Consider the following 121,896-nt stretch of genomic DNA (forward strand, 5'->3'; position numbering starts at 1 on the left):
TACAAGGAGTAGGTATATTTGGGGAACAGGCAAAAGGATAAATTCTGAGGACTTTCTGTTCTTTCTAAAGCCAGAATCAAAGTTATTGTAGATATTGCAGTTAAAAGGCTAAATTGACAGCTTACAAAATTTACTCTTAAATGCTAATTTTGTATTTTTGCAACTCTGCTCTATCATGGATATGACGATAATTGTTTTCATGATGTCTCTTTCTTTGTTTCTCTCTTTTCAAACCAAAGCTTTTCAATGGCTTTTGGCCAAAAGACATTAAGGTTCTGATTTGAAGATCACAAGAATGAAATATGAGGACCATGCTGACCAAATTAGCTTGGCTTTATTCCTTAACAAAAGACTGTCCCTAGTACAAGAAATACAAGAAGAGTGTATGTACAAATTACAATAAATCTAGCTCCAACATTAGGTAATTTATCTTGGGTGGTGAGTTAGAAATGTCATACCCTTCTCTGAATAATCACACATGACACTTACCTATAATACATAGTCACGTATTCAAGTTTTTGGTGCACCTATTACTAAACATGAATATGCCATGAAAATAATTTTTATCAACAATAATTAATACTATGTTCCATTAAGTTTAACACCAAAACCTAAAGTTAGAAAATGACATTCTAAATATTGAATTTTAACTTCTTTATGAATTTTCTCGCCATCTCTTAAGGGGAAATGAAAAAAGTGTGAAAAGAGTGAAAGCTGCAATTTAAGTATAGATTCTCATAAATAGAGCCAGCATTTGAAGGAACAAACTTTGTACTGCCAAAGTAAATTATGTGATTAAATACTTTAGAAAACCATTTCAAACTTAGTAAGGACAATTTTGTGGGTATCTACCTAGGAAAGTTGAGTCTCAACCTTCCATTCAAGTCATGAATTGTTCTCTACTGCCTCTCAGAATTTCACATTTGTCAATACTAAAGGGAAAAAATTTCATAATGAGGACTTCCCTGGTAGTCCAGTGGCTAAGACTCTGCACTCCCAATGCAGGGGGCCCAGGTTTAAAACCTGATGGGGGGAACTAGATCCCACACACCACAACTAAGAGTTGGCACGCTGTAACTAGAGATGCTGTGTGTCACAACTAAAAAGGTCCACGTGACACATCCAAGACCTGGTGCAAGCAAATAAAGAAGGAAATATTTTCTTTTCAATTCAGAATAAAGGTTTCCATGTTGAATCATAATTTAGTTAAGAGATTATACAGCCTTGACCAGAGTATAAGGCATAACAATGTAATGTGAGTAGCTAAGCTCCTTGATGCTGTTGCTAAGTCGAATCAGTCGTGTCCAACCCTGTGCGACCCCATAGACAGCAGCCCACCAGGCTCCCCCGTCCCTGGGATTCTCTAGGCAAGAACACTGGAGTGGGTTGCCATTTCCTTCTCCAATGCATGAAAGTGAAAAGTGAAAGTAAAGTCGCTCAGTCGTGTTGGACTCTTCGGGACCCCATGGACTGCAGCCTACCAGGCTCCTCCACCCATGGGATTTTCCAGGCAAGAGTACTGGAGTGGGGTGCTATTTTCTTCTCCAAGCTAAGCTCCTAGGACAACTATAAAGAGCAGAGACCAACCATAGTTTCTTATCCAGCCAGTGATTTACCAGGCTGTCAGGTATTAGTGTTCCCAGACTTTATCCCTTAAGCATCTTTCTTAAAAGCTGGCATTCCACATTTTACTGTTATATTGACCAAAAATTAGTGATCACAAAGTAAAACAATGTAGGGCTAGTTTCCACCAATCACACTTGCAAAGGTAAAGAAGAAAGTAGTAATACTGTCATGTGGGAAGGTCAGGAAGTAGGCCCTCTTGAATACCTTCATGAGATATAAACTGGTGTGTGCTAAGTCACTTCGGTCATGTCCAGTTGTTTGCAACCCTATGGACTGTAGCCCACCAGGCTCCTTTGTCCATGGTATTCTCCAGGCAAGAATACTGGAGTGGGGTGCCTTGCCCTCTTTGAAGGAATCCTCCTAACCCATGGGTCAAACCTGCGTTTCCTGCAGCTCTGGTGTTGCAGGCAGGTTCTTTACCACTGAGCCACTGGGGAAGCCCATAAACTGGTATAATGGATCATCTGAAGGAAGATGTGGCTCTACTCAAAAGAGAAAAGGGACATAAAAATCCCTATATCCTTTGTGCATGTTTAACTTTGGGCAACATTATAAGGCTCCATAGGTCCTGGAGATGAACAGTTATGAGCCCTCAGTCTTTAAGGCAATGAAAAAGAGCCTAGAAGAGCCACAGCTGCACAGTGCCACCTGCGTTTGGAAGCAGCCTGGTCCTTTGACCCCTGTGCCATGTTATAAAAAAAAGTTCAGAAACATAGTGACTGACGCCTCTATAATGAACATGTATTATTTCTGTAATAAACACAGTAATAAATACGGTTATTGTTCTTCAGTCGCTAAGTTGTGTCCAATTCTGACACCATGGACTGCAGCATGCCGGTCTTCCCTGTTCTTCACTATCTCCCAGAATCTGCTCAAAGTTATGGCCATTGAGTCAATGATACCATTCAACCATCTCATCCTCTGTCTCCCCCTTCTCCTGCCTTCAATCCTTCCCAACATCAGGGTCTTTTCCAATGAGTCTTGTGGCAGAGTATTGGAGCTTCAGCATCAGTAAATACACATGAAACAAACATAGCAATAAAAAGAACTATGAACCAAGCATGGAGCTTTATGATTTAATGCTTAGAACAACTCTACAGTACTACTAATTACGCCTATTTTCCAGATAAGAGAGCTAAGATACAAGTCAATGAACCCTAGGGATAGAAATTCAGATAGCCTGTATTCTGCAGATTTCTCATACTTCATATTTTCCTGACACCTTACAATTCTAACAAATAGGGCATAAATAACCCACCCAGGTGCCAGGCACACCAGTGTGATAAGGCTGGTCTCTGCCACAACAAGTTCCCCTCTTGTCAACCTTAACTGTGACCCAGTGACTTTCAAACACACCCGTGAAATCCCCGCATGCCTCTGGCTTGCATAATCCATCCTGACCTCTTAAAACTCCTTCCATTCATCCCTCTGCATGTCCCACCATGCCCCACTCTCCTAGGACTCGTAAATATGATACATTTCTTTCACTTTCATACACCTCTCTGTGCTGTCCTTCCACACCTGTGAGCAATTGATCATCCAAAAGAAAAAACCATTTTCAAGTAGCATCATTATTCCTTACAACACAATCTGACACGTAAAACCCTAGATCTTTATTACTGTTTTACAGATAATATTTGCAGTGAATAGTCTAAAAAAAGTTACAAAGCAGTTGAGAGACCAACATCAAATGAGTGAGATTTTTTGTTTTGGAACAAAGGGAGTTGGAGTTTGTTGGTATTTACTTGACTATGTTTATGATTTTTTCAGGAATGAACAATATTTGCTTTTATAATAAAAAAGTTGTTTTAAAAAACTTAATCAAAAGCAATAATAAAAATTGGAGGAGTCTATGAGGCAAGGACATTGTTTACCTAGAAATAAAAAGGATGAGGCTAAAGTCACCTCAATTTGGGGCATAAAACAGAGAGGAAAATAAGCATTCTTAACTCCACCCTCGAAAAACATGTATATGCTATCAAAATCCAAGCAAAAATTATATATAACTCCAGCTCAGTGTTAAGTATAATGTCTTATACAGTAGGTCTGTGCACAGGAACAAAAAACAAACCTTAATTAGACCTGAGAACATTTCCACAAGTACAGATACCAAGATATTTCAGAGAGTGGAATTCTGTGACTATGTGAATAAGAAACATTTGTAAGTACAATAAATGTTTGTATAAAAATGTATGTAAGCTGTCCAAGGGAATAAAACTTCCTGCTTTTCCTTTAACTTAAAATCTTCCCTCCTTAATTTTATGTATTGAATTTTTTCTTACAAAATACATGTTCATTTTATCAAGCAAAAAGAAAATCAAATGATTCCCCTCTCCCCTCATAACTCCATCCCAGAGGTAACCAAATCCATCAACAACCTATGCTCCAACAAATAGGACTATTCTTTTTCTTTCTGTTTACAAAATTGGATTGCACTATACTCTTAAAGAAAAAATGTACATCCTTCCAGTTCACTATGTGTAGCTCTAACTCATTATTAAATTATCATAGTTTTATTCCACATAACAGAAATCCATAATACATTCAACCAGTCCTGTTACAGTAAATTTCCAGTGTTTCTGCTTTACAAACATTGTTATAATACATACCCCTGTAAATATGTCCTTATATACTAAGGTTTTAATTTCTATAGCAAAGATTCCCAAAACTGGGTTGCTGGAACAAAGAGTAAGTAAGTAAGCAAAAAGTAAAGTATGTTTTTGTTCTATTTTAATATTGTGCTTAAGCTGCTCCCCACCCCCAAAAAGTTGTATAGTTGACACTCAAATCAACAACATTTAGAGGAGACCATATCCTCAACACTTGAAAAAGGATTTTTTTTTCTTTTGCCAATCTAATAGATAAAATGCTATCAAATAGAAATTAGTCATTTAATCTCCTTCAGGAGATAAACACAACATCTTTCACATGTTCACTGGCCAGCTGTGTTTCATCTTCTGTTCACATGGTTGACCATTTTTCCTTTTGGTCTTTTGTCCTTTTCTTCACAATGTCTAAGAGCTCTTTGCAGACCAGGGATATAATATCTTGTCATAATACTGTAAATATTTTCTCCTAATCTTTCTTCTGACTTCAATTATGATTTCATTTGTTATATTAGTTATAAATTTTACAAACCAATCCAAAGAGTATAGCATTGGATTAGGGGTTATAAGAAGCAGACAATGGTATTTTTTGCTTTATACATGAGATCTCTAAAGCCTTCACAGACTGCTACCTATCATAAGCAAGAAGGACAGAGGTTAGCTTTATTTTATCATCAACAGATTATGTCAATAATCCATGTTTTCAAAAATCACTTTAAAGAAAAAATTTGGACAAATTCCCACCATTTTATGGTAAAAGGAAGACAGAAGAGGAGGAAGCTTATGCAAAAGAATGTTATGTTCTTTCACAAATGAAAATTTATGAGAACAGTCCCTTCCTTACTAGGATAATGAACTGTAGAAATGCATATTATTAACATATATTATCACAGATATTACACACACACACAATAAACTCAATATTATTGTTAGGTGCCAGGCATTATGTTATGTGCTTTCCATGGAGGATCTATGTATCTCCATTAAAAGATGAGGCTCTCTGAGAAGTTAATTTCACTCGCCCAAAGCACATAGTTACTATAAAATCTAAATACTACACTATGCTATTTAGCAGGAAATGGGTGTGAGGTCAAACCTTCCAAAGGACAAAAATATTATTAGATATTATCATATATACATACTCTTGCCAGACTGCTGACGTATTTCTAAAATCTTATCATATACCTATATCTGACTTACATATGATTATCTTTTGAAGGTTTTTGAATGTCAAAGTAACCTCAACACTATCTTAGAGGAAATCACATTAGCAAATATGGTCCAACTGACAAATTTCCCTTTGTTCAATAGGAATAAACAGAGCATCAGATATGCTAGATCCTAGACAGGGGAAGGCAGACACAAAAATGGAGGGGGAAACGGTAAATAAGCCCTCTAGGTGCCCACTGTTCAGCTAGTTAGAGAAGACAGAATAAACAGTTCCAATAAAACGTGATAAATGCCATGACTGCTAAACATACACGAAATGCTATAACACTGCAGAAGACAGTGTCACTATCTGCAGAAGGCTAGGAAGTGTGCCTGAAAAGGCAACATTTGAGCAAGGTATTGAAGGATTTGTAGGGTTTTTCCAGGAAGTAAAAAATGAGAATGGCACAAACTAGCAGAAAGAAAACTTGCACAAAGATATGGACAAATGCAAAGGCAGAGTTCATTTGGGGAAAGGTTGGAGAAAAAAGAATAAGAATGGTCACAAAGTCAGATGTTTCAGGGAAAAAAAGATGAAGGATAAAAACGGTAAGTTGCACTGGGACATGATGATAAAAGACCTTTTCTGCAACCCTAAGATTGTGGACTTTATTTATGATGGATATGATAAAGGGTTTTTAAACAGGAGAAAGACATCATATTTGTGTTTTGCAAAAATAAGTAAGGAAGCCAGCTGTCCATTAAAAGACAGTGTAGAAGAAAGCAGACAATTTAGGCAACTGTGGCTTGGTTGAAATGGCTTAGGTCAAAGATGATGAGAGCCAGAACCAAAGCAGTGGCACAGAGCTGAAGAGAGAATTAGATTTAAGAGTCACGTAGGAGGCAGAATTGCAAGCACTTCTACCTCACTAAATGAGAGGAGAAGAAAAGTCTCATTAGTGACTCAGATTTCTAATTTAAAGCAATGATTACAAATAGATAAAAGGCTTCTTCAGGATTCCATGTAAATGTGTATTAGGTATTTACTCATCCCTTCAGAGTCTTCATCAATTTCTGAGCTTAGACTTAGCTCACTGGAAGGTTCTGGAAAATACCTCACCTCAGTTTGGGAGCATAGACAATTTTTAAGCAGGTAGAAATCTTACAGGTTAGGGGGATACTCTGAGTAAAAGTGTAATGATTTGACCAAACTCATGTATATTCTGAATAACAGACTGAATTGAAATTTTCCAACTCAGGGAGCAATTCATTACACTGATTTTTCAAACACCTGGAGAATTCCAGATTGATCAGTTCCACATATTGAGAGATTCAATGGAGACTTAAGTAGACATCCACACAGTCTAAGCCATGCCATTTCAAACCTGGTAACAGCTTTGGAGAAGGAAATGGCAACCCACTCTAGTATTCTTGCCTAGAGAATCTTGTGGACAGAGGAGCCTGGGGGCTGCTGTCCATAGGGCTGCACAGAGTCGGACACAACTGAAGTGACTTAGCATGCATGCATGCATTGGAAAAGGAAATGGCAACCCACTCCAGTATTCTTACCTGGAGAATCCCAGGGACAGAGGAGCCTGATGGGCTTCTGTCTATGGGGTCGCACAGAGTTGGACATGACTGAAGCAACTTAGCAGCAGCAGCAGCAACAGCTTTGAAATCCAACCAGACTTTGCAAAATGCAACATGGACCACAAGATTTTAATTACTGTTTATACACCTGTTCTCCTAGACCCAGAAAACTAAAGTAGCACAGTTTCCTGGCACTCCTAATGCTTTAATAAGATTAAAAGTTATCAAAACCTTAAAGAGATGCTAAAACCCTCAAATCTCAAGAAATCAACTTCGAAATATTGGATCACCACTGAGATATCATTTGCTACTACCTGTATTTAGCAAGATGCTAAATTAGTTCCATGGAAAAGCTACCACACTAAAAAAGAAGAGTACCTTTAAAATACAATATGTAAGGACTTCCCTGGTGGTTCAGTGGTTAAAAATCCATCCTGCAATCTGGGGCACATGGGTTCTCCCAGGTCAGGGAACTAAGATCCCACATGCCTCGGAGCAACTAAGTCTATGGGCCACAACTAGAGAGTCCCTACACCCCAACAGAAGATCATGCCTGCTACAACTAAGAACCACCTCAGCCAAATACATTAACTGGAAAAGAGTAACCCCTGTGTGCTGTAACCAGACAAAGCCCCTATGCAGCAATGAAGATCCAATACAGTAAAAACTGTAAATAAATAAATAAAAATGATAAAAAACAACATATAAATATATGTATTTATACAGCACTAAACAAGTTGAATAAATTACCTTATCACACAATTTGATCCTTACAACTCCGAGATGCATAAAGCAGGCATTATCATTACCCTCATTTTGTAGATGAGGAAACTGAACTGCAGATAAATTCAGAATCACACTTATATTCTCACGTATCTTCTGACTCTAAGTTTACATCCCTTCCACTAAGTAGAAATGATTCCCTTTTCTTTATATTTCGAGTTGTTGAGATAAAACACAACATTAAAATCATTTGTTGGACTTTCCTGGTGATCTAGTGGCTAAGACCCTGAGCTCCCAATGTAGGGAGCCCTGGTTCCATCGCTGGGAACTAGATCACATGCCACAACTAAGAGCCAGTGTGGTTAAATAAATAAATGATTTATATTGAAGCTGACTTATAGTCTGTTAAGAAAAAATAAAATAAAACCATTTATTTATTGTCAACATTTTGCTGCATGGTACTGCAGATCAAACTCTTTCAAAGGAGTTAGGCTTCATCTGCACACCACAGGTAAACCTGAAATTCTCCTCTGAACATCTCTTACAAACAGGTAGACACTGGGATACTGATGGTGTAATGAATTTCTCTCCAGCTTCTACACCTATTATTAAAATCACTGGGTAACTTTCTCATCCCCAGCAGTCTGCTTGAATATGACACCTCCACAACAGTAATGTATAAACACTTTCAAAGGTTGATCATTTTGAGTTGAATATTTAACTATTATGACTTTGTTCAACAGGAAGGATAGTTGTTGTTATGAAAATGTACAATACATACAAGACAAAAGACAAAAGAAGGACCTAGGTCCCTCACACTGCAGGCAGATTCTTTACCAGCTGAGCCACCAAAGAAGCCCAGGAATACTGGAGTGGGTAGCCTATCTGTTCTCCAGCAAATCTTCCCGACCCAGGAATTGAACTGGGGTCTCCTGCTTTACCAGCTGAGCTACCAAGAAAGTCCCAGACCTCCAGAGTGGCACGATAATAAATATGCATGGTTTTAAGCCGGAAAAGTGATCTATACTTCAAATTAAATTTGGAAAACAAATATTACCATTTTTTTTTTAAAAGTGAAAGTGTTAATCGCTCAGTCATGTCTGACTCTTTGGGACCCCATGGATCATAGCCCATCAGGCTCCTCTGTCCATGGGATTGTCCAGGCAAGAATACTGGAGTGGGTAACCATTCCATTCTCCAGGGGATTTTTCTGACCCAGGGATTAAACCTGGGTCTCCTGCACTGCAGGCAGATTCCAGGATATATCTGCAAAATAAAACAAAACTACACATTTAGATTCTTTGAGGATAATAATACACATACAGACAACTATTTCTAGATATAATAGGATACTGCACACCTTCTGAACCCATGAAGAATGATAAGGACAGCTTGAGTATCATTTTATAATTAAACATTTAGTACTAAAATTACATGTGAATTTTGTAAAAAACTGACAGTACCATATGATACATTAGTCTCAATTATCCAAAACATAAAATAAACAAGGAAGTTAATTTTTAAATTACATCAACTCAACCATATGGTATTATAAATGTTTAAAAAGAAAAAGATGCTGTTCTCTGTGCAAAAGTACATCTGAAACTTTAGAAAACAATTCAAAGTTTATTTTACATGGAATATTTGCCCTATATATAATGATAATGAGGTCTCTTTAGTTAAGCCTAGTAGTAACAGAGTTCATCATATAAAAGGTATTCAAACTATATTCGTTCAGTTTAGTAGCTCAATCTTGTCCAACTCTTTGTGACCACATGGACTGCAGCATGCCAGGCATCCCTGTCCATGACCAATTCCTGGAGTTTACTCAAACTCAAGTCCATTCAGTCAGTGATGCCATCCAACAATCTCATCCTCTGTCATTCCCTTCTCCTCCCTCCTTCAATCTTTCCCAGCATCAGGGGCTTTCCAAATGAGTCAGTTCTTCACATCAAGTGGCCAAAGTATTAGAGTTTCAGTTTCAACACCAGTCCTTTGAATGAATTATTCAGGACTGATTTCCTTTAGGATTGACTGGTTGGATCTCCTTTCTGTCCAAGGGACTCTCAAGAGTCTTCTCCAACACCACAGTTCAAAAGCATCAATTCTTCGGCACTCAGCTTTCTTTACAGTCCAATTCTCACATCCATACATGACCACTGGAAAAACCATAGCATTGACTAGACTGACCTTGGTTGGCAAATTAATGTCTCTGCATTTAATATGCTGTCTTGGTCATAACATTTCTTCCAAGGAGTAAGCGTCTTTTAATTTCATGGCTGCAGTGATTTTGGAGCCCAAAAAAATGAAGTCTCTCACTGTTTCTATTGTTTTCTGGTCTGTTTGCCATGAAGTGATGGGACCAGATGCCATGATCTTAGTTTTCTGAATGTTCAGTTTTAAGCCAACTTTTTCACTCTCCTCTTTCATTTTCATTAAGAGGCTCTTTAGTTCTTCTTCATTTTCTGCCATAAGGGTGGTGTCATCTGCACACCTGAGGTGACTGATATTTCTCCCGGCAATCTTGATTCCAATGTGTGCTTCATCCAGCCCAGTGTTTCTCATGATGTACTCTGCATAGAAGTTAAATAAGCAGGGTGACAATATACAGCCTTAACAAACTCCTTTTCCTATTTGGAACCAGTTTATTGTTCCATGTCCAGTTCTAACTGTTGCTTCCTGACCTGCTGACAGATTTCTCAAGAGGCAGGTCAGGTGGTCTGGTATTCCCATCTCTTTCAGAATTTCCCACAGTTTGTAGTATTCCACACAGTCAAAGGCTTTGGCAAAGTCAATAAAGCACATGTTTTTCTGGAACTCTCTTGCTTTTTCAATGATCCAATGGATGTTAGCAATTTGATCTCTCGTTCTTCTGCCTTTTCTAAAACCCGCTTGAATATCTAGAAGTTCACAGTTCACGTATTGCTAAAGCCTGGCTTGGAGAATTTTGAGCATTACTTTACTAGTGTGTGAGATGAGTGCAATTGTGTGGTAGTTTGAGCATTCGTTGGCATTGCCTTTCTTTGGGATTGGAATGAAAACTTACCTTTTTCAGTCCTGTGGCCACTGCTGAGTTTTTCATATTTGCTGGCATATTGAATGCAGCACTTTCACAGCATCATCTTTCAGGATTTGAAATAGCTCAACTGGAATTCCATCACCTCCACTAGCTTTGTTTGTAGTGATGCTTCCTAAGGCCCTCTTGACTTCATATTCCAAGATATCTGGCTCTAGGTGAGTGATCATACCATCGTGATTATCTGGGTCACGAAGATCTTTTTTATATAGTTCTTCTGTATATTCTGCCATCTCTTTTTAATATCTTCTGCTTCTTTTAGGTCCATACCATTTCTGTCCTTTATTGAGCCCATCTTTGCATGAAACGTTCCCTTGGTATCTCTAATTTTCTTGAAGAGATCTCTAGTCTTTCCCATTCTATTGTTTTCCTCTATTTCTTTGCATTGATCACTAAGGAATACTTTCTTATCTCTCTTTGCTATTCTGTGGAACTCTGCATTCAAATGGGTATCTTTTCTTTTCTCCTTTGCCTTTTGCTTCTCTTCTTTTCACAGCTATTTGTAAGGCCTCCTCAGACAACCACTTTGCCTTTCTGCATTTCTTTTTCTTGGGCATGGTCTTGATCACTGCCTCCTGTACAATGTCAAGAACCTCCATCTATAGTTCATCAGGCACTCTGTCTATCAGATCTAATCCCTTGAATCTATTTCTCAGTCCCACTGCATAATCGTAAGGGATTTGATTAAGGTCATACCTGAATGGTCTACTGGTTTTCCCTACTTTCTTCAATTTAAGTCTGAATTTGGGAATAAGGAGTTCATGATCTGAGCCACAGTCAGCTTGCAGTCTTGTTTTTGCTGACTCTAAAGAGCTTCTCCAACTTTGCCTGCAAAGAATATAATCAATCTGACATTAAGTAAAGTATTATTTTTAACTTCACCATTCAGAGGGCTGAATTAGCCATACTCACTGAGCACACTATCGTTATTTTCTTTCCTTATTTGTTTCTCTTTATCTCCTTAGCCCAGTCGCATGCACGGGGCCCCACAGGCAACCATTCCAACATGCTTAGTGAGTCCTTTAGGTAAGTGTTCGTACAAGAAGTGTACCGTGCTGTGCTTGTGTGTTTTCACCTTGTATGTGAGGCGCTCAGTCATGTCTGACTCTCTGCAACCCCATATACTGTAGCACACCAGGCTCCTCTGTCCATGGAATTCTCCAGGCAAGAATACTGGAGTGAATAGCCATTCCCTTCTCCAGGGGATCTTCCCGACCTAGAGATTAAACCTGGGTCTCCCGTATTGCAGGCAGATTCTTTACTATCTGAGTCATCAGGGAAGCCCATTATAAATTTTTAATTCATATGAATGATAAATATACCTCCCCCTCTTACATTTTAGCAAGCACGATAGTCTAGTCTTCATATCCATTCATGGTGCTGCTGTTTACCTAAGCAGTTGCTGCTAATGGTTGCAGACAACTCCATGATGCGCACCCATCAGTCCATCCCTCCCAGCCAAGTTCCCCCAGTTACCTCCCCACCACCAGCAGTCTTACCAATAATACAGCAGTGAGTAACCTTGCTCACATTCTCTGGGAGACCTGGAGGACACATTCCAATGTCTGACTGTAGAAAGGAATTTCTGGGTCACAGAGCAACTACCTAGTTAATTTGCTTAAATAATGCCCGAGTGCTTTCCAGAACAGCTGCCCCAGACTGTGCTCCCACCATCCATACACAGGGTTTCCTGTTCACTGCCCAATTCCCTCCCTCAACTTTGCCACTTATTAGCTTCATAAAGACCATGAACAAGTCTACCTCTGAACCTTGCTTTTCTTTTCACCAAATTTAGACTATTTACTCCAATTGCCTGATGTGGTTGTTCTGAGGAACAAATGTTTGAAATAACATGCAAGTTCTTTAAGGAATATAAATAGTTGTCTACAAATGTAAGCAATTACATTGCTGCAATCTTTGTTCTTATGATAATTTCTGAATATCTTGCACCCCCATACACTTAAACACACCTCTGCCAAAAGAGAAGAGATAACTGAATAAACTTGAAGCTTGGAAAATAAAACTTTATCCTGGATACCTAAACATTGAGGGAGACTGAAACAGACTGTGGAAAACACACTTTCTTCTTTATTTACTCATCTATGCATTTACTTGGAGAAGGCAATGGCACCCCACTCCAGTACCCTTGCCTGGAAAATCCCATAGATGGAGGAGCCTGGTGGGCTACAGTCCATGGGGTCACTAAGAGTCGGACATGACTAAGTGACTTCACTTTCACTTTTCACTTTCATGCATTGGAGAAGGAAATGGCAACCCACTCCAGTGTTCTTGCCTGGAGAATCCCAGGGATGGGGGAGCCTGGTGGGCTGCCATCTATGGGGTCGCACAGAGTCGGACACAACTGAAGCGACTTAGCAGCAGACTTAGCAGCATGCATTTACTTGGGGCTTCCCTGATGGTTAAGCAGTAAAGAACCCACTTGCAATGCAGGAGATGCAGGTTCTATCCCTGGGGTTGGGAAGATTCCCTGGAGAAGGAAATGGCAACCCACTCCAATATTCTTGCCTGGAGAATTCCATGGACAGAGGAGACTGGGGGCTACAGTCCATGGGGTGCAGAACAGTCAGACAGGACTTAGTGACTAAACAACAACAATGCACTTACCTAATCAAAGATTTTAAGGACTGACACTCTGCTAGTAGTAAAATAAAAAAAAAAAAAATTGTAGAGCAAATATGTACATAGTAGGTAAACAAACTTTCCATCTATGTCTTATTTTTGTACATAAATTTTATCCCAAAATGTAATTACCTCAAAGTTGGTACCTTCTGATTTCCCAGCCTAACAGCTCCTATTTACTGACCACCCACTGTATCAATGTCTCATGTATATTTCCTGAAACACTTAGAACAATCCTGCAAGGTGGATGTTACTAGTTCCTCAAGAAAAGAGAAAAGAGACACAGTTAGGTGATTTACCTAATAGAGTAATTGAATGGTAATTAATTGGCAACAGACTCAGAAAACCAGTAGGTTATTCTAAAGTCCCAAGCTTACTCTTTCCATACCACTTCATTTCCTCTTGAAAGATATGTTCAAAGATATGCCTTCAGCAGAGGGCAGACTATCACAGGAGCTATAAAGATATGAGAAAAATGCACAGAAATTATAAAGATACAGGATTCCCTTGTGGCTCAATGGTAAATGTTAATTCAGGAGACGTAGGTTAGATCCCTGGTCCAAGACGATCCTCCAAGCCTGTAATTTTCAGTTCAGTTCAGTTCAGTCGCTCTGTCATGTCCGACTCTTTGCGACCCCATGGACTGCAGCACACCAGGCCTCCCTGTCCATAACCAACTCCCGGACTTTACTCAAACTCAAGTCCATTCAGTTGGTGATGCCATCCAGCCATCTTATCCTCTGTCGTCCCCTTTTCCTCCCTCCTTCAATCTTTCCGGGCACCAGGGGCTTTCCAAATGAGTCAGTTCCTCACATCAGGTGGCCGAAGTATTGGAGTTTCAGTTTCAACATCAGTCCTTCCAATGAATATTCATTTCCTTTAGGATGGACCAGTTGGATCTCCTTGCCGTCCAAAGGACTCTCAAGAGTCTTCTCCAACACCGCAGTTCAAAAGCATCAATTCTTCGGTGCTCAGCTTTCTTTATAGTTCAACTCTCACATCCATGCATGACTACTAGAAAAACCATAGCTTTGACTAGACAGACCTTTGTTGACAAATTAATGTCTCTCCTTTTTAATATGCTGTCTAGGTTGGTCATAACTTTTCTTCCAAGGAGCAACCGTCTTTTAATTTCATGGCTGCAGTCACCATCTATAGTGATTTTGGAGCCCCAAAAAATAAAGTCTCTCACTGTTTCCACTGTTTCCCCATCTATTTGCAATGAAGTGATGGGACCAGATGCTATGATCTTAGTTTTCTGAATGTTGAGTTTTAAGCCAACTTCTTTACTCTCCTCTTTCACTTTCATTAAGACGCTCTTTAGTTCTTCTTCACTTTCTGCCATAAGGGTGGTGTCATCTGCATACCTGAGGTGATTGATATTTCTCCTGGAACTCTTGATTCCAGCTTGTGCTTCATCCAGTCCACCATTTCTCATGATGTACTCTGCATATAAGTTAAATAAGCAGGGTGACAATATACAATCCTGAGCTACTCCTTTCCCGATTTGGAGCCAGTCTGTTGTTCCATGTCCAGTTCTAACTGTTGCTTCCTGACCTGCAGACAGATTACTCAAGAGACAGGTCAGGTGGTCTGGTATTCCCATGTCTTGAAGAATTTCCCACAGTTTGTAGTATTCCACACAGTCAAAGGCTTTGGCATAGTCAATAAAGCAGAAGTAGATGTTTTTATGGAACTCTCTTGCTTTTTTGATGATCCAACGGATGTTGGCAATTTGATCTCTGGTTCCTCTGACTTTTCTAAAACCAGCTTGAACATCTGGAAGTTCACGGTTCACGTACTATAGAAGCCTGGCTTCGAGAATTTTGAACATTACTTTACTAGCATGTGAGATGAGTGTAATTATGTGGTAGTTTGAGCATTCTTTGGCATTACCTTTCTTTGGGATTGGAATGAAATATCCTCCCCCCCATTTTGATCTGAGATAATTCATTCTCTAGAGATGCCTTTTACTGGTACAGTTAAGCATATACTATCTTTTGATTCTCCAACGCTACTCCTGATATTTAAACTCCTATACACACAACATAGGTGTGGTTGGGGGAATATCTGTGTCAACCAAACGACCTATCCTAAAACTTCTATATTCATAATAGCCAGTTTACTCATAATAGCCAAAGCTGAAAACAATTCAAGTGTCTGGCAAATAGATGAACAATCTATGGTATATTTGTACAATGAAATATTGTGCTATGTGCTAAATCACTTAGGTTCTCTCCAACTCCTTGAGACACCATAGACCATAGGCAACCAGGCTCCTCTGTCCAGGTGATTCTCTAGGCAAGCATACTGGCGTGGGTCGCCATGCCCTCCTCCAGGGGATCGCCCCAACCCAGGGATCGAACCTGCATCTCTGTGTCTCCTGCATTGGCAGGGTAGTTCTTTGCCGCTAGTGCCACCTGAGAAGCCCAGGTGGCTCAGACAGTAAAGAGTCTGCCCACAATGGGGGAGACCCAGGTTTGATCCCAAGGTCAGGAAGACCCCCTGCAGAAGAACATGACAACCCACCTCAGTATTCTTGCCTCGAGAATCCCTTGGACAAAGCAGACTGGCAGGGAAAGAGTCAGACACCACTGAGTGACTAACACTATGAAATATTACTCAGCAACAAAAAGGAATAATCTACTAATACCTACAGGTGCCTGGATAAATATTGAAAACATTATGCTAAGGGAAAGAATCCAGAAAAACATGCAGGTAAAGCAAATCTATGGTAAAAGAAATCAAACCAGTGCTTGCCTGGAAGGTTGGAGGGAGTTTAACCGGGAAAGAACAGAAGTGAACTTCTTAGGATAATAAATAGTCTGTCATGATGAGGTAAAATGTTTGTAAGAGTGGGAGAACTGTACACTTAAATTTGGTGAATTTTATCATATATATATAAATTATACCTCAATAAAGATGACTAATAAACTTCCACACACCAATACATACACAAGAGAAAAAAAAACCTATTATGCTTCGCTTGACCTCCAAAGCAACAGAATCTTAAAAATCTCAGTTACACCCTTCTAACATCTAATAATCCAGTTACAGGCCTCAGTTCTCTCATTTCTTTTTTTTAATTAATTTTTATTAGGGTATACTTGATTTACAACATTCTGTTAGTTTCTGCTGTATAGCAAAGTGAATCAGTTATATGTATACATATATCCCCTCTTTTTAGGTTCTTTTCCCATTTAAGACATTACAGAGTATTGACTGGAGTTCCCTGTGCTACATATACTACAGTAGGTTCTTTTTTTTTTTTTCATACAACAGTTCAATACAAATTCTATTCAAGTTCCCATACATTACAAACTAGGAAACAGAGGAACAAATCCAGGGACATAAATCAAGGTGTAAAAATTTCATGACTAAAGGTACTGAATCATACAGTCTGTTCTCTTATCACTGCAGAATTATGTTAGACATCAGGATCAAAAGATATTTGAAAATAACCCATATATTTTCAAGTGCAATGTGACACTTACCAAGAGAGACCTTTGACTTAGCCATTGAACGCCTAAATAATGTTAGAAGAATGAAAAAAACAGGGTGATTGTAAAGAAGAAAGTATTTAAATGGGAAATTAATACCACAGATACTTTTTTAAAAACCCATATATTTGGAAATTACATACAAAGATACTTTGAAAAACCCCATGTATTTGGAAATACAATTAAATATCCACTTTTAAATGACGGGTGTATCTACAGTAGATTCCCATTAGCTATCTACTTTAATAAATAATAGTGTGTGTATATTTAATGGAGAAGGCAATGGCACCCCACTCTAGTACTCTTGCCTGCAAAATCCCATGGACGGAGGAGCCTGGTGGGCTGCAGTCCATGGGGTTGCTAAGAGTAGGACACGACTGAGCGACTTCACTTTCACTTTTCACTTTCATGCATTGGAGAAGGAAATGGCAACCCACTCCAGTGTTCTTGCCTGGAGAATCCCAGGGACAGGGCATCCTGGTGGGCTGCCGTCTATGGGGTCGCACAGAGTCGGACACAACTGAAGTGACTCAGCAGCAGCAGCAGCAGTATATATAATAGATAATAGTGTGTGTATATGTCAATATCAATCTTTCAATTTATCCTCCCCCACCCTATCCTTTCCCCCTTGGTTACCATGAGTTGTTTTCTACATCTGTGACTCCATTTGTTTTGTAAATAAGTTCATTTGCACCATTTTTTTAGATTCCACATATAAGCAATAGCATTTGATATCTGTCTTTCTCTGTCTGACTTACTTCACTCAGTATAACAATCTCAAGTCCATCCGGTTCTCTCACTTCTAATCCAGATATTTCAGGATCTACTTGGTATTTATTTTGTCCCCAGTGGAAAAAGAGACCTGATCTACCATTCTCAGTACAAGAGTCCTTTCTCTACTGAAAGTTCATTTAAATAGCCTACTAAACTATGAGATTCTGGAAAGCAAAAACTAGTTCTTATTTACCCATGCTGTGTGCCTAATATCTGTTAAGTGCCAAATATGTTTTGGATAGATTTTATTGGTCCAACGAAAAAAATTCAGTATGTAAGTGGTGTGCTGGAACTAGCTAATATCAGCTTTCAAGGAAGCCAACTCTGTACATTTCTTCCCAACTCCACGCTCACCTTGCACCAGCAGCTTGAAATAAGCCACAGTGAAAGTATTTTATGATACTATGACTTATACTAAGAAATATAGGGACTTCTCTGGTGGTCCAGTGGTTAAGACACCTCATCTGCAGTTCAGGGGGTATGGGCTCAATCCCTGTTTGGGGAACTATGATCCCACCTGCCTCTGAAAATAAATAAAATGGGGGCTTATGTTAAAAGAAAAGAAATATATATTTGGTCTTCAACCTGTTCCTGGCACGTGCGTGGGTGCTCTGTCACTCAGTCATATCCAACTCTTCGTGACCCCATGGACTGCAGTCTGCCAGACTCCTCTGTCCATGGAATTTTCCAGGCAGGATTACTGGAGTGGATTGCCATTTCCTCCTCCAGGGGAGCTTTCCAACCCAGGATAGAAGCTGCGTCTACTGCAGCTCCTGAGTCTCCTGCTTTGCCAGGTGGATTCTTTACCACTCTGCCACCTGGGAAGCCCCTGTTCCCGGCACAGAGCTCCTAAAACCCCTGAGAGTGGTAAAGGTGTCTTGTTATGTTATTAAGGTGGCTTCTGAAAAGCTCCTAAGGAAGGGAGGTCAGCAGCCAGTGGAACCAACCACCTGCTTAGAAGGTTGGGACTGAAAGTCCCCATCCACCCCACTCCCTCGACCTCAGGGGAGGAAACAGGGACTGGAAGTTGAATCCATCGCCAATGGCTAAGGATTTAATCAGTCATGCCTCTGTAATGTGTGTGTGTTAGTAGCTCAGTCGTATCTGACTCTTTGTGATCCCATGGACTGTAGCCCACCAGGCTCCTCAGTCTGTGGAATAATGAGGCCTCTATAAAAACCCAAAAGGAGGGGACTTAGCAGAGCTTCCAGGATGGAGATGCAGCTTTCCTGGGGAGACACAGGCAGAGCTGCATCCTCTGAGAAAATGTGGAAGCTCTGAGCCTCTTCCGCAGACTTTGCCCTATGTATCTCTTCCATCTGGCTGTTGTTGGGTTATATTCTTTTACAATAAACTGGTAATCTAGTAAGTAAAATGCTTCTCTGATTTCTATGAGCTCCTCTAGCAAATTACTCAAACCCAGGAAGGGGTCACTAAAACCTCTAATCTATAGCCAGCAGGTCAAAAGCACATGTGATAAATTGGGTTCATGATCTGCATCTGAAAATGGGCAGGGCAGTGGGGGGCAGACTCGTGGAACTAAGCCCTTAACCTGTGGAATCTCAGGCTATCTCAGGGTAGATAGCTTCGGAATTGAGTTGAATAGCAGGACACCCTGCTGACGTCAGAGCGCTGCTTGCTTAATGTGGGAAACCCTAGACCCTCCAAACACACACTGGAACTCATCACCAAAAGTTGCATTTTCACTGCAGAATCGGGTGAATGCTATAAATCAGGGCTTTTTGGTTTTGTTCTTTGTTTTCTGAGACACAGTCTACAGCATATTACTGATCACTCAAATTTAAGAAAGAAGAAGGAGGTAGGAGGGATGGAGGGGAGAAGGAGGGCGAAGAGGAAAGAGGATAGGGGAAAGGAAGGAGGAAATGGAGTGGGGGGCAGGAGGAGGAGAATCAAGAGAAAACCTAAAGGACCCACAGAGCTTAAACAGTTACCCCACTGCTCTCCACCCAATTGAAGTGTCCCACGTCACTCCCAATCAAATCCCCTGCCTTTGGTGAGTGTTGAGTTACCAGCCCAGATCCACTGAGTTGTCTGGTTATTTCCCCTTGGAACTAATAAATTCCTGATGCTCTAAATCATCATGAATTGCAAAAAGCACAATTTCCTTAAAGTCAGGTTTTCAGGAGAAAATAAATCACTTAAACAATACAAAATAAACTTGAAAGTTCCCAACATTTGGAAAATTATCCTAACATCAGGAATGTCAAAACAGGAGTGGGAAAATGCTTCTGTATCACTTTATTTCTAATCATCTCCATCTCTCTTTTAGGGTAAAAAGAAAAAACTCTTTTCATTTTTTTTTAATCACAGACTATTTCAGCTAGAATAAACCCTCAGAATAGTTTTCTCCAACCCTCTCCTTTTCCAGGTGGAGAAATGGAAGCCCATGAGATAATAAGATTCTGAGGTTCCAGTGCTAAAGTTACTTGGGAAATGGGGACTCCATTCCTGGCCTCCTGATTTCACCATCATGGCTATGTCCACTGCTCAAGCCAACAGGGGTTCTAATCCAGTTTCAGCCCTTACCAAACATAACTTGCACGGCCTTCCTGAAGCTCAGTTTCCTAGTGTATAAAACAAGAAGAGTTAATAATTTCTACTCCACAATTTGTTTTAAAGTATACAATATCTACCAAGAGAGGTACAAGAAATCACAGTTGCTATTATTAAAGATGCATTTGTCTTCTCTATTCAATTAAATCATGAACTTTTTTTAACATATGAGGATATTTACTCACAGCACTGTCTGTAGGTGCCAAAAAACTAGAAATAAGGCAAATGTTTGCTAACAAGGAAATTATGAAATAAATTAGAGTCTATCCACACTGTGAATATTAGGTCACCATAAACAAGAATAAATTAGATCACTTTTTCAGACATTTCTCTGTCCTTTTTGGTACAGGTTTCCATTCTGTGGCACTTTGCAGTAAAGAAACTGGTAAGTGTATTTCCTGATGCACCTCTCCTTAAATTCTTAGGTATCTTCATCTACATTTTCCTTCTTAATTATACACTAAGGCCCACTCTAGATATGAGGCACCTGATTAAATGATACCAAAGATCGATGCCTGGAAAATTTTCTAATGCTGGCACTCTGTGAGTGCTGTCTGATGTAAATGCAAAGTCACTTGGATTATGAGAGTAAAAACCAAGACTGGATTTCCCTGCCGGTCCACTGGTTAAGAATCCTCCTGCCAATGCAGGGGACATGGGTTCGATCCCTGGTCCAGGAAGATTCCACATGCCTTGGGGCAACTAAAGCCCATGCACCACAACTACCCAGCCTGCACTCTAGAGCCGGAGCTGCAAACACTGAGCCCACGTGCTACAACTAATGAGGCCCTTGCTCTAGAGCCTGTGCTCCGCAAGGGAAGCCACCACAACTAGAGAGTAGCCATTGATGGCTGCCACTAGAGAAAGCCTTCACGCAGCAACGAAGACCCAGAGAACGCAGCCAAAAATAAAAAAATTTTTTAAAGACTCTTATGTACCTGGGAGTGCCTTTCACATGATAGGAGTGCAAAGTACTGTTCATATGGCTAATGCCATTTCTAAATCTGAATGCTAGAGCCTTCTCAACATTTATTTGATCATCAAACATTAATTGAAGGCCTATGGTGTGTCAAGCCCTGTGTTTGATGTTAAAGAGCAAAGCTGCAGTCACAGAACTGCCTTTTGTCAGATTCCATATACAATGTCATGACATGGGAAAAAAAGAGAGACAGGAGAAGCCCCACACCTGTAAGCAGACCCTTGGCATTGAGTCATGGCATCATCCAGAGGGGCTGCAGAGCAGCAATGAAGTTCCATGCTGGAGGGACTCCATAGTCACTAGTGAATCACCATAGGTATCTTTAAAACTCTATGGGAAACAGCCTTTCCAAGTCAGTCACACACAGTTCTTTAGCCTACATTGTTATTTAAATTAACTTCTATTCTGCTCCTTTCAGCTACCAGACCAGGTCCAAATATTCATGCCCTGCCCAGAAAACAAAATGTATGTTATGGCCAATTTTTCAATATTTCCCTTTTCTTAATGTTATCTGGAAAAAAAAAAAAAAGGCAGTTACTAAACATCATCTGATGAAAGAAATCCCAAAATAATTTATTTTACATTTTGAAGCTCTAACTCCAAACACTAGTTCACTTAATGTTTATTTATTACTAGCTTCTTCTACAAAAAATATTAATACCACTTATGTTCAGTTCTGAAAACATGTAACTTCTTGTGATTGCTTTCTTCTTGAGACATTGGACTGTCCCAAGAGAGGAAATTCAGGAGCAATTTCCAGAAAACATCAAAGAATTGGTTCTATTAATACTTTGGTGCCATTGATCTCACCCCCATGGTCAAGCAGGAACCTAACTGGTTCCTGGAAAAACCTACATCCTTCTGAACAAACAAATCCATTGGAAGATACTGTTCGCTCACAACATCGAACACAAAGGGGCACGTGTCTAAGTATTTCAACCATGACTACAGATTTTAAAGATTTTCTACATCCTTTATAGTCCAATCAGGAAAAATTTACTCAAACACACACTGTACCTAACTTAGATAGAACACAGAACTTTGAATCTATAACTAACCACAGGTGCCACTGCTGCTGCTGCTAAGCTGGTGCAGTCGTACTCTGTGCAACCCCATAGACGGCAGCCCACCAGGCTCCTCTGTCCCTGGGATTCTCCAGGGAAGAACACTGGAGTGGGTCGCCATTTCCTTCTCCAATGCATGCATGCGTGCACGCTAAGTTGCTTCAGTCGTGTCCGACTCTGTGTGACCCCATGGACAGCAGCCCACCAGGCTCCTCCGTCCACAGGATTCTCCAAGCAAGGATACAGGAGTGGGTTGCCATTTCCCTCTCCAAACCACAGCTATGCCTCTAGAACTTAAAAACATGGTGAATAGAAAGCACACAATATCAAAATAACTTTTTTAAATGATATCATGAATTAATTTTCAAAATTTTAAGCTGTTTTCACATATTGACATGGGATGAAAATGAAAAATCACAATTAAATGTCCCTACTGTTCCATTAGCATTAACCCAACATCTTGCTGGCATTTACATTTGCAAGATCCAAGGCTAGGGTTATATGAACAACAGCCCAGTCAATACAGTCAAGGAAAGGTTACTTCAGATCTGATTAGATCATTAGTAACCTTGATCTTTTCAGAAGAGTAGACTTTAAGAAGTTTGGAGACATTTATACCAAGGTTAAACATTCCACTTAAAATTAATTAACTCAGAACCATTCTTATGTAAAAGTGTCAGGTAGCCTGTCTCATCAATTTCAGGTATTTATTCAAAAAAGTAAAAATGATGTTTATCTAAGCTAGAATTTTACATGATCACCAATTTGGATTATAATGACTCCCTGTAACTGCAGAAGTACATTCTACAAAAATATACAAACACACATTTTGTGCATAAAAAATGGATAACTTTAAAATATAAATGTTACTAATTGGAAATCAACCTAAGAACAATCACTGAGAGTCCAGAACAATTACAGTATTTTCAATTACCAAAATCCTATTCTAGAATTCGGCAGACTCAATGCATTAATGCTGTAAAAAGGGGAAAAACTGAAGTAACTGAATAAAGGAAAAACCACAGCCCTAATGGAAACTACTGCCACACAAATGCAAACAAATTCAGAATCCACAGTGTCTCCTTGGATTCCAAAACACACCACTGGTCTTTATACTGTCTGCAGGATACTAAGCCACATTCCCTGTTATGAAGCCTCACACATGGCTGTGCAGATTATGAAACTGATGTTTATTTATGCTCTAACAAAAAGAACAGTGAGAACTGGCATAAATGGTTCATCATAAATAACCATCTCACTACAGTCCAGATTCACAACTCACTTTCCATCCTTCACGGATTTGAGAACTAAGAGAAATCAGCTCTCTAGGTATCAGTAGCTGGTTGAAGACCAGCTTGATTGGTGGATGGCTTGATTTCAGCCAGTTTTTGTTTCAGAGCTGTGGTTTTAACTTTACATTCACTTTCAGTATTGAAATTTTGCTTCCTTGAAGATGCATCCATTTGAGCCCAGGTCAGCAGATTATAAAGATGCCTGAACTTCTCTGCCAGCAATTCCTATCCACTCTGAAGCTGTCTCCCTCCTAGAGCCTACTGGCCGTGGCCTACCCTCCTGGAATAAGTCCTGGTAGAACCCTACCGTGTCTCCTGCCTCTGCTTTTACCAGAAAGCTGCCTCTTCCAAAATTAGACAAGCCACACAGGCTCTCAAAACAGCAAAAGGAAAACTCAGAATCAAGGTAACAATAAAACCCACCAATGGACTCGGTCAAGACTTAAGAGTCTTTGAAAGACTTCCTTGATTCCCACAGGATTTTGAGAGGTAACAACGGAAGGAAAGATATGATCGGGGCTAGGAGGTGTTTCAAGAGCAATTCCAAATAATTTGAAACTAGATAAACTACTGCTGTCAAAGCTATACAGAGGTGCCTCGGTTTCTGGAATGGTAGTATTTCTTTTTCTATCACAGATAACGTATGCACATGATTAAAAAAAAAAAAAAGTCCCCAAAGGTATGTGAAACTAAGTCTGCCTCCCACCCGTCCTCCAGCTCCCTTTCCAAGGACAACTTCTGTTTAAGTCCCCTTCCGTAGACTTCCAAGCACATGCAAACATACGCCCGAGTGTTTTAAACCAATTATCCTCTATTACACACACACACACAAAATTGCTCCTAAACGCCTCTGGGCTTCAGGGTGGCAATCTGTGCAGGGGTGTGGGGTGGGAGAAAAGAGAAGCTATCCTGAAGCCGCGGATTTGCACAGCATGCACCCGGTTCTTACTTTGTGGGTGTTTGACTTGCACGCCAATGGAAGTCTCTCAAAACCAGGGCAGGAGGTAAACCCACCGCTAGCCAGACCTTGGCACTGCACTACCTATCCGCATTGGCCAGCACTTTCTGCATGTCTCAATCTTTAAAGTAGATTTTGTATTCTCACTGGGTTACATGTAGTGTCTCGACTCACCTTCAGAAAAGAAAAGGAGGCGGGAAAAAAAAAGGCTAATACTCTGAAGGTAACTTTCAGAACCAGGTGATTTCCTCCCTTCCCCGCCAACGTGCGCGTGTCCTCGAGAAGGGTTCAGCCTGGCACGGAATCACTGGAGCGGCGAGTCCAGAACACAGAAGCTCGGAGACGGTGGACCGCGGTGAGGGCGTCGGGAGCCCTGGGCCGCGCTTTTCTTAGCGCGGAGACAAATGTCTCCGAGCAGAGAGCCCTTCATCTCGGGGCCCCACCTCCTCCCCCGGGATGCTCGCACGCCGGGGCGGACGGAGAGCTCCGGACTCTGCCCGGAACAGCAACTTGAGTCCCGCGCCCTCAGGCGCCGCCGGATCCCCGACCGCCCGCAGGGTCCCCTCCTCTCGCCTCGCCGTCGCCGTCCGGCAACCCCCAGGAGGACAAGGCTGCAAGCGGCGACCCTCCCCCCGACCCCCCGGTCTCCCGCGCGCCGCGATCCCCGCGCGCCCGGGCGGGAAGGAAGCCACAGGTAGGGGGCGGCGCGGCGCTCACCTGCGCAGGAGGGGTGCCCTCGGCGCCGGCCGCAGACGAGGAGGCGGAGGAGGCCATGTTGTGCAGCGGCGGCGCCGAGCGGCTCCTTCCAGGAACTCCGCTCTCCCCTCCCCGCCCTGCCGCTCCGGCCCCCAAACGTGGGACTTCTCGGAGAAAAGTTCGGCGGCGGCTCCGGAACGCCCGCCCCGTGCGGCGGCTCCTCCCCTCCGCCGCGTCCCCAGCGACCGCCAGGTGCCCGCCGGAGCCGGTGCGCGGGGGGCGGGCCCCGCTCAGGTAAAGGCGCCGGGCGGCCGAGCCCGCTCCCCGCTGGCCCCGAGGAGCATGCCCAGTCGGGCGGCGGCGGGGAGGAGGAGCGGGCGTCCAGGGCTTGGGATGGAGGTGGGGGCTCACCTGAGAAGAGGGGGGCGGAGGTGGCCCCGGGAAGGGACCGGGGGCGGGGGCGCAGGTCCTGTTTCCTGCGGGTTGCTGAATTATAACAACAAAATAATAATAGTTTATAGTAATTATAGTACCCCATTAAAACAAACTAATAAAACCGCTAGTAACAGTAATCTCTATTGGCTCAAGGGCTGCTTTTTCAAGCGCTAAATGAATAAAATCTGTAGTTAATTTTACTTTGGCGTTTTTATTATTTTTAATCCACAGCCTGCAACCCATGGAGAAATAGCGTTTGCGGCGCAGTTTCCAAATAATGTCCCTAGCCTCCTTCCACCCATCCGGGGTCCCAGCGGCACTTAGGTGGCCTCAGCTACCTGTCTAGTGAAGATACGAAACTCTGGAGTCGTCGGGGTGTGAGCGTGTGAGCCAGACACTGAGCCTGATCCATCAAGGAAATAGCGGGCAGGACCTCTGAGTGTCCTTGTTTCTAGGAGCTCAAATGGCAAGGCTTCACGAAGCTCCTGTCCTGGGGGACAGTTGGATTCAGGACGCCGCTCCCACAGAGCTTATTCAGGGTGGGGTGCAGAGGGAGGCAACTGGCCCTCGCAGAAGGCCTCCCAAACGGGAGCCCCTCGCTAGAGTCAGGTACAGGGAGCGGCCCAGGCATTAAGGGACAGCCAATCATATTGCAGAGAAAGTTATTTTTCAATTCTCCCTCAGCTCTTCTGATTGCTAGAGGAAAGTATTCTTTCTCAAACACTGGCTAAACTTCCTATTCATCAGGGCCCAGATTCAAAACCCTAGGTAAGCACTGGTAGCTAACTAAAGGTTCATTGTTTTGTTTCATTGTTTACTGTTATTTTCCGTTTATGGCAAATGACAGAGGTGTTTTTTATTGATGGTTGTGATCCAGAGTTTTCTTTTTAAGCAAGTATGTGTAAGTTTAACAACATTATATAATGATACTAATATATGTCTTACTACTATTTATCCATATAAATAAAGATTATAATCGTTTGGATGGAACTAAGATAAAGCAAGAATTCTAGAAACACTAGGGAACGACTGAATTATGGGAAACTGACATTAGTTGGCAGTTTCACCAACTAGTGACACGGAAATCCTGGAATAACTCCTGCATCAGAGAGCCGTGAGTTAGCTGTGCCTGGGGCTGAACACCTAGCTCACTTCCTCTATAACACACTGAAAGCTGAAATAACATTTATTGGCATCAGCTCTGGTGGGCTCTGTGCTAAGTCCCGTATTCATAACATCTCATTTAGTCCTCACAAAATCCTCGAAAGACAGGCAGCACAAACTGGAAACAGAGGCTCAGAAATGTTATTTTAGCCGAGGTCATGAAATAATCGAGCACCATCAGCTTTATAGTTTGGGCATGCTTAACTTGAATTTGTGCCGGAGAAGGCAATGGCACCCCACTCCAGTATTCTTGCCTGGAAAATCCCATGGACGGAGGAGCCTGGTAGGCTGCAGTCCATGGGGTCACTAACAGTAGGATACGACTGAGTGACTTCACTTTCACTTTTCACTTTCGTGCATTGGAGAAGGAAATGGCAACCCATTCGAGTGTTCTTGCCTGAAGAATCCCAGGGGCGGGGGAGCCTGGTGGGCTGCCATCTATGGGGTCGCACAGAGTCAAACATGACTGAAGCCACTTAGCAGCAACTTGAATTTGAAAAACCACTTTGGAATTTAGCAAGTCCAGAAACTCTCTGAAAGTTTATGTTAATTTCTTTGTGCTGTTTCATGGAAACAAGGTATATAGTGTTCATCAACTTTTCAGAAGGATCTACATTTTAAGAGCCATTGTCACCTTATTTAGAAGACAGTGCCTGATTTGGATTATAAGATCCACAGAGACAAGGCCCTGTTTTCTTCAATCTCCACTGTGCCTAGATTGGTGTTTTATCCCCTCCGACTCTTTGCGACCCTGTGGACTGTATGTCACTGGGTTTCTCTGTCCATGGAATTCTCCAGACAAGAATACTGCAGTGGGTTGCCATTCCCTTCTCCAGGGGCTCTTGCTGACCCAGGGATCAAACCCTGGTCTCCCACACTGCAGGCAGATTCTTTAATGAGACACCAGGGAAGCCCTTCATCTCCTTAGCCACTCTTTGGAACTGATAGAACTAAATCAAATGTGGGATGCAGAAAGTATAAGCTAAAAAACAATTAGTGGTGACATGGGAAGAGCATCACCTTGGTAAATCATGTGCACACACAGCTAATTTACAAGCCAGCTCTCTGGCACCCACACAGTCCTAAGAGCCATCTTAAACAAGTGGCAGGCAGCCAACCAGGTAGACAATAGAGGGAGGAAGGTGCAAAAACTTTACAGGAAGTTACCATAAGCAGCAGCACCTGGGACGTGAGCCCAGAAAGACAGTGCATTCCTGCAAATCCATTCCAGTCCAGTCTCTTTCTGTGGCCGTCTCTTTCCGAGAAATACTTGTGTTCAGGTTAAAGACTCTCCTCCAAAAGCCAGCTGCAGCAGTACCAAAAAAAGCTGACTACTGGGAGTGGAGCAGCATCTCTCCTCCCCAAAACCTTTGCATACAGACCATGACTGTTTCTAATTTTGTCCTCTGTGTGCCTGCCCCCATTCACAGCCATGTCTTAAAAGGACAGCAGCCAGCCCTATGTCCCTGCTTCCTCACCTGCACACTCCTTTATTTCAGAGCCACCAGCCTCTGTCCCTCCTCAGCTACGGAAACGGCTCTTCTCAGATCACCGTTGACCTCCTATTTGCCATGTCCATCAAGGATTTTTCCATCTCTTGTCTCAGTTCATCTTTCGAGGGCACTTAACACGGTTGACAGTTCCTTTCCCTTCCCCTTACGTCTTTTCTAGGTTTTTGACCTCAGTCTTCCTAACTTCTCAAGAGAGACGTGCATGGTCTCTCTTTAATCCAACCCACATGAAGGCTACAGCTTTCACGTGGTGGTGACGCTTTAGTTGCTAAGTCGTGTCTGACTCTTGCAACCCTATGGACTGTGACCCCCCAGGCTCCTCTTTCTGTCCATGGGATTCTCCAGGCAAGAATACTGGAGTGGGTTGCCATTTCCTTCTCCAGGGGATCTTCTCAACCTAGGGGTCTTCTGCACTGTAGGCAGATTCTTCACCTCTGAGCCACCAGAGAAGTCTCGCAGCTTTCACATAACCTCTCCCAAATCCAACTTAATTTCCCTGAACCCCAAATCCATATTTCATCATTTCCAAAATAGAACACCTTGGGACTTTCTTGGTGGTGGTCCAGTGGTTAAGACTTCCACTGCAGAGGGCACCAGTTGGATCCCCTGGTTGAGGAACTAAGATCCCACATGCCTTGAGGCAAAAAAAAAAAAAAATTGGAACACCAAGCAACACAGACCCTGAAGCCAGAAAGGAGACTTGGAGGTTTTGGAAGGGAGGAGACTCCCCACCCTAACCCCTGCTCCCTGTAAGTCCAATCAGATAATGAGTCCCAGATAATTCTTCCCACTATCTCTAAATTGTCCTCTCTTAGCCATCCCCACTACAGCCCAGTCTTTGCCCTTCAAAGTGCCATGATTTATTGAGCAATTACTATGTGCCAAACCATGCTGATTGGCAGTTTCTCATCATCTCTCACCTAGACCAACAATTGCCTCCGTTTTGGGTAGTGCATCAGTTCTGTCATCCGATATTAGGATTGTTCTGTAATTTCAAATCTGTTCACATGACTACAAACATGATTTGAAAACTTCTTAAATCTCTCTTTATCCTTCAGGATAAGACCAGATTTAGCAGGGGTCCCCAGCCTGCTGCTCCCACCTGATCTCAGTATTTCTTCCTCAGCATTTCCATCTCCATGCTCTTTCTCATCTTGGTCTCAGCACACCACACACACAGCCATTCTGAATTATTTGCAGTTCCTCCCAAACACCAAGTTCATTGTCTTTCTACAGGCTGTCCCTACCACCTAGAAAACCCTTCTCCCCATCCTCCAACACTCTGCCTCCTCCATTCCTCCATCATCTCTGTCGGGCTTGCATGCGTGAGCAATCATGTCCAATTCTTTTGACCCAATGGACTGTAGCCTGCCAGGCTTCTCTGTCCATTGGATTTCCCAGGCAAGAATACTGAAGTGGGTTGCTGTTTCCTCCTCCAGGAGATCTTCCTGACCCAGGGATCGAACCTTTGTCTCCGACATTGAACCTTTGTCTCCGACATTGGCAGGCAGATTCTTTACCACTGAGTCACTTGGAAAGCTCCCCCCACCCCCACACATCTCTGTCAGGTTAACTTCTATTCATCCAGCAAGACCCTGGCAAAAAATTACAGCTTTTAGGAAGTCTTCCCTGACCCCTTTTATATTGATATTAAAATGTGGTTCATCGCCCTTTCTTTGTTCTTGCAAAGCAACATATCTCTAGTTATTTTGAAGAGTGTGACCCTATGGACTGTAGTAACATTTAAGCTTTGTAAATTTCAAAAAGCGAGGCCCTATTGTGAAGAATAGGTCTACATTTTTTGCAATTCAGAAACCTTAAACATTACAAAAGCCAACAACCTCCACTGAATTGATGTGAGGCTATTTATCACCTTTATTCCATTTAAGATGATTGAATGTGTTTTCATTATGGGGTACCTGCCCCAGAATCTTTTATGAGTGTTTTGTACTGCAGAGTTTGTGCACCTTATCAACATTCTAAAAATTCAGAATTAGGAAACACAGCTACATCCAAAGATTTCAGTTATGAGATACAGACATATATAATCATTGCTTTCCTTGTCTTTCTCCCATTCTAATCAAAAACTTCTTGAAGCTTCAACTGTATCTTTTTTCATGTCCAAATCCCCAGTATCTAATGTAATTTCTGGTTCTAGAGAGGTTTGCTGAATCAATTAAGGATATACTGATATTTATGAACTTAGACTGTATTTCATAGAACTGATTCCCAAGGCTGAAACCTGATATCTTCCCTTGCTTCCCACATCTTATACCTTCTCTGGATACCCTGCACACACACCAGATTTCTCACTGTATAATAACTGTTTGCATATCTGTGTCATCAGTGAGACTGAGCTTCCAACAAAGCAAAGATAACTACATATTAACCTTTGGATTTCTGGGTTCACTGTGCCCAGCACAATCTCAGGCACATCATATACAATACATCTTGTACTGTACATCATATCAATACATCTTGTTGAATGATAGAAGGTAGAAAAGGACAGTGGGCAAGAGAGAAAGAAGGAAAGATAAAAATAGGAAGAATGGAAGAAGTCTGGGTGAAAATGATTTAATCTCTATTTAGAGGACTCCTATCTTATATTCCTACAGTATATTATAATATATTCCTATGCTGCTGCTGCTAAGTCGCTTCAGTCGTGTCCGACTCCGTGCGACCCCATAGACGGCAGCCCACCAGACTCCCCCGTCCCTGGGATTCTCCAGGCAAGAACACTGGAGTGGGTTGCCATTGCCTTCTCCAATGCATGAAAGTGAAAAGTGAAAGTGAAGTTGCTCAGTCGAGTCTGACTCCTAGCGACCCCATGGACTGCAGCCTTCCAGGCTCCTCCATCCATGGATTTTCCAGGCAAGAGCACTGGAGTGGGTGCCGTCGCTTTCTCCGATAACTCCTATGTTATATTCTAAACATAGTATGCTGCCACTTTACAACGTTGGTCATATTTGTGCTTCACTTTCAAACATAATATTTTTATTTAAATTAGCTTACTTTCTAGCTAAACACATTTGTTTGTTTGTTTAGGCTGGGTCTTCACAGCTACAAAAACTTTTCTCTAGTTGCAAAGAGGGGGCTACTCTCTATTTGCGGTACACAGGTTTCTCATTGCAATGGCTTTTCTTGTTGTGGAGCACGGTCTCTAGGGTTCATGGGCTTCAGTATTTACAGCTTGTGGGCCCGGTAGCTATGGCTCCTGACTCTAGAGCACAGGTTCAGTAGTTGTGAGGCACGGACTTATTTATTCCCTCGGCACGTGGGATCTCCCTGGACCAAGAATCAAACCCATGTCCCCTGAATTAGCAGGCAGAGTCTTTACCACTGAGCCACCAAGGAAGCCCCAACACATTTATTTTTTAAAGAAACTTTTTCTTCTTAGCTTAATGGAAAATCACTTTCCCTTGCAATAAACAATATGATTAAAACAAAATATAACAAAATGTTAATTCCTTGTTTTATTCTATATTCTGCTGAGACCCTCATTTTTTGTTAAAAAAAAAATAGAGACTTAATAAGTGTTAAGTGGATGTGAAAATTGCCACTAGATGTGATCTTTCTCTTTAATGTTAACTGAAGGAGTGAAAAAGAACTGAAAAGGTAAAAATTCATTCTTATTCGAAATTATTTAATGCCTTATCCTTAAGCCACCTACTGTTAGCTCAAGAACCACCAGCAAAAGGAAGACCATACAAACTTTCCTCTCTTTTCTTCCTCATTATGCTTCTACACTTATGATATTTCTCCACAACTTCAACTGGACACTCTATTCTGTCCAGAGTAATTCCTACTATAATTAGTCTCTAACTCATGACTATGTTTAAACAGGAGGAATTTTCCACCTGACCATTAGCGAGAGAGAGGCTGCTTTCTCACGTGGTGTCCCTGCAATCTCGAATCAACAAGGAAGCAAGAGTTAATACAGAAATGTTTAGCCTGGGAGAAAATGTTTTTAATGTTCAGGAAATTATGGTTAGCAACTGTGTATTTGTTTCATAAAATAAGCAAGTAATAGAAAAGCATTTCTCAGATAAAAATGAAATATCTCTGTATATTTGGTTACCCCTACCCATGGGGACTGTGATCATATGCAGAAATATGTCCCTTAATTTGTAAATTTTTATGAGGGAAAACAGCTCACCAAGCACAAAGTTGAACCAAAATGTTTTCTTTCTTGTGGCTTTTGGCTTTCTCTCCCCTATTTATGGTCTCAACTGGGTAGAAACTCATACTTCTAAATACACAATAAAGATTATGGCCTAGCAATATTTTTATCAAAGTCAACTGGAATGAGAGTATAATGTTTATTTATTAAGTTTTGCAATCCCATGTAGAATATGGTTAAGTAATTTATTTTAATATCTACTTCCATTTCCTAATTCCTTAAATGTTTAAAAAGAAATAGAGATTTATTCTGATATTCCCCCAGGAAATGAGAAGTATTGTTGACTCAACATATTTAAGATAACTGATTATTGATTTTAAAAACCCAATCATCCATATGATCCAACAGATTCACTCTTGAGTATCTACTCCTCAGAAAAGATGAAAACTCAAAAAAAAAAAAAAAGAAGAAAAGACGAAAACTCTAATTCAAAAAGATACACACACACCCAATGTTAATAGAGGCACTATTTATAGTAGTCAAGGTAAGGAAGCAACATAAATGTCCATCAAAAGATGAACGGATAAAGAAGTTTCTATTGTACATATATACAATAGAATATTTTTGTTGTTGCTAAGTCACTTCAGTCATGTCCGACTCTGTGTGACCCCATAGATGGCAGCCCACCAGGCTCCCCCGTTCCTGGGACTCTCCAGGCAAGAACACTGGAGTGGGTTGCCATTTCCTTCTCCAATGCATGAAAGTGAGAAGTGAGAGTGAAGTCGCTCAGTCATGTCCGACTCTTAGCGACCCCATGGACTGCAGCCCACCAGGCTCTTCCGTCCGTGGGATTTTCCAGGCAAGAGTACTGGAGTGGGGTGCCATCGCCTTATCTGCGATAGAATATTACTTAGCCACAAAAAAGAATGAAATAACGCCATTTGCAGCACCATGGATGGACCTAGGGATTGTCATACTAAGTGAAGTAAGACAGACAAAGACAAATATTACAGGATATCACTTATAAGTGAAATCTAAAAAAATAATGCAAGTGAATCTATTTATAAAACAGACTAACAAAGAGAAAACAAACTATGGTTACCAAAAGGGAAAGGGTGGAGAGTAGGGATAAATTAAGAGTAAGGGATTCGTAGCTATTCACTGCTATATATAAAATAGATAAGAAACAAAGGTTTACCACGTAACACAAAGGATAATATTCAGTATCTTGTAACAACCTGTAATGGAAAATCTGAATATATATATATATATATATATATATATATATGTGTGTGTGTGTATAACTGAATCACTTTGCTCTACACCTGAAATTAACTCAATATTGTACATCAACTATACTTTAACAAAATCATTTTAGATGTCTAAGGGAAAATAGACCCTAATTAGAGATCATTAGTTATATGTATCAATTTATTTGGGGTTTATTCTTCTACAAGTGATATTTTTAAAGTCACATTTAATTTTCATATTTTAAAACTATATGTCACATTAATCTACAGGGCTATGTATTCAAAAGTTAGAGAATAAACCCCTTTATTTGCAGAAGAGAAAAGAAACTAATCACAAAGTAGTTTATGACATGGGCCTAATAAACTTTATCATCATAATAATCTTTATAATAATAATAAACTTCATAGTAAAGTTACTCTTGCCTAGAAAAATCCCATGGATGGAGGAGCCTGGTAGGCTGTAGTCCATGGGGTCGCTAAGAGTCGGACACGACTGAGCGACTTCACTTTCACTTTTCACTTTCATGCATTGGAGAAGGAAATGGCAACCCACTCCAGTGCTCTTGCCTGGAGAATCCCAGGGACAGAGGAGCCTGGTGGGCTGCCATCTATGGGGTCGCACAGAGTCGGACACGACTGAAGTGACTTAGCAGCAGCAGCAGTAAAGTTACAAAAGAAAACTTAAAAAAGGTTAAGTCTATTTTACCTCCACATTTTGATTTTAGCGACTTTTCATTAATTCCTCTTCTCTACTTTGGTCTGAGGCTTCAAAATACATGAAGTGATGGTAATATGAATAATGGCTTCCCTGGTGGCTCAGTGATAAAGAATTCGCCTGCCAATGCAGGGACCCGAGTTCAATCCCTGGGTCGGGAAGACCCCCTAGAGGAGGAAATGCAACCCACTCCAGTACTCCTGCATGGAGAAACCCATGGACAGAGGAGCCTGCCAGGCTATACAGTCCATGAGGTCCCAAAGAGTCAGATACGATTTAGCGACTGAACAACAGCAATGTGAATAATAGTAATATCAATCCACAAAAATACATATAAAAAGTTAACATGAAGCAAAACTAGTTAGCAATTTGAAATAAATGTGTGACTTTGAGCTACACAGTAATAAGGAAAGCAAACTTCTTCTATTACCCTTACTCGAATTCCCAGTGAAATGAATGGTATTGACTCTAGTCGAAGGTGCTCAGGAAAGAAGGCTAAAGTTATGTTTGTTGAGCGCCTAGCTGAACTCTGTATTCTGTTTATGGTTCTTCCAATTTATTGATATATATCTTTTCCATTGCTTATCCTGTCTCACACTAAGTTTGTAAATCCAGAGTGGATTATTTTAATAAGAGTATTGATAAATAGAATGGAAATACAGGGGCACTAAATAAATGTTACATGGTTTTATTGGTTGATTTATGCAACAATGACATTTGAAGTTCATTTCAGCTGCATCCCTTTATGAATCACCTCTTTACAGCAAGGGCCTTCTCTTTTGTAGAGCACTTGAAAAATACCACGACATGCCACTAACATTTCTCCGAATGCACTGCCTGCTAGGTATATAGATTAGCATGTCTCTCAGATTCTTCTTACTCTTCATTCTAATCTAGGGGTCAATCAATTTTTCTGTAAAGGGCAGAGAATACTTATTTGAGATTTTGTAGGCCATGTGGTTTGTGTTACAACTCCCCAACTTTACTGTTGCTCCATGAATTATACCTAACACATGGACATGGCAATGCTCAATAAAACTTGTTAATAAAACCAGTGGTGGGCCAGAGGAGCCCGAGTCTGCTGCCTCCTGATGGAGACTGGTGCACCCTGACCTTTGGTTTTGTGAACTGGCATGTAGTACTCCCTGGGCACTCTGTTTTATCTCATTTAACCCCTACAACAAACCTCTGAGATGCATATTATTCTCCACTTTTTATTGGTGAGGAAATTAGGCTTTACCAAGTTGACTTGGTCTTCCCTGCTGGCTCAGTTAGTAAAGAGTTTGCGTGCAATGCAGGAGACTTAGGTTCAGTCCCTGGGTCCGGAAGGTCCCCTGGAGGAGGAAATGGCAACCAACTCCAGTATTCTTTTCTGGAAAACCCCATAGACAGAGGAGCCTGGTGGGCTACAGTCCATAGGGGTCACCAAGAATCGGACACAACTGAGCAAGTAACACTTTCACTTTCAAGTTGACTTGAAGCTTTCCAGGTAAAGTGGTAAAGAGCCCACCTGCCAATGCAAGAAATCTAAAAGACATAGGTTTGATCCCTGGGTCGGGAAGACTCCCTGAAGGAAGATGTGGCAACCCACTCCAGTATTCTTGCCTGGAAAATTCCATGGACAGAGGAGCCTGGTGGGCTGCAGTACATGGGGTTGCAAAGAGTTGGACACACCTGAAGCGACTTAGTACACACAGAAGTTGACTTGAGTGACTTCTCTTAGCTCTTGTGTCAAGTAGCCTGGTCTGTCTGTGCAAGAGCCCCATTCTTGTTCTGAGGGCACCATCTCTTGCCCAGAATACTGTCCTTCAATCCTAACCAGGTTTCCTTGTTGCCCTCTCTCCTCCCTATAATTCACTTTTCTCACTGCATCAAGAATGTTCTTTTAAAAATGTAAATTAGGCAATTCCCTGCCAACCCAGGGGTTAGGACTCTGTGCTTTCACTACTGCCATGGGCCCAGGTTTGATCCCTGCTAAAATCTCAGAAGCCAAGTGGCCCAGCTTAAAAAACAAAATGTAAATTAGATCCCATGACTGTCTTGCTTAAAACCCTCCGGTGGCTTCTATTGCTTTTAGAGTTAAAACCAAATTCCTGGTCCTGCCTGCATAGCCTGACATGGTCACTCCCTCTGCCTGCCTGACTGACCTCACTCTCTGCCCTTTTCCCCTGCAGGTCCCAGCTTCCACAGCCTCAGTTCTCTTTCTGAGACATGCCCAGATCCTAATGCCCTTATGATTTCTACACACAATGCTTCCTTTGCCTGGAGCATCTTCTCTGCCCTTCCTCCAGGTCTTCAGTTGCCTCCTTCTTGTCTTAGCCTCAAGATCATTTTCCCCCAGAAATCTTTCTTGATTATCCAATCTATGCCTTGTTATTTTTGTTGTTGTTCAGTCAATAATTTGTGTCTGGCCATTTGGGACCCTATGGACTGCAGCACACCAGACTCCCGTATCCTTCACCATATCCCAGAGCTTGCTCAAACTCAAGTCCATTGAGTAGGTGATGCCATCCAACCATCCTCTCTCAGTTGTCCCTGTCTCCTCCTGCCTTCAATCTTTCCCAGCATCAAGGTCTTTTCCAATGAGTCAGTTCTTCACATCAGGTGACCAAAGTATTGGAGCTTCAGTTTCAGCATCAGCGCTTCCAAAAAATATTCATAGTTGATTTCCTTTAGAATTGACTGGTCTATGCCTTATCATCAACCATTTTCTTTTCTGCATAGCTCTCATTACTATGGGAATTTTTTTAGGCTATTGTTCAGTGCCTATCTGTCCTCCCAGAATGCAATTTCCATAGAAGCAGGAATATCTTTCTGTCTTATTCACCACTGTATCATCAGAGTATTCAGTAGTGTTTGGCATATAGTAAAGACTCAAATATTGATATTTATCAGTATCTGCTGAATGAATGCTTGTCAACAAAAATCTCATGTTCTTCTTCACAGTTAAACCACTTCCCTGGACTGACTGAGGTTATTTCCCATAAGACACATCATAGCATTTGGTTAGGAAATATTCGATTTGTGTTGTTCCATTCACATCCCTAACTTATAACCCCAAGGACATAAGCAGAGGAAAACAAAATACACCAACCGTGTTTGGCCAGTTAGTTCAATGACCAAAGATGATGATATGTTCCACTTGAAGAATAGTACCCTTGAAAGCAACAGCCCAAACTTGATGTGGCTAAAATTCTATTGTTTAGAGAAGCAAGCTTGCTGAAATGGTTTAACTCGTAAAGTGCCATTCTTCAAAGGTCTCGTCAAAAATGAAAATAATATATAGTCTTTCCAGTTTCTCTAGAGAAAATATTACAATGCTGTTGTCAAGTTTCAGTCCCCACAAAATCTGGATCCTCTCCAGAATATATCAGTAGCTAAGGAGAGGAATTTAGGAAAGCTTAACATAAGCATGATTAAGGAGGTTCCCCAGAGTGGGTAGGATGAGACCTGGACTTTAATAGAGGGGTAGAATTCAGAAAGAATTCAGAAAATTGATAAGTGAATTGCAACTGAGGAAGAGTTTTCAGAGTTCCTAATCTTCAAAGCTATGTCATATTGCAAGCATGCCAAATAAGTGTCTTTTTTTTCTTTCTTTTTGGGACCACACTGTGTGGCACGTGGGGTCTTAGTTCTCTGACCAAGAATCAAACCAGCACCCCCTGCACTGGAAGCTCAGAGTGTTAACCTCTGGGTCACCAGGGAAGTCCCAAGTAAGTGTCCTTTATAGTGTCATCTCTAATTAATTGGTCGGGATTCAGTAGAGAAGAGTGCTGTGATCAGCTAGTGATGCCTGCCACAGGTCAGAGCTGGGGGAAAGGAACCATGCATGCCACACACTTGCTTTATCTGCTCAGATCTCTTAGGGACCTGTTTTCCCACACCATAATAAGAACATTTTGTTGCACTTCAAATTTTACATCTCTTCACATGAAAATATCTTCTTTTTGATATATTGATATAAACTAATGTTGAGGTATTCCAGTACTGAGATGGAAGAAGAAGACAAGAAGAGGTATTTGTTTTTAGGAGAGGGTTCTCTCACTTTCTACCTATATCCCACTGCTCTTCAGTCCCTCTGCTTCTCAGACAGAAGCATGTATGAGGCTGAAAGTAAGGATGTGGAGATTCCAGGAGAGTGTCAATGCAGGCACAGAGGTCTATCTGGGGACCTTTAAAGGGAGGCAGAGAAGGTGTCAATTTAGCAGGATACCAGCTTAAAGAGGCTCAGTCTTAGAGGTCTTCTCTCTGTGTACATTTTCCCACTCATTCTCCTTTTGGCTGTAGCTCCTTTTCTTTTCTCATTTCTAGAAACAGTGGGAGGGACTTCCCTGGTGGTCCAGTGGTTAAGACTTCTCCTTCCAGTGCAGGGAGTGCAGATTCAATCCCTGTTCAAGGAGCTAAAATCCCACACGCCTTGCAGATAAAAAACTGAAACATAAAACAGAAGCCATATTGTAAACAAATTCAATAAAGACTTTAAAAATGGTCCACATCAAAAAAATCTCAAAAACAAAAAATAAAAAAAGAGACAGTGGGATATGTGGAAGGAGGGATACGTGGAAATAGAACAGCATCTCTGTGGCTTTGAAGCTCTCCAGGCACATGGGTTATGGAAAGGCCAAAGAGACCCTTCCCGTCTGCTGGGCCCTAGGCCACCCTGGCTGTAGGGTGATTATGCTCCATGTACACTTGAGCTGGCAGCTGTAGTCAAAAACACAGACATATAATAACAATAATAAAAGCTAACATTAATCAAGACCTAGCCATATGCCAAACATGGTGCTAAGTACTTGCAGTACATTTTTCTTGTGGTCAGAAACATAACAAAAGGGAAAGACTTCGACATCAGGCAGACCTCGGCTTGAATCTGGGTTCCCACTGATTACGTGTATGGTTTGGGTTATAATAATCTGCCTCTCTGAGCCTCAGTTAACTTATGTATGTATTAGAAGATAGTATAATATCCACACTGCTTCGGTACTGCAGTAATTAGAGATACTGTGTGTAAAGTACCTGCCCCATAGGAGGCGCTCCATAAAAAGATATTAGTGTTTTCACGGCTGTGAAACAAATTACCACAAATTTGATGGCTCAAAACAGCATACATTTTTTTTTTCTCTTGCAGTTCTGGAGGTCAGATGTTTGAAATGAGTCTTAAGGGAGGAAAACCAAGGTATCAGCAGGGTAGAAATGTCAAGTGTCAGGGGGAGGCTCCAGGTGAGAATCTGTTTCTTGCCTTCTCCAGCTTCTAGAGGCTGTCCTGATTCCTGGGTTCATGTCCTCACATCAGGTCACGTTTCCTCCCCCAGCTTCTGCCACCGCATGGCCATCTCCTCTTCTGTCATCACATTTCTGTCTCCCTCTTACAAGGACACTTGTAATTACGTTTAGGGCCCACCCGGATAATCTAGGCTAATCTCCCCATCTCAGAATTCTTTAACTTAATCATATCTGCAAAGTTCCCATTACCATATAATATTCACATTTTCCAGGAATAGCATCTGGACATTTCCGGGCGGAGGGGAGCATTATTCAGCCTACCATAATGGATATGTTAAAACGTTCCATGAATGGCCTCATTTTTAACAGTGATGCTGCAGACTCATTTGAGCCTACCAAGGGAGACCAGCTAGGGACCTTTGGCACATCAAATTGGGAATGTTTGAATCAGTAGGATCCTATAAGCTTCCTTCCTTTTTAAGGAAGTGTTTCTAGAATCATAGCACTGCAAGGGCCCTCTGAGAAGAGATGTAGGTCCCTCACCATATAGATGAGAAGACTGAGTATTTGCAAAATGTCATGAGGCAACCCAGACTAGAGCCCAGATACTCCCATTCCAAGGTTCCTGTTCTCTCCCCTATTTCTGAAACTAATTGCCTAATAAATATCTAGAAGTTTCAATGTTAGCAAATATTATGTCTTTCACAGAAAGAATATGGCAAAGCATCTCCTTTTGAAAAGCCAGCACAGCTGGAAATCCACCTGTGGGTGAAGAAACTGAAGTGTATCTGTATTGTCGTGCTGTATTTATTTAGATATATATTTATTTTTAATTGAAATACATTTGATGCACAGTATTATATTAGTTTCTGGAGAAGGCACTGGCAACCCACTCCAGTACTCTTGCCTGGAAAATCCCATGGACGGAGCCTGGTAGGCTGCAGTCCATGGGGTCGCTAAGAGTCGGACACGACTGAGCGACTTCACTTTCACTTTTCACTTTCATGCATTGGAGAAGGAAATGGCAACCCACTCCAGTGTTCTTGCCTGGAGAATCCCAGGGATGGGGGGAGCCTGGTGGGCTGCCATCTATGGGGTTGCACAGAGTCGGACACGACTGAAGCGACTTAGCAATTGTTAGTTTCAAGTGTACTACATAGTATTTGACATTGACATTCTTTATGAAGTGATCACCATAATAGTAATCATCTGTAATCATCTGTCCCCAAAGTTATTACAATATTATTGACCATAATCTTCCTTATGCTGTATGTTACATTCTTTTCACTTACTTGTTATACAACTGAAGGCTTGTACCTTTTTTAAAAACATTTTATTTTATATTGGAGTGTAGTTGATTAACAATGCTATGTTAGCTTCAGGTGTATAGCAAGGTAATTCAGTTCTACATATACATGTATCTATTCTTTTTCAAATTCTTTTCCCATTAAGGTTGTTACATAATATTGAGCAGAGTTCCCTGTGCTATACAGAGGGTCTTTGTTGGCTCTCCATTTTAAATATAAATGCTGGGTATTTTTGTTTGAGCCTACTGCCTTTATTCCTTGAGGTATGGAAGCTTTCTCACAGTTCCTTACAAGCTCAGCTGGCATTGCTGGCGATTTGGAACTTGTCAAGAAACATTGATCTTTGGGGGAAAAAGGAAAAATTAACCAGTGATTCTGCACTAACTGGGCACCCCACCCAACCAGATGCACCAGGAGGGCTTTTTCCTCTGCCATCACACCTAAGGGCAGTGGTTCTCAAGGTGTGGTGTCCGGACCATAAGATAAGATCACCTGGAACTTACTACAATTGCAAATCATTGCAACTCACCCTTGACCATATCCAAAGTCTGAGGTTGGGGCCCAGCAATCTGTATCAATAGCCCCTGATGATGTCAGCTCCAGGGTGAGAACCAATTCCTTAAGTCAATGCCAGACTTCTCTGGGATGAATGAGCAGGAGAAAAGGGCAAGATCAAGGTTTGCTTCCCAAGTTGAGAATGACCATGGACATAATTACATCTAAGGGTTTTCTTCTTGGGTGCTTTGGGATGGAGAGCTCTGGTCTAGACTATGACTTCAAGGATATAGGATATGCAATTGTCATAGAAGAAGCAATCAGCAAAGGATAAAATCATATGGACAATACCATGGAGAGAATTCAGAAGGATTCAAGACTGTGTGGTTTGGGGTGACAGCAAAGAGAATAATTTCAACCCATGTGACAGGGAGACATGGAATATATAGGAAAAAATCTTGCATCCCAGGAAATGTAGAGACCTGAAAAAATTTCACAAAAGAGCAAGGAAAGGAAGATGGAGTCCCAGCAGCAAAATCATTCCAAGAGAAACTGAGGGACTTCCCTTCGGTCCAGTAGCTAAGATTCCAAGTGGACCATAAAGAAGCCTAAGTGCCAAAGAATTGATGCTTTCTAACTGTGATGCTGGAGAAGATTCTTGAGAGTCCTTTGGACAGCAAGGAGATTAAACCAGTCAATTCTACAGGAAAGCCACCCTGAATATTCAGTGGAAGGACTGATGTTGAAGCTCCAATACTTTGACCACCTGATGGGAAGAGCTGACTCATAAAAGACTCTCATGCTGGGAAAGAATGAGGGCAAAAGAAGAGGGGTGGGCAGAGAATGAGATGGTTGGTTGGCATCATTGACTTAATGGACATGAGTTTGAGCAAATTCCAGGAGATAGTGAAGGACAGGGAAGCCTGGCGTATTGGAGTCCATGGGGTCGAAAAGAGTCAGACACAACTGAGTGTCTGAACAGCAACAATGAATGCAGGGAGCCCTGGTTCAATCCCTGGTCAGGGAACTAGATCCCACATTCTGCAACTAAGACCCAGTGAAGCCAAATAAATAAATATTAAAAAAAAAAAAAAAACCCTGACTGCTTGCAGGGTGACATCAGCAGAGATTTATCAGACTTGTGAAGAAACAATTTAGGAGCTTCCTGTTGGAGGCTGGCTTGAGTTCAGCTTACATGGTGGCTATGAAGTACAGTAGGGGAGGATGCCTTTCTCTTCTTAGGTCACAAGATAAGATACTAAGATTCTTCACACTTACCAGGGAGCAGGAACTCCACCTTCCACCTATTAGGACATGGATCTAAGGTCCTGGGGGTCTTCCCTAGTAGCTCAGCTGGTAAAGAATCTGCCTGCAATGTTCAATCTGCCCCCGGTTCAATTCCTGGTTGGGAAGATCCCCTGGAGAAGGGATAGGCTACCCACTCCAGTATTCTTGAGCTTCCCTGGTGGCTCAGCTGGTAAAGAATTCTCCTGCAATGTGGGAGACCTGGGTTCGATCCCTGGGTGGGGAAGATCCCCTAGAGGAGGGCATGGCAACCCAGCTTCACTACTCTTGCCTGGAGAATCCCCATGGGCAGAGGATCCTGGTGGGCTTCAGTCCATGGGGTCACAAAGAGTTGGACATGACTGAGCAACTAAGCACACACAGCACTAGGGTCCTAGGAGCTCCCACCTAATAGGACATGGATCGAAGATCCCGATTCTCAACTAGGGGTTATTTGTTCCCAGGGGCATATGTAGTGATGTCTGGAGACATTTTTAATCGTCACAGGCTGTACGGTTCCTGTTGGCATGTAATGAGGAAAGGCTGGGGACGCTGCTGACCAACCTCTAGTGCACAGGACAGCCCTCCACAAGAAATTATCTGGCTCCAGAGGTCAATAGTGCTGAGGTCAGGAAACGCTGCTCTTGGATAAGATGCACTGACAGCGCCCACCTCAGTCACATCTTAGGTATCAGTCTTCCCTAGTGAAGACCTCATGTTTGCAGGCAGCAAAACTGTTTCTTTGACTTCTACCAAGTTAAAGTGAGGCCAACTATAAATGACTGGGAGAACTGGGAGTGGTGAGCTATTGTTGACCAGATGAAGACTTGATGGCTGGACTCAAAGTAACATCAAGCAAACAGGTCAGATAGACAACCCCCATCTTCTCTGTCTACAGGAACTTAGTGCTCTGAAATCCAGTCACCTAGCTCTTTCCCAGTGGGTGGGCAATGGCTATCTTCAGGTCAGCAATTCTAGCCTTGCAAGGAGTGGTACACAAGAATATATATAGCCCTGGGATGGGAAATGTACTATTTAACCAACCACTCTGCACATCAAACGTGAATTACACTGATTCTGAATCACCAGTACCATTTCATCATTTAACTAGCAAAGGTTAAAAGCTAGTCATTATAAAAGAAGCCCTGTAATGAACTTCTCTATAACCTTGTGTGATGATACAAGAGACTAGCACTTAATGTGTCCCAGGGATGCACTGTGTATTTAGCATAAAGATCTATCTATTAATACTTTCTGTCTAGAGTCACCCATAGCTACCAGATGTTCAATTAAGAGAGTTTTGAATACAGTTTACTAAAGGTACAGAAGAATAAAAATCTGGTTTCACCCAACTCTGGTGTCTTTCCCTTGAATTGTTCATACTCAAATATAATTCCTTCCTACCTCACCCCCCGATTATTTTGTCCACTTTATTATATAGTGATGATGTAAAAATTTGCAGGTAAAATATAGGTTTATTGGATGACTTTGCTAATTTTTATTGCTCTTCTAATTAGTTAGGTAACATTTCTAAGTTTATCTTAATTGTTTTTTAACTCCTTAATTAAAACTGCCTGAAATTTAATTAACTTCTAATTAATTCTTCTACTTCTTCCTCCACTTCACAAGCAAAGGGGTTGAGATAAAGAAATGTGGAGTATGGTTTTCAGTATGTAACTGGTTTTCAGTATGTAAATTGAAATTAAAGCAGTTGTCTTTTTTTAATTGGGTGATTTGACTAGATAAGCTCAGTCTTTCAAAAACTTATTTATTTAGCTGTCTTAGTTAGGCATGTGGGATCTTTAATTGCAGCGTGTGAACTCTTAGTCGCGGCATATGGAATCTAGTTTACTGACTAGGGATAGAATCCAGTCCCCCTGCACTGGGAGCACAAAGTCTAAGCCTCTGAACCACAGGGGAAATCCCAGATCAGTCTTTTTTCAGGATATTTTTTCCTGGGTCCCCACCTGGTTACCTACTGAAGCACCTAGAAAAATTTTGCTTTGGCCTCAGCTTCTGGAGACCATGAATTATGAGCCTACTTTCTTTGCTAATGTCGTGAATATATTTGGTCATATATTTATTTGGTCTGATAAATCTGCAAGGGTTAAACTTTTCTCTGGATTAAAAAAACATTGACCTATTGTGAAGCCTGTTAATTTTTTCCTGGTCATTGAGTTATGAGTCATCACGAGGAAATCACTCTGACTCTGCACCAAGCTATAGGAGTCAGAGAAAGGAATTCATGTGCCCAAGCCAATGCTCAGGAGGCTGGCCTGGTCACAATTACTGCAATTACTGTTATAAATGTCAGAAAAGAGATGTGATCTGAAATAAGACCTACGTTTTCTACTAAATGTAATTTCCTTTTCACTCTGATCTTGCACAATCACATAGGCTCACCATTGCACGTGTACACACACACACACACACACACACACACACACTTCTATGTGCACACAATTTCTTTTATTTTCCCTGACACACAATTTCTAAATCTCCACTCTTCTATTTTAATTGACACATCCACATATATTGTTAAGATTCTTCTCAGAGAAGTCTTTTCTCAAAATTGTGAATGGACTTGTCTTGACATCAAGCTCTTGTTGAAAGTATTATCCATCTACCCCTTACTGTTAGCCTCATTCCTACTTGATCCATGAAAACTTAGTTCAGTGACTGCCACCTCCTCTGGAAAGTCTTCCGGGATGCTCCAGTCCCAGGCAGAGGGAGGTGTTTATCCTCTGCCTCTCTGAGTACACGTGCTTTTCTCTCTGTTGTAAATGAGTGATGACTAGGAAAACCCCTCCCCTGCCTTCTGCCTCTGCCTATGAGTTCCTTACACCTGACTTTTTTTTTTTAACTTTACAATATTGTATTGGTTTTGCCATACATAAACTTGAAGTATTGTTGATTTACAATGTTGTATTAGTTTCAAGGGTAGAGTGTATATGTGTGTATAACTGAATCACACACACATATATATATGTGTGTGTGTGTATATATATATGTATTCTTTTCCATAATAGGTCATTATAGGATATTGAGTATAGCTCCTTGTGCTATACACTAGGTCCTTGTAGTTTTCCTATTTTATATATTGTAGTGTGTATAGGTTAATACCAAACTCCTAACTTATCCCCACTCCCCTAGCTATCCCCTTTGCTGCTGCTGCTGCTAAGTCGCTTCAGTCATGTCTGATGCTGTGAGACCCCATAGACGGCAGCCCACCAGGCTCACCCATCCCTGGGATTCTCCAGGCAAGAACACTGGAGTGGGTGCTATCCCCTTGAGTAATCAATAGGTTTGTTTCCTATGCATGCGAGTCTATTCTGTTTTTATGAATAAGTTCTTTTGTATCATTTTTTAGATTCCATGTATAAGTGATATCATATGATGTTTTTCTTTCTCTGTCTTGACGACTGATGGTTTTATAGGCCTTGTACATCTGGTGCTCAGGACAGTCTCTTACATACTATTAATAGGTACCAAATACACATTTTATCAATTTTCCTCCATAGGCTTAGTGATAGAATGAAAAAAATACTCTTCAACTGCACAGTACAGGAATGCATGACTATCAGAAACATGGAATTCACAGAGATGTATCTGGAAAGACAGATATTCCTGCGAGGCAACCAACCAATATGATTAGGAACCGCTGCACTCCATGATATCCAGAGACATGTTAAGTTGGACAACTTCTACTCTGGCTTAGAAAAAATGCATTCATTTATCCAACAAACACTTAGCTGTGTGTTAAAAATCAAGCTCTGAACTATTTTGTAGGAACTGAAGAACTGCTAAAGAAAGCACCAGGGGTGCCAAGATTGTTATAACAAAGAGAGCTAAGACCCCAACAAAGGTACATATACTATGACAGCACAGTGATGAGATCATAAGCTCTGGAGTCAGACTAAGTTCGACACTCACCATTAATTACTGATCATTGATTATTATCAAGGTTACTTGGGCTAGAGACTTACCCTTGCCAAGCCTTGGGATCCTTACCTGTAGAATGGAAATCTAATAATTCATATAATATTTCAGAACCTTATAATGTTATTTTGACTATTAACTTATAATCCTTATAAAGCACTTAACAGTAAGTGCTTTAAATAAGGCATTAACCTTATTTAAATGCCTTGGACATTCCCAATGCCTTGGACATGGGAAACACTCAGTAAATGTCAGTGCTTCTATTACCACTACTTGATACAAAAAAAAAAAAAAAAATATGGAGAAGGCAATGGGACCCCACTCCAGTACTGTTGCCCGGAAAATCCCATGGATGGAGGAGCCTGGTAGGCTGCAGTCCATGGGGTCGCTAAGAGTCAGGCACGACTGAGTGACTTCACTTTCACTTTCCACTTTCATACATTGGAAATGGCAACCCACTCCAGTGTTCTTGCCTGGAGAATCCCATGGACGGAGAAGCCTGGTAGGCTGCAGTCCATGGAGTCGCACAGAGTCGGACACGACTGAAGCAACTTAGCAGCAGCAGCAGCAGATACAAAATATGAAAGAATGTCCTACTTAATAAGTAGAGACAGGGATAGTGAAAGGTGATATTTTTTAAACTTTGTTTATTTTATGCCTAATTTTAAAAAATTTGTCAACATTATTTATGCATTTTAATTGAAATATAGTTAATTTACAAGGTTGTGTGAGTTTCAAGTTACAGCAAAGTGATTCAATTATACATACATCTGTGTGTATTCTTTTTCAGATTCTTTTCCCCTACAGCATAGCTTATTTTAAGATATTGAGTATAGTTTCCTGTGCTATTACAGTAGGTCCTTGTTGTTTATAAAGTAGTATGTATGAATTAATTCCAAACTCCTAATTTATCTCTCCTCCCCTCTTTAATACATAAAAAACTAACTCACTACTTAACCACATTAGAAAACAAAGATTAGGCCTCACCCTCTGCAACGGCCCACATTCTGTTTGTGGAGTGTGTTTCTCTCTAAAGAAATCCATTCTTACCTTCAAAAAAAAAGGAAAAACAAAAGTTAAACATAAGTCACCTATATCCTCAAATGAACACTTTGGTACACAGTGTTGCACAGTTTTTTATTTCCTGGTAAAGAGATCGTATTAGGCTTACTATTTGGTATCATATTTTCCCATTTCTCTCAATAATTACGTATTTACACCATAACTCTTTACAGTTCCATGTATTCATTGTATAATTGCATTCATTGTATCTAGTTGATTGCCTGTCAGAGTTATTTTCCTTTGTTCAATTAGAATCAACACTGTGATGAACATCTCTTCCTGCCAATGGTCTGATAATTTTTCTGAAGGGAACAATTACTCATCAACAGTTAAATTTTATTTTACTACTTTACTTTGTTCAGTAGATAAAACATTTGCATGTTTCAAACAGCAAAACCATATAGAAATCATAAGTAAGATACCTTGCTAACACTCTGTCTCCATCTAGTTTCTCAGTTCCTCCCATCATAGAAAATCATTTTGATTATGTTATTATGTAACTTTATAGGCTTGTCAGGCCAGTGTATGCTCTTCGGTTCTGTCTCATCACAACAAAGATCTGGAGTGATGGACATTAAAGCCCCCCTTGGTGTGTCACAGCTCTCGGGTCTTGGATAGACCGTGTTATAGCTCTCAGGTCTCAAACGGACCGTGTTATAGCTCTTAGCCAAATCAGTGTTACAGCTCTGTGTTACAATTCTATTTTGTTTAGATAATAGCAGGAAAATCCATCTTCGAGGCGTGAGGGCATGTTGACCCAAAGACAAGAAGAGAAGAGCGCCCCAGCACGCGGGAGAAAGAGAGAGAGAGAGAGCCCTTTGGCTCCTCTTTTTATATGTTTTTTTTTCTTCCTCCTGGGCCTGTCCTATGCAAATAGGGCTTAGCCAGGAGTGCGTTCTGCCTGAAGTCCTCACTCTGGTCCTCGGACCTTCCTTTGACCTTCCTCTGTTCTATTTTTGCAGGCTTTTCCCTTCCTTGTCTTTTAGCCACCGCCATTTTGGACTCCTTTTCCCTATTCTAACTACCTATTAGCAAATGCTCCATATATATTCTTATTTTCCCACGTCTTACCCCAAAACTAGCATTGCATACTTAAGTTCTGCATCTTGTTTTCTCATATAGCAGTATATGGGAGATTATACCATTTTGGTACATAAGAAACTGACTCTCTTTTCCCTTCCCTTCCCTCTCAGCCTTCTCTTTAAAAAAAAAAAAAAAAAAATTAGGATTACACTTTGTGGAGATATCATTTGTTCCTCATAGATTGTCTCCTTGCTCTAACCCCAAGGATAGGGTTAGATGAATTTAACCCTGCCCTCTACACCCCTTCACCCCTTCCAGGCTTAGTAATGACAGGACAGAAAGAGCAACCCAATCTAGGAAACTGCCTGAAAGTGATGAGAAAGTGTTAGTTGCTCAGTTGCATCTGATTCTCAGTGACTCCATTGACTCTAGCCCACCAGGCTCCTCTGTCCATGGAATTCTCCAGGCAAGAATATTGGAGTGAGTAGCCATTCCTTTCTCCAGGGAATCTTCCTGATCCAGGGATCAAACTCTGGCCTTCTGCATTGTAGGCAGATTCTTTACCATCTGAGCCATCAGGGAAACACAGGAAACTGCCTAGATTGTTGCAGATTCCTGGGAGACAGCATGTGTCCACCATTTTTTCCAATCTATTCCTTATATATATATATATATATATATTTTTTTTTTTTTTTTAAATTTTTGAGCGTGCCTTGTGGCCTGTGAGCTCTTACTTCCTGACCAGGGATTGAACCTGTGATCCCCTGCATTTGGAGGGCAGACTCTTTACCATGAGAGCACCAGGGAAGTTCCTCCAGTCTAACTTCTTGATTACTAGGATTTTCTTCCAAACAGAAACATGTGAACAGACTCTGAAGATATTTATAACCACATGCTTTGTTTACAGCATCTGAGCAAAAACAGTGAGGAAAACACAGGTGTATGGAACCAGAACACTCTCCCTAGCATGGGCTTGTTAATCCTGTATGTACATAAACCCTTTTCTTCTCCTCCATGACTTCATTCTTTGTTTAAAGCACAGACCACTCCCAAAACTATCCCCTGACTTTCTTCCAAAGAATGCTAACTAGGCCAAGATCCCTAATGACTGCTTTATTTGCATGTAAGTTTTCTCATTATGATATAATTACTCTAAATTCATGATCCTATCACCAAGGTCAACCAGAACCTGATAATGGACAGTGAAACTTTAACCAGTTGTTCTATTTCCTTTCATTGGTTTACCTTCAACTTTTTAAGGCTGCTGTTTCTGTGTTCCGGCTGACTTTCAGTTTCTCTTGAAACGGCTGAGTTCAGAACTCTCATGATGGTCAGTGGTTTAAGGCTCCTGCTTCCAACGTAAGGGATTCGATCCTTGACTGGGGAACTAAGATTCACATGCTATTGTACCGTGCAGCCAAACATTTAAAAAATAATTTTTAAAAAAAGAGAAAAAAAGAAAAAGAAATTGCTGAATTCATTCCTTCCATTACTACCAACTAAAACTGGGCCTTTCTCCTCCTCTTAGCCAGAACATTGTAGACCTTTCTCATTCAACGAATTATAGGTAAAAGAGATAGTCATTCCAGGGACTTCCCTAGTGGTCTAATGGTTAAGAATCCATCTGCTGATGCAGGAGACATGGGTTAGATCCCTGGTCTGGGATGATCCCCCATGCAGCAGAGCAACCAAGCCCATGCACTGCAACTACTTAAGCCCGTGCACCTACAGCTGTGCTCTGCAACAGGAGAAGCCACTGCCGTGAGAAGCCTGCCCACCAGAGCTCAGAGAGTATCTCCTGCTCACCACAACCAGAGAAAGCCCACAAGTAGCAATGAAGACCCAGCACAGCCAAAAATAAAATAAATGAATAAATCTTTAAAAAAAAATTTTTTTTTTTAAAAAAAGCAGATAGTCCTTCCAGAAAGAATGCAATACAATGTGCTGAAGAATCCCAAGTTGTTTGACGCTACGGGATGTAGCGCAGCATGAAGCATCAGGGCTATCAGGAGATGTGATAGGTTAGATAGACTGGAATTGTACTGTAAAGAAAGGAGAATGCCAGGCTAATCAATTTAGGCTCTATGACCTCTGTGACGAAGAGCTACTGAATAATTTTTAAGAAAGTACTAACATGGCTATAGAGATAGAGGAGACACTGGAGGGAGAACAACCAGGCAGTTATTGAAATGATAACCAAGAAGTATGAGGACAGGGGGCTTTACCTGGTGGTCCAGTTGCTCTGAGCTCCCAGTGCAGAGGGTCTGGAATGGATCCTTGGTCAGAGAACTATTCCCTAGGTGGCTCAGTGGTAAAGAATCCACCTGCAATGCAGGAAACTTGGGTTAGATCCCTGGGTCAGATCCCCTGGAGAAGGAAATGGCAACCCACTCCAATATTCTTACCTGGAGAATTCCATGGACAGAGGAGCCCTGCAGGCTTACAGCCCATGGGGTCGCAAAAGAGTCAGAGACAACTTAGTGACTAATGACAACAGAGAACTAGATCTCACATGCTTCAACTAAGAGTTTGCATGTCACAACTAAAGATCTATGGTACTGCAACAAAGATTGAGTATCCTGCATGCTGCAGCTAAGACCTGAAGACAAATAAATAAATACTAAAAAAATAAAAAGTGATAAGGACATAAGCTGAGGGAGTAGCAATAGGAATGGAAAGAAAAGGTAGAGAATGTAGACTGTACATGTCGAATTAGACATGGTTAGGAAGGAATGTAGAACATCACAACTTTCAGAGTGGGTGAAATGGAGAAACAATATCTGGTTGAGAAAGATATTAGAGGTTAAGATGCCAGTGGGAAATCCAGGTGGAAATGTCCAGTAGAAGTGAGTTTGGCGCTCAGAAGAGAAGTGCGGATTAGAAATATGCACTTGGTCACCTTCAAGTTCAATGAGACTGTCTCTGCAAAGAAAGAGAATAGAGTGAGAAGTGAATACCCAGGTGGAACCTTGGGAACCATGATGGAGAGAAAGGAAATCAGCCAGTGAAGGAGACTGGAAAGCAGAAACCAGCGGTAAGAAGAAAACCACAAGAGAGTTTTCTTGTGGTAATGAGAAAGGTATGTCTTTTTTTTTTAATTTAAAAAAATTTTTTGAAAGATGTAGTTTTTAAAAGAGTTTCAAAAGAAAAAGTATTGCCAAAAATATTAAACACCTCATAGAAGTCATACACGAAGAAGGCAATGGCACCCCACTCCAGTACTCTTGCCTGGAAAATCCCATTGACAGAGGATCCTGGTAGGCTGCAGTCCATGGGGTCGTGAAGAGTCGGACACGACTGAGTGACTTCACTTTCACTTTTCATTTTCATGCATTGGAGAAGGAAATGGCAACCCACTCCAGTATTCTTGCCTGGAGAATCCCAGGGACAGGGGAGCCTGGTGGGCTGCCCTCTATGGGGTCGCACAGAGTCGGACACGACTGAAGCGATTTAGCGGCAGCAGCAGCAGAAGTCATACAAATTTATGCATGTATAACAAGACATGCTTCCTGTCTGACTTTTGTATCTGTGTGAATAATGAATCACACCATTTTTACTTCTGTAAAATAACCTAATGAACTTTTTCCCCCCAAATTCCTTCTATAGCCTTGCCTTCTATCTTCAATCTTTTTAAATAGCCAGTATGTCTTTGTCATCAGCATGTATATACCATTCTTGCCCTACCCTTATCTCTGTTCCACTACAGAATCATTTACTGGACCATTCCCGTGTGCTAAGCCCTGTCCCATCCCTGTGGATTCAGAGATAGCCTGTCTCTGTCTTCAGGCCCTCATAGTTGGCATTCTTGTCGTCTTAAACTAAACAACTGTAAATCATTAGGAGACTCATGGAAAGTGCTGGACTAAAGGGCAGCATGGAAGAGCTGGGTTTTTCATTTTTGTTTTTATGCAGGGCATGCAGAATCCTAGTTCCCCGACCCAGGATCCAACCCATACTTCCTCCCTATAGGGGAAGCTTGGAGTCTTAACCACTGGATTGATTGCCAGGGAATTCCCAGACAGACAACTCTTGACCAGCACATCCTCACTATCTGCTGACGTTTTCTGGGCTCAGTTACACAGTCTAAGGAGGAAGAGAAGGAGAGAGAAAAGATACAAGTGCTCGATCACTCAGCCATGTCTAACTGTTTTGTGAACCCATGGAGTGTAGCCTGCCAGGCTCTGTCCATGGAATTTTCCAGGCAAGAATATTGGAGAGGGTTGCCATTTCCTCCTCTAGGTGATTTTCCCTACCCCAGGGATCGAATCCATGTCACCCCCACTGGCAGGCAGATTCTTTATCTCTGCAACACCTGCAGAGATAAAGCCCTAGGATAAAGCAAATTTTAAATTTTTTAATAAAAAGTTGAGGGGAAACATACATGCATACTCTTTAAGATTGTACAGATGAAACTACACAAAAATACAAGAAATGATTCAGGATAGAAGTCACTCAAGGTTGGAATAGGATGGTACACAGAGGATCACATATGTGTAAGCTATTGTTAAGATCCCAGTTTTGATACTGGCTTATGAGTGCTTATTACATTATTGCTATAAATTAATAATTATATGAATAAAGATGGCTAAAGAGGCACCAATGATGGAAATGTGTCATGAACCATTAATCCACTTCCTTGTGGATTACTACGCCCAGAAAAACACTGAAAATTACCAGATATCTTTCTAAAAACTTTTTATTGAGGTAAAAATTACATAATATAAAACACACTATTTTAACCATATTTAACTGTACATTTCAGTGGCACTAAGTGTCACATGGCTGTGCAACTCTCCATCATCCATCTTCCAAGTTTTCCTAAACTGAAACTCCGTCCCCATTAAACACTAAGTCCCCATTCCCCCTCCTCCTCACCCCACCCCCAGCCTCTGGCATCTACCCATGTGTTAACACTTTCTGGCTCTATCTATTTGACTATTTGAAATATTTCATATAAGTGGAGTCAAAAAGTATTTGTCTGCACCTACTGTATACTGGAATGCATTTCTAAGGAATAACCAGCTATCTTGAGTGGAAAATTCTAGTAAGGAGAGAAAACCCAGACCTACGGCTGTTTGAGAATGAGCTCTGAATTTTTTTATCCCTTTCATCTGAAACTAATCACTGTGGTGGTCCAAGAATAATGAACAACCATTTTAAATACTCTATTATTACCCAATGATTCAACCTTGTTTAATCACATTCTTATTTAAAGAAAACGGAATACTTCTATTGTTCTTTAAGGAGACACCAATGAAAATGAAACTATCCTTGTGGTATGCAATATGAGGGCTAAACAGAATTCCTATTTACCAGAATCAGTGTCAATAACATTTCCAATAATTTATCACCTTAGAGTGTCATACTTCTTTTTCTCACACGAACATGGAAGATTGCATGGTAGTAGAGAAGCTGAGCTTTGGAGTCAGAAAACCCTGGGTTCAAGGCTCCCTTCTACCTCTTATCAACTATCTGACAGTGGGCAAATTATGTACCCACTCCAGATCTTGCTTTCCTCCTCTGAAGCTGAATCTGTACCAATAGAACTATTGCATTTTTGAAGAAAGACTATGTAAAGGTCTTAGCACAGTTCATGGCATAAGTCTAAATGTTGTAAAGAAGGTAGCTAATATTTTCATACTGAAACTTTTAAACTGCCTTATCTCTTTCCATACACACATGGGCTTTCCAGGTGGTGCTAGTGGTTAAAGAATTTACCTGCCAATGCAGGAGATGTAAGAGACACAGTTTCAATCCCTGGGTCAGGAAGAACCCCTGGAGGAGGGCATGCCATCCATCCCAGTATTCTTGCTTGCCTGGGGAATCCCGTGGACAGAGGAGCCTGGAGGGCTACAGCCCCTGGGGTCACAAAGAGTTGGACATGACTAAAGTGACTTAGCACACACAGTGCACATACATGTACATGTATTAATACATGTTTATGTATTTCCTTGGAGAAGGCAATGGCACCCCACTCCAGTACTCTTGCCTGGCAAATCCCATGGATGGAGGAGCCTGGTGGGCTGCAGTCCATGGGGTTGCTAAGAGTCAGACAGGACTGAGTGACTTCACTTTCACTTTTCGTTTTCATGCATTCGAGAAGGAAATGGCAACCCACTCCAGTGTTCTTTCCTGGAGAATCCCAGGGACGGGGGAGCCTGGTGGGCTGCTGTCTCTGGGATCGCACAGAGTCCGACACGACTGAAGCGACTTAGCAGCAGCAGCAGCAGCATGTATTTCCTGCTTACTGACAAAGTTACACTGTTTATTGTCTGGAACTTATATAATACAAATAAGTCCTAGGAGCTCTGAAGATAGGAGAAATGTAAAAACTTTAGTTCCTTAACACTCTTCATTTCTCATTAGGTGATCTCTAAGGCTCCATCAGCTTTAACACTTTATTGTCTTATAAATTCTTTGATTATTGCCTTTGCACATGCTCAGAAGGCATTGAATGGAAAGCAAGCTTATTTTTGGTTTTGGAGTTTTATTATATTTTTAACAGTGAAAGAGGATGGTCAACTCAGACATTTTCATGACCGAGCAAGTTTACAAAGTGTCTACTCCTACACTAGGACATGCATTTTTGATATTCAGTAACCACAGTACTGATGCCATATTTCATTTGAAATTTCTCTTTGCTCTGCTGATTTCTTTGCATTCCTTTCCTTAAACTGCTGAGGAAGGTATTTATAAATCTTTTCAAATACTACACTTTACTCCAGAGATGTACTGATTGTAGACATAATCATTCGAGGTGTCCCAGTTTGGTTTCTTCCTTTCCTTCCTTTCTTTTTTTCTTAGTAAAAAAACAAGGTCATTGAAGAGAGTTGTTCTGATATGAATTTTCATGTATAGTGATCTTTGCACTGTGAAGCCTTGGAAAGTGTTAGCTAAATGGCAGCAGCTTGAAACTGCAAGTAAATTTTAGTAGCAGTACATTCCCTTTTAGTGTGTGGTCATTGTCCAGGTGGCTCAATGGTAAAGAATCTACTTGCCAAGCAGGAGACATGGGTTCCATCCTTGGGTTGGGAAGATCCCCTTGAGAAGGGAATGGCAACCCACTCCAGTACTCTTGCCTGGAGAATTCCATGGACTGTGGAACCTGGTGGGTTGTAGTCCATGGGGTTGCTGAAGAGACAGACATGACTAAACAGTAGCAGCAGCATTGTAAAAACAACATCAAGCTAGTTGGATGGAAATGCTTTTAAGTGACCACACTTTCCATCACACTAAGAGAACAATTCTGTGTCTATTTCTTTCTAGGATAAATTCATGCTTTTATAAACTTGCTATCGTAGTATATGTGTCTGAGTCTGTGGTATTTGATTAAGGGAAATGTCATAATTTACTGATTAAACTGTTTCCCTATTAGACTTCTAGATTGGCTCTAAATTGTTTTTCTAATTTTTTTTGTTATTATAGAAAATGTTGCAATCTGCTTTTCCAAATATATGATTTTTATTCATATAAAATTTTTTCGTTATGATAAAATAACGTTGGAGGAAATACTAAGAGTCCAGAAACAAAAAAAACAGCCTGGTTATTTTAGCCCTTCAGTGCTATATTACTTTCCAAAGGGGTGTGTGTATGTGTATAAAATTCAGCAATACAACACAGCAACATATATTTTAGGATATTATCTATAATGAGTATACCAAAAATATACTTTTTCCCAATTAAATTATTTAACCAAGAGAACACACCAAAATTAACTTTTACTAATTTTTCTTTTCTTCTTCTCTCCTCTTCCTCTTTCTTCTTCTTCATCTTCTTTTTCTCCTTCTTCCTTTACAATAATCAGTAGACTTGGATGTAATATTCTAGGTTCAATTTTTTTAAAAAAAGACTTTCCATTCAAGGCCATAATTAGATATTGGTTATTGTGAAGAAGCTAAATACTGACTAGTTTTCTGGGCTTGCAAACTCAGCTCGATCACCTTTTAAAAATGGGTAGCTTGAGTTTACTCACTTGTCTAAAGATGTTGTTGTTCAGTCACTCAGTCATGTCTGACTCTTTGTGACCCCATGAATTGCAGCACACCAGACTTCCCTGTCCTTCACTATCTCCCGGAGCTTGCTCAAACTCATGTCCACTGAATCAGTGGACCATCAGTGAACCATCGAACCATCTCATCCTCTGTCATCCCCTTCTGTCTTCAATCTTTCCCAGCATCACGGTCTTTTCCAATGAGTCAATTCTTCGCATCAGTTGGCCAAAGTATTGGAGTTTCAGCTTCAGCATCAGTCCTTTCAATGAATATTCAGAACTGATTGCCTTTAGAATTGACTGGTTGGATCTCCTTACAGTCCAAGGAACTCTCAAGAGTCTTCTCCAACACCACAGTTCAAAAGCATCAGTTCTTCAGCACTCAGCCTTCTTTATAGTCCAACTCACACATTCATACATGACTACTGGAAAAACCATAGCTTTGACCAGACAGACCTTTGTGGGCAAAGTAATGTCTCTGTTTTTTTAATACGCTATCTAGGTTTGTCTAAAGCTACAATCTACCAAATGTACTTGTCATATTTTTCTTAGCCATGGAATAACTGAATCAAGCTTACAACCATTCCAAAATATAGACAGGAAGAAAAATACTTGGCTTGTAACCAGTAGAGATGATAACAGCTTCATCTACTTTACCAATTTGTCTCTACTACCCTCTAGTGGAACTGTAGTCATAATAGCCTTACAGCATTGCCTCCACACACACTTAACACACACACACTCCACACACACTTAACACACACACACACTCACACACACTCACACACACACACACACGTGCATGCTTGTATGTGTGCGTGTAGAGCATGCGTGCACATGTGAGTGTGTGTGTGTGTATGTAGAGATTTATAAATTTCTGCCTTATAGAGTTGGTCCCAGCCTTGGATATGAGAAATGCCTGGAGGGAGTTATCTTTTAACTGGCATTCTTGTTCCTCTTCCTGGTGGCTCAGAAGGTAAAATGTCTGCCTACAATGCGGGAGATCTGGGTTCAGTCCCTGGGTTGGGAATATCTCCTGGAGAAGGCAATGGCACCCCACTCCAGTATTCTTGCCTGGAAACTCCCATGGATGGAGGAACCTGGTAGGCTGTAGTCCATGAGATCACAAAGAGTCGGACACAACCGAGCAACTTCACTTTCACTTTCTTTCTTGTTCCTCTCTCTTCCCACACTAATCCTTTCTGGGGAGCACTGCCAGACTAATCTGTTTAAAGGAGAAATGTGATACTATCACTCCCCTGCTCAACAGAGAGAGAAAACCTTCAGTCCTTCCTTTTGGGCTTTCTGAAGTGCTGCTGGTAACCTTCCCCACCGTGACCTCCGAAACTCTTCACGATAAGAATCCAGCTTTCTTTTCTTCTCTTCTACCCCCTTACCTCCTGTCTCACCCCACCTTCCAGCCAAATCCCACTGCTTGATGTTCTCCACTTCTGGCCTATGCTTTCCCTTTCTGCTTACCTTGGAGATGACTCTAGTAGTTATCTCCACTCCACCAACTTCCTTCTTCCAACTCTATTTGCCAGATTTATGCTCACATTTTAAGACATCTTTCAAATGCCACTGCTGCTGCTGCTACTGCCAAGTCGCTTCAGTCGTGTCCGACTCTGTGCGACCCCATAGAGGGCAGCCAACCAGGCTTCCCCGTCCCTGGGATTCTCCAGGCAAGAACACTGGAGTGGGTTGCCATTTCCTTCTCCAATGCATGAAAGTGAAAAGTGAAAGTGAAGTTGCTCAGTCCTGTCCGACTCTTAGTGACCCCATGGACTGCAGCCCACCAGGCTCCTCTGCCCATGGAATTTTCCAGGCAAGCGTACTGGAGTGGGTCACCAGTGCCTTCTTCATTCAAATGTCACTACTTACTTTAGAAAAAATTTTTAATTTATTTGACTTCACTGAGTCTTAGTTGCGGCATGTGGGATCTAGTTCCCTGACCAAGGATTGACTCTGGGCCGCCTACATTGGGAGTGTGGAGTCTTACCCTCTGAACCACCCAGGGACGTCCCTCAAGCGCACTTTCATCCAGCGTGATCAAGCTCCCTTCATCAATCTCATGCAAGCCAGATACATCTCTGACACTATGCCACCTGTTATGTATCCTATTCTCTTTGCCTGGTTGTTCTCCTCAGGTGTCTGTCCTTCAATTCCCATTTAAACTGACATTGGCTTTCCTTCCCAACCCAATGCAAGGGTCAGGTCATTTAATGAAGACTGACCTGCCTCCCGCGATTATTTTTGCTTCTCTTCTGTGACCTTAGCAATTCACCCAAGTCTCTGTTTCAGTACCTACCACCAGAACTATTTTTGTGATCAATACAATCAGGAAAAATCCTGCATGTGAAGTGTTTACCAGGGGTGAGGCATTGGTCTAAGTAAACATTTAATGGATTACCTCATGTCATGTTCAAAGCAACACAGTTGGTTGCTAATACTATTGGCATTTGAGTAAATGAGGTGCAGAAACTTGAAGTGACTTGCCCAAAGCCACAGCAAAGTTAAGGGCAAGAACCAAGATTTAAAAGGATTTGAGCCCAGGTGATCTTTGGGCCTTGAGCTTTTTTTTTTTTTTAATTGAAGTATAGTTAATTTACAATGTTGTGTTAGTTTCAAATGTATAGCAAAGTGATTCAGTTTTTCATACATACATATTTTTTCTTTTTCAGATTCTTTTCCATTATAGGCTATTACAAAATATTGAGTACAGTTCCCTAGACTATAGAGTAGGTCCTTATTGTTTGCCTATTTTATATATAGGAGTAAGTATGTATTAATCCCCAGTTCCGAATTTATCTCAACTCCCCTACCACTACCTCCCCACTATCCCTGTTGGTAACCATAAGTTTGTTTTCTGTCTGTGAGTCTATTTCTATTTTGTAAATAAATTCCTTTGTATCATTTTTAGATTCCATGTAGAAGTGATATAGTATGATATTTGTCTTCATCTGACTGATTTCACTTAGTATGATTCTAAGTCCATCCATGTTATCACAAATGGCATTATTTCATTCTTTTTTATGGCTGAGTAATGCTCCTTTGTATATATGTATCACATCTTCCTTATTCATTCCTCTGTTGAAAGACTTTTAGGTTGCTCACCTGTCTTGTCTTGGCTACTGTAAACAGGGCTGCTATGAACATTGGGACCCTGAGCTTTAACTGTGATGGTATAGCTAGCCATTCCAGAGGGGCTTTTTGTCAGTACAGTGTCTCCTCCTCCTCCTTTTCGTTTTGAGTGTGCTGTTTGGGATTGGTTGGGAAGAAATAAAAAACAATTTCTGGGTAGGAAAAGGTATTTATCTTGTCTTGTTGAATGAAAAGCTCTACTTTCCTCTTTTTCATTTTATGTTTCCCCATCTGGACTTTGAAGTTTGGGGGCTTGCATTTGATTCTTGCTTGTTTGCCAATTATTTAAGTTAGTGCTTGGGGCATAATAAAGGCTTCATAAAGTTATCAAATGTTATTGAGACAGCAGGTATCTTTCTCTCTTTGTCTTCAATTCAGTTCAGTCCCCTCAGTTGTGTCCGACTCTTTGTGACCCCATGGGCTGCAGCATGCCAGGCTTCCCTGTCCATCACCAACTCCCGGAGCTTACTCAAACTCATGTCCATCCAGTCGGTCATGCCATCCAACAATCTCGCCCTCTGTGGTCCACTTCTCCTTCTGCCTTCAATCTTTCCCAGCATCAGGGTCTTTTCCAATGAGTCAATTTTTCACATCAAGTGGCCAAAGTATTGGAGTTTCAGCTTCAGCATCAGTCCTTCCAATGAATATTCAGGACTGATTTCCTTTAGGATGGACTGGTTAGATCTCCTTGCAGTCAAGGGGCTCTCAAGAGTCTTCTCCAACACCACAGTTCACAAGTATCAATTCTTCAGTGCTCAGCTTTATTTACAGTCCAACTTTCACACCCATACATTACTAGTGGAAAAACCATAGCTTTGACCAGGTGGACCTTTGTTGCCAATGTAGTGTCTCTGCTTTACCTATGCTGTCTAGGTTGGTCATAGCTTTTCTTTAAAGGAGCAAAAATCTTAATTTCATGGCTGCAGTCACCATCTCCAGTGATTTTGGCGCCCGTCCAAAAAATAAAGTCTGTCATTGTTTCCACTGTTTCCCCATCTATTTGCCATGAAGTGATGGGACTGGATGCCATGATCTTCATTTTCTGAATGTTGAGTTTTAAGCCAACTTTTTCACCTCCTCTTTCACTTTCATCAAGAGGCTCTTTAGTTCTTCTTCGCTTTCTGCCATAAGGGTGGTGTCATCTGCATATCTGAAGTTATTGATATTTCTCCCAGCAATCTTGATTCCAGCTTGTGCTTCATCCAGCCTGGCATTTTGCATAATGTACTCTACATATAAGTTAAATAAGTAGGGTGACAATATACAGCCTTGACGTACTCCTTTACCAATTTGAAACCAGTCTGTTGTTCCATGTCTGGTTCTAACTGTTGCTTCTTGACCTGCATACATATTTCTTAGGAGGCAGGTAAGATGGTCTGGTATTCCCATCTCTTTAAGAATTTTCCACATTTTGCTGTGATCTACACAGTCAAAGGCTTTGGCATAGTCAATATAGCAGAAGTAGATGTTCTTTTGGAACTCTCTTGCATTTTCGATGTTCCAATGGATGTTGACAATTTATCTCTTGTTTCTCTGCCTTTTCTAAATCCAGCTTGAACATCTGGAAGTTCTCAGTTCACATACTTTTGAAGCCTGGCTTGGAGAATTTTGAGCATTACTTTGCTAGCGTGAGAGATGAGTGCAATTGTGCAGTAGTTTGAGCATTCTTTGATATTGCCTTTCTTTGGGATTGGAATGAAAACTGACCTTTTCCAGTCCTGTGACCACTGCTGAGTTTTCCAAATTTGCTGGCATATTGAGTGCGGCCTCTTTGTCTTAACTGAATGTATTAATAACATCACTTTACCTTGTGTTTCCTCAGTACTTGGCTCAAGGTACCAGCTAAAGGAAAATATTTAATTAATTAGCACAAAAGAAGCATGATCACTTGCTGCATTTTTCTTATCTGGGCCTCTCCTGTCAAGCTCAATGAGAATAGATATTGAATTCATCTTTGGACATTTGGTTGCCACCAAATTATGCAAGATAAACTGAAGAAACTCAAATATTTGGTGAGTGGAGCTGATAGAGTTTGGTTTGCTGTCATATTTCATTCTCACATCACTGGTATAAACTGATGCACAGCCAAGAGCCAAACAACTAATGTTCATGGTGGAGAGGAAAGCCTCGGGTGCCACAAGGCTCTCAAGTGCCTATCTCATTTTGAAGGATACAGTAAATTTTGTTTCATAACATCTTAGCAGTAAGAGGATGTTACTCTAACTTTGCTCTTTGAAACTTGCCAATTATAGTAAACATTTTGCATGAAGCAGAATATTTCATGGTATGAAATTGCAGGTCTGTATCAGTCCAGATGACAGTTTATTTAGGTAAAATAGAACCTCATTTCGTTAACACCACTAGAAAAGAGACTTTTACATTAATCCCTTAACTTACTGATTAGAGATATAGTTACAATCCACTGCCCGGGTTTATCGAAGTGACTTTTCAAAGAGAATGATTTAAAGAATTACTTCTCACTATAAATTTTTAGCTCTGGCAGAAAGCCCTATGCTGCTGCTGCTGCTGCTAAGTCGCTTCAGTCGTGTCTGACTCTGTGCGACCCCATAGATGGCAACCCATCAGGCTCTCCTGTCCCTGGGATTCTCTAGGCAAGAACACTGGAGTGGGTTGCCATTTTCTTCTCCAATGCATGAAAGTGAGCACATGCATACCTGTGATGGATTCATTTTGATATTTGGCAAAACTAATACAATTATGTAAAGTTTAAAAATAAAATAAAATTAAAAAAAAAAAAAGAAAAGTGAAAGTGAAGTAGTTCAGTTGTGTCTGACTCTTCGGGACCCCATGGACTGCAGCCTACCAGGTTCCTCCATCCATGGGATTTTCCAGGCAAGAGTACTGGAGTGGCATGCCATTGCCTTCTCCAAGAAAGCCTTATACTAGGTATTAATGGTATTGTGATAAAATTTAAGAGACATTACTAATTCATTCAAATTAGTAAAAGAATCTCAGATATTCAGCTAAAACAGCAGCCCTGATAGTTTCTCCTGGCTCCAAATATGAATGAAAATGCTTGCCAGTTTCAGAGTTCAATTCTCCATGAAGCTCATGGAACTTATGTGTCAGGATTCTGCCTTTGCACAGCCCCTTCTGGGCTCTGAAAGAGGTGTTCACATGGTCATGTCTTTGTAAAATGTATAACAAGATATTTTAAACACAGTTTGTTCACACTGCTGTTTTTTTCCTACTTCAATTCCCAGTCAGTCACACTTCCCCACCTGCCCAGTGACCTGTCTGTGAACACTGTTGAAATTCAGCTCAGGAGATGCTAAATTGAAGATAAAGGTAGTTTAGGATGAGTGGTATCTAACACTTCCAAAAAACACATTACTTTTGTTATCAGATAAATGCCTAACTGAGAAACAGTCATGATAGTTCAGTGTTTTCAGTCATGATTAAAAGATCTTGGGACCTTCCTCGGCAAGGGGGCCGGGGGAAGGGTGGTGGGGGACTTCCTGGTGGTCTGGTGGTTAACTCTCCATTCTTCCAATGCAGGGGGCATGGGTTCAATTCCTGGTCAGGGAATTAAGATCCCACATGCTGTGCAGCATGGCCAAGAAATTAAAAAAAAAAAAAAGGTTTCAAAACTGTGTGTCTTACTTTATCTACTATTTTACTTTCTGAATTAATGAAAAGGAACAGTCTTTTCCTTTTGGATACATGTTTTAAAAACTGCTCTGAATTTTATCCCATAGCAAAAGAGGCCTTGGCAAGATTCATTTCCTCATACATGCATTTCTTCATACATTCATCCATTTATCCATTTATTCACTTTTGAGCTAGGTAACACACCCAAATGGAGAAGGCAATGGCAACCCACTCCAGTACTCTTGCCAGGAAAATCCCGTGGGCGGAGGAGCCTGGTAGGCTGCAGACCATGGGGTCGCTAAGAGTCGGGGACAGGACAGAGCTACTTCACTTTCACTTTTCACTTTCATGCATTGGAGAAGGAAATGGCAACCCACTCCAGTACTCTTGCCTGGAGAATCCCAAGGATGGGGGAGCCTGGTGGGCTGCCGTCTATGGGGTCGCACAGAGTTGGAAATGACTGAAGCGACTTACCAGCAGCAGCAGCAGCAACACACTCAAATGGTTCAAAATTCAAAAGCTCCAAAGCCTTCCTCCCATCTCTGTGCCCCAGGCATTCTTCAACTCCACACAGGCATGTTGTTATTAGTTTCTTGCATCTCCTTCCAGGTATTTTATGTATTTACAAGCAAATGTTTCTCAAACATTTTTATCTGAAAAAATACTTGTGTTTGCTTGGGCTTCCATAACAAAATACCACAGACTGGGTGGGATAAACAACAGAAATTTATTTCCACACCATTCTGGAGGCTGGGTCACAGTGTTGGCAGGCTGCGATCTGGTGAGAACTCTCTTCCTGCTTTGAAGATGGTGATTTGTTCTGTGTCCTCACGCGGAGGAAACAGAGTGATCGAGGTCTTATAAGGCCTTATAAGAATGTTCATCCCACAGCGTGCTCTCCACTCACATGATCTTATTTAAATGTAATTACTCTCCCAAGGGCCCATTTTAAATAACACCATATTTAGAGGTGTGTTAACACCAGAGGGTGGCAGTGCACAGATGAAAGGGGTAGGGGTGAGGAGAAACACAGTTCAGTCCATAGCAACACTTGTATCTCAAAACAAAGCCAAACAAAACTTCTGTGCAATGCCAATGGATCTCTGCACACCCCCTCTTCTAAATGGAGGTCACCAAAATATGAATATGAAAGTTTGGGGAGCACATGCCTTCTTATCCTCTCTGTTTTAGTTTTTTTTTTTTTCCCATGCCACTTTATATACATTAAAAAATTTTTACTTTTCTGGTCCCTCCCTGAGGCATGTTAGTTCCCTGACCAGGGATCAAACCTGTGCCTCTTGCAGTGGAAACAAGGAGTCAACCGCTGAACCACCAAGAAAGTCCCCTAGTTCTAAAATACTGTTGCAAAGCTGAACCTCTTCCGAGCAGCTTCTCAGAAGAGCATTCAGGGCTCTTTTAGATTCTGACTCCAAATTCCCTTCCCTGCTTAACACCTAAGGGGCCCTCTACCCTCTGATCAAGGCACCCTGAATTATATGGGCAGACTTCAGGGCTTTACTCATACAACTTCTGCTTGGAAGGCCTGCTTCACCATTCCTTCTCCAGTGTTCCTGGAGAATGCCACATCCAATATTTCTTCAAATGTCACATCCTGTTTTTGAATTAATAATTTCCTCCTCTATGTTCTTATGTCACCTTAGAGCATAATTTACAGTTTTAAGTGCCAGAAGCAAGTTACAAGTAATGGTTGTGTTCTCCCACTCCCAACATCTCAAGCAGGAAAATATCTGACTTATTTTTGTGGCACTGCATAGAAGTTGACCCAATGAACACTAAATTGTATTTGCCAAGATGAGAGCCTAAATTTAGAATATCCCCTGAACCCTTGTGGCTCAGCTGGTAAAGATCCCCCCTCAGTGCAGGAGACCTGGGTTTGATCCCTGGGTTGGGAAGATTCCCTGGAGAAGGGAAAGGCTACCCACTCCAGTATTCTGGCCTGGAGAATTCCATGAACTGTATAGTCCATGGGGTTGTAAAGAGTCAAACATGACTGAGTGACTTTCACTTCACTTCACCCCACCTGAAGCTTAAAAAGATAACTAAAAACAAACAAAAACAAGCTGCAAAAATAGAGAAAGATAACTGAGTTGCTCAACATTCAGAAAACTAAGATCATGGCATCTGGTCCCATCACTTCATGGGAAATAGATGGGGAAACAGTGGAAACAGTGTCAGACTTTATTTTTCTGGGCTCCAAAATCACTGCAGATGGTGACTGCAGCCATGAAATTAAAAGACGCTTACTCCTTGGAAGGAAAATTATGACCAGCCTAGATAGCATATTCAAAAGCAGAGACATTACTTTGCCAATAAAGGTCTGTCTAGTCAAGGCTATGGTTTTTCCAGTGGTCATGTATGGATGTGAAAGTTGGATTGTGAAGAAAGCTGAGCGCTGAAGAATTGATGGTTTTGAACTGTGGTGTTGGAGAAGACTCTTGAGAGTCCTTTGGACTGCAAGGAGATCCAACCAGTCCATTCTAAAGGAGATAAGTCCTGGGTGTTCTTTGGAAGGACTGATGTTGAAGCCGAAACTCCAATATTTTGGCTGCCTCATGCGAAGAGCTGACTCATTGGAAAAGACCCTAATGTTGGGAGGGATTGGGGGCAGGAGGAGAAGGGGATGACAGAGGATGAGATGGCTGGATGGCATCACCGACTTGATGAACGTGAGTCTGAGTGAACTCTGGGAGTTGGTGATGGACAGGGAGGCCTGGCGTGCTGCGATTCATGGGGTCACAAAGAGTCGGACTCGACTGAGCGACTGAACTGAACTAAACTGAGTTAAATTTAAATAAAAATCTAGCATGAAAGTGTGGAAGCTTGTGGTCTTCTTTATGCTGAATGTCAAATGTATATAATGAATTACTAGCTGTTTTTAGATGATATAAATTAAATCCTTTGCTTAAGCCTCTCAGAGAGAAAGCTATATATATTTATTCTTTAAAATTAGTACCCTAAACTAGCAGAAAATAGTCTTCTCTAGAACACAATTTTCATTTTATTTAAAGCAATTTAAGGCAGTTTTCATTTAAAATGTGAATTTTAGATTTTAAAAATAAGTTTTAAAAATTATTAGGTTCAGGCCAAGATTTCCCAAATCTCCTACTTCTACTATGAATTCAAAATATTCTGTCACCCAGGAGCACAAAATTGCCAAGGTTGAGTGTTTGTGCCACATATAGGGGGCCATGTGATAAACTTATTCCATTCCTTATCCTAATCTGGATCATCAAATACAGTTGTAGAGGGCATGGTAATCAATATTTGTTCCATATCTCAATACAGTCAGTGGAAAGACTCTTACTATGTCCAGTTCTATTTTACTTTTTTATTTTCTTAAAGACTTAAGAATGATGTTCAGGTGCAGAAATCTCTTTAGGATATGGTATAGGGCAATGAAAGAGTTTAGGGATACTGGATTATTTAAAGTATAATTTAGATCTTTTTCTTCTCCCACGGAAGTGTGAATTTTTGTTTTTTCAAGAACATTTAAAATTCTGTTGTGAGAATATTTTAACATTTAAGAAAAGAAAAATTCTGTTTTTTAATTTTTAATTAAAATGTTACATAGATTAAAAAATTGAAATTAAAAAAAGTGAAGTGAAAACATAGCACAGCCATATATGTGTGTGAAATGTGACAAAAATGTATCTAACCTATACTCCTATATATATATGAAAAGTTTCTTTACCCTGTTGAGGACATCTTTCCTAGTTTTCTATTACCTCTTTCTATTAAAACAAAGTTTGTTTATTTTGTTTTTTGGCTGCCTTGAGTCTTAAGTTGAGCATGTGGGATCTTCCCCTTGGGACACGCAGAATCATGCTCCTTTGGTCCAGATTGAGATTCATTATTTTGGAAAAGCATAAATATACATTAGCTTTAAGTATTAGAAATAAAGTAATGGGATCTGGATTACGTGTAGTACCACTTTTGTGATGAACTATTTGAATACCTCCAATTTTTATTGTGCCAGAATTGGGAGAGAAAAAAACCCAACCCAGAGAGGACAGTAGATTTCTTATGACTAGAAACAATGGGACGACCCTGTCTTGGAAAGCGCTTGCGCCCAGACTCAGTTGGCGCCCGCCCTTCTGCTTTTTCTCCAGCCGCCGTTTCCTCCACCTTTCGCGCTCTAGCCACCCGGGAAGCCCAGCGTTAAGGGCAGCTAGGCTCTGATTGGCTCCTTTAAAAGTCTACGGACTATCTGATTGGTGAATCCAGGACCCTTTAGCGCGGTGAGTTTGAAACTGCTCGCACTTAGCTCCAAAGCTGGCGCTTGGAAGTTAGGGACAGCGTCGCCGACTTGGTAGCCGCCGCAGCATTCGCCGCGGGATAAAGCCGGGTAGCGTTGGTGGGGTCAGGGTGTTGCCTATGGGGTGTCTACTCGGAAGGGCCGTCTTGCGGACCTTGGAGGGGGAGTATTAATGAAGCAGGTGATAATTGGGAGGCTGGGTTCCGGGCAGTGGGGTTCTGCGTACCGCCAAGCCCGGCCTTAACCGGAGGCCCCGGGCCTGCGCGTGAAGCGACGCCAACCCCGGCTTCAGTGTGAGGCTTGGGGGAGCCCAGCCCGGCCAGGGTTGTTCAGGCAGGGCTGGCATTGCTCTGGCCTCTGAATTGCAATCTGGGGTCGTGGGTGGCTGAGGAGGCTTTCGGGGGTTGATGGAAGGCAGATTTGTGCCAAGCGCTTGTGGAGTGCCAGGCTCGGCCCTGCAGCTCCTAGCCTCGCTTCCGGGAGTGGAAAGCAAGACCGCAACTCAGCAAGGTGCTCGCGCCTGCTTCTAATCTCAGGTGGTCCCAGGAAACCGACCGGAAGAACTAACTTGTGGGCCTTCTCAACTTGCCTCTCTGTTCCCATGACCCTAGCCTACCTAGAGCTTTTAAGAACACTTATCCTGGGCATAGACCCCAAGAGAACTTGGATTTTTTGGATTTTATTTTATGCTTGGTGGTTGTTACATGCAGTGGAATTGGCAAAAACTGGAAATCTAAGAAACGCCGAGAGTTAGAAACGTGTCTTTTTAAATCCTTTAATCAGTTTTAACATGCAGGTCTTGCTTTCTTTAAAGACCTGGAGGTGTCTGGGTGGATGAAGCCATTGATATTTTACATCCTGTCACTAGGAACAGAGGCATTCAAAAGGCATTACGAAGCCACATCCTTTATTTAAAATAGTTGCAACCAGGAAAAGGTGGAAGAGTAATTGAACCCAGCTTTGAAATTGAGTTAGTTTTCAGTGATTTTGTTTAAAATAAGCTCCACAGTTTCATTGTGATTTGGGCATATTACAGCTGGATATTGAAGAAAAGATTAGTTAATCCTAATCCGTTGCCATTTGTAAAATTGATTTTTAAGATGGCCAGTGTAGTGCAATTTTGTTTATTTAAAAAAGTTTATCTCTGCTTATGTCTGGAATGATTTTGAAAAAGAATGTGAGAAATTTAACTTAAGGTTCAGTGACCTTTATGATTTTATCAGTGATATAAAACGATGGTTTGGGCCTCTGAAGTTAATGTTTCCGTGGCAAACTTACCAGGAAGTCTTGAGTATCTGGTTGTGGTTTCGGCTTTTTTTTTTTTTTTTTAACCATATTTTTTTGTGATTCTAGTATATGGACATTCTTTGTTCTTGACATTGCATGGGGTATAATTAAAATAGACTTTATGTATGGAATTGCCCATTTTCTTTTAGAGTGCTTAGTGATATTTCCCACTTTACAAAAGGTATCTTGAAAGTTTTTTATCATCTTTGTGTTACGTGACTCCTGACAAGAGAAAGATTAAAACTGTCATTTGAGCAAGTTGAAATGAATATACTTAGGCTGCTTTAAATATTTTCTAATGGTTGAACAGTGTGACCACGTTTTAGCTCCCTACTTCATGTCTTTAAAAATTGTTTATTAACTTCATAAAAGTATCATGAAGCTACAAATTCAAGTAGCATTCATTGTTAAACTATTTGGGTATAATTGGCACACATTGATGAGCCTTAGAAGTCTTATGTAAAGAACATCAGGGTTTGTTTGGAACGGATAGATAAGTTGATGTCTGAATTTGAAGGTTAATTTTGAAAGAAGTTCCCAGGTGGCTCTAGTGGTAAAGAACCTGCCTGCCAGTGCAGGAAACATAACAGACAGTGGTTTCCATCCCTGGGTCAGGAAGATAACCTTGGAGGAGGGCATGGCCATCCACTCCAGTATTCTCTCCTGGAGAATCCTATGGTAGAGGAGCCTGGCCATAGGATCACACAGTCGGACACTGAAGTGACTTAGTATACCAAAGTTATCCAGGTATAGGATATACAAATATTTCCAATGTTTCAGAAGCTAAGAAAGGTGGGAGAGTCTTGAGTTCTTCCCCTTGTAAATATTGTTTTAATAGAATAGCTAATCGTATGGAAAATTTTTAAAAAGTTTATTTGTATTTGGCTGCACTGGATGTTCATTGCCACAAGTGACTTTCTCTAGTTGAGGCCAGTGGATGCTATTCTTTGTTGCTCTGCACCAGCTGGGTGCACAGGCTTCGGTACTTGTGACTCTTGGGCTTAGTTGCCCCCGGCATGTGGAATCTTCCTGGACCAGGGATTGAACCTGTGTTTCCTGCGTTGGCAGGTGGATTCCTATCCACTGCACCATGAGGGAAGTCCTATTGTGGAAAGTTAATACTGCTCTAGGCATGATGGGAAATTCTTTACTTGTAATATCTTATCAATAACTTAAAAGCACCCTTTGACTTAGTGGCATGTAATCAGATAAGCTTTTCTTCTCATTTTAGGGTCTACCATACCCACTGATTAACTATGGAAGACTATACCAAAATAGAGAAAATTGGAGAAGGTGAGTGGTTTTAATAATATAAAAGGATTTTTAAAAAATGATTTAATGATTTGACATCTTTGACATGTAAATATTCAAATTCAGTTTTTAAAGTATCTAACAGTACATTAATTAGTGCATTAATATATGTTTTCTACATAATAGCATAAGCAAAAAAAAAAATAGTTAACCTTTCAAGAGAATTGAAATTATTCTTACATGTCTCCCTACCAGCATCCCTCCAATAATCTTACATTCTTCTAATACTAAACACTTAAAGCAATATATCTATATATTTTTAAAAAACACTATTGCTATTTTGTAGGTGTGTTGAGGAGAGTGTTAGGGCAGTGAAATTATGTGCTTTAGTTTAAAGTACGTCTGCATATACTCTCTGAAGTTCTAGTCAGGGTCATGTATTTCATTTAGTGGTTAATGTCTTCTTAATGTCTTTTGATTAAAATATATCAACTCTTATTTCAATTATTACCAAATTGTTCTGTGATTTTCTTCTGAGTTAACAAAAATAATTCATTGAACTCAGGTTATAATTTGAACCCCTTTCTGGCTTTTTAGATCATAGAGAACATAACTATATGCATGATGTGGAACCTTAGTTAGCATTTAGCAGACACTCTATAACCATTTGTTGATAAACAGTTTTTCTGTTTATTGTTCAGTCTCCATGCTGCTGCTAAGTCGCTTTAGTCGTGTCCAACTCTGCGACCCCATCCATAGACGGCAGCCCACCAGGCTCCCCTGTCCCTGGGATTCTCCAGGCAAGAATACTGGAGTGGGTTGCTATTCAGTCTCCATAATTTGCCTGTATTGAAGATTTTTAAATTTTATAATGCTTAGTTCATTTCAAAGTGCAAGTCAGGAGAGACAGAGCACTTGTGATGTCTAAAACTCAATTCAGTATATATTGAGTGTTCACTGTAAGTTAATCAGTGGCTCTTATGAGTAAATTTTAGGACCAGGTGAATGTTGTACACTTGAGTGAGAGGTAAGAATACTTTAAAAAGTTTGACTTTACCATTAACTACTTATTTGACTATATTATGTAAATTACTGATCTTCCTGAGTTTGTCTTAACAGTGTGCTGGGTGAGGGTGCTACTGGCTTACCTACTTCTGTGTTTAATGCAAGTATAATTTACATCTGAAAAATGTACAGATTTTAAGTGTACAGAAGGTCCACCCATGAAGGATGGTGGTGAAGATCAAACAAGATCAGTTCTCCTTGATTTTTTTTTGACCTCAACAGTGCGACTTAAGGGATTTTAGTTCCTTGAATCAGGGATTGAACCCAGGCACTTAGCAGTCAAAGTGCAGAGTCCTAACCACTGGACCATCAGGGAATTCCCAGATCAACTGGTTACCCAAAGCACAGTTACTCCAAATTTCGTCAAAATAATATACAATGGATTTTATGTTAACTTACGTTTTTAAAATGACACCATGACATAGACAATTGGATAGAATTTCTCTATTTAAGAAAAGAGAGTTTATATAGCATCAGTTTGTCACTGAGCAAACCATCCTTAATATTCTGATCAAACAAGTAGATCATTTATTTGTTAGTGGTTCTTATCCTTTTTTGAAATACTACTAGTTTTGGAGAAACTCTTAAAAAACTGTAAAATAGACTTCCCTAGATATAAGTCCCTCCTAATCACTTTTGTATGACTGATGTCATACAAAAAAATAGTAAAGCTATTTAAGAAAATTTTCTTATAAATAAGGGAGTCAAGACCTCCCTTAAATTGTCCAACCCCAGATTAAAAATCACTTACCCGGGGGATTCAGCATATCATGCACGTGAACTTGATTTTAGCTGACTAGTCCGTCTCGCTTACTGCTTTTTCTGTTCCGTGCACCCAACCACCCCAGGGTCCCTTATATTGAAATTATTGCTCACTAGCTAAAACCCATACATCGGAATCCATGTTCTCAACTTCCAAATGGATGTGAGGCTTCCTGCATTTATTTTATGCCTACCTTGGGGAGGATATTTGACAGGACATACATTCCAATTTGCAAATGATCCTTTTTCTCTAAAATGTGTTGGAAAATTACTGGTAATTTGAATTGTATGGGGAACCTGTGATGACTATACGGATTTTCTAAACTGCAGATAGGTTAGGTTGTAATTAGCCCCTTTTCTTTTGGAAGTGATGAGAGTATAATTATGAATGAGATGCTTTCTTTGTGGCCGCAGCAGATGTTTCTGTCATGTGACACCTTATGGAATTCAGTCATCTTCTAAAAACTTTTTTTAGTTTGTGGCGGTTGTCACATAGACACTTACTTTGTTTATTTCAGGTACCTATGGAGTTGTGTATAAGGGTAGACACAAAACTACAGGCCAAGTGGTAGCCATGAAGAAAATCAGACTAGAAAGTGAAGAGGAAGGGGTTCCTAGTACTGCAATTCGGGAAATATCTCTATTAAAAGAGCTTCGTCATCCAAATATAGTCAGGTATGGTATAATATCTGAATTTGAATCATTTTCTGCATGCTATTTCACATGTGAATTTCATTGTGAAAAGTTTTACAGTTGCTTAATTTCTGATTGAACCTTTCTGAGTGGAATAGAACCCTACTGTTTTTGTTCATTGACAATGCTGGGCATAGAAAAACATAGGCTTTTAAAGCAGGAATAGAGTTAGAGGGGCTTGGTGATAGAGGTTAGTAGTGGGAGCTGGAAAATCAGGATAAACTGGTCAAGGGAGACAAGGAAGTCTTTTTTCACAAAGCTTTGTCACTGTTCCAACTCTGAGAGCTCTGGTCTTTAAGGACTCCTTAATCAGCGACCTGAGATAGATAGCTAGGTCAGGTGAAAGCTAGGATTTAATTGCATTTTGTGGGCTTGAGATGGTGAACAACTGGTAAGGTTAGATAATACTTTAAAAAGTTTATTTCTATAAGTTGCCTCAATGGAGAGACAAGCTCTAAGCAACAAGCAGTCAGCCTAGAAATATTTTTCTGGACTGCAGGCGATTTACCAAGTTAACACCTGTAATATCACTTAATTTTCAGTTGCTGCCCTGAGGTTCCTTTCTCAAATTCTAGTTTAATACTATGGTTTCACTACTAGGGAAGGTACCACCTCTTCTATTCCAAAACAGTATAGCATGTATTTGTTACTGTAGAAATTTCTTATGGCCTGCTTTTTCTAATAGCAACTATGATGTATGTGTATAGAAGCCATTTTACTTTGTGAGAGATCAAAAATGTTAAGATTTGTAATTGTTTTATTTTTCAGTCTTCAAGATGTGCTTATGCAGGATTCCAGGTTGTATCTCATCTTTGAATTCCTTTCCATGGATCTCAAGAAATACTTGGATTCTATCCCTCCTGGTCAGTTCATGGATTCTTCACTTGTTAAGGTAAGAATCTTGCCTAATTTTGTTAGTGTTTATCCTCTGTGAATGTAAAGGGTCTACACTTTAGAAGTGCTTGTGTTTCATGAGAATATACTTGGAAAAAGTATTAGAAAGTAGAACAAGGAAGAAAAGAATGTTTCATTAAAGAATATTTTGTTTTTTCTCACATAGTCTATAGGTTGTTAACAGTTAAGTATTTTATTACTAGATAGTGCTTCTGGTTGTAAAGTGAAAAGTACTGCCTGAAAAAACAGAAAAGTACTAAGTGTGTATTGTTGGAAACTAGGGTATTCTGTTCTTTGTCAGTCAGATATGTGCAAAATAAAAGAACAAAAGCCTGGGACAGGGTGATGCTGGCAGGCAGTTTCACTTTATTCTGGATTTGAATATATATTTTGTTTAACTTATTGTAGAGATTCAGTTCAGTTCAATCGCTCAGTCGTGTCCGACTCTTTGTGACCCCATGAGTCGCAGCACGCCAGGCCTCCCTGTCCATCACCAACTCCCGGAGTTCACTCAGACTCATGTCCATCGAGTCAGTGATGCCATCCAGCCATCTCATCCTCTGTCGTCCCCTTCTCCTCCTGCCCCCAATCCCTCCCAGCATCAGAGTCCTTTCCAATGAGTCAACTCTTCGCATGAGGTGGCCAAAGGACTGGAGTTTCAGCTTTAGCATCATTCCTTCCAGAGAACACCCTTTCGAATTCGAAAGGGCTGACCTCCTTTCGAATGGACTGGTTGGATCTCCTTGCAGTCCAAGGGACTCTCTGGAGTCTTCTCCAACACCACAGTTCAAATGCATCAATTCTTCGGCTCTCAGCTTTCTTCACAGTCCAACTCTCACATCCATACATGACCACTAGAAAAACCATAGCCTTGACTAGACGGACCTTTGTTGGCAAAGTAATGTCTCTTCTTTTCAATATGCTATCTAGGTTGGTCGTAACTTTCCTTCCAAGGAGTAAGTGTCTTTTAATTTCATGGCTGCAGTCACCATCTGCAGTGATTTTGGAGCCCAGAAAAATAGAGTCAGCCACTGTTTCCACTGTTTCCCCATCTATTTCCCATGAAGTGATGGGACCAGATGCCATGATCTTTGTTTTCTGAATGTTGAGCTTTAAGCCAACTTTTCCACTCTCCTCTTTCACTTTCATCAAGAGGCTTTTTAGTTCCTCTCCACTTTCTGCCATAAGGGTGGTGTCATCTGCATATCTGAGGTTATTGATATTTTTCCCGGCAATCTTGATTCCAGCTTGTGCTTCTTCCAGCCCAGCATTTCTCATGATGTACTCTGCATATAAGTTAAATACGCAGGGTGACAATATACAGCCTTGATGTACTCCTTTTCCTGTTTGGAACCAGTCTGTTGTTCCATGTCCAATTCTAACTGTTGCTTCCTGACCTGCATATAGGTTTCTCAAGAGGCAGGTCAGGTGGTATAGAGATTAAGTTTCATTTAAATTTAAAATAATTATCCTTATACCGTCTCTACCAAACCACTCCTCAGAGGTAGCCTTTGTTTTATTAGTAATCTTAGAGATACTTGTATGTCAACTTTGTATGTGTATATACAGAAACTTTTTATAAAAATGGGATTTTATATATATTAGTATATAGGCATTACTTTCCCTTTTACTGTGTAAAATGTTAATCTACCCATCTTTCTACTGTCTGATATAATTGCGTAAACGAAGTCCACACTGGTGGACACTGAAGTTGTTTTCCAGCTTGGTGGCTCATGTCCTTATGGTCAGTGCTGCAGTGAATATTTTTATATTCCTGTGTATCTTTATAGGAGTCTCAGCACTGAAATCAGTGGGTTGAAATTATTTATTTACACTTAAAATCTTGATAGTGCTGGTTAACCCTCTAAAAAAGTAGACCAATATCATGGTGTATGTATATTTTTTAGCACATCACTGTCAAAACTTGTTTTGATTAATCTTTTTGATAACAGTACTATGAAAAATACATTAACATCATTTTTCTTTCATTTAACATTTTTTATTTCTTAGCCATTTTATAAACACTACATATTTTTCACTGATGATTCTGTTAGGATACTTTTTTCACTGGTTTTTAAGAGCCTTTTATTGGTAATGTATTGATAATAGTTCTTTTATTGCTTTTTTTTTTTGTCTTTTGTTAATGGTGTGTATATACCATTAGTTATTTTTATAATTTAACGTATTTGTACATATCAGTACATGACTTTTGGAGATTTTTATGTCTTATTTAAGTCTTCCTCATGCAAAGATCACATGTATTAGAACAGTACATGACAGTGTTTTTCTAGTGGTTTCAGTAGATTACCATTCTTCCTTTTGTCTTAAATTCTAGATGAATCAAAGGTTTATTTTGATGTCAGAATTAGGGTTCTTAATTTTTTTTCCAAATGGCTAGCCAGTTGTTCCAACTGATTGGTTTTATGTATTTTATAATATTGAACTTTATAGTCAATACTATATTTTATATTTCTGTAGTATTCATGTTACTTCAAATGTCAGTTACATTTTGTTGGCAACAGGAATCTTACAAAACACTTCTCTGAACTGCTAAACAGCGTTTTGCCATAATTATATCTATTTAAATACAGTCATAATATTCTTTTTTTTTTTTTTCTTGTGACCAGTGTTTCCAAAGAGGAAGTGAATATATAAAGATAAAAGACAGAAATGGAAAAGACTAAACTTACTCAGGGCAGAACTAGAGTTGCTATAAGTATATAAAACAAAAGTTTAAGAAACTTTCTATATAGAAAATTACCTTATTACTTAAGAATTAGGGACCAGAATAAGTAAAAGAAAATGAAATGAGTATCTATAGATGTTCCCATAAGGTGAATATCTTTGTCTTAGTTGTACAAACATAATACTTGATATAAATGGGCTTCTCACGCCCCAGATACTTCCTGTCAGTTTCAACTAAGAAACTAAGGCCTGAGAACTTTTTTGGTAAATTGTTTATTTCTCTGCAATATAATTTCTTATGTCTTTGAAAGAAACCTGCCAAGATTATTTAGAAAATCATTTCATCATATGGTTAAGTTTCTAATTTATATTTCCTCCTTCCAGAGTTATTTGTACCAAATCCTACAAGGGATTGTGTTTTGTCACTCTAGAAGAGTTCTCCACAGGGACTTAAAACCTCAAAATCTATTGATTGATGATAAAGGAACAATTAAGTTGGCAGATTTTGGCCTTGCCAGAGCTTTTGGAATTCCTATTAGAGTATATACGCATGAGGTATGTTATTTTGGTACTTTTGTTATGTGTGACTGAGGGATTGTTTTCTGTATTCTTTAAGACAAGAAAAAATACTCAGAAAGATTTTCAATCTGCCGGTATCAGTTTATTGCCTCTGTAGTCCAAACTTCATTGTCTGCTATGTGAAAATGCATCTGGAACTTTTGAGTGTTTTTCCTTTGCCAGATGCTGGGATGTTACCTTTGACAGTAGAGGGTGCTAGAGAGGCATTGCAGGAAGGAGTCATTTATTCTCACAAGTCAGTCTCCGATTATTACAAACCTCTGTTACAGTTACTAATCCTGTATAGTAAACCTTCCCTGTGCAAGTTACATGTGATTTCTGTCTCGTTTGGATCCTGTCTTGAAAAAGACTAGTTAAAAGGTTTTGTTGATTAAGTATGATTATTTCAGATGCTTTTGCTGCTGCTGCTGCTAAGTCGCTTCAGTCGTGTCTGACTCTGTGCGACACCATAGACGGCAGCCCACCAGGCTCCCCCGTCCCTGGGATTCTCCAGGCAAGAACACTGGAGTGGGTTGCCATTTCCTTCTCCAATGCATGAAAGTGAAAAGTGAAATTGAAGTCGCTCAGTCGTGTCCGACTCAGCGACCCCATGGACTGCGGCCCACCAGGGTCCTCCGTCCATGGGATTTTCCAGGCAAGAGTACTGGAGTGGGGTGCCATGCTTTTAGAAGCTTGTAAATATAACCAAGTTTTGTCCCTGTTATATTGATGACTTGGCTTTTTGTTTGCTATTTCTGGAGGGAAAGGGAATGCTGAATCACAGTTAAGGATTGTTGGGAAACCTTGTCTTCTGTGGAGTTGTCTACTCTTGTGCTCAAAGACTTCCTCTTGATCAAAACTTGTGACAGTGCACCTCTGGTCAGGTGTCTTGGCTCCTTTTTAATCATTCCTTTTTATAATTTTTCCCATGGATCTGTAAATATATATTATTTGGTTTCCACTGGTTTAAATAGATGCTGTTGCCCTGCACTGTGACAAATGAGATATGCTCAAATAGTAGATTGGTGCAGACCACTGATAAGCTGCTGTGTGCCTTGGTTGTGATTCTAGCACGCGAGCGATGCGTGCGCTTGTGCAGCACGGTGTCAGCCCAGACCCAGCATCATTGTGCTTTTGTTCTTAAGTGAAGGCTGTCTTGACTGTTTTGATCCTTGCGTTTTACTAATTTGAAAAGATTTGGTATGCTTTTATCTTTCCTTCCTTAGTGAATATAACTTACAAATGAAGTATTTATCTAACATTTAGTATTGTGTATAGTGAATTGACTTTTAAACAGTATCAGAGACAATCGTGCAGCATTCTAAAGGACAGTCCTAATATAAATGTTTACATTTAGGTAATTTAATGTGCCACGTTTATTCCAAGTAAGGCGTTTTCTTTGTAATAGGTAGTGACACTCTGGTATAGATCTCCAGAAGTATTGCTGGGGTCAGCTCGCTACTCAACTCCAGTGGACATTTGGAGTATAGGTACCATATTTGCTGAATTAGCAACGAAGAAACCACTTTTTCATGGGGATTCAGAAATTGATCAACTCTTCAGAATTTTCAGGTATTTTTGATTTACGCTTGAGCTGTTAAGAACTTTAAAATTTACATGTAGATAGCAAGAATTATGTTGATGCTTTAACTTGTAAGTTTTTGTTTTGTTCTGGCTTTTTAGAGCTTTGGGCACTCCCAATAATGAAGTGTGGCCAGAAGTGGAATCTTTACAGGACTATAAGAGTACATTTCCCAAGTGGAAACCAGGAAGCTTAGCATCCCATGTCAAAAACTTGGATGAAAATGGCTTGGATCTGCTCTCGGTAAGGAATGCCCTTTATATTGGTTTTAATACCATGGATAATTAATTCTGAATGTACTTAATTCTGTCTTTACCTAGGAAATAGGAATAAAACCAATATTTGTTGACCTAGACACATAACTGTTACGTTTATTATATTACTAGCTCCATTTTAGTATGTGTGCTACTGAAGCAAGCACATTACTAGTTCCATTTTAGATATGAAAAACACTAGTGGTTTTGAGAGGAGAGTTTGGCATTTTTTTGTTGTCCTTGTTGATTTGTTTTTAATCTGATAGATAGCTATAGATACTCTGAAGGAGAAGACAGGGTTAATAATAACGCTGTAAGTGACTGACTTGGAGTGGCCCCCCTTTCCAGCTTTTTTGTCTTGGTATTTACTGGTTTTTAGTTTAGACATAGGTGTCTTCCTTATTTTTTCATATTTTTAGTTACTTAAGCCTTTGCTGCATGTATTTCCATTTCTCACCTTGTGCCTCATTTCCACATCAGATAGGTTAGCAAAGGGATGAATGTAGTTCTTAACACCTTCCCCTCTATTACGTTGCTGTTCCAACTAAACAGCTGTGTTCTTTAGAAATAAGACAAAAAATAATTTGTTAGCATAAAATAAAAATGTCCTAGACCTGCCCCAGGAAATTTATTTTAGAACAGTATTTAAATACTGAGGTGTTGCTGCTGCTGCTAAGTCGCTTCAGTCGTGTCCGACTCTGTGCGACCCCACAGACAGCGGCCCACCAGGCTCCCCCGTCCCCGGGACTCTCCAGGCAAGAACACTGGAGTGGGTTGCCATTTCCTTCTTCAATGCATGAAAGTGAAAAGTGAAAGTGAAGTCGCTCAGTCGTGTCTGACTCCTAGCTACTCCATCGACTGCAGCCCACCAGGCTCCTCCGTCCATGGGATTTTCCAGGCAAGAGTACTGGAGTGGGGTGCCATTGTCTTCTCCTAAATCTTATGAATCTCAGGTAATGTAATTCCAAAAAAGAAATTTTGGTAGGTTACTAAACAAAGGAAAGAAATCTATTGCTGTATCATCATACGTGTGTTCTAATTGGTCTTTGGGCCTCTTTCACAGGTTATAATCATGCCACCAACTCCAGCTCAGATTTCCCAAATGCTTACAGTGCAGTCCAGGGTCCTTTACTGCCACTCAGATATTTTATACGTCAGTATTGATGACGTGATGTAAAAGGCCCTCTGTATTCCTGGCCCAGTCTGGGATTCTTGAACATTTCAAAGAATGTCACTTTAGTTAACGAAATGAAAATTATGTTGTCAATCACGGTTCCTTATTCTAGCCAGTATTGACATCTTGGACTGGATCATTTTTTGCTGCTGGAGGCAGTCCTGTACATTGTTAAGATACTTAACAGCATCCCATTTCTGTATCCTGTAGATGCCTTTAACACATTTTCATCCCAGTTGTGACAACCCCAAATGTATCTACACATTGCCAAATATCCCCTTAGGGTCAGTCTCACCAGGTTGATAATCACTGCTGTACACCATATGTTAGTCTTGGTTTCAAATTTCATCTTTCTCACTTGTTAGCTCTGTGAACTTCGGCAAGTTCCTTAACCTCTTTGAGCCTCAGTATTCTCATTTGTAAAGTGGGACTAATTCCTACCTTTCCTTGTCAGGATTAAGTAACATGAAATGAACAAAGTAGAGTGCCAGCTATAGAATAAGAGCTTAGGTGGTAACAAGAGAGGAGAAGTATCTCTAGGTTGGCTTATTGATTTAAAGATTTCTTTAAGACACATTTTAACTTTTCTGCTGATGTGTAAATAAACTGTAACACTTAGGTTTCTGACCATAGTTCATTTAGTGAGTCATTTTAACCTGTTTATAGCATAGTGCCTGCTGGCTTTGTTTTTATTAGAAACTGCTGAAAGCTACATTAGAAACCTCTATAGTTACTTACCACAGTTTCAGGAATGTTGTAAATAACTCAGAGGGCCTTTTAATTCTCAAAGTAAATATAATTAACTAGATAATCTTTCTTAAATTTATGCCTTGGTTTTAAAGTTATCCATGAATGCTTGTGTCTTAAAATGTAATTTATAGCAAAAAGGTTATCAAGATATTTGTGATTTAAAGAATAGATCATTTTAGAGCTAGAGGGTGAGGTAAAACATTTATGTGGTTTGGTGTTAAACTAATGGGAACATTCATTTAGTAGTTTTTCTTTAAAATTATTAGCATATGGCTTATTGGTAGAAAAGTAAGGCTTTGGGGGGAGGGTTTTTTTTTCTCCTTAAGTAAATAACCTTTTAAAATATCTTTTCCTCACACAGAAAATGTTAATCTATGATCCTGCCAAACGAATTTCTGGCAAAATGGCACTGAATCATCCGTACTTTAATGATTTGGACAGTCAAATTAAGAAGATGTAGCTTTCTGACAGTTTCCCTGTGTTGTGTCAAGAACAGATAATTGTACTTTTACTGTTCATCTCTGGTTTTGTCTTGTATATTTTTCTTTTCTTTGTTGTAAAACTTAATCTGTACTTCATCTTCTGATTTCAAAACTAAGTTAAAATGTAAATACTGTTCTATATGAATTTAAATATAATAATTCTGTATATGTTTGTAGATTCCACTGTAACAGCTGTTTGTTACTATAATAAAACTTTATAAATCTAGTATTGATGTCAGGAATCAGGAAATTTTTGAGTTAGCTTAAACCATCTAAAATGCTACCCCAGTCTTCTTTTCTTATTGAAAATACTAAAATTTAGGAAAGTGCTAAGTTCAAAGTTCATAATGCTTTGAAGTATTTTTATACTGTTTAAATTTTCTTGTCAGTTTCTTGTTATGTGGTAACTATACACCCTGCCTAAAGATGAATATTTTTCTACTGGTATTTCAGTTTGTGACCTAAATGTTTAGGCATTCAGAGTGAGAGAACTATCCAGATTTGAGAGACGATGCTTAATTTATAGAGGTTTTTAGTAACTTGTAAAATTAACATTAGTATATGCCAAAGCTTGCTAAGTTTTACAGTCAGAGATCAAGGGCTGTCCACAGCAGGAAAGAACAGTTTAGAAAATTTATGAGGTATCCTATTTTTAGGTAGGTTATGAAAGTTATTTGTCTGAGTGAATTCTTGTGCTTTGGTCAGAGGTAACAACCATACAAAGGAGTTGCTTATCTTGGCTTTCAAGTCTGACTAAACTCTTTGCAAATTTTGACATAGTTTAGTTTATTAGCAGCCTTCTTAGAAGGTTCTAATGTATAATTATTTAGCCAAGATCACTAGCTTTTGGAATTGTTTAATAATGCTGCTCATTGTGATTTTTACCTGTAATTAGCCTAATTTAGATTGTTATAGCCAAAAGAAGTGTCTCTAAAAATAATTTTTATCATTTTTAATGTACAGCTATCCACTGGTCACCCATATGCTCTGTTTTTCATGCTGATAGCCCGTGACCAGAATGAGCCTTCTTGTGTGGCTGATCCAGTTGATTGAGTAATGGGTGATCTACCTAATCTTGTTGTCTTCTAATTTTTTCACTTGAGGAGAAAGTATGGGTCACTTTCTTTGGCAACAGGGCATAAGGTGAGAGTTTTGGTGGCCGCCTTCTAGGTTTTTCGGTGGAAGCCAGCCTGCAGTAAGGGAATGCAACTAGAGATGGAAGTCATTTGAGGTCACACTGTTGAGAGATTTCATGGTGGGAATTTGGTAAGTGAAAGGTCAGTCACACAAAAGAGTTAATTGAGATGGTGAAATGGTGAAATGGAGTATCTGCAGATTGTCTATGAAGTATTGAAATGGGTCTACTTTTCAATTGTGCATTACAGACCTTTGGCGGTGTAGAATCAGCATTGATAACTGATGCCGCTACCCCTTTGCCCCCACAAAACTATCAGTGTGTCTTATAAATTATTTCTTGGTCCTTCTGTTTCAATAACATGTAGATGCACTGGTGTCACCAGTGTTTGGGGCCTTGTGGCTTTGGTAGCAGCAGCCTGCCTGCATGCTCATTGCTATTGTTTAGTGCAGTCTAATTGTTTGAAAAGTCAGTAATTCATCAGTTTACAACCTACTTGGTGGACCAGGGAAATGAGATGGAAGAACCCTGCCATCAGTTGCTGTAAACAGACATACGTTTTGTTCTGCTCCAGCTCTCTGTGTAGTCCTAAGTAAAGTGTTTATGTCAGCTTCAGTGACTAGTTGAAAAGCCACTGAATTGGGTCCTCATCGCATGCATATTTTTAAATTGGCTTGTGCTGTGGCGCTTCTGATTGATTTTAAAGTGGATCTTGTCTGTGGGTTAGTAGCTCTTAAATCTGTTTGTGCTAGAAACACCTGAGACTAACTCTCTTCCTACCCTGAACAGTTAAAAGTCCCCCAAGATGATTCTGATGCAGCCAGTTATCGCCAGTTGGTGGTGACTTTAACAACTTTGGGCCAACATCTAGTTTTAGTTGTCTGAAAACTTTGTTATCTTGCATTATCTCTAACTTGTTCTATTTCCATTTTAGGCTGTACAAAGTTCTTTGGTGAGGGGAGAGGTTTGTGTATTTTATCACCAGTAGGAGACTTCCATATACTGTGACTAATGCTGTATCTTATTGTCTGTAGGCTTTAGAGAAGGATTTGTTGTTGTTGTTAAACATAAAATACAAAGGCAGTAATGATGCAAAGAAGTTAATACATAATCTATAATAAAATCATTAATTTATATGTGGACATGGCCTGTGTGAATTAAATGTTTGAAAAAAACCATTTTTTTTTAGTGAATAAAAGGTATTTTGGGGACTTGGATTAACAATGAAATAATTTTTAATTAGTAAAAAAAGGAAACTTGAAAGTTCTTGGTGAAATATACTTCTACATTAGTGCTTCTCGCAAACTGTACTTAATAACAGGTCAACTTCAGCCCCATCCCTGTTTAAATAGTTGCCATATTCCTAGGACCCTAGGATCATTTTGCATTTTGTGGACAGAATAGAGACATTTAGATATGTTTGTGGGCTGTAGAGCTTGAGAGTAGTGGGCATTGTTTGAATAGGTCTGGGGCAAGATGGATAGAGTATTGAATGACTAAAGAGAAAGCAAAGGATGGAGGGATAAAATGTGAAAGTTCCTGAAGAGGGAGAAAATTCTGACTTAAGAATAATGTCTAGGAAACGGCTCAGGTGGGACAGTAATGGTACTGACAAGGATTGTAACTTTTGACCTTTGGAGAAAGGAGTGATGTTAAATATAATTGGAAGCAAGAGTAGACCTTTTCAGTCCCATACTGAATATTTGGATATTTATTTAGTAGTTTGAATATTGAGTTTCTAAGATGCCTTAAAAACTTTAGAAGAAATGTGTTGAGAGTCATAGACTTGTTTGTTGAGAAGGGAAAAAGGTATCACAATACCTGCATTCCTTAGAATACTGAAAAGTCTGATTTTCAAACTTGAATTAGGATCTGGAGAGCTTCTAAGAGATTTCTTGTGCATCCCCAGATTTGGCAGGTCCTGTATAGCCATGAATACAATTTCTTAGCAAGTTCCAGGTGGTGATATGATGGTCCAAGGACCACTTTGAGAATCACTGCATGGGTAGTTCTCAGAAATCTGGAGAACTGAACAGAAACTTAGTCATCTTGTTATGAGAGGAAGCATGGTGCAGAAGGAAAAACTGACCCAGAGTCAGTATACATGTAGAAGTTGAATTGGAATTTAAACCTAAATCTTACATTGTCACTGTTGAGAATTGAGAAAAGTGAACCGCGTAATATAAAGATTGCAGTTTTAGAGCCATGTTAGGGCTTGGTTCCCAGTTTTGCCAATTCCATCTGTGGCTTTGGGTAGGTCACTCAGAGTCTCTGAATCTATTTCCTTAACTGTACAATGGAAATAATAAATGGCATTTATTTATATAAATACATAAGTAGGATTGTAAAATTGTTAGGGATATAGACAGGGCGGCCAGGCATCATGCATACACACAGACATACGCATACAGATATAGTACATGTCTCTTTGTCAGGATCCTCTAATGTTCTCTTCAATACATTGCAAAAATTGGGCAGTAAGCTATTTTTCTGTCACAGTAATCGGTTCTTAAATCTTAACAGATGGCATTTAACAATGGCATTACAAGGTACACTAGATGGGGAATATGGGTTCCTGGTACATGGTAATTCCTTTCTTCTTTGAAGTCTCCCACTTTTTTCTTATGTTACTCTTAGCACTGTTATTTTCTCCCTTACTGAGGGCTGGGGCCATGTCCCGTTCTTTCATCCCCACAGCCCTCAGTCTAGAACCTCAAGTGCTAGACTAATCCCAGGCCTTTAAGCTTGCTCATAGGTTATGGTACCTTCCGTTCAACTATAACTGAACATCTCTGGTGAGCAGCCACTGCTTCACATACACTTCCTGTTTTTCCCAGCAATCTTGTAAGGGAGTGGCCATCTTCATCTTAGAAACTAAGATTCATAGAGCTTAAGTAATTTGCTAAGGATTGCAAGGCTAGTTAAAAGCAGGAGCAAGGACTTGGGAGCTTTCTTTTTTTTTTTAATTTTATTTTATTTTTAAACTTTACATAATTGTATTAGTTTTGCCAAACATCAAAATGAATCCGCCACAGGTATACATGTGTTCCCCATCCTGAACCCTCCTCCCTCCTCCCTCCCCATACCATCCCTCTGGGTCGTCCCAGTGCACTAGCCCCAAGCATCCAGTATCGTGCATGGAACCTGGACTGGCAACTCGTTTCTTATATGATATTTTACATGTTTCAATGTCATTCTCCCAAATCTTCCCACCCTCTCCCTCTCCCACAGAGTCCATAAGACTGTTCTGTACATCTGTGTCTCTTTTGCTGTCTCGTACACTGGGTTATTGTTACCATCTTTCTAAATTCCATATATATGCGTTAGTATACTGTATTTATGTTTTTCCTTCTGGCTTACTTCACTCTGTATAATAGGCTCCAGTTTCATCCACCTCATTAGAACTGATTCAAATGTATTCTTTTTAATGGCTGAGGAGCTTTCTGACTTCACAATGTTCTCTTTTCATGGACTTGTGTTGCTTCCCAAGATAAATTGATAGAAAATGTATTTAGTTTCTAAAGTTTAAGAAGAACTCAAGAAGGCAGGCAAATAGTAAAGCCAGTGCAGCCCAGGTGCCAAGGAGTTCCCTCCCAGCTCAGGGTCCAAACCAGCCCCCCAGGTTTCAGGCTTCCCCATGGAGCCCCAAAGCTCGTGAGACCTCTACTTCAAGGTTGAAAGGACCAAGGCGAGATAGTTTTCAATCAATGTTCATTTTCCCCGTCCCACTTTTACTATGCTGCATGTGGTCCTCTTGAGCTTCTTAATCCTGGCTCCTTTTTCATACAGATGACCCAGATTGGATCAGAGTGATAAACCATAACCCAGCAGCAGTAATTGGTTCAAGGGGTGGGCAAGTGACCTAAATAAGACCCGTGAGGGTCCATTTTGCTATGGAAACCCTGAGAGAATGAAGTCTTTCTGCTGACACTGCTAAACTGGGATGACAGGGCTAGGAGCCTGAGGCATCTCCCCCATTCTGCCAAAAAGTGATGAATAGAGAAAGAATCTTGGGGGTTTGATGTCCCTGGACTCTGGTCCTCAAGCCTGGTTCTGGCAGGGCTACCTTAACATTTGGAGCTACTCAGTATCCCTTGTAGGTGTAGGAGTTGTGGGTTTTTTGTTTTTGCTTAATTTGGTTTGAGTTGGGGTTCTGTCATTCCAACCCCAAAGAGTCACAGCCATCCATACTAAAATAACAGTCATATACTTTTAAAGGAACCTCTAACTTAGCACCCTTATAGTTATAATCCTTACGTAATTAAATATCTTCCCTTTAAAAGCTCTATTGTTCATAATCATTGTTTTAACTGTAGCTTCTAGTTTTGATTGTGTAAAATGGTACTGATAGAAATGTATCCCTATTGTTTCAAAGAACCTACAAACTTGAGGAATGTTTATGTATATGTACCTACTCTTTTACCAGTTAGGAGTAGAAATCTATAAAATACACTTCCACAGGCAGTCGTTTCTTGAGATACAATTTCAAAACCATGCTATTTTCTGCTAAGGAAATGATGGAATAACAGAAGCAGAATGGGGAGAATTTCCTAATGAGTGTTAGTTTTTGTAAAGAGCTTTGTAGTAACTAAGTAGCCTATGCTATTTCAATAGAAGCTTCCTATACTATAAAAATGCCTTTAACTATAAAACCACAAGAATAATTATACCGTAATATACACTTTATAATAAGGACAGAAAAGATAGATTTCCCAACGGAACACAGCCATTTGTCTCAATGGTTCTGGTATCATGACAAACATATTTATGTGCAAGAAAATATAAATCTATTCTTCATGAACTGTGTTCACTGCTTCAAGGATCCAAATGGGAAGCCGAACATTTGCTCTATCTTAAATCTTGCTAAAATTTGAACATAGTTTTATAAATGCTTTTTGGCTTTTTGTTTGAATTACTTCTCATGCACAGGCACTAATGGAAAATGGTTCAGAACATAAAAGGCTTGTGATTTCCCAGGTGAGCAGAAAACTTTTTAGACTAGTCAACATCAATCCGAAGCCTCAGGGACTGGATGACAAATGCAATGTTATTTATATGTTGGGAGCTCTTACCCATGCTAACAGAAAGTTCTAGCAGCTTCGATAACCATAAAGGGCACACATCTCACCTCTTTCACCCCAGATTTTGGCATTCATTATGACTCACAAAGGTCCATCTAGTCAAAGCTTTGCTTTTTTCCAGTAGTCATGTATGCATGTGAGAGTTGGACCATAATGAAAGCTGAGCGCCAAAGAATTGATGCTTTTGGACTGTAGTGGGGGAGAAGACTCTTGAGATTTGGACTGCAAGGATATCAAACCAGTCAATCCTAAAGGATATCAGTCTTGAATATTCATTGGAAGGACCAATGCTGAAGTTGAAACTCCAATACTTTTGCTACCTGATGTGAAGAGCCAGCCGACTCATTAGAAAAGACCCTGATGCTGGGAAAGATTGAAGGCAGGAGGAGAAAGGGACGACAGAGAATGAGATGGTTGGATGGCATCACCGACTCAATGGACTTGAGTTTGAGTAAACTCTGGGAGTTGGTGATGAACAGGGAGTTTTGGCGTGCTGCAGTCCGTGGGGTTGCAAAGAGTTGGACACAACGGAGCTACTGAACTGAACTGAACAATATAGGAGACATGGGAGATGCAGGTTCGGTCACTGGGTTGGGAAGCCCCATGAAGGAGGAAATGGCAAACCACTCTAACTATAAAATGTTCATATAAGAGAGAACCCAAGTGATCAGTGAAGAGAAGTGTCAGATCAGGGAATGCTGCATAGATTTTCAGTTCCTAGAAATTAAAAGTGTAATAGCTAACAGTACATGCAGCACATGCAAGCCAAGCACATTGTAAGATGTATGGAGTGTTTTCTTTGGAAGAGCAATGGTGATTTCCATTCTTCACTTCCCCTCAGAGGGTAATAGGGAATTTAACTCAGTTTAACTCAGTTTAATCTACAGGTATTTTAAATAGTCACATTCTGAAAAATAACCCAAAAGTAAACTTTATCCAAATACAATTATATAAAAGTATATATCAGATAATAAACATTGTGATGTTAGTATTATATATTCATAGGTCTCTGTCAATGGAATAGCTGGCTCATGTATAAAGGAAAAAGGCAAAGAACTTCAGCCTTATCTCTTATATTGTTTTTTAAGAGAAATGTCTCGTGTGTTACCATGTTTGGAATATCTCCTAGCAAGGCTGAAAAGCAAGGAATAAACAGCAATAATTCAGTGTGCCTAATGGCACAAAATAAAGGAGGTATTCACAAACAGAAAACTGGACTTTTGAGCAAATGTTTATTTAAATACAAACAGCAACTCCTACTTTTCCTGTTATCTCCAATTATGTGATGCAATATTTTTACCAGAAGAAGTGCTTTTTAAAAACAGCCTTCCAGGGAGCAAATAAACAATACTATATTTGGCTAACAGCTGCTTTTGGAAAATGAGATGTCAGCAAAGCTGAATGTTGTTTAAAGAAAACTAATTATCCAGCTACCTTTGACTTGGATCAGAGTAAATAAAGCACTTCCCTATTTGCACAGAAATGTTTTGTCTAGGATTTAAATATTAGGTATTAGTCAGATATTTCACTTCCTCACTCATTTGCCATGTGGAGTGAATTGCATTAAAGTATCCCTGTGTTTGATTTTGCTGCCAGAACCACTTGAGGTCATCTGGTGCTGCGGAGCCTCCATTGCTTTCTTGCTTCACCATCCATGAGTTGTTCTGTTTGGTGTAAAGCAGTGTGTTTATAGACACACTGAAACACAGGTGACCTAGTGACACATGGAGTGGCGGCATTTGTGGGAGTTAAATTATGCAAATGTCAGGTAATATAAGTGTGTTTAAGCTCACATGTAGAATCAGAAGTAATGGAAATGCCACCAGATTTTGAAAATTCGTTTGAGGTTGGCAGGCCATGCGGACTGTAGCACTGGCATATACATTGCTGTTGGGCAGTTTGGCAGGAAAACAAAAGACCTGCAGCCCTTTGTCAGTGTTGTCAACCAGGCTGTGGCTTCCCTGAGTTAGAGCTGCTGTGGGTAGGTGCCTATGGTGAGGACTTTCCTTATTTTCACATTGACCATTTTTTAAACTTAATTATATGTTCTGTATCATTAACACATACCTTGTCAGTTTTTTAATGGCTGCATAGTATTTCCTTATATAGTTGTATTTTAATTGTGCAGTTGAACTTAACTAGGAATGGATGGGACTTTGGGAGGTTGTTTTCTTTGCCTTTTTAAAAGAAAATTTTATATGTATTTTTGACTATATCAGGTCTTAGCTGCAGTGCCCAGCACTGTAGTTGTGCATGAGGGCTTAGCTGCCCCAAGGCATGTGGGATCCTAGTTCCTGGACTGGGGGTTGAACCTGCATTCCCTGCATTGGAAGGCAGATTCTTAACCATTGGACCACCAGGGAGGTCCCTCACATTGGCCATTTTATAATTTTAGATATTTTTACATTCTGAGGCAATCTTATCTGAGCGTTCATTAAATGGGAGTGACAATGTTAGGGCTGAAAAACGGACGGAAACTTTGGTTTTTGAAATGAACTTTAGATGGGCTTTAATGGTCTTGAAGGCCAAACAGTGCCTATGACACATTTTAGAGCAAGTCTCTAGTTAGAGTAAAATGTTAGTCTTGAGAAAATAGAAAGCAGCACGAAAGCCAAAATGTCCTATAGTTGTACATTTTGAGGAAGCATGTCTCATTCTGTGGAAAAATCAGTATTGAGTTATGCATGTTCTTTAAGAACATATCTTCTAAAATATGGTATATGCTTTTCATATAAACAGTTGTTAGAAAACAAGTCTAGGACAAGCACAGTTTTAATGATTCTGTAAATGTTTGTTCTTCCAATGAGTATTTATTGAAAGGTATTATAAGCCAGATACTATGTCATGAGGACAGTGTTCAGCTAAATAATCTTACCTTGGTGGACTTTACAACCCCTTGTTGGGAAGACAGGTTACAAACAAGTAAACAAATGTAATGGGATATTAGGAAGGGACTCTTCCTGTTTTTACTTTGGCCATTAAGGTAGTTGTCAGAGTAGTTCTCAGAATTCCATACCTGGTATGCAGATTTACAAGGAAATGACTCTAAGAACCTGTCCCACAAGTCTTAGGTCCAGGATAAGCTACACAATTTCCAGAGCCCAGTACAAAATGAAATGAAAATGTGGGTCCTCCTGTTAAACTATTGAATTCCAGACAACAGCAACAGAGCATTAAATCAGGCACAGGGCCTTTCCAAGTGTGGGGGCTTGTCTGACAGGTCACATGCCTATGAAGTTGGCCCTGCTTAGATCCTTTAGCCAAAAAAATAAAAACAGAAAAGCTTAGAGTAGAGAAGAGGGATTTGGGGGATTATGATCTTCCGAAAACTGCACTTTGCTTTGGGAATGCTACTATCTAACTCACCCAAGTCTAGTGGGGAAGTGGTTCAAAGGGACTCTTGAAGAGCTTTGAAATGTGTTTCTTGTCATGAAGAGACACAGAACCAGTGCCTCTTGGAGGCCTGAGAAACTAACACTGAAGACGGACCAGGTGCATAGCTCCTACCCACGATATCTGCAGAAGAGTCAGGAGAATGCCACTGGGTCTAGAACTCATGGGGCAAGTGGTGTTTGCCTAATTGGACTGGGTCCAAGGGGGAGAGGCAAGGAGGGGGTTTCTCTTGGGCCAATCTGCATTTGCCAGATGGCATCAAGTTCTGTCTCCAGACAAAGAATGGAGTCTTCCTGACATTTAGAATAGCCACTCTGACTCACAGTCCTTCAAGCGCCTTTGTAAAGTTAAGCATACTCTGAAAAAATTTTGTATAAACCATCAATAGCAATATACAGTGGTCCTGTGTACCCATCACCCAGTATCATTTTTACTACATTTGAAACTCTCGGCATGTCTCTTTCTGTTCACATCTCCCTTTCTTTTTCCAAAAGATGCATTCCTTTATACTTTTTTCAATTTTTCTGTGTACTTTTACAACATATCTATCTTCTTCATCATCATCATCATCATTGTACGCTTTTATGCTTTATATAAATATATAAAATTCTAACATTTATTTGTTTGGCTTTGTGAGACTCATCCATGTTGATAAATGTAGCTATTGCTCATTTGCTTTCACCGTAGTAGAATATTCCATTGTATGACTGTACTATAATTTATTCACATTTCCTATTAATAGACACTTGTTTCTCTTGCTGTTATGAACAGTGGTGCTATAAGTTTTGTTATGTATGTCTCCATCTGCTCCCGTGCAAGGGCTTTTTTGGGGCAGTGGGGACAGACCCATTCCGTGTCCCTCCCCTGCTCTGTTCTGTATCTCATGTTGCATTTCCCAGATTCCTGTGTTCCCTGTCTGGCTTCTGGGCTTAGCCAATGGGAGGCATTGGCAGGAAAGAGGGGAGAGAGAGGTCAGAGTGTCTATCTCTCTGTCACTCAGATAGTGCTGCCTCTGCACCTCAGCTCCCACCTCACAGGTCCACCCTGGTTCTAGCTTCTACCCAGATACTTCAACTGACTCCTGGTCTTCTGACAGCCTCACTCTTCTGTCTCTATAGACTGGGGTGGCAGTGGGCTCCTGAAGCGGCAGGTCATTGGTTGTCTCACTGTCTGCGGCTTTGCTTCTCAGTTTTTTCAACCCAGGAGACACCAGTGCGGCCGCTCTGCGCGACCCTTCGTATGCCTTCCCGCGTTCCATTACCCTCCAACCCGGTTACCAGGCAGGGTTACCGCCAGACCATTAGTGGTCCTGCTAAGCCATTGGCTGGCGCTCCAGTGGGCCCCTCCCCCAAGCAGCCAACTGTCAATGAGCGACCGTTGGTGCGTCAGTCGGCCAACTGTTTGTGGATGGAGGTCCTCAGGTGGCGGTGAGGTAAGAGGCAGATCTGGGCTTTCTCCCTGGGACCCTCCAGCTCACCCAGCCTCTGGCCAGTGGGTGAGCTGAGCTGGCGCCAGGCGAGCAGGCTGGGGGCTGTGCCCTGCAGGGCTCCAGAGCCCTCACCAAGGCTGCCCTCTGGCCAGGTCCAGGCCTTGAGGCAGCGGTGAAGCTCTCCCCCATCCCTGCCTCTGTGACCCAAAGGCAGCAGCAGTCTACCTGGGACCAGCCTCTGCGATTTGGGTGGCCTAAGGAGCCTGAGGGCCAGTTGGGTCCTGGGCTCCTGGCTTTCTCAGGGATGACAGCTGGGTGGGGGGCTGGGGATCTGGCGCTGAGGGAGCTGCCAACTGAGACCTCCTTCCTCTTAGCCAGGACCTGGACCTCACAAGGTGAAAGTTGAGCCTTGGGACCTTGCCCTTTCTTCTCAGAACAGAGAATAACATTTTTTTTTTTTTCTTGGTGGAGGACCTGTGACCAGACCTCAGAAACAAAGGATCTGATACCAAGAAGTTGGCAACAACTAAGCACATCCCTCCCTCACCTTTCCTAAAATAGAGCTTTATTGAGAGCTTTTGGGAGTTTGAGGGTTTTAAGGCAGGAGCTACCTGTCTCCTTGCATGGCCTTCAATAAACCTTTCTCTTCTCCAAACTCTGATGTTTTGGTATTGTTTGGCCTCAGTGTGCAGCGGGCACATGGACTTGTGTTTTGGTAACACCACCTCTAACTACCTAAGAGGTATAAAATTATTTGCCTATTTATTTTTTCTTCAAAAAGCTTTATTGTTTCCATTTGGTCCAAGGTTTGGGCAAGGATTCCAGGGTGGTTAAAAAGCTGCCTGGTGGCTGCAGAGAGGGGCTTCAAGCAGAAGCCCTGACACCAGAGGGGCACCTCCAAGGCCACCGGCCTACAGCGGCTCCTGGTTGTATTGGAGTTGAGCCTTTGCAAGAGACGCTCACTCAGCCCAGCCTGGGAGCCCACCAGCCTGTGGAGGTTGATCTGGGCTGTGGAGGTTGATCTGGGGGTTGCCCATCTTCTTGATGAGTTTCACCTGCTTATCTAGGAAGCGACTCTCCTGGAAGTCACAGAGGTGGGGGTCTGTGTGGGCAGAACCCAGCACATGCAGATCCAAAAGGCCTGGTTCAGGTTCTCCTTGAGAATGGTGGCTTCCGTAGCGTCCTGGGTTTTACCCCACTCTTTTTTTTTTTCCCCTCCCTAAATATTTATTTATTTTGGGTTGCATCAGATCTTAGCTCTGGGGTGCAGGATTTTCACTGTGGCACATTGGCGTCTCTCTAGTTGTGGTGAGGGGGCTCAGTAGTTGCAGACTGGGCTTTTTAGTTGTCCTGCAGCATGTGGGATCTTAGTTTCCCAAACCAGGGCTTGAACTCATCCCCCCTGCATTGGAAGGCAGATTCTTAATCACTGAACTGTCAGGGAAGTCCCTACCTCACTCATTCTTGAGGTGGTTTCTGCACATCCTGGAAGGAGCTCAGCTGTAGCACTGGTTTTGCATTTTAAGAGACACTTGGCGCCTTCCTGCTTCTCCTGGTCCCGTTCGCAGAAAATGTGGCTCACACCCTCCAGAGCCAAATCCTCCCAGTGGAAATAGACACTCATGCACACACACACACTCACCCAGAAATAGGTAGGTGTCAGAAGCCCACAGATGCATATTGACCAGGCAGCTGATGACAGCTTCCACCTCAGGAATAATTCTGATGATCTGGGAGCTCATGGTTGATCATTATTAAGGAGTTTAACTCAAAAAATGGTGTTTGTCCCAGTGGCCTGGGATAGCTCAGTGGCTCATTCTGAAGGTTTCGACTGTTAAAAGGGTTGGAGGGTGGTGGGAGGTTGGAGCAAGGGGTATCTCTGGGTCTGTGCCATCCAAATACTGTTGAAGAGACAGATCTGCAGAACTGCAGAGCACACTGCCTGTTTATTGATTTATTGGTTGGGTCTTTTTGATTTATAGGAGTTACTTATGTTATACATACTAATTCTTTGTTGATTATATGTGCGGTAAATATCTGCTTCCATTCCTTGTGTTGTCTTTTTTTCAGTAGTATGTTCTCGTGAGCTGAAGTTTCTCATTTTAAGGTAGTTCTCACCAAGTTTTAACATTTCCCTGAGCTGCATGGAACATCGCTAATCAGTTGTGAGCCAACTTATGCGCCTAGACTACCTGTTTTGACAAACTTCTGCAACCCAGATCCCTTCCACAGAACATGTGCATGAGGCAGCTTGCAGTTGGATAATCAAGGAACCATATGCTAGCATTTCCCATTAGAATAAATGGATGGACTCAAGAGAGGCCGTCTGAGGCTCCATTTGATGCAGATCCTAGCTGGGAGCATGGAGTGGGCCTGGTTGCACTAGGGGACACCTTCTGGGCTTTTCTCACCCAACTGTATCTCAGACTCCACTGAACACAAGACTATAATCGGCATGTGTTGTTTTCAGTTTACTGAGCCTGGTTTATAAAGTTTGTTGAACAGAGAGAGCCCCTGAAACATAACCAGCTATGCTCAATGTGACCAACTGGCAACCAAGAACCCTCCTGGATTGGAGCAGAGAACATAGGCAGTGTGCAGCCAGGGTTTCATGCTGCCAGAGGAAGCAGATAAATCTAAGGAGGACGACACAGCAGGCTGAGGAGAGTGAGCCCAGGACCAGCCTCATGCTTCCCTGGCCACATAAGCGTCCACATCCATCTCTCCACTGGCGAGGGCGGCCTCTAGCCCACACCCAGTGTGAGGCCTGACTCCCTAGAACAAAGGTCAGGAGCACTTGTAACATTTGCATATTAGACTTGTTATTACTTGCACATTATGTTTTTATTATTTTATTTTTTTAAATTAATTTTATTGGAATATAGTTGATTAACAATGATATATGTATGACATTTTAAAAATTCAAACAATATAACAAAAAGTACACAAAGTCCTGTTTCTTTCTTGTTCTCATCATCCAAATTGCCACCTTTCACTCCGGTCTCCATTTCTCCCCACTGATGTTTTCTTTATACAAATAAGCAGGTGTGAATGTATGCTCTTATACGTCTCCATTTTTATACAAAAATAGCATGTACATACAGCTTTTTCTTTTAAACCACAGATCTAGGAGGCATTAGATAAAGAATTGTAAAATCAGATTTTATTTAATTAGATCTTTCCTATGAATAACTGTGTTATTTTGATAAATTTTTCCTAATCTCCTACCACAGTTTAAAAATATTCTTATGAACATCTGTGGTCACCCACCAATCTGAGACAGAAGTAAGTCAGGAATAAACTGGGCAATTTTTTTCTTTTTAAATATTTCAGAGTCAGAAAAAATGTTGTGTGATGTGTTTATTAAAGAAAAGTTGAAGAATATAGAAGAGCACAGAGAAGAAAACAAAATTTAACAGTAATTCTACTACACAGAAATATTCAAGTGATAACAATTATAGTGCTTAGGATACATTTTATAATGGATACAGTGCATGTCCCAATAAAGCACATGTACAATTAATATATTTTAAACTGTAAAGTGGGAAAGCATTTATCAATACTTTTTAAAAAATTATTTTATTTTTGGCTCTGCTGGATCTTCATTGCTAAGCATGGGCTTTTTCTAGTAGCAGCAAGTGGGGGCTACTTGGTAGTTGTGGTGTGCAGGCTTCTCATTGCGGTGGCTTCTCTTGTTGCAGAACATGGCCTCTAGGTCCTCGGGCTTCAGTAGTGCAGTGCATGGGCTTAATAGTTGTGGCTTGGGGCTCTAGAGAGCGGGCTCAGTAGTTGTGGCAGTCTGGCTTAGTTGCTTCAAGGCATATGGGATCTTCCCAGACTAGGGTTTGAACCCGCATCCCCTGCATTGCAAGGTGGACTCCCACCAGGGAAGCCCAATACTTGTTTATCATAAAATTACAAGTGTTCACTATTTCCAACCGTTCAGTAACAATAATGTGATGTGTTGATATATATGTTAGCTTGCCTTCTCTACATATATTTTTTAATATTCTCTATACATGTTGTTTTCAAAAGGAGTTAAGTAGAGGCAGATATTGATTTTTTGCCAAGTATATAGAATTGCATCACCTCTCTTCAGTTCAATGGGTTTCAACAAGTATTCATTCTCTAATAATAAAATTAATAGTAATCCTCACATTTGTGTACAGTATTACAGTTGGCAAAAGTCTTGTCTGCTCTTTGAACAGCCTGTTGAGTGAGGTAGTACTATTCTTATTGGCTGACTAAGGAAACTGAGAGTCACAGGAGTTAAGTTCCTTATCTAAGGCTGTCTAGCTAATTGAATTGAAGACTTGCAAGTTTGGATTCCAAGTCTAGTTCTTATCCCACCAGACCATGGTGGAGACAGAAGAAAGGAGAAACGTCTCATATTCCCAGACGTCTTTAGGTTTACAATGTAGTTGATGAGACAAGTCAAAAAACTATTAGACACCCAGAGAAGACAACACTTGGCCTAATGGAGGCAAAAATGGTCACCCTCATCAGGCCCAATGCATCATCTTCCATTTTGCCAGTTTCCATCACTTCTCCCTGTTGCTTTACTGGACTTCTTCTTCTGGACTCTGTGGTACCTACCTAGACCTCAGAGGCCTTTGAAGAAGAGCTCCTGTTGAGAAATTGGATAGAACTTTAGCTAAATTCCGGTCATGGGATTCTCAGACTGTAGGCCAGGCAGAAAATGTGCATTCCTCCAGCAATGGAGAATTTTCACTGACAAGTGAGAGTTACACTTAAATATTGTGTTTTTCCTGTAGCTTAAAAATATTATCATGCATTCATTTGATTGTTCAATCATTCACTCACTCATGTTTGAATTCAACAAGCATCACTGAGGAACCAGCATGTCCTTGGTGTCCTAGGGCACCCTGCTAGCCCTGGTGGAGAGCAAGATAAATGAAACACAAGTTATACCCTTAAGGAGCTCCATTTCCACATGATTCTTCTGGTTGCTCAGGCAATAGACTTGAGTGTGGCATTATTAGATAACACACAATCTGTACTTTCAACCTAGACACGACTCAGGGACAACTCTGTAGAAGTATCGCTTAGCTAAAGCCCAAGCCAAGAATTGTTTTTCATCTTTTTTTGATACTACAGCCACTCTTATGAAGATAAAGTCTCTTTAAGTATTAAGATAGAAGGTGGTGGTGTCCAACATATATAAGACAACCCATATAGAGTGCAAGAAGAAAACATTAATGTTAGTATTATTCTTTGCAACCCCATGGACTATAGCCTACCAGGCTCTGAGGAGCCTCTCAGTCCATGGAGTTTTCCAGGCGTACTGGAGTGGGTTGCCGTTTCCTTCTCCAGGGGATCTTCCCAACCCAGGGATCGAACCCTGGTGTCCCGCACTGCAGGCAGACGCTTTACCGTCTGAGCCACCTGGGAAGCCGCATAGTATCATATGCAGTAGTGCACATATATACTTTAATTCATAGCTATACATGTGCTTGATAGTGTTTTATCTATGGAGTGGGCAGTCAAGAATTTGGTTTTCTTTGTTCTCTAGCCATATAGCTACTCTCCCTCTCCTTTCTCAACAGTATATAAAACTGCTGAAAGGCTCATTTGGGAAGCTTTTTAAAGTCATTGCATTCAGATTTGTCCTGATGGCTGAGGAGAGACTTCATACAAGGTTTCTAGGGCGAGTGGTAAAATTTGAGTAAGGTCCTTTAGTCTGTGCCAAATCTCTCTAATGCAGACAAAGGAAGGATAGATTTCTTCTTAGCTCAATCAGTCTTTCCTTCCTGCCAAGATCTTAAGTTTTAAGAGCTTACTTCCCCCCCTCATACTTGAAGAATTCTTTTTATGTTTATTTGATGTTGGAGCTCTTCTCCAGAGTGACTTTTCACTTATTTTCCCAAATAAGCACCAAGCTTTATCAACCCCCTTCACTCCTTGCCCCTGATATGGGTTGGAAGGGCATCGACTGGGGACAGAGTTCCCCTCTCTTCTGTTGCCAGACATCTACATTTGACAATAGATGTTAAGCAAGCATCATCTATCATGATCATTCTGTCTCTGGAATAGAATTCCAGAGCATTCTACCAACTTCACCAACAAGTTCTGCTTATTTACTCACTGTCTGTGCATTGAACACTCTGCCTGCTTTCTGCCCAGGAATCCTTTCGGCTGTACCATAGTCAATGTCTAGGCTGAGGCTTATTTTTCATTTTCATCTAAGTGTTCAATTAGTATTTTCTTCTTTCCCCATTCTTCCTTTGCTCTCACTTCAGTGATATCATGGAAGTCATTACAGCTTTTGAAAAATATAAATTGTGTTTTATTAAAAGAATTACTAGTCTGTGATATTTTAAAAAGTACTTAGGTCGGGAATGTGGATTATGATTTGAATTACAGAAAGGTCTTAAAAGACTCTTTTTTATCTTCTTGACTTACAGTTTGATAAAGATTTCAATTTTGATCAACTGTTCCAGAGACCCATCCATAACATAGTGTGAATTTTACTTGAAGTATCCCTTTCCTCCAGTTCAGGCCTTGGCTTGTAATAGAGTGTCTGTGTTTTGAGATGAAATTTGGAAAAATTGCCCATCCTTGTAAAGATAAGCCAGGTGACCCTTGCAAACATCCTCACCTAATTTCACACAAGAATTCTGAGCTTATCAATTCCCAGACTGGTGATGCTCTAGCATCTTCAACCCATGGCTTCCAGAGTTGCCTAGGAGGCATCTCCATACCAACTGTCCAGAAGGCAGATAAAATCAGAGCAAAGTGCCTGGAGAGGTCTGAACATAGTACACCTCAGTTCTCACATTCCATCAGCGAGGACACTGTCACATGGCCAGGCTAACTGCAAGCCAGGCTGGGAAATAAGGGCTAGTTGGGCATTAAAAAAGAAAAGGAGAATGTGGGTACCCATCTCTGCCACTGAATACTTGCGTTTTGACTCATGGAAACATTTATTCCAAAGTCCCCCGTATCAGCCAGTGAGAGTCAAATGTGTGTTCAGAGGTAGTGGAATCCTTTCCCTACGCAGGCTGGTAACCCTGTTGTTTCATAGAGGATGGCAAACCCCTTCTAAATGGTGCACAGTGGATTTGAGTTTCACCAAAGGATTTCAGATGATCAGTAAATCTCTACAGAAACAAGCAGGGGTGACCTCTCTGGAACCATAATCAGAAGTGTGTTATATCTACCTCCTCGCTGGAGGCTGTGATCTAGTGTTCCCAAGTGTCTGAAGAGCTAATGTTCATGGCCTTTTCATCTGACCAGGGGAAATTCTGGCCTTATCTTTGCAAATAAAAATAATTCTGCTGAAATTGCCTACTTGTTATCTGGAAAGACAGAAGGAATTCTTTGGCAAGAAGGGTCCTGGCAACTAGCCTCAAACCTGGGCGATGGAAATAGATGGTCTGGACAAATGTCGCAGACTTTCATCATTTGGAGAAACTAATACATAGGGCATCAGCTGAGTTTCCATTTCAGTGCAACTTAAGCCTGAGTGATAAAGGCAGCCTGCTCTGTGAACTTTGTATTACATAACCCTCATGTGATTCAGAGCTGCTATTTATAGTTTTCCTTTGTGTGGAAATGGAGTGGGTTACAGGGATGCAGCTTCCTTCTATCCCAGCATCCCAGAAGGAGACAGAAAAACAATTCTTTATTTACCACCTAGCCTAGGGCTTTCAAAACTGCTCTTGCTTTATCGTCAAAAACAATTTTGGCATCTTGTTGTTCAGTCGCTAAATTGTGTCCACTTCTTTGCGACCCCATGGACTGCCACATGCCAGGCTTCTCTGTCCTCCACTATCTCCTGGAGTTTGCTCAAATTTATGTTCATTAAGTTGGTGATGCTATCTAACCATCTCCTCCTCTGCCACCTGCTTCTTCTTTTGCATTCAGTCTTTCCCAGCATCAGGGTCTTTTCCAATGAGTCAGCTCTTTGTGTCAGGTGGCCAAAGTATTGGAGCTTCAGCTTCAGCAGCAGTCTTTCCAATGAATATTCAATTCCTTTAGGACTGACTTGTTTGATCTCCTTTCAGTCCAAGGGACTCTCAAGAGTTCGTTCATTCATTCATTTATTCTTTTTTTTAATTATTTTTTAAATTTTATTTTATTCTTTCATCATCCATTCATTCAGATTACAAACATTTAGTGAATGTCTACTAGACACTAGGAGTGGAGATAAGTGGTTGAAAACACTGTTTCCTAGATCTCATCCCAGACAAATGAAAACAAACTATCTAGGGGTGAGTTCTGGTCATAGGTATGGAGATACGTGTGTGTATATACACACACACACATATATATATAAATATATATATATATATATATGTATGTATGTATGTATGTATGTATCTCACTGGGTGGCTTGCAGGATCTTAGTTCCCCAGCCAGGAATCGAACCCTGGCCACAGCAGTGAACGTGCTGAATCCTAACCACTGGACCGCCAGGAATTCTCTGGTCATGGGTCTATTTTAAAATCCCTTCAAGAGAGTCCAATGTGCAGCTAGGATTGAGAATCACTAGAATTGGTAGACTCTGAAACCAGAGGAAATTATAATGTTTAATAAATCAAGGAGGCGCACTAGAAAGAGAACCAAATAAAGAGGGTGTTGAAGAAGAGTGCAGAGAAAATTGGAAAGTGCTTGATATAGAGAAAGAGAAATAATGCTGGTGTCTGATTCATTTGTGGCAGAATGTTAGCCTTTCTACTTTTTAGCTTGTGTGATGCTGGACAAGCCATTTAACCCTCCGAGCCTCAGCTTTTGCATTTTTAAACTGAGGATATTAATCATCTTCACATTCTAGGATCACTGTGAGCATTTAAGTAGAATGCCAAGTGTGCAACAAATCTGTTATTTTTGTTGTTATTTGGAATTCTGGAGGAAAGACCAAGCATACAAGTTGGATAGTTAAAGATGTGAGTATGATCCTAGGTAAATCTCTCTTGCTGCCAAAGGTGAGTGAAGGCCACTATGTATCTGGGTGTCTGAGCCCTCAGCCTGATACAGTGCACCTTCCTTGGGGGAAAAGAAATCATTGTTATCTTAAAACAAATGTAGATATGTTGTTGATGAGAATGTCAGATTTATATCAATTGATTAAGAAAAAAATGAGAATTCACATGGTTTGAAACAATCCCATTTTGGGGAGGACACCTTCAGGGAGCTCTCAGGCCTCCCTGAGGGTTCTCTTCACATCTCTGCCATTAGTCTTCCCTGACCTTCCAGTGAAGAGTATATAGCCCTGAGCATAACCAAGGTCTCAGCATGTTGAGTGAGTCTGGACATTCAGAGGTCATTCCTTCTGGATTTTTAGCTAAACATTGTTAGGATTTCTTCAAGTGACAGATTTTGTAAGCATCAGCAGATATGTGTATTCAGTGTATTTCTTTTTTGATTTGTAAGATAAATGATAGCACAATCTATACATTTTTAAGCCCTGAATTTCACCTTAACAATATATCTTTGAGACGATCTGCATCCATCCATAAAGAATGTTACCCTTTTCTTCTTGTAGAGCTGCACAGTATTCTTTTATGTGGATGTATTATAATTTCCTTAACCAATATTCTGATGATGTTTTCAGCATTTTGCTGAAACATTGCTGTTTAAACTTTTTGTTTAAACATTGCTGCAGTGAATGACCATGTACATAAGTCATTTTGCATATGGAAGCATCTTTTGTTCTATAAATTCCTGGGAGTGGAATAGCTATATCAAAGGATATGTTCATTCACCGACTGTCCTTCACAAGGATTGTTCTAATTTCCACTTCCACCAGTGATGTAGGAGAAGGCCTTTATCCCCACACCCCCACCAATACAGTCTCCTATCAAAATTTGATTTCTGCCAATGGGCTAGATGCAAAATGGCATTTTCTGATAGCTACATCTATCAGATAGTAAAGTACATCTCTCCAATTGTGAGTGATGTTGAATTCCATGTCACATGTTTTAAGACTTACTTGGGTTTTCTTTGCTGGGAAGAGTTGGTTCATATCATTTGTCTATTTTTAAAATTAATTTTATTAAAGTACAGTTGATTTACAATGTTGTGTTAGTTTCTGGTGTACAGTGAAGTGATTCAGTTATACATATGTATATATATACACATTCTTTTTCAGATTCTTTTCCATTATAAGTTATAACCAGATATTGAATATAGTTCTCTCTGCTATACATTAGGTCCTGGTTGCTTCTCTATTTTATATATAGTATTGTGTATCTGTTAATCACGAACTCCTAATTTATCCCTCGCCACCTTTCCCCTTTGGTAACCATAAGTTGGTTTTCTAGGTCTGTGAGTACATTTTTGTTTTGTAAACCAGTTCACTTAAAAAAATGAATGTATCACTTAAAAAAATTCCACATATAAGTGATATCATAAGGTATTTGTCTTTCTGACTTATTTCACTTAGTATGATAATCTCTAGGCCCATCCATGTTGCTGCACATCACTGCCTATTTTTTAATTGGGTCATTGGTTTGCTCCTTATTGATTTTTAGAAATTCATTATATATTTAGAAAAATGAGCATGCTATCTATTACAAATATTTCTTCCTTCCAGTTTTGTCGTTTGTCTTTGATTTTTTTCTTTTTCTGCACAATGTTGTGGCTTCTGTGTTTCATGTGTGCATAAATGCAAAGGTATTCTGCACTCTGAGATTATTGAATAGTTCTCTCATGGTTTCTTATGTCACTTATAATACACTATTCTTTTTTATATTTAAATTTTTGTACCTCTTTGAACTTTTCTGGGTGTAAAGTGTGCGGTATGGGATCCAACTTTCTTTTTAGATGGCCATCCAGCTAGCCTAAAGTCTTTAATTGAGTAACCTACCTTTTCTCTGTGGATTTGCGATATTGTTCTTTAAGATATACTAAATTTATCACATACTAAATTCCCATGTATTCTTAGGTCTCTTCTGGACTTTCTATTCTTTTTCTTTGGTCTCTCAATCTATTCATGTATCAGCACTATATATTTTTAATCACTATAGTTTTATTTTTTATTTATTTTTTGGGGTACCAAATTACTTTATTTGAAGGAATGGTGCTAAAGAAAGAACTTAAGTAGATGTTTTGGTACAACTTATAGAAAAGGTGAAGGTAACCCAAATATGCATGCACTGCCTTGGTGCCCAGGAATGTCACCCCTGTGGCTATGGGAAGGCAGCCTGAGGCTTAGCTCTCATGTGTCCAAGGGTGTGCTTGTCAAAGAGGTACTCTGCTATGCCAGACCCAGGGGCCCACATCTTGCACAATGTGATTATGTGGTTACCCAATTCTTTGTGGCTTCTACCTGCTCATTCAGGTAATGAGTCTCAGTGAAATTACACAGCTGGGGGTCATTTTTTTCAGTGGCCAGTTTGTGCAGTTCCAGTAGTGACTGATTCACACTTCTTTCCAAGCACAGCGCACATTCCGTTGCATTCAGCCCATTCTCCCAGTCATGGCGGTCTGGTTTCTTGATATCCTGAAGGAAGATTCGGCCACCTCGTTGGTTCTGCAGCTTCATCGGCTTCTCAGTATGTTCCCTCTCCTCATGAGATTGGTGAAGAAAGTATTTGGCAAAGTTCTTCAAAGCCACATCATCGTGGTCAAAACAGTATGACGTGGGCAGGCAGACACAGGAGGTGTAGAGCTCCAGGTTGATCTGGCAGCTGATGGAGGCCTCCAAGTGCTGGTGGTGTTCTAGCGCACCTGCAAGGGGGATGCGGTTGTCAGGGCGGGTGGCTGAGAAGAGGCGGCGGTGGCCGGCGGCGCTGCGCGTTGCTGGAGTGGCCGCAGGCACCGTGGGCGGTGGGAGGGCCCTGTCAGGCGGTGAGGAGGGCTGGCTCTGAGTGGCCGGCAGGGGCGGGGGATGAGCAGCCGCTTGGGTTCAAGCACTGTTGAAGCAACAACCTGGCGACTCTCCGCGAAGCCTATCACTATAGTTTTATAACATGCTTTAATTTCTGCTTTGGAGGAAATTTGGTAATTATTATTTTTTTTCACACAGAACTGGAAAAAGCCAGTTTTTGTTCCAATCCCAAAGAAGGGCAATGTCAAAGAACGTTCAAACTATTATACAATTGCACTCATTTTACATGGTAGCAAGATAATGCTCAAAATCCTACAAGCTAGGCTTCAGCAGTATGTGAACTCAATGGACATAAATTTGAACAAACGCCAGGAGATAGTGGAGGACAGAGAAGCCTGTCTTGCTGCAGTTCCATACGGCCTCAAAGATTTGGACACAACTTAGCGACTGAACAACAACAACAATAGTATCATGAAACAGGAAATGCTTATTAGTATATGTGTTTTTTCTGGGCTTATTTCTGTGTCTACACCCTTCTCCACATAGACCTTGATACTGACATTTGCCTCCATACTTGTGTAGACTGCTACACTCTACAGATTGTCACACTGATGTGCATATAGGATCACAGCTGATATGTAACTTGGTGTTTTGCTTTTTTAACACTATATCATATCTTTTTTGGTATATTTTACAAAGCTTCCAGTAATAATTTTTTTATTGTATATTATTTGCTATATTTATTTTTTAAAAGTCAAGAATTATGCAAGCAGGTTTTTAATCTCCATTGACACTAGTTTGGGTGGAGAAATAAAGTTTGGAGGGTTATTATTTATACATTTCATCTAAATACTAAACAAGCTAAATGAACAATCGGTTAGTTGCTGAAAGCTTAGAATTAGAAAGAATGAGAGCTCATTTAGAATCACTGTTTCTCGTCTCTTTTTTGGGAAAAGATTTGAGTATTTTTCAGAGTTATTACTGAGTAGCTTGTGTAATACTGTTTGCATGAGAGAGTCCAACAAAAAGGCAAAGCAAGAGTTATGTCCTTCTTTTCCTTTCCAGAACACAGCATGTTTATCCTTTCTATGGGGTAAATTTGAGTAGTTCCCGTAGAGCAAAACAACCTGGAACTCTAGAGTGATTTCAGCCAACTAGTAAATAAAAAGCAAACAACATAAATCAAGAAATACTTGTGGGAGAATGAACTAGATCACTTCTGTCATCCCACCACTTTTTGCTGTGTCTCTGGCAGTTGACCACAAGATGTCACTATGGCATCTTTAATCCTAATAATCCTGTAGCTGGCTGGGGGTGGGAAAAGAACAAGGAAGAAAATCTTACAGTTCTATGCAAAATGGAATTTTCTTTTTTTCTGGCTGCCTGCCAGGCTAATAAAAAAAATTTTTTTTTAAACCAACACATGAATTGAAAAGGCTTTCAAGAAACATCTGCACAGTGAAACTGTTAACTCCAAAGAAGTCCAACATTTTATTTATACTGTATAAATTAAAATGGAAAATAAAACCCATTTGGGCCAATGTGCAAAATCTCCAAAGCAAGAGAAAAGTACTTCTGAAGTCAATCCATTTTCGAAACGATGGCATTAAATATGGAGGATGTAATAGTCTAAAACAACTGAAATTCTGCCCAGTGAAGCTTTAAATAACCAGTTTCTCAAAACAAATATTGTTAATTAACCAAATTTCCCTCCATGGACTCAGATTTTAGAGGAAAGAAACAAATCATTTAAAACAAATGCAATCTCTCATGTTTCTTGGGTGAAATGATTTTCAGAAATGGCTAGCACAGACTGTAGCATCCCCTCCATAGGACACATCTACAGGTCAGCGGAGAAGAGCCACTGCTTTGGATCATGATTCTGAAGAACGGAAAATTATATTAAAAAAAAAAATCATGTTTATTTATTTATAGAAAGTGAGAAAGTGCTTTTAAAAACCAGCTGTACACAGAACACATCTTGTATTTGAACAGCCATCTTTTAGGTGGTCTGCCCAGCTCCCCACCTGTATATGGGCATCCATACTGTACCCTATACCCCACAGTCATGGTGTGACTGGCGTGTTCTGTGACCCACCCAGTGTTCTCACCAGTGCTAGCAGCCTGACCAATATTCCTTTCTTAGGAATTTGGGATTAAGTCAGTTGACTCTCTTTCCTAATGACTGGACAATGACAGACAAACTCTGGAAATGTTGGTCACCATATTTTCCATCTTGCCAGCCAGGAAGCAAAATCAGAAGTCTACAGAGAGAGAGAGGATGATGAAGGGGATCCTGAGGACCACTGATAGAGAGGAAGCCTTGGTGGCATCCAGGTTTCCAGTAGGTTTCCAGTTCCATCTTGTCCTTGAGTCCAGAGTCCACTCTTTTTGTTTGTTTTTAATGAGAGAACACCCTGCATCTTCCCAGTAAATAATCATTTTGTTCAAAACACTCTTATGACTCTTCAGGATAATCTGGAGCTCAAGTCATTGTAATTCTTTCTCTTTGCACTCCAATCCTTCTCTGCCCTCCAGCTGTCTTCTGCCCCCCATCATTTATCCAGACATTTAGGTTATGGGATATTTTATTTGGTCACTTGAAGCAACACTTTTGGCTTGTGGAGGGACAGTGAGAGTAACCTAGACAGGCCTCAGGGAATACTTTGAAACATCAGTCTGCACAATCTTTGGGTGAACTGGATCTATGAATTAGGATTCTACAATAGAACTTCCCAAAATTTGTCCCTTAGAACATTAATCATGAAAATGTTAAGAATACATATAAAGTATTCCATGGTAAAATAAGTCTGTGAAAAAAGCAAAATACATCTCCCTCTTGCATGTGCACAAGAGGGGACTAAAGATCCTCTTGATGAAAGTGAAAGAGGAGAGTGAAAAGTTGGCTTAAAACTCAATATTCAAAAAACTAAGATCATGGCATCCGGTCCCATCACTTCATGGCAAATAGATGGGAAAGCAATGGAAACAGTGACAGACTTTATTTTCTTGGGCTCCAAAGTCACTGCAGGTGGTGACTGTAGCCATGAAATTAAAAGACGCTTGCTCCTTGGAAGAAAAGCTATGACCAACCTAGACAGCATATTAAAAAGCAGAGACATTACTTTGCCGACAAAGGTATGTCTAGTCAAAGCTATGGTTTTTCCAGTAGTAATGTATGGATGTGAGAGTTGGACTCTCACATATAAAGAAAGCTGAGTGACAAAGAATTGATGCTTTTGAACTGTGGCATTGTAGAGTCCCATGGATTGCAAGGAGATCCAACCAGTCCATCCTAAAGGAAATCAGTCCTGAATAGTCATTGGAAGGACTGATGCTGAAGCTGAAACTCCAATATTTTGGCCACCTGATATGAAGAACTGACTCACTGGAAAATACCCTGATGCTGGGAAAGATTGAAGGTGGGAGGAGAAGGGATTGACAGAGGATGAGATGGTTGGATGGCATCCCTGACTTGATGGACATGAGTTTGAGCAAGCTCCAGGAGTTGGTGATGGACAGGGAGGCCTGGCGTGCTGCAGTCCTTGGTGTCACAAAGAGATGGACACGACTGAGAGACTGAACATTGCGTGTGCATGTGTACTCAGTCACTCGGTCGTATCCTACTCTTTGTGACACCATGGACTGTAGCCCGCCAGGCCCTTGTGTCCATGGAGTTTTCCAGGCAAGAATACTGGAGTGGGTTGCCATTGCCTACTCTAGGGTATCTTCCTGACCCAGGGATAGTCTTACATTTCATGTTAATATATTAAAGGCTCTGATAAGTCCTGCAGTCAAAAAGGGATCAAAATTTGTTTAGCCTAGGATTTTCAAAGTTTATGTCCTAATATTAACAGATTTCTTTGGGGAGAGGAGTTAATCCTTATTGGCAACATTTTAAATGTTACTTAAAAATGTCTGTTCATTTCTGCTTTACAGCCAAACTGAATTTGAGGTGGGCTGACCTTGGGAATTTTGATAGGAAAGACCCTGGAAAATCCTCACTTCCTTACCTCCTACCTCACAGCCCTTTATTAGTCAGGTAGTTACTGAGAAGGCTAAGAAATGGCCTAGATATCCAGCACTGTGGGAGAGACTGCCTATGGCCTCTCTTGACATTTCCTAGAGCCCTGACTTTATGCCCTCATTTGGTCTTTTTCAAAACATAGCACACACTGACAAAAGTGCGTAAGTTACAAGTGTACAGTGATCAACTTTTCCAAACGGTTTCACACACTATTGTAGCCAGCACCAGGGCAAGAAACGACATTACAGGCTCCCAGAAGCCCTCTCACGCTCTTTTAGTCACTTTGCCACACAAGGGTAGCCACTCTGACTTAATGCCTTTTCTTTCCGCATAAATGGATATATCCTGGAGAATAAGGACCGACCCTAGATCTCCTGGTATCACTGCAGTCTAGAATAGGACTTAGGATAGTTGATTGGGTTTAACTGTAAAGCAGGAACTATAAAAGCACAAGGTGCCCTCAGACTCCTGGACAGGGTGGTGGAGGGGCCCTGGGGTCAGACTGCCTGGTTCAAACCCGTCTGCGACTCCTACTTGTCTGACCAGGGCCATCACTTAAGTCTCCAGGAACCTCAATTTCCTGCCTTGCGAAGGGACTGGGTGGGTCCTGAATGTCATCACAAGTATTCTTATGAGAAGGACAGAGAGAAACTTAAAGATGGCCTTGAAGATTGGATGATAGAGTCGCAAGCTAAGACCTGCCACCAGCCACCAGAGACTGTAAGAAAAAGAGCTGATTGTCCCATACAACCCCTGGAAGGGAGTGTGGCCTTTGCCAAAACCTTGACTTTGGCTCAGTGAAATTGATTTTAGACTTCTGGCCTCCAGAAAGGTAAACGAATAATTTTCTATTGCCTTAGGCTACCAAGTTTGTGGTGATTCGTTAGGTCAGTCATCGGAATCTAATATACGTATCCTGTGACTGGTGTTGGGGAAACGGCAAGAAAGAAAAAGCAGCCTTTGTAGAGGTTACATTCTACCTTGGAACACAGATTATGAACAGATACATGGATGAACAATCTAATGTCAGGGTTCTAATGGCTCTACACTAAAGCCATTGGTGGGAGCCCATGGAACCTGGGAGAAGGGCAGAAAACAAGTTGGGCAAGGTGTGCAGGACTCTGCAGGCCCTAAATGATAAGGAGATAAGGGCTCTGTATTTTCTTCTAAGTATGGCTTTGGAGATTCTCCGTGCATGTGGGAAGCCAGTGGGGCTCCTCTTCAAATTGTCCTGGGAAAGGCTAGGACAGCAGTCAGTCTGCTGTTCCTGTCCTGGGTTACCCCTTTAATTTGCTGTGCCCTCAGGACATTTCTTTAACCTCTCTAGATTTTAACATCCTCAACTAAGGTTGAATTAACTAATTTATAAGGCTCTTCCTCTTAAAACAAGAAACCAAGTCTCATGACTCTTGTCTGAACAGGGAAGCCACGGTCAGAAACACAAAGGCTCCTCCTGCCGTGACTATCCTCCTCGGGGCCACTAGAGGGAGTCCGGCGAGGCAACCTGTGCAGAATTGAATTAAGAAAAGACGGAGGGTGTGTTGTTTTAAAAAGAAAAAAATCCTCTGCTCATTCCCAGAATCTGCTTCTAATTATCCGTTGGGCTAGACTCTTAACCACACACGTTTCAGCCAATCCTAGACGGCCTAGACTCCTTTTCAACCCTAAGAGCAGTCAAGCCACAAGAGATGCACTTTCAGACCAGAGGAGTGGAACGAAGATTCACGGATTCCCTCGTCCCACCCACTGGCCCTGCTGTCCAGAGCCGCTGAGGATTAAGTTCCCTCCCAGCTGTACGAACTCCTGATGGCCGAAGCTAACATGGGACTCAATCGCCTTTCTAGTTTATTTCAAGAGTAATTTTCTAATTACTCTTTACTCTTCATTTTGTGTTAAAGGCTGGCAAACGATCCTCTTTCCCTCCACATCAAAGTAGGAGAAAAATGATTTGCAGTTCATGTAATGAAAACCTCAATTTCTGGTATCCAAAGGCCCTTTTAAGAAAAAATGACAAAAGGAGGTAAATTTGGGAGGTACTTTTAGCACACATTGTGAAAGCAAATTAAGGATATAATAATCATTAAGAGGCTTTTTGATTTTTGTTGTTTTTTAAAAAGTTTTTATGGAATATATTCGATTTGCAATGTTTTAATTTCTGCTGAATAGCAAAATGACTCAGTTATATATATATATATATTCATTTTCATATTATTTCCATTACAGTTTATCACAGGATATTGAATATAGTTTCCTGTGCTATACAGTATGACCTTGTTGTTTATCCATCCCATATATACTAGTTTGCATCTGCTAATCCCAAACTCCCAATCCCTCCTTCCCCTAACTCCCACCCCCTATAGCTACTGCAAGTCTGTTCTCTGTATCTGTAAGATTTTCCTTCATATAATCCTTCTTACATCTAAATCCAGAAACTAAAGAAAGTGGAGTATCTAGAAAATGATCCACTCGTGTATTTGTTGAGTAAACCTTTTCCGTTTAACTCCTTGTTTTGACATAATTTTGGACTAACAGAAAAGTTGAACTAAAGCTGGACCATAAAGAAGGCTGTTCAGTTCAGTTCAGTTCGGTTGCTCAGTTGTGTCTGACTCTTTGCGACCCCATGAATCGCAGCACGCCAGGCCTCCCTGTCCATCACAAACTCCTGGAGTTCACTCAGACTCACGTCCATCGAGTCAGTGATGCCATCCAGCCATCTCATCCTCTGTCGTCCCCTTCTCCTCCTGCCCTCAATCTCTCCCAGCATCAGAGTCTTTTCCAATGAGTCAACTCTTCGCATGAGGTGGCCAAAGGACTGGAGTTTCAGCTTCAGCATCATTCCGTCCAAAGAAATCCCAGGGCTGATCTCCTTCAGAATGGACTGGTTGGATCTCCTTGCAGTCCAAGGGACTCTCAAGAGTCTTCTCCAACACCACAGTTCAAAAGCATCAATTCTTCGGCGCTCAGCCTTCTTCACAGTCCAACTCTCACATCCATACATGACCACAGGAAAAACCATAGCCTTGACTAGACAGACCTTTGTTGGCAAAGTAATGTTTCTGCTTTGCAATATGCTGTCTAGGTTGGACATAACTTTCCTTCCAGGGAGTAAGCGTCTTTTAATTTCGTGGCTGCAGTCACCATCTGCAGTGATTTTGGAGTCCAGAAAAATAAAGTCTGACACTGTTTCCACTGTTTCCCCATCTATTTCCCATGAAGTGATGGGACCCGATGCCATGATCTTCGTTTTCTGAATGTTGAGCTTTAAGCCCACTTTTTCACTCTCCACTTTCACTTTCATCAAGAGACTTTTTAGTTTCTCTTTACTTTCTGTCATAAGGGTGATGTCATCTGTATATCTGAGGTTATTGATATTTCTCCCAGCAATCTTGATTCCAGCTTGTGTTTCTTCCAGTCTAGCACCAAAGAATTGATGCTTTTGAACTGTGGTGTTGGAGAAGACTCTTGAGAGTCCCTTGGACAACAAGGAGGTCAAACCAGTCAATCCTAAGGAAATCAGTCCTGAATATTTATTGGAAGCATGCTGAAGCTCTAATACTTTGGCCACCTGATGTGAAGAACTCATTGGAAAAGACCCTGATGCTGGGAAAGATTGAAGGCAGGAGGAGAAAGGGACAACTGAGAGAGGATGGTTGGATGGCATCACCCACTCAATGGACTTGAGTTTGAGCAAGCTGCTGGAGATGATGAAGGACAGGGAAGTCTGGCATGCTATAGTCCATGGGCTTGCAGAGTCAGACACGACTGAGTGACTGAACGACAACCGTGTGTGTGTTAGTTGCTCAGTTGTGTCTGACTCTTTACACCCCCATGGACTATATATAGTCCTCCAGGCTCCTCTGTCCATGGGATTCTCCAGGCAAGAATACTGGAGTGGGTTGCCAGTTTCTTCTCCAGGGGATCTTCCTGACCCAGGGATCGAACCAGGGTCTTCCACATTGCAGGCAGATTCTTTACCATCTGAGCCACTAGATGACAAAAATAGGCAAGGAATTTCTGAACTTCCTTTTCCCAAATTCCAAATATTGTTTTACCACGTTTGCTCTTTTCTCTTCACCCTCTCATATTGTTCTCTGAACCATCTGAGTCAATAACAGAAATGATACCTTTCCCCCTTTAACTGTGTATTTCCTAAAAACAAGAACATTCTCTGACATAATCGCTGTGCAATGAGCTAGATCAAGAAATTAACATTGACTATTATTTTCTTATCTACAGACTTTGTTCAGATTTTTCCAATTGCCATTAATATTACCAGCAGATTTAGATGGTATTCTGTTGTCATACCTCTTTAGGTTAGTTTTAACCAAAACCATTTCTTGGTTTTGCTTTGTTGTTGTTAGCTTTGTGTTTTTATATTGACATATTTAAAAAAAATACAAGTAAAATATTTGGTAGAATGTCAATGCTTGGGTCTGTCTGATGTTACTTTATGATTAGATTCAGGATGTGCATTTTTGTTAAGAATACCATAGAAATGATGTTGTGTCTTTCTCAGTACATTACATGGAAAGCACGTGATGTTGATTTGTCCCATCACTGGCGGTGTTAACTTCGATAACTTAAGATAATAGTAAACATAGTGTGAAAACTATAAAATATATATTAACACGTATAATATAGAAGTATAATATCTCAGTGAAAAAGAATATGTAAGCAAAATATAGTTTAGTATAATATAATAGGAAATGTGCTAGGCTTATGGTTCTTAACCTTCTGGTCTCATCTCAGAAATAGTTTATACTCTTAAAATTTATTGAGAGTCTCAAAGAGCTTTTGTTTATTTTCATTATGTCTATCAATACTTACTGTAGTAGAAATTAAAACAGAAATTTAAAAATATTGACTTATCATTTTAAAATAATAATAATGAACCCATTACATGGAAACATGAATAATATGTATTTTATGAAAATAACTATATTTTCCCAAGCATAAAAATAAATAGAGTGTCACTCTTATACATTTTTGCAAACCTCTTTAATGTCTGGCTTAATAGAGAGCAGCTGAATTTTCATATCTCCTTGCAAAATGGATTCAATTTTTTACAGGATGTTTTTTGCTTAAAGTATATGAAGAAAAAGAAAAACATATATACACAGTTGGGAAAGGAAGGAGTATCTTAGTAGCCTTTTCAGTTGATTTTGGATAATCTTTGATACTATACTAAAACTCAATGAGTATAATTTCTTAAAGGCATTTGCAGTATGAAACTTGAAACCATATCAGTGAACATTTTGTTCTCTGTTAGGTTAAAATTCTGGTTTATATTGTACTTTGATTGGATCTGTTACCCATGCATGATTTTGTTAACATTATATGCTGGTCATTTGGAAAATATTGGCACCCTGAGCTATACCTGTCTTCCTAATGTTGCTACTTCTTTATATAACAACCAAAAAAATTTTCACATTTGTTAATATCCCCCCTAACTTCTTCTGAAAAGTGTTTAGATATTGAGAAGCTGTGAAGTTCACAGTGGTAGATACAAATTTTCCAAAATTTGAGTCTTCATTTGAAAGCTCAAATTTTAATTATTGGCAATAAACATTGCAAGTTGTTTTCTCTGAAATGACAGGTTTACTTTGTTTATTTTGACAAAAGTGTCCATTGAAGTCTCAGTTCTGAATGGCCATGGTTTGTCAGTTGTTATTTCTAGTCAAAATGGTGTTACATGAAAAAAAGCCACTAGCTCAGTTCACAGCTCAGACAATTGCACAAATGCTTTTTTGGGACAGCACTTGAACGCTGATGTGCAGCAGAAGTGCTTTATGCACATCACCACTTACACAAAACATTAAAAAGATGGTCATTAAAGGGTCAAGATTTAATGAAATTAAATGCATTTTAATGCTTAAGGACTTTTAAAGTGAAACTTCTCTTTTTGTAAAAAAGCCAACAGTGCATGGCATTGATGATTACAAGGACTACCAGTGTGGTATAGTAATACTATACTATATGCAGCTACTATGTTGATTTATGCTAAGGTGCCAGCAGTTTTACACACCATTGCTTTCATGATTTGTGCAAATGTCAGCCTATGAAAAAGGCAAATGACATCTTAATATTATTATAAAAACATTTTGAACTGAACTGAAAGTGTCTCGGGAATTCTGTGTCTAGAGATCACATTTTGAGAAGACCATGAAACATAAACATCTATATAATATATTAATACATATTCTGTCCTCCATGATCTTAAGCTCTAGCTGGGCCAACTGAGCAGCTCACAAAAAGCAGGATGAGGGAAGCATCTATAGGTAGACATAAGTTATTGGCAATATTTTAGTTCTTGTTTTTGGTCATGTGTGTGTGGAATTTGGCTATATTATAAATCTGTGCTGTCTAATATGGTAGCCACTGGCCATGTATAACTACTGATCATCTGAAATATGACTAGAAACAATTAATATATGCTCTAAATGTAAAATACAAACCAAGTTTTGAAGGCTTCATGTGGGAAAAAAAACAAATGTAAATATCTCATTAGTAATGTATGCATTGATTATTTGTTGGAGTGATAATCTTTTGGCTGTATTAGGTTAAACAAATTTATTATTAAAATTAATTTCAGTTGTTACTTTATGCTTTTTAAAATAGAGCTACTAGAAAATTTAAAGCTACATATGTATCTTCCATTATATTTATACTAGGTGGTATGGTTACAAATAAGTAAAGAGAAAAAACAAAACACATGTTGGACTTCCCTGGTGGTCCAGTATTGAGACTCTGGGCTTCCACTACAGGGGGCATGAGCTAGATCCCTGGTCCAAGAGCTAAGATCTCATACGCTATGCTGCTGTTGCTGCTAAGTCGCTTCAGTCGTGTCCGACTCTGTGAGACCCCATAGACAACAGCCCACCAGGCTCCCCCGTCCCTGGGATTCTCCAGGCAAGAACACTGGAGTGGGTTGCCATTTCCTTTTCCAATGCATGAAACTGAAAAGTGAAAGGGAAGTCACTCAGTCGTGTCCGACTCTTCGCGACCCCATGGACTGCAGCCCACCAGGCTCCTCTGTCCATGGGATTTTCCAGACAAGAGTACTGGAGTGGGGTGCCATCACCTTCTCCGCATATGCTATGCAGTGTGGCCAAAAATAAAATAAATTAGAACATGATGATAAAACAGGGTTAAGTACAAACCAGCAATGATAATGCATTACAAACCAAGGATTATTTTTCAACCATTACTGTGCCTATGAAGTCAAGGGCAAAGAACTTTAAATAGTGTGGTGAAGATTATTTAAGTCATTTCATAAAGACTCAGGTAGCTGAGAGAGCACAGTGAAGGGGCAACTAACCAGTCTTAGAGAGATTACAGAAAGACCTCTTCCCAGACAAAGGGTTGTCTCCCTTGTAACTAAAAGAAAATTAGAAAATTTTCAGGTGAATTAGGTGTAAGTAGTGAGGAAGCAAAAGGGTACTCCAGGGAGAAGGAACAGAATTTGCAGAGACTCAGAGCTTTTGCTCAGAGCACAGCTGAAAAACTCCAGAATTTATAGGGGCTATTGTAATACTGTTACATCACCACCTGCAGTTATTTACATAAAATTCTGTTTTCCCTGAGGTATGTGTATATAAAAGAGAAGATTTATTTGACTTTCCTGCATTTTTTCTCAAAAGTATCATGAATTTTAAATTATATATTTTAAAACCTGGGAAACATCCCAGGCTCATGCTAAGAGATACTTTGGAATTACTGTTTAGTTTTATAGACACACATGGGGTTTTGCTTATCCACATCTTGCCAAAATTGTGACCTTTCACGTTCAGGATAGTAAAAACCTGACTCCATGATACATGGAGCTGCACATGGCTCTCAGCAAGAGGAAGAGTAAAAAAAATAAGAAGTCCACAAAGACATAAAAATCATATTGTGCAATGACATCACATCAATATTATGGTTAATGTTAAATTGAGCAGTGGGATCCCGGTGTCAGAACTTGGAAAAGTAGCCAACTTGCAGCCCAATTGCTATTCCATCAGTTGAGAGACCAGGCCCAGGCAAAAGGTGGAGACAGGATTTCTTTATTTATTAACTTTTTATTTTGTATTTATGTATAGCTGTTAACAAACAGTATTATGATAGTTTCAGGTGAACGGTGCCAAAAGGACTCAGCCATACATATGCCTGTATTCGTTCTCCCCCACACGCTACTCCCAGCAATGCTGCCACGTAACACTGAGCAGAGTTTCACGCACCCTTTAGTAGGCCCTTTGTGTACATGTCCATCCTAAATTCCTTATCCTTTCTCTCCATCCTCCCCCAACCACCCACCCTGGTAATCATAAGTTCGGTCTCTAAGTCTGTGAGTCTCTTTCTGTTTTGTGAGTAAGTTCATTTTTATCATGTCTTTTTAGATTTCCTCAAAGAAGGGATGTCATGCAATATTTCTCCTTCTCAGTCTTACTTCACCCAGTATGACAGTCTCTAGGCTTATCCATGTTGCTGTAAGTGGCATTATTTCACTCTTTTTAATGGCCAAATAACATTCCATTGTATATGTGTACCACATCTTCTTTATCCATTCCTCTGTAGATGGACAAGGGGCATTTAGGTTACTTCCATGTCTTGGCTATCGTAAACAGTGTTGCAGTGAACACTGGGGTGCATGTATCCTTTCGGAACATGTTTGTCTGTAGATATTTGCCCAGGAGTGGGATTGCAGGGTCATATGGAAGTTCTACTGTTAGATTTTTTTTTTAATTTCTTTTTTTAAAAATTTTATTTAATTTTTAAACTTTATATAATTGTATTAGTTTTGCCAAATATCAAAATGAATCCACCACAGGTATACATGTGAGGAAACTCATGCTGTTCTCCATAGTGGTTGTACCAATTTACATTTCCACCAACAGTGTGGAGAATTCCCTTCTCTCCACACCCTCTCCAGTGTTTATTGTTTGTGAATTTTTGATGATAGCCATTCTGGCTAGTGTGAGGTGATATCTCATTGCAGTTTTGATTTGTATTTCTGTAATAATTAGCAATGTTGAACATCTTTTCATGTGTCTCTTTGGAGACAGGATTTAAATGGCCTTCTAACTTGACCTCTCCCTTCCCCCTCCTTAGATGAAAATCATGTCTGAAGTCCTCAATCTTTCAAAAAACTGGAGACTAAGACATCTTCAGTATGAAAAAAGCATAGTCAAACCCTAAACCAATGACCTGAGCTCCCCAATTTAACTTCGTAATCATCTCACTCTGGCATTACCCCAGAAACACGATCCTAATCCTCTGTGCTTGCTTGTTTGTGGTTCACCAGAGTACAGACTTTTTGAGAACTGGGGCCTCATCTGCCTTGTTGGCATCACTGAGAATGATAATGTGACCACTTAACCCAGATGCTCTTGGTTCCCCAGGAGGCTGAAGAGGGCAAGATTTAGTAATCGACCTTCAGTAGTTAAGCCACCAACAACACTGGAAGAGCAGAAGCTGGGAATAAAAGTCATTCCCCATCTCTCCCAGCCTCTCCAAGCCTCTGCTTCACAATCACTTCCATGGATGCTGTGCCTCCTCTGTGCTAAGCTGGGGGCTTCACAAATATCATTTTTAGTTCTCCCAACAACCCTACAAGATGCAGACATTGTTATGGTCTCTGTTTTACAAGTGAAGAAACTGAGGCCACTTGCTCAAGTCCATGCTGTTGGTAATAATCCGCTTAGCTGGGATTTGAACTCTGCTCTAATTTCACTCCCGAGTCTGGCCTTCCTCTTCCATCCCCATGTAATTTGGTCTCTAGTTCTGGAATGCCAGCAGCTGGAGGAGAAGAATCAGTGTCTTTGAGGGCACCTGGAAGAAAGTAGAAGTGAAGAGCAAGTGTAATCAGGGGCCTTTAACACTTTCTGAACACATATCATGAGCCTGCCTTACATCAGACATGTTACTGGTATATCTCAATTACTGATGGGTATGATTTTTATGGAGAAAGAAGTCTCAGCCTTGGTGAAGTCATAACTTTTGTAATTTTGTTCCAGGCTTTAGAACTAGTGAGTGGTGGAGCCAGAGTTCAGACTCTCATGAATCTGAGGTTCATACTCCTTAAAAAAAAAAACAAAACAAAAACTAACAATGTATTTTTTTTTGAATAGGCATTGAATCCATGAGCCTCAGAAAGTCAGAAGAACATTCAAAGATCTGCACTTAAAAAGTTTCTCCTATCTATGGCTTAAAGCTCAACATTCAGAAAACGAAGATCATGGCATCTGGTCCCATCACTTCATGGGAAATAGATGGGGAAACAGTGGAAACAGTGTCAGATTTTATTTTTGGGGGCTCCAAAATCACTGCAGATGGTGACTACAGCCACAAAATTAAAAGACGCTTACTCCTTGGAAGAAAAGTTATGACCAACCTAGATAGCATTTTGAAAAGCAGAGACATTACTTTGCCAACAAAGGTCCGTCTAGTCAAGGCTATGGTTTTTCCAGTGGTCATGTATGGATGTGAGAGTTGGACTGTGAAGAAAGCTGAGCGCTGAAGAATTGATGCTTTTGAACTGTGGTGTTGGAGAAGACTCTCGAGAGTCCCTTGGACTGCAAGGAGATCCAACCAGTCCATTCTAAAGGAGATCAGCCCTGGGATTTCTTTGGAGGGAATGATGCTGAAGCTGAAACTCCAGTCCTTGGGCCACCTCATGCGAAGAGCTGACTCATTGGAAAAGACTCTGATGCTGGGAGGGATTGGGGGCAGGAAGAGAAGGGGACGACAGAGGATGAGATGGCTGGATGGCATCACTGACTCGATGGACTTGAGTCTGAGTGAACTCCGAGAGTTGGTGATGGACAGGGAGGCCTGGCGTGCTGCAATTCATGGGGTCGGACACGACTGAGCGACTGAACTGAACTGAACTGATCTATGTCTAACACCACTCCCCTTCCTCCCATAAGTATCTTTCTGATGCTGCTCTGTGCAAAGAAAAGCAAATGCAAATAGGGCCTCTTATATTCTCTCATTTCTTTATCATATGCTAAGTGTAGCATATTATACACCTCCAAACTTTGCTGTTTTCACTTAATGGAATATAAAAGTAACTAACACTTATATGGTTCTTCTCTGCTGTGTGCCAGGCCCAGTTCTAAGCATTTGTGCATATTAACTCATTTAATACTCTCACCAACTCTATGAGATAAGTATTATTATTATTTGTTTGATAGATGATTATGTCAAGGCACAGAGAGGTTAAGTGACTTGCCCAAGATCACACAGATAGAAAGAGGTAGAGACAGGCTTCTGACTTAGGTAGTCTGGCTCCAGAGTCTGTGCTCTTAACCTCTCTCCAAGCTGCCTTACTCATATATATATATATATATATATAAAAAACTTATTTATTGTGCATTATGAATATATAATATAGATCACATATTATAAAAAATCAATTCACTTTCGTATAATATGAATTATGTATCTTCTGTATAGTGTTAAATATCTACTATATCAGTATGTAGAGGACTTTCTCACTTCTGAAACATCTATATAATATTCCATTATGTTCATGTCATTATTTAATCAGTCTTTTACTAATGGATATTTTGGTTATTTCTAAATCTTTTGCTATAGTAAGAATAATAATATAGACTAGAATAATATATACTTATATATAACATATCATAATATAATTAAATTATACTTATATTAACATACCAATAGATACTTATATATAACATACCATAATATAATACACCGTTGTCATATATAATTATAACAAAATAATAAATACTATAGTAAATATCAATAATGTCAATAATAATAGTATCAATTAAAAGAGTGTAATAATATATATTTACATTATTATGATCCTTATTTAAAATATACCATTATACTATAATATATGATTATAATGAATAGCATAATAATATAAATGCTAGAATAAGGATTGGGCACATATTAATTTCCTATGTGTGCAGATCTATCTGTGGGATACATTCCCAGAAATGGGATTACTGAATTGAAGGCTATATGCATTTTTTACTTTGCAGCTAGTGCCAGAATGCCTTCCAAGGAACTTGGACCCCTTACCATCCCCACCAGCTATGTGCCAAGTGCCTGTTTCACTACGGTGGCACTCAGCGTGCTGTCAATAGAGCCACCTTAACCACTGCACCATACTGTCTCCCAAGGACAAATTACTTTGGAAGCTGAGTCCAAGGAAAACTAAGTCACAAACGAAAAGGTCAGAAAGGTTGAGATTGCATATGCACACTGCTATATATAAAATATATATATAAAATAGATAACTAATGAGAACCTACTGTATAGCACAGTGAATACTTCTCAATATTCTGCAGTGACCTATATGGGAAAAGAATCTTAGAAAGAGTGGATACATGTATGTATATAACTGATTCCCTTTGCTGTACAGCAGAAACTAACACACCATTGTTAAACAACTATACTCCAATAAAAATTAAAGAAAAAGAAAGGGTCAGAAAGTTAACCTGAGTCAAATGTCTGACAAGAAGTACTAAAATAAGAAGCAAAACGGAAGGTATTTGATAATTACACTCATGGGAAGCAGTATATAAGGATGTTTATGCCAATAATTGAGTTCCCTTTCTGGACAGCCTAGGTTTCTAAGCTGTTCACTTCCTCTGCAGAGAGAGGAAGGCAATTGAATTCCAGGAAACGCCACTGGATTTGGAACACAGACAGGAAGCATGCTATCCTCTAAGTGACAAGGGAGAGAAACTGCTAGTCCGAGCTTTCAAAAGCCCTCTGAGCTAAGATGAGATAAAACCACCATTTCTGGTTCCAATTCTGGAGACCTGGTTAAGTACAAATTTCTGGGAGCTGATCAAAAAGGAACGGGCAGGACCTAGCTTCTCCCTTGGGCTGCAGATGCCATGGGGGCACAAGATGCGGGTACAGAGGCTTTTAACTAAATGTACTGAGCTGGTGATGCAATCCTGGTGATTTTGGTTTTTTGGTTTTTTTCTTAATTCTTTTGGAGATAGCATTTTTCAGATTTTTAATAGGGAGCATATATTACTTTTACAACCAGGACAAATACATAAAAGTCATTGAAACTAAACCAGTTCTTTCTTTCTTTCTTTTTCCTCCAAAACAATTCTTTCAAAATAGACGAGCAGCCTCTGCAAGGTCAGATTCAAGGGCCCCAGGAAGTTCCTGGATACCCAAAAGATCTTCCATCAGCCTTGTAGCTCCTTGTAGCAGATGCAGATCTTCTTTAAGATGAGCATACCTTCCCTTGTATGTATTTCTAGATTAAAAAAAAAAAAAGTGGCTCCAGCAATTAACTCCCTACTGGAAATCAGGCGCAGAAGCAGAGGCACTATAGGCCTGAAGGCGAGGGGGACACAGGGAGCAGCACAGAAATGGATCAAGGTGGCTGCATGAACAGGGGTGAAAAGCAAATGATGTGGCACCAAGGACATTCTTCTCTGACTTCTGCAGATTGTCTGCAGCCAGCCCTATCCATCACAATTGAGAAGACTCCAGAAGAAAACAGTCTTCGCCGAGAAAGGATTGGTGAACTACACAATTGGTAGGAAGGGAAATCAATCCAACCTTCATGGAACTTAGGTAAATACAAATGAAGATGCTAACAATGTAATTCTACTTTGGGGGGATTTAGTCTCAGGACATAACTTGAAATATGAAAAAACATTTTTTACTGAATGATAATTGCAGCATTCTTAATAAATCTGAAAAATAAGATATAACTTAAATGTTCAATAATAGGGAAATAGTTATTATAAATCTGGATACATACACACAATGAAGTATTAAGCAGCCATTAAAAATTTTGAGTTATAATTTGGAATCGGA

The 121,896-nt window shown here is 40.4% G+C and overlaps 1 protein-coding gene and 1 pseudogene across 4 annotated transcripts; one reads left to right on the forward strand and one right to left on the reverse strand.

The window, feature by feature from the left end:
* Positions 1-67,666: 67,666 nt before the first annotated feature.
* CDK1 (cyclin dependent kinase 1) lies at positions 67,667-118,289 on the forward strand. 4 transcript variants are annotated; one of them, XM_027530615.1, is made up of 8 exons: positions 67,667-67,777; positions 70,313-70,374; positions 72,678-72,834; positions 73,621-73,744; positions 76,816-76,986; positions 78,398-78,561; positions 78,673-78,814; positions 81,111-83,508. In XM_027530615.1, exons 2-8 carry the CDS (start codon positions 70,338-70,340, stop codon positions 81,207-81,209), a joined length of 894 nt encoding a protein of 297 aa, XP_027386416.1. In that variant the 5' UTR covers positions 67,667-67,777; positions 70,313-70,337; the 3' UTR covers positions 81,210-83,508. The 4 variants fall into 4 exon arrangements, with proteins under 4 accessions (XP_027386416.1, XP_027386419.1, XP_027386415.1 ...); XM_027530618.1 differs by lacking the exon at positions 81,111-83,508 and adding an exon at positions 118,200-118,289 and having other exon boundaries at positions 67,775-67,884; XM_027530614.1 differs by having other exon boundaries at positions 67,775-67,884.
* LOC113885176 lies at positions 103,294-106,133 on the reverse strand (annotated as a pseudogene).
* Positions 118,290-121,896: the final 3,607 nt, after the last annotated feature.

This window comes from Bos indicus x Bos taurus, chromosome 28, assembly GCF_003369695.1.
Source record: "Bos indicus x Bos taurus breed Angus x Brahman F1 hybrid chromosome 28, Bos_hybrid_MaternalHap_v2.0, whole genome shotgun sequence".
Classification (NCBI taxonomy): domain Eukaryota; kingdom Metazoa; phylum Chordata; class Mammalia; order Artiodactyla; family Bovidae; genus Bos; species Bos indicus x Bos taurus.

Excerpts from the sequence above, each read along its gene's own strand:
- CDK1 (XM_027530615.1), top strand. The coding sequence starts at position 70,338 with ATGGAAGACTATACCAAAATAGAGAAAATTGGAGAAG. Across the intron at positions 72,835-73,620 it reads CGTCATCCAAATATAGTCAG|TCTTCAAGATGTGCTTATGC; the intron begins GTATGGTATAAT and ends TTTATTTTTCAG. Across the intron at positions 76,987-78,397 it reads TTAGAGTATATACGCATGAG|GTAGTGACACTCTGGTATAG; the intron begins GTATGTTATTTT and ends TCTTTGTAATAG.